Source organism: Patella vulgata, chromosome 6 (assembly GCF_932274485.2).
Source record: "Patella vulgata chromosome 6, xgPatVulg1.2, whole genome shotgun sequence".
Taxonomy (NCBI): domain Eukaryota; kingdom Metazoa; phylum Mollusca; class Gastropoda; family Patellidae; genus Patella; species Patella vulgata.
The window spans coordinates 18,501,502-18,645,680 of NC_065884.2; the positions used below are offsets into that span (position 1 = coordinate 18,501,502).

The window sequence follows — 144,179 nt, forward strand, 5'->3', positions numbered from 1 at the left end:
TCGGGAATTTCCGTAGTCCAAAATGGCCGCTTTATAAATGGGTATTTTGGTGGAATACTAACCCTAACCCTTTTAAGAGAGGTGACAGGTAAATTGGATCAAAGTTCAGTCTTCTAAAAAGGGTTAGGTTTAAGAGCAATGAGAATTTAACTTTTAAAAGCGAAACGAAATAGGATTTGTATGTTAATGATAAAGATGTTCAAACTATTTTTATTAAAGGGACAATAACACTCTTGCTGGCTTGAAAGCTCCAGAAAATAAATAATATCTCTATCTAAGTACTAGATGTTTAAGTGTCCTACCTGTTGTGTAAATTATCCATTACATCCTATTTTACATGTCCAGAGGGTTCGAAAATATTTTTAAATCTAAGTTTCATTTGAAAAGATATACGTTAGACGTTTCAAACGATTATGTTGAATTTTTCAAAATTTTTAAATTAGGTGTGTTAAGATGAAATTTGTTTCATCAATTAATTGAAATATTCTAAAATAGTACAATTTGTTGACCAGAATAAAGATTGGGACATATTATTCAGTTACAACAAGAGTAGTATTGAGCCTTTAAGTGAGTAAGTGGTGGGCTAAATAATGTGTCCCGTGATTAATTTTGGAAGCACCATAATAGTTTTTATTTTACATTAATCCATAGTGCTTAGTTGTATTATTACCTCTTAAAGCAGATTATAGAAATTCACGTACGATTGACAGTGACTAAAAAATCTCCAGTCAAGATTTCATATCTACTTATATATCTTTTCGCCCAAAAACAAAAACTGAATTCGATAGAATGGGAATAATATTGAAAATCACACGCAATATAAAATGTTGTTTTTAAAAGCTAGGGGCTTGGCAAACGCAACGAAATGCACAGATTGAGACCTGGGTCCGTACTGTAAGGAAATCTTACAAAGTTAGTGACTTAACTACTAGATTTCATTTAAATATACTTAACTTCCAGTAAGTTAAGGGCAAGTGGGCTTCAACGGCAATGTTATACATCAACTTTTCGATTAAAGTTAAGTTACTTTTAGTCTTTAGTTTTTAGTGGTATTCGATAGCTAGTCGAAGTGAGAAGAATCCACTTAACTTTCAATGACCTATGGGAGGAATATAATAAGATTGGTAGAATTTTTGCTCTTAACAGCATTATATTATATCTTTAACTAATTATTGGATTTCATTCTCTAGAGAAGTCATATCTCACGCACTTAAATTAAATAAGTGATGGGTTGACACATAAAAGAGAGAGAGAGAGAGAGAGAGAGAGAGAGAGAGAGAGAGAGAGAGAGAGATGGGGTTTAACGTCCACTCGATACAAATTAGGTCATTTCGGGACTAACATATGGTTCAATTTTATTTTAATAATTCGCGTGCGCGTTGGGGTCTTTAACAGTGGGGGGAAACAGGAGGGCGTGGAGAAAACCCACGAGGTTGGACAGGCAATCCTACCCCTACAACCTGGGGATTGAAACCACGCCAGTTCAATGACAGACCTTATGATACATAGCGCATGCGCTAACCATTCGGCCATCCAACCCCCACACATAAAAAGATTTATAGAACCAAAAAATAAAATGAAATGAAATGGGGTTTAACGTCCTACTGTTCTGTTAATGAAGACGGGCATACGCCATGCAGTGTGCTATGAGGAAAATTTAGCCCGGGCAGCGGCACTATGGCTACACTTATATCGAATTCCAACTGCCAATGGATCTTTGATGTGCATGCCAATGTTTACACGGGGCCTCGGTTTTTCGCCCCACCCGAAAGACTAGACATATATTTGCCTTAGCAAAGAATTGCAAGTGAGGTCTACCCGTGCTTGTTCAATTATTAAAGCCTGTGCTGTTTTGTGGAATTGTTTTTTTATCGGGTGGTAACACGGGGTAGGCTATAAATGGAGATAATGAACCAGGTGATGATATTTTTGATAATATATACCGCCATCCGCTGGACGAGAGGTAATTCCAAATGCAATTCACTATTGGCAGCGAAGAACTAAATCAACTAAGACATTTATGATTTTGTGTATATCATAACTGGACTTAATACATCAATATATTAAACTATAACGTTAATATACTCTAGTATATATAGTACATATGAACTAACTATTATCTGTTATGTGTCGATGGATCAATTCTCGTAAAGGAAAAATTCGGTCATAACGTTATTTTTTTTTTAATTCGTCAAAGCTACGTTTCTTTTTACATTTACTATTTTTCGATTGCGACGCGTCACTAGTAGTAGCAAATTTAGTACACGTTGATTTTCGATTGCGACACCTCTTCAACAACAACGTAGTAACAGTAGAAGTGGTAGTAGACCCTCTAGGATATACTTAGACAATGACTTCCAGTTTCTCAAACAGTACGATTGGATCAACTGCAAAAGAACACAGAACATTGAATTAATTATACATCATAGCTCTTGTAAATTCAAACTTCCAATAAACTGAACTTTTCATGATCTTCGATCATTTTCGTAAACAGTATTGTGGAGAAATTTTTGCCCGCAGTAATGTGCACAATAATAAATTATTTTACCATTTGGTGTAGGAGTTGAAAGTCTTTGCTTTCACAAACGTTCTACATCTACCTGGCTACCTGATGATAAAGAAATGAAACAAAATGAAACGGGGTTTAACGTCCTAATTTATAATAGGAACGCCTATTTTCTTCGCCAGTAGGATTGATTTTTGATTTCGGTCAGTTTAAACATGCATTATGCAAGAGATAAATCTGTCTATTGCAGGTCTTTCATTAGGCCTGAAATGTTATCTAAATTATTAATTATACATTAATTAACCTATCCAGACCATAATCAACTCTAGATGGCATCGCTAGCCTGCGATCTTAAGTGGATTGTGAGCCGATTTACTGCATAACTTTCCTTCTCCATTAAACGATTAACTGGATATTCGAGACTATGATGTTTATCGTACTGACTTTAGTAATGATGACCGAGGCTAGGCAGAAATTTGATTCGCTTAGTTCTCGGTTCATAGTGGATCAAATTGAATGAAATTTTCAGCAAATTGCCTTTACGTTATCTAGTTTTTAATTATTATAGCGAGAACTGCCAACTCGTTATCTAATCTCCCATAATGTATCTTTAAGTATGTAAATCGGAAAGATCGTTCATAAGAAAATATGCATAAGAATATTTCGCGAACACATAATACGGAAATGAGAATTTCACATATGACTTATTGTAATATGCACAAATTACACTGTTAAGTCGACTTTGCCGTGTTTTTTCCCCCGGAAAATCACTAGTCAAGGACACTAAAACTTCTTGTATATGTTCTGCAACCCAATTCCTTTTCAAAAATCGTGTATCCGTCCCTTTGTAAATACAGTGATATGGAGATTCTTGATTTACTTGAATTTAATGCCAATACAATTTCATCTGATTCATCATGTTCTTCGGGACAGATAACGGACGAATATTCGGAATGACCCTGTGTACAGAAGTTTCACCAATAACATAATCTACCCAATCTTTGTGAACTCTGCAGGTTTAGGCCCTCTCCCTGTTTTGTGCCATCTATGCTGCAATCATTTCTTCTTGGCTACAATATTATTTATTAAAAAAGAAAAAGACACGCAAAATAAAATTAAAATACTTAAAAGAACACAAACGTGCCCCAAGCGCTTCGAGGTTTATATTTTAAAAAAAAATGAAGGTCCATTTCCTTGAAAAAATAAATTGGAAAGTGACCATATTTGAACACCCATCTATTTGCGAAACCTCATATGCTATGGACTTTCAGAGACCGTCTTTTTATCCGGCTAAATAAAATTTTATGATTTTGCTCATAGAACTCAAATAGCCAACACACCTCAGAAGATGACCAATTTGGATTTCTGTTTTTCCATTTGTTTTACCGCTACTCATCATCGTAAATTGGTACAGTAATAGAATTCATTGTAATCCAATTGATAGGCCAAACGCATAAAGAATAAAAAGAGGAAGCAATTGGAGCAGACGATAGTCTGAAAATATCAGACGACATACCGCGAAGACTTGACAATTGCAGTTAAGTTTTAGACTCGGGAAAGCATACCTAAATTTCAGCCTTTTGCGTACATTAAGGGCTATGATGTAGCACCCACCTATTATGTTTCTAATGTTATTGTCCAGCCAATCAACAAAAGAGGTTCTAACAAGGATACCTGTGGTACACCATAAAATAATAACTAAATGGTGCCGACGATCTTTTACTGTATAAAATGTGTAATTTATTTTTAACAGTCTACTTCTTTTTTCCATTATATAAAATTCATTTCTTGATCAGGGAAATTGCTTTGGTGTCATTTTCTATCAAGTTAGTTGAACCAGTTATTTTTGGAGGTAATATCCTTAATATGTTTCTTTATATTACCTAATGTGATATTTCACCCATTCTAAAACTTTATCTTGTAAGTTTATGGTTTTCTTTAAATAGGAGTCTGCCATATCGACACTTGAGTAGGCACCAAAAATATTTCATTAGAAGCTTAAGAGACTTTTGTCGCTGTCTTTCAATGTATTTATTTTATTGATGGTTTGAAAGGAGTCGCGTTTCTCTCATATGATATATATTTATAATGCTATTTGAATAATACTGTAGTCTTTATAGACATGGGAGCCACGGTGGCTAGGTGGTTAAGACGCTGGCTCGCTAGCCTGGAGGTCGGGTGTTCGATCCCTGCATTGGCCGAGAAAGTTCATCTGGATTTTCCGACGTGGTTTCCCCTTGTCAGTGGTGCAGAACGGAGGGCCTGACAAGGACAGCTGTCTAGTCCTTCGGATGAGACGGAAAACCGAGGTCCCGTGTATACATTAGAATGCACGTAAAAGATCCCTTGGCAGTTGGAATTCGATATAAGAGTAGGCGATAGTGCCGCTGCCCGGGCAAAATTTCCCTCATAGCACACTGTATGGCGTATGCCCGTTTTCATTAGCCCAGTATAGGAGCAGAACAGTAGGACGTTAAACCCCATTTCATTTCATTTCATTTCTTTATAGACATTTCAATAAGTACACAATATATAATTCGATTTGTTAAGGAAAATATACTTACACTTATTTGATCAACCCTCGTATCGATGTCTGAAATATTATCGTACAATAACTGAAATAAAATAAGAGATCATGAGAAAAAGTTGGCCCTCAACCATTGCAAGGAAGACGCGTGATGTATGCTCTCGAAAATTATCATGCTGAAACATGTGCAGATCTTGCTGACGTTTAGACAGACGGGGTACCAACGTAAACCCAACGTAAAGTATAGTCAGTTACGAACGATGTCTTGAACGTATGAACCCCTCATAGTAACATCACTACAACATGATTGCAGTATGCGATCCTCACGATGTGTACATCTGCAGATAGATCTCCAGTAGATTGTTTGTCGGCCATTTTCAGATGGTAATACAACAACATATGACATACCAAATACATGTACTATGTTTTAGTTTTACTGCTGTACTAATAATCAGAAGTACACGACTTTGACAGGAAATTTTAAGTAAGCAATGCCCCCCCCCCCCCCCGCAAAAAAAGCCACAAAAAAAACGTGACCATCAGACGCCAAAAGCATCAAAAAGAAATTTTTTTCATCACTAAACTATTCGATTATTTTTTTCAATACTCAAAATTATGTTGAACTAGATTCAAACGGAACTTTTCGTGCCCACTTGGAAATGAAACGCGATAGAAAAACGAAGGCGAAAATAAAAGTTTGTTTCGCTTTCAGTTTCGTTTTCAATAATCGGATACGGGTTGATCTCGGTCACCCAGAACATCATAGCCTTCAACGTCGGTTTTCAACATTCGACGAAATGTACTGGATAATCAACCACATAAATAAAAAAAATAAAAAAAAATACCCCGGCTGCGCATGGGAAATGAAACCTTTCAGCTAAAGTCATGGTGACGACGAATTAGGATTAATAAAAGACACAGATGTGATCCTTGTTAAATTGTTGGAGATAGAATAGGTAATGCTAATAGATTTTTCTGCAATGGCAATTCTTAAATTAATTCAATGTGCGTCGACATCTTGTTTTAGGGCTAGTCGTCTTCCAATGACCTAGTTATTTATAAACCCATTCATACCAGATACCAATCAGCCTACCTAGAGTAATCGATAACTGTGTGCATGATCACTGGCGGGGTGGGGGGGGGGTGGATGGCCGAATGGTTAGCACGTGCGCGTTGTATCATAAGGCCTGTCATTGAGTCAACTGGCGTGGTTTCGAATCCCCCCCCCGGTTGTACGTGACAAGAAATAGGGTCGCCTGTCCAATTTTGTGGGTTTTCTCCGGGTCCTCCGGTTTTCTCCCACTGCTAAAGACCCCTACGCGCAAGCAAATTATTGAAATAAAATTAAAAAAACATATGTTAATCCCGAAATGACCTAGTTTGACCCCATTTCTCGCTCTCTCTCCCTCACACTCTCTCTCTCTCTCTCTCTCTATGATCACTGGCGACAGAGCGACACTGGCGGACTCACCATCATTGTAGCGTTCTAGGCCCGGATTACTCGCTGGGGCCAGATACCCCAATTTTTCAAACAAAAGTGGGCTGACAGAACCCGATTCTATTCCTACCCTCTCCACTAGTTACCCACATTCAAGAAAGTCACCGGTTTCTTCTACTATACTTTATTAATTTATACCCTCAATTTTTTTTATAATTACTCGGCATACCCTAGGGCCCTTCTGAGCTTCGGCCCCATGGACTTAGTGTCTCAGCTGCACCCCCCCCCCCCCCCGCATCACAGGCCCTGAGTGTTTTGTGATCACGAGCTACATTTACCATAATGGAGTACATTAAGATTCAGACAGGTTAAAGAAATGTAGAGTGTTTGGAGGCCATCATTGGATTATTTATGATTGTGTAATTATATAAGTTTACCATACGGAACGGAATGGGAATAAATCATGGTGTCCTGTTTGGTTTACATAGAACGAGTTATCAATCAAAGCTATCAGCAAATTGCTAAAATTGTCCAACATTAACACAAAATATGAAGTTTTAGAAAGAAAATAATAATTCCATCTTAGTTTTGTTTTAGTTTAGTTTATGTCGATTTATGAACACAAAATCAGTTATATCTTAAAATTTGTTTCGTCTACAGGCATAGTAATTTTTAATGAAAACAGATTTACCTCCCCCCCCCTCTCCCCAACCCAACCTCGTGGGTTTTCTCCGGTTTCCTCCCACTGCTAAAGACTCCTACGTGTAAGCAAACTATTACACTTAAACTGAACCAAATGTTAGTCCCAAATGACGTGCTTTGTGTCGAGTGGACGTTAACCCCCCTCCATCTCTAAATTGATTCTCAAACATCATGCAGACGGAAGGTTAGGCTATTTTTTTTACCTGATGTGGTTTATATACTCCACTGCTTTAGGGTCGACTGAAATAAATTAGATATCGGTGATCTATATGCCACAGCTTTACCTATAGGCTAATTCATTTGCATAGCCCGGTTAACATGTCGATTTATGTATTAGGATAGAGATGTAAGCTATATTGTTGTTCGATTATTGTACAGAGTGGCTTTGATACTATACCAAATAGGCACCAGGTAGATTATCCAAATTAAATGAAATGGGGGGGGGGGGGCTGAATGGCTAAATGGTTAGCACGTGCGCGCTGTATTATAAAGTCTGTCATTGAGTCAACTGGCGTGGTTTCGATTCCCCGGTTGTACGTGACAAGGAGTTGGGTCGCCTGTCCAACCTCGTGGGCTTTCTCCGGGTCCCTCGGTTTCCTCCCACTGCTAAAGACCCTACGCGCAAGCGAATTATGGAAATAAATTTGAACCATATGTTAGTCCCGAAATGACCTAGTTTGTGTCGAGTGGACGTTAAACCCCATTTCTCTCTCTCTCTCTCTCCAAATTAAATGAAATTGGGTTTAACGTTGTACTTTTCTGGACCAACTGGGCTAGTGTAGACGGCTTAAGCCATACAGTGTGCTATGGGGGATGAGGGATATTTTACCCGAACAGCTGTGCTTTGACCTACTCTTATTTCGAATTCAAAGTGTCAAGGATTATTTTACGCGCAAGCAAATGTGTACACACGACCTCGGTTTTTCGTAAAATCTGGAGTACTAGACACTGTACCTTGGCAGGCCCTCCGTATTTTTAGTATCAACCTAAGGGATTTTGCATCTTTAATCAAAAATATTGCTTTTTTTTTATCTTTTTCAGAAATTATGGAAATGGGCCACCCTGAAACCCAAGAATGAATGACTGAATATGAAATGAGGAAATGGGTCACCCTAAAACCCAATGAATAAATGAATGAAAAAGGGATTAAGGTCCTACTTTAACTTTATTCTGAAAAGGCGGGAATAGCCACTCATGATGATGCTGTTCAATTATTTAATTTCTTTAGGGTTTAGCCTATTACTGGTCTAACAAGTGCGCTGTAGATCACACGAACTGTTATCTATGAATTCGACCCAACGCATATATTTGACAATAGCCGCTTCTCTCCATCTAACGGGGTCCAACCTCGTGGGGTTTTCTCCGGGGCCTCCGGTTTCCTCCCACTGCTAAAGACCCTTACGCGCAAGCGAATTATGTAATTAAAATTAAACCATATGTTAATCCCAAAATGACCAGGTTTGTGTCGAGTGGACGTTAAACCCCATTTCTCTCTCTCTCTCTCCCATCAGTGAGTAAGACGTTGGCTCGCTAACCTGGAGGTCTGGTGTTCGATCCCTGCGTTAGCCGAGAAAGTTCATCGGGTTTTCCGACGTGGTTCCTCCTTGTCAGTGGTGCTACCATATGTCCGTCTTCATTAACCCAGTCAGGGCAGAACAGTAGGATGTTAAACCCCATTTTCTTTCATTTCTCCTCCGTCTAACAACGCGTTTTCTCATTTTCCTACATTTATTAAAATAAAAAATATACCACGCCAGCCTCGTCTTCATTAGCCCCGTTGGTGCAATAAAGTAAGACGTTTAAACCAGTTTCCCTCTGTTTCTTAGGTAACGACTGTTGTTCATATTCGGCCTTTTATACATACCCCTAATATATTCTCCTGAGTAATAAAATTTGTAGTCATAATGATTTAATCTCCCGGGGGATTAAAACAATAGATATAGGTCGACCTATGTAGTTTTATAGATAATAATAAACCACATGGGAGGCTTATAGTCTCAACTATTCCACTACCAACAACAATATTCTATTAGACAAGGGTTTTTGATCGAGTGAGATAACTATCGAATATAACAATCATCTAATTTGGTGTCTTTTCAGCATTCTAATAGAAACCAGCAGTCGGTTCTTTCAGCCTGTTATTTATCTTGAACATGACGTATATATTTGGGATAAACGAATAATAAACCCAGCTTTCGGTGCGGTAAAATCTAACAATACACAGTTCATGTTGAATTAAATTAAAGGGTGTATGACATTACAAAATGACACCCAAAACCATAGAATACACGACTCGTGTACTGATTATAAAATGTTAATTGTGTCTTAAATATTAGATATTAGGATCCTATATTTTCACGGACATCAAAACCAATATTGATTGAAATTGACCAATACTAAATTCTAATTTGTGTTTTTAATTTCGAATATTATGGAACATATTGAGTAAGAAATTTATCTCCTTGAACTGTCTTTCTTCTGTACTGACCATTAGTTAGGAGTGTAATGGAAAGGAACGAGGTCCAAGTTCTCGACAATTCATTTTTAGATTAAGATAAAGTCTGTTATATCTATGGGTCCCTGCATCATGCGGGAAGGGGGGGGGGGTCGGTGGGTCCGCCTGTTCTTTAAATTCTAACTGTCATGTTTTCTTTTACCTGGACGGCAATGTGTACTCGGATGGACCTCGTTTTTTCGATCCTTCCATACTTCCTTGTCAGTCCCGTAGGCTTCAAGAGGTCCAACGGTTCTGCTCAGCCCAGATCAGTAGTGAAACCCACAACAGTCTAGCCAGGGCCCCACCACAGGACCCCCGGGGCATTCTGGTCTAGAGGCCTGCAGGGCTCTACCACACGACCGTCGGGGCATCCTAGTCTAAAGGCCGGGGCCCTACCACACGACTCTTACCAAATCAAGTAATTCTACATATATTTAGTTATCAAAATGTGAAATTTAATGCCAGGTTAGTAGAAACGGTATAATCATGGAATCACGGTGTCGTCTGTATTTGCCATGAACCAAATTGATGGGCCTGTTTTAATCCGATTGAATCCAAGCCGAAGGATTATATCTTGCGTTGGTATTTTGATTTTGCGAGAAATATTCGATATTGGTACATATTAGCTGTTCGCTATGTAATAAGCCCGTCGCCATTTTGTTGTGGTGCGGAATGGACACAGATCACCAAATATTCCTACGCCGTCACCCACGAAACAAGGGCCAAAGCTATTTTTAGTCTTCCTCTCCCTTTTCCTTTTCCCCCTTTTGCATGGCGATTTTTGTTGACTTTTTGGTGTAGAATTGAGGAAAAGGGTTTGAAAATACATTTTCTGCCAGGTTTGGTGAATATTCATAATTTTGATGCGGAAGGATACAAGAGTTGAGAGGTTGGTTACGTTGAAATGTAGGGCCTGAAATTGCATGTTTACTTGTCTCTACTTCCAGCTTGTGTATCTCAAGTTTTTCATGAAGAACCTCATACGTGCTTTTGGGCAAGTGGTTGCCACATGTTGCTCCATCTGTGGTAGAAAGCGTTCTACCCAACGAAAATTTGGGAAAAAGTTAGAGCCGGTCTAAGATACGAGAATTAACATTGGAGTCAATGGGGAAATCTTTAGTGATCTGTGTCCGAATGTGTCTGTTTGGTTAGTATAATTTATGTGTAATACTTTATAAGTAAAACCATGGACCTTATACCTCAACCTTTGGGGGTAATGCGAATGATGATGTTTTTGTATTTCTAATACAAGAAGAAATACACGTCCATATTTCGAAGCTACGTCATCTAGGAGTGGTACGTTATATCACATGTTAAGCACGCACATAAATAAATGGACAGTTACAAGTACATGTATATCCGGTCAGACATAGGGATGCAATAGGATGGTTGAGAATAAGATCAATGCGTTGGAGGAGAAGGCTGGGTTTTAATTTCTGAAGAAGCCTAGCCGAAACGTCGTTCAGTAATAAGCAATAATTGTATTCCTTGCAATTGTATCCCCGGTATTTCCAGTTCAATTACTAAATGTCATGGAAGCAATTTATCGACAAATTCTGGTAATTTCCGCAGTTTTTGAATTCATACTCGAACATCATGCGGATAGAATGGTTATCCCAGGAAGTTGTTGAGGTTATTTCCCATTTAGATTTAAAACTGGATTATAAACGGAAAAATCACTAAATAATGGACGAGTGGAGGATTTTTGTTCGACTATACGTCGTTGATTGCCTTTTACTAAGTTTAGGCCATACCAATTTGAATTTCTGTTCTTCGGAAACACCTATTAAAAATGATGCCTTCAATTTCTTCAGGGATAAAACTTATTTAAAAACAAAAAGTACTTACTTGCTCTTCTCAGAAGCTTTTAGTTCCAAATAATATTTAAGTTTTGAAATTTTAACAAAACATCGCACACGTCGTAAGCAAGAATTGAGTTTGGTATTTATTGATCAAGACCCCGAAGAACTAAAAATTTAATTTACCCCCCACCCCACCCCCGCAGAAAACCAACACTACAACACCTTTAAAACATAATCTAATTTTAATTTATGTTCATTTTATTTCGTTTCAAATTCCGTAATCTCGTTTCATATTCCATATTTTCGATTTCAGGTGGAGTAATAAAGAAAACAAGAACCGGGCAAATAAAACGAAGTAAACAAATGAAATGGGGTTTAACGTTCTACTGTTCTGCTCTGACTGGGATAATGAAGACGTGATACGCCATTTTGCCCGGGCAGTGTCACTATGGCCTACTCTTATATATATTCCAACTTCCAAGGGATATTTTTTTACGAGCACGGAACCTCGGTTTTTGTACCACCCGAACGTCTAGATAGCTGTCCATGTCAGATCCTCTGGTCTGCACCACCGACAAGGGGAAACCACGTCGAAAAATAACGATGGACTTTCTCGGCCAATGTAGGGGTCGAACACGTGACATCCATCGTGACTCCAACGGTCGCATGCCAGTGTGCCCACTTTTCTAATAAAGTTTCACCCAGGCGAGGAACAATAGAGGGATTAACAAGCGTTAACGAGGGAACAGTAGAGAGATTAACAAGGGATTAATTAGTGTGGTCACTACTTAGCACTATACTGCAGTTGGGTGCCAACCGCAAATTACGGCCTAAGAGAAGGAAGTACCAGCAACTTGAAACCCGACTTCAAACTCTGAAACCTGATCTTCAGAACGGTATAAACACTTTATTCGAGTATGCCGATGGCGTAGCCTATTTAACTGCTTTGTAAATGACATGAATGATTATAGATTTGATTTTTTATTGTTTATGTTTTACTATTATGATATTTTTTTAATTTTAACCAATTCATTGTTTATCTTATTGTAACTATGTTTATCCCATTATTATTTGTATGTTATATTTTTATTGAATTGTAAAATGTGATGTATGATATATCAGAGAAAAATAAAAACAAAAATTTATACAGTAATATCTATATTTTTTTCCTTCCAAGTACCCACTATCAACTAATCCTAATCCGCTTAATACACTAATCTACTTAATTCTTAATTGGACTTAATCCCTAATTTTTCAAAAGTGGGCACACTGGGGGCACACCACTCCAACGAAGTAAAGATTTAATTACTACTTGATTCTATTATTTCCTGGATATTTTTGTTTAATTATTAAAGCATATTGTTCTGTTTAGTGACATATATGACTAGAAAATATCATAAAGATGATTAATATTGGTCAGATTTAATGGTATATGTCTACGATATATTCAATAACCAAGGATAATCGAATAATGTAGTTGATTATGGTCAATGAATTTTTGTTTAGGCATAAACGATCATTCAAAATTTTATCTGTGAATAAGCAAACAAACCGATGTGAATTATTTACCATTTTCGCGATATGTTGAGGGCTTTTTTAATGTTGCGGTCATCATTTGAATTACACTAATTGAGTTCCCATGTATTTCATTTTTTATTGTCTCTGTTTTTCATAGGAGAAAAAAAATGGGTTTTATTGAGAACATAAAACTAGTCTACTATGTTTAAAGTGGGAATTCAGCTTCACTGACCCAAGCAACGTCACACATATTTATGTCATAATGTATTGAGAGAAAACTTGTAATTATAGGTCACATCGAATGCTGAATTTACTATTCGAATATTAAGTCATTATTCAATTGCTATACGACTCAGGCTACACGATTTTTAGGCTGGTTTTGGAGCATTCTGAAATATATAGGGTTGAGGTTAGCCCCTAACGAATACATCACAAAAATAAATAATATACATGTACATATAGATGATTGATAACTTCTCGTTCTCGGCCCAGTGTTGTCTTCTTTTATTACTGTTGCCGCCATGATTTATGTATTTACTTATTTATGCATCTATACTCTTCAAAAAAGTAGGCGATATTGAAATGCAAATACCTATGCAGGTTGTCATATGATAAATAGTCATGGACACTTGACATGCTTTGAGAGTATGTTCACAGATGAAGAACTTATCGCCCCAACAGAACCACTGAGCGGCACATACGACACGCAATAGCGTCATACACGTGGGAGGGGTTCATTGTCAAATTTGACAACGAAGGGTTGATGAAAACTGCCGCGTGCTGGTTTATCTATCCATGTTTGCTTTCCTATCGGTTCTTGCATAAGATTTACTGTTTAGCGTATCTTTGCTTTAGTGTGTTACGTTTAATTTGATCGGAACACGTGTTCGTCGACCTCAACGTCAACCGACAACACTGCAAGAACTGGCCGTGGCACTGCATTAGGAGTGGACCAGATTGCCCCAAATCGTGATTGGACGGTTGATTAGGAGCATGCCACGACGAATAGCTGAATGTCTGAGGATTGGTGGAGCAATTACTTATTATTCAGACAGAATTCAAAAACGTCCATTTTCACTTTTGACGGTGTATCTCTTTGCGAGTGAAATGGGACCGTCAGATAAGCCGCCCATATGAACTGTTTATGTTCATGTGTAGGCAATTGGCCTGTTATAAACATACACTGGTTACCTCTAATAAAAACAGCAGTGCATTTCCGCAGTTTTGTATTGCGTCTGAATATCCGCTACTTTTTTGGAAGAGTATATTTTACAGGACATTTTTTGTAGAAATATAAAAAAGATTTACTCGTAAAATACCAGTGGATAAATACTAAAGAATAAATTAATCATGTTCCACACTGACTTTGATCATACCCTGTCTCGTGTACGACCCTCGGTAGAACCCAACAGCTATACTGGAAAGACAGCTTGTCTCGGCTTCCAGTCTACTCACATAACTGACTTGTATATTATTCCAATAAAAGAACAGATAGAAAAATAATGGAGCATTTTCATTCAGTCTTTTAATTTCGATTATCGATTACCAACGACAAAAAGGTCTGCTGTGAGCACATTCTTTGAATTTATTGTCTTTAATCCAATATAAAGTTGTGAAGACCGTCACTTACGTTTTATCTGAAAAACCCGATCTTTGTAAATCAATAAACGATGGTTCCGTAGATCTAATAGGCTAAATAGCACATCCATTATTTTCTTATTTCATCAATACAGCTTGATATTATCAAACTGAACAATGGTTGTTAAAAAGAATAAAACTATTGAAAGCCATTGATGTAATAATATAGAGAGCCCCGGGTGGTTCATAAAAGAGGCACAGAAATGATTTAATAAAGTTGATTAATGAGGAAAGAAATGATTTATAAAAAGAAGACTTATTTCAATCTTTTAGAGGAGGATTTTTAAAGTGAATGGTTTATATAATGGGATTATGCGAAAATTGTTCTACAAACGTGGGATACAAGATTTAGAAACGAAACGAAAAAATATCTGCACTTAAGTGATTATAGATTAAGGGAATCGGTAATTGATAACGTGTAGTGAAAACAAAAGAATAAATGGTTGAGATGTTTGGTTCCCTTACAGAGAAATAACTCTTATAACTTGATATCAATAATACATTCATATGCGATAAGCCATATTAATTCCCGTTTGAAGTGATTAAAGCCCCTTAATACCAAGCAATATCCCAAAAGGCACGCTATACTATCTTTTTTTATTCCCAAGATTGTAGTTTCTATACAATATTCTAATTACCATAATCTTGATATATCTATATCCATAAGGACATGATAACCGAAATAAAGCGCTGGACACACTAGGCGAACTCTCCGTCCGATTCACCAGTCGATTGCGTCACATTTCACGTCACATGACTAAACATGGCAGCGACACGTACGTAACTAACGTACGAAAATTAATTGGTGGCTAGCTTTTTTTTTCGCACGTATACAGTGAATGGCCATTTTGCTCAGTAATCCCAGCCAGAATTTGGCTATTTTCTAAATTTGCGTTAAAGTTTAAAATATTTGTTTTAGAACTGAAACACTTTAACTATTAGTCAATCCCAACGCTAAAAACATCAACAAAATTGATTGTGTATATCTGAAATAGACCCGACCGACGCACAAAATAGTGCAATATGGCGGCCTCTATGAACAACCCTCGCAGACGCTGTCATTGAAGACAACGTCAATTCTATGAGTTGTAGATGTTATTTTTGTGAAAAATCATTGGAAGAAGAGGAAACATGTTGGGACTGTACGAATTATATAGTCTTTATGGGTGCAACGGACACAATGCTGAAGATAAACCTAATGTTTACAATGTTGACCTCATGACCCATTGACGCCAATGCCATGACCTGTGATGTGTCGATCACGTGATATGGATATCATGGCTACTGACTGTGTCTGAGATACTTCTCCGCAGGTAGCGTGTCTCAGATGTTCAGAATGGGCAGCGACAGTGTCTTCAGACAATCATGTGACTTCTGAACATCAGTGATGATTGGCTAATAAATTCTAAAAATCGGGCGAATTCTTCGGTGAACTGGACATAATATAGGCGAATATTTAAAGCACTAAGCGAATTTCGGTGGCGATTGATTCGACCGAACGATTCTGCCTAATGATTCGGCTAGTGTGTCCACTACTGCGAATATATGCATATAACCTTCGTATTCTTTTAATGGAAATCAAATGCAATGAAATGTTGGTTTATGGCACTTCAGCTCCAACCGGGCCATATTGCGCCAAACATATGGTGAAATATGTGAGACAATCTATAAGATATCACAATACTATTTATATACTTAAAGGAGCTAAATCGCTAATATTTAGGACCTAGAAATTGACCTAAATGGGTCTCAACGCATATAATAATGTAATATGATTGTATAGAAACTGATTTACATTCAATTGTTTCCGTTTTGACTCTAATTTCAAATCAGTCATGTCCAGCGAAATACGGCATGAGTCTCAACCGAATGGCAATTTCTAGCGTCTGGTTATTGCGCATGCTATCCAGATAAGATAAGGCGTCACCGTTTGACAGGAGTTGTGGAATATATCTAGCCTCGTTCTTTCTGGTAACTTGTTACAAATGACGCTGAAACGCACTATGGTACACGATTCGATCAGTACCAATGGTAAAATGTTTATTTTGACTTAAATATTGGATATCAGAAGCCTACTTTTTCCCGGCAAGATAATAACATCAATGTTGATTTAAATTGACAAATAATTCGTGATTGCAACGTGTAAGCCTTTGGATGATATTGAGTTAGAGACTTAGCTACTTTAAATATAAAAAACAAATATCACAGTTCTTAAGTTTAAAAAAAAATATCATGAAGTGGGATTGGGTAGTCGAATGGTTTAACGCGCGCGCTTTGGCTCATAAGCTAGGTTTCGATTGTTATATATAACAAGGAGTTTTATTGAAAAAAAATCTAATCATGTTAGTCCCGAAATGACATAGTGTGTGTCGAATGGACGTTAAACCACATTTCGACCCCTCTTTCAATAATAGATGATCAGTATCTAATCGAACCTAAAGTAATACAGAAAATACTGGCTTTCTGGTTATATATTTAAATTGTATATGCCATAATACATTTCATATTTATTCATATTGGAAAACTCGACGCCTTGTTGGTGCAGTTCACAGAAAGTTAGTTAATTCCGCTGGGCATTGAATGTATAATGTTAGCCAACTTGACAAATGACAACATAACGCCAGAGAATGGTCATTTCCCTTGTATTCGTCACTTCTTCTTCTGTACACTTCGGAGGTCACTGGAATAAACCATGCCGGATATCAGTTCGCTGGCCAGAATTAGCCGTTCAGAACCACAACTTGACGAAGCTCGCTGACCAGAATCAGCAGTTCAGGGGCCGGTTGCTCAAAACTTTTAATGATCCGTTAAACTCTAACGGATTGTTATCTTGGTAACGTGTCGTTTGTTAACGGTCAGTTAAATTTCTGTTTCTGGAAAGTCACTTTATTATCCGTTAGCTTAACGTTAATCCTAGAGAAAACTGTTTCTTCATTGGCTGAATTTTAAATTTTGAAATTCAAGGTACATGTATATCAACTTCATAGAAGTCAGTATTAACAAGAAACTGAAGAAGTGGGACAACTGTGCAGTCTGTTCACAAAACTTGATTAAAGACAAAAAGATAACTGTAGAATTTAACACAGAAAACACTATAAAAAATCAATAGAATACTATAAATTTTTTTCCTATAGAAATTATAGAGTAAACCGGTAGGGACAATTATAGGATTTGCACTACAGAAATTGCAGAATATTTGGAGACGTTATTTCCTACAGGCCACAGAAATTCTGAAGACTACTATGGACTTTTATCCTATAGAAAATGTGATACCCCCCTCCCTCCAACTAGAAATCTAGACTGGTATCTATAGGAATTTTTGCTAAGGGTATACTTCAACTGACAGCCAACTAATGCCATCGTTAAGCAGATAACGTAACCCAACACTTCGTTAAATATAACAGCAAGTTAGCGACATGTTAAAGTTAACGGGGCTTCCATTAAAGATAGCGTTTCGTTAACTCCATGTTAACGAGTCGTTATAAGTTAACGGAGCTTTGAACAACCGGCCCCAGGGCCGCACCTAGACGAAGCTCGCTGGCCAGAATCAGCCGTTCATGGCCGCAACTTGACGAAGCTCACTGACCAGAATCAGCCGCTCAGGACCGCAACTTGACGACGCTCGCTGAAAACCACGGGTTTGTTCTTGAAGTTGGCGAACTTATTGAACCATATACTTGGTAATCTTGTTCTTGGATTGACGCACATAAAAAAGCCTCAGACTTCTCATGCGTCGGCCTTTTAACGTGAGTAAGGTCTATATTGCGCATCGATTGACGGACTTCGATATTATTATGAAATGCCGTCACCATTTCAAGAAAACTGCTATGACGTCAAGGTAGGTTTCCAGTTCATATAGTAGGCTTTAATGAGCTACTTTGCTTTTTAAATTCTTTTAAACAATGTTAAATGTCGTCTGTTAAATTTTCTCACATCTCCCATTGTATGTAATTAGTAACAGTTTGAAGGCGTATTGTTTAGTTTGGAACAATTTACAATATATCTTTTAGAAACTATTTCCCGTTAAAACCTTTGACCTTTCGGTATAGTTATAGCTTTTTGTCCAGGCCTACATAATATTAGTAAATAACCTTGGTGATGAACGATTCTTTGTTATGGCGATCGTACAATAGCGTGATAAGGTGAAGTGAGAAACTAACGAAAACCTACGAATAGGAAATGAAAACAGATCTATAATATTGTGGGGTTTCTGTCTGAGTAAGATAAGTCATAGAGAAGTACGGGATCAACTTATCACAACATTTCTTTACTAGAGCCAGTAAATCCCTAATCCTTATCCCATATCGGCAAATAGAGATCTGATAGAAAATAAATAAGGTTTAATCGGACATTTTCATCAAGCAGATTTTGACAAATCTATATTTGATGTATATAAATTGGTATTGTGAATTTGTGAAATGGAGGCAGTACGTCACAATGATAAATGGCCGACTAATAAGGCCCGGTCCCAGTGGCCGATGGACACAAAACGTATGCAAAAAGGACACAGCGGACGAGCAAACTTTCGGGGGGTGGCTACATCCGTTTTCATCCGCTCCAGAAATGGACAAAATTTACGAAAATTTGCGAAAATCTAACGGAAAAGAACGAACGTGGGAAGTATGTAGCGGGGATGTTAAATGGATGTTCATCGGAAGCCTATAGCGGATGGAAGTGGATGACAGCTCCGACATCCTTCAATATACCAGATACATCCCAGATACAAACGCTTTGTCCGTTTTGAAAACTTTATATATACGAGATGCATACGCTTACATCCTTTCTATTTCCGTGCTACTAACGATGTATAGACGTTCCATGTACCTTATCTTTCCTCCCTCTGTCCGTTTTCAGCTGGAGCGGATGTGAGTTGCGAGGATGCCCAGAGGATGCAGAGAGGATACAGTGGACGTTTAACGGATGATAACGGATATGGAACGTTTGGTTCTCGTAAATGTCGCGCATTTACATCGTACACGGCAGAAAGTTCATCCGTTATAAAAGTTTTGTGCAGCTCAAAACTTTTTGCGCGGATGAAAACAAAGTGAACGGATGCTCGATGGATAGAGCGTATGAAACACGTATGCAATGAGTACACAACGGTTGCATGGCGTTTTTACGTTTTTTTCCCGTTTTACATCCTCTTTGCATCCGTAAGTGCGGTGGGACCGGGCCTTTACTAATATGTAATGAGAATTTACTGCCGATTGTTTTGAGAAATGTATATTTACACATGCTTATCACGTTTCAATTAGAGTTTATATTAGTTGATTAATGAACTACCAACTTCTTTTTGACATCTTTACGGTATCTAATCCTAATATTTACAGCGGATAAGGACATCAATATCAATATTTGTTTTTAGTAATTTTTTCAGCCATACATTCTATCATCATTAATCACAATTTTAATTTTCATGTATTTTGACAGTTCTGACAGATAATATAATGGTGTAATCACAATCATTGTAAAATCAGAGATCCACGTCATAATTTACGTCTCTCCGCCTAACGATGTGATCATTTATTTCAAGGATGCCATTAATCCACGCTTGTTAGATTACTAAATTGCCAGCTTAAATGATACATTATGGGCGTTTAAGGTATTTTTTTAACATGCTTCCATTACGTGGGTGTGTTTGACATTTTATTATATCAATTCTACTTATTATGATATCAAATCAGGAGTTATGAAATGGCGAATGCCCACTAGTCCGCGGGTGCATTATATAGTCCACGGGTGTACAAGTCCACGGATTTACTAGTTCGCCGATATGAATTATTGTCATTTTTATGACCCGTAACGAAATCTGACAATAATACTAACGCACCGACGCTGACAATGAAATAACGAACCCACCCTGACCCTGACATAACGCACCCACCCTGACATAACGCACCACCCTGACAATGAAAGGTATCGACTCACCCACCTTGACATAACGTACCAACCCTGACAATAAAATGTAACGCAGCAACCCCGACCGACAATGAAATGTAATACACCCACCCTGACATGACGTTTCCAACCTAACAATGAAATGTAACGCGCCCACGCTGACAATGAAATGTAAAGCACCAACCCCGACGGACAATGGAATGCAATACACCAACTCTTACAGTTGTTACGATTAATCGATATCTTCTTGTATTCGAAATATCGTTCTAATGGTTTGTTATATTACAGTATCGTGGTGTTGTGCTCATACAGAATGTTCTGAAACCTTCAGGAGGTCATGGGGTCGTTGGTTCTTTTGATACCCATGTAACAATATTTTGACACTGGACTTCCTGGGGGGGGGGGGGCACTGTATCATAAGGTCTGTCATTGAGTTAACTGGCATTTCGATTCCCCGTCTGTACGTGACAAGAGGTAGGGTCGCCTGTCCAACCTCGTGGGTTTTCCCCGGGTCCTCCGGTTTCCTCCCACTGAAATAAAATTGAACCATGTTAGTCCCGAAAAGACATAGTTAATGTCGAGGGTACGTTAAACCCCAATTCTCTATCTCTGATTTTATAATATATATATTTTTGATTATCTGGGCTTATGGACATAAAATGCATCGGTTGTCTTCTTAAGTGGATAGAATAAGTTTTACATGTATTTCGTTCCAGTAAAATTCATAATCTGGATCAAAATTACGCCTTTTTGGCCAAATGAACCCGCCAACATGGCGTGTATAGCAACGCATTTTAAAAAAATGTTATTGATTATAGGTTGTTTAATTTGAAATAAAACTCCTGAATCTAAAAAACGAGAGTAAGATAATTTTTAATATAAATAAAGCTTTCAAACAATCTTTAATTTGCGTGTTTTCTCGGAAATGAAATGCGTCATATTTTTTTTTTCATATTTGTCAACCTTTTAACAACAAATCACGCCATATAAACTATAATAAGCTTCATTTATATAAGGCTATATAGTAAAGTTGTACAGTATGGCGAGTTGAAGAAATAAAGTCTGTGGACTGGCACAACTGCTTAAACATACATTATGCAAGAGCTAAATCTGTCTATTACAGGTCGTTCTTTAGGCCTGACAATTTATCTAAATTATTAATTAGACATTAATCAACCTATCCAGACCATAATCAACTCTAGATGGCATCGCTAGTCTGCGATCTTAAGTGGATTATGAGCCAATTTACTGCATAACTTTCCTTCAAGATTTAACGATTAAATGGATAATCGAGACTATGCTGTTTATCGTTCTGACTTTAGTAATGATGATCGAGGCTAGGCGGAAATTTCAATCGCTTTGTCTAGTTTTTAACTATTATAGTGAGAACTGCCAACTCATTATCGAATCTCCTATAATGTATCTTTAACGAAACTATCTTGAAATTATTCTCGTTATCTGTATATCGGGATATATCCAAGAACCACACTTCCCGTATTCGCATTGAAATTGAAATTTGAAGTCATCCTGAAGACCAATTGTAGAAAAAAAGAGACCTTATTATTGAGCCAACTTATATATAACTGTTGGTGAGTGAATTAAATGGATTTAAAACGCACCAAGACCACTTTTTAAAATACTTTAATGCAGTCGTTTAAAATAAATCCACGTTGTTATACTTAGAAGTCTTCCGAGTGGAATCGATACGTTGAAATATAATTGAAGGGTGCCTTAAAAACATTTCTTTACGTTTGGGTTATTCACGTTTAGAAGTTTCAATTTAACACAGTGCATGTCGCAATTGACATTTTGAAATTTCCACAGGCGTTTTTTAGTTGAATGACAACAGGAATTAGGAGTTTTAGAGGAAAATGCATCTGGTGAATGGCAGTCATGAATGGAAGTCAAAATAGTGCATGCCTCGTTGGTTCAATTTTTGTGTTGTTTATTGGCAATCCCGAAAGCAGTAATGACTATAGATTACAAAGTTATATCTGGATCACCTGGGGGTTTTCATCCAGTTATCCACAGCTTTAAATCCTCGTGGCTATTTCCGGATCTCTTCCGTCAATACATACATACTTTTCGGCAACAGCGTTTTCACCTTCTCGTCATCGAATTTCAACTACCATAGTCCGGTAGCTTAAGGTGGGGGGATCGCCACCCGAGCTGTGAATTTATGAGACCCAAGTTTTTCTAGACCAGTTTTTTTGCGTAGATTACGAATCTGGGTGGTGATCAGGCGTTTGAGGTGGCGTTTTCGAGATATAGGGGGTCCAATGTCTACAATTGGGTGAAAATGTGGTTATGTTGACATAAATGATGATCATGTTGACATAAATGATGATCATGTTATATAATTATTAATAAAACATAAATTTCCAGGACTGCCCATCTCTAAAGAAGTGTTTATGATGCCTCTGGACAATTGTTTTGATTTGTGGCGAGGTGGGGGGGGGGGGGTGGTTGCAGGTGTGCGTGTGTATGGGGGGGGGGGTCGGCGGGAAATGAGTTCACGTCGATTTAAATGATGATTTTCGTAGAGCTTGATGAAACATATCTAAATATGTTTATAATATTCACATTGTGTGGAGATGGACGCGGGGTGGGTGCCCGAGGGGGTGGGCGGGTTATGGTGGGGCGGGATGGGGGGGGGTAACATGTGTTTTTGTGGAGAGAAATCATTTGGTTCAAAATTGACCTTAAAAGTGGTTTCTCGTTAGCTTTTTCATTCATTACCTATTTCGTCATTCAATATATTAAATTATAATGGTACTTTTCAAGAGATCTGTAAATGTACATAAAAAACCACAGTAAATCAGAGACATGTTTAGATATTAGTTTATTTTTAGTCTTCATCAGAAGATTCAAAATATGAGCTGGATAAATATCTTCTTGGTTGCTGACCAACAGCTCGCATATATCCCTTGGATATAACAATTCACATTGCAAATCTTCATTCCAGCCATGCAGCAAAAGACCACTACGGCGAGGTGGTAATAAGAAAGGTCTGTTAGTTTTTCACCCAGAAAATCTTTCTTCTAACGTCATCTACTGATGTAAGTCGCCTTCTGCGATATTTTCTTCCTTTGCCCATCTCATAATCGATCAAAATGTGTATATTTGGATCATTGTGAGGAGAATGATTGGGATGGGATGTCTATTTCGCCCGAGCAATTTGTTTCAGCGCTTCCATTAATTTGCAATGCGGAGAAGAGTAGGTAAGCTATTTTGGTGTCCTCGTGGTTTGTTATCAGTTCTAGGATATTCTCGACACTTTCAATACTAATCTTGATATATTTTTTGATCCAATCAAGATTAGTATTGAAAGTGTCAAGAATATCTCGGCCTACATGCTTTCAGTGGCAATGACTATCTGTCTTTCTTTTTCCAACTTTCTAACAATTTTTAAAGAGCTGGGACAGACAAATGATGTTTCTGATGACGTAATTACTGGTTTAGAAAAAAAGTGTACCATGTACGTACGGTGAAACTGAAAGGCGACATACATCAGTAGATTACACTGGAAAAAAGATTTTCTGGGGGAATTTTAATTGTGATGAAAAAAACAAACATTTCTTTCTTTATTACCATCTTGCCTGAGTAGTAATTTGCTGCACATTAAACGCAACAATTATGTTAAAATAATATGGAGACGGGCTGCAAAACCAATGATCGAACAAGATGGCCCTGCGATACCAGACTGGAATGAAGATTTACAATGGAAATGGGTATCTGAAGCATATCCAAAGGATGCGAGCTGTTGATTAGCCATCAAGAAGATATCTATCCCTCTCATATTATGAGCTTTGATTTTTAATCTTCTGATGAAGACTAAGAATAAACTAATATCTAAACATGTCTCTAATTTACTGTGTAATTTATGTACATTTCCAGATCTCTTGAAAAGTACCATTATAATTTAATATTATTATTTGGAATGACGAAATTGGTACTGAATGAAAAAACAATCTGGTTAAAATACAGATGTATATTTCGTTTCGTGTTTTTATACTTTCGATGGCCTACAATACATGAAGATCTGACTAGTTGTACTGGGAGAAAACATCATGGGTTATACGAGCGGCTTTTAACCCTATGACGTCAGACATTGATTAATCAAATCAGCGTTGACGTTTCTAAGGGTTTACCCACTGTTCCGTGCAGAGCACGCCAAGAGCTCGCCGTAACAAACAGTTTCATTGGCTTATTCCACACATCAACTAGACCGCCTGTTATATAACAACTCTTGCAGATCCTAATGTTGTGAAGACAAGTAAAACGAAATTTTGAACTATAAAAAACGAGACGAAATAGCACCTGTGTGTTTTAATCAGATTGAACGAAAAAGCTAACGAGAAAACGCTAACCACGTCAATTTTGAACCGAATGGTTTCACCCCCCTTCCCCGCCCAATACAATGGGAATCTTACACACATATTTAGAGATGTGCAGCGGAATTAAAAAGTAGTGTTTTACCAAGCTCTAACATATAACATGATCATCATTTATATCATAATGACATTTCCCCCATAATTGTAGACATTGGACCCCCATATCTCGAAAACGCCACCTCAAACGCCTGATCACCACCCAGATTCAGAATCTATGCAAAAAACTGGTCTAGAAAAACTTGGTCTCATAAATTCACAGCTCGGGTTGCGATTCCCCCCCCCCCTTCAGCCACCGGACTACCTATGGTACTTTCAGTTTACGAGCCCGCAAGCGAATACACGTGTGAATCTCGGTTTCCGTACCACATGAACAACTAGACGCTGCTGTCACACCCTTTCTTTTTTTATCAGCCAAGACCATGATCAAACCCGTCGAAAGTATAAACCACAAAACGAAATATAGATCTGTATTTTAAAAAGATTGACAACTCTGACTCTCAATAGTTTACAAACATTTTCTTGGTAAACTTCTTCATTCGATGTCCATGTGAATAATTTAATATTTAATCACCTGATCCGATCAATGTTTATGATTGGCCAGATTTTGTTCCTTGTCGCCAACACTGTGTTAGCCGGCCAGTGTTTACAGACAAACTTGTCTCCAACAAGTTGGGCAGGAATGGAATGGGCGAGGGGATCCAGTAGGTTCTTTTCCCCCGAGTAAATGGTACATTCTAGAGTATATCCTTGTGTTTCTAGCTTACACGCAAACTTTGCATTTGGAAATTCTCCGAATTCATAAAAAAGGAATCCAATTCAAAACTGCAAAGGGCACCTAAAGAACATCAGTATTATATAGGGCGCCTACCATACCTACAAACTCCATCCCAGTCCACCTCTGATACTGAGAACAATAATGAATGAAAGAAATGGTATGAAATAGGGTTTACTGTTCTACCCCGACAGGGCTAATGAAAACGGGGATGCGCCATGCAGTGTGGTATGAGGGAAATTTTGCCCGGACAGTGGTGCTATGGCCTATCGAATTCCAACTTTCGAGGGTTATTTTCCGTGCAAGCCAATGTGTACATAGGACCTCGGGTTTTGATCCCATCCGAACGACTAGACAGCTGTCCTTGTCAGGCCCCCCGTTCTGCACCACTGACAAGGGGAAACCACTCTGGAAAATCCCGATGAACTTACAATAATGAAAGACACCAACACGATGTAACCAATGATGTTGTCTATATCATCCAGAAAATATTCTACGAATATTAGCCTGGATGCGTTGTCAACATTTGAGAATAATAAGAAATTGGCTAGATTATCCGGTCTTTTACATTATCATAAACAAAGTCTAGGGGAGGTAACTAGGCCTAAAACAAGATGTTCACGCCCATGAATTTAATTTAAGAATGCCATTTTAGAAAATCCATTTGATTGCATTGCCAGTTCAATATCCAACATTCTTATTTTTTTTATGGTAAACTTTCTCTCTTCATTGGCCATATCTATGTTGTTTTTTTTAAAAATTAATCCTAATTCGACGTCACGATTCATGTTTTTATTAATGCAAGAATTATGGGATTTATTTGGGGAAGGGGGCGCAACTCTTACTTGATTTTTCCAAAAATACTGGATAATCAACCACATACCCCCCCCCCCCTCTGGTTACGCATGGGCAATGAAACTTTTCGTCAAATATTGACAACGATCACAGACATTCGGCAAACCTCGACAGATTCTACGCATCTAATCTCGGCTGTATGACGAATTCCGCCATATTGGAACTATTTTAAAGGTCCCGGATGAAAAATGGCTGCGCCAATGGAGATTTCTGTAGAGAATGTATTATATCAACAAACGTCAAGTTTGGCATTGGGTTTGGGGAATTACCAGGGAATTATATCAAACCAGCAGCCTTGAGACAATATCTCTGCTCGTTTAGTTATATACACTCGACAAAAGACGCCATTTTGGGACTTTTTTGTAAAAGCGGCACGTTTTCCTGTTAAAGTAAACCGGTAGCCGCATTGCAAATGTATGGGCGTAGGTACATATCAATTACTATCATACAGCCGAGGTTAGATGTAGGGTACCGGAATCTGCCGAGATTTGCCGAGTGCGATCACAGACTCTCCGAACGTCGAAGACTAGGAGGTTCTGGGTGACCGAGACTACCAATGCAGGCACAAGTGCCGCAACAAATGTTGACCTACCTTTAGACAGGGTTTATAGTGAATGTAACATATACCGACAGTGAAGCAAGAAAAATAATAAAGAATATCTTTTATTTCAAAGTAAACATACTGTACACCGTAGGTAGCAATACATAGATCATGCATTTAATACTTACTATAATATATAGGCATATAAATATTAGTATCATAGTATAATATTATATAGGGTATCTAAATCTATAATCAATGTTACATTATAATATGGTTAATATATTAGTTGTTATATGGTTACTCACAGAAAGGCGATATATTGATGTACAGTAGTGTAATTTAATCTCAGAAAGGGAATTATAAACCCCTGCTATTCCCGAATACCGTTATATACGTACTCTGAAGGAGTAGACAACTCTTATGCACTGATTAGTCCAAATGGTCACAGATCACTAAATATTTCCCCATTGACTTTAATGTTAATTCTCGTATCTTAGATCAGCTCTAACTTTTCCCAAATTTTAGTTGGGTAGAACGCTTTCTGCCACAGATGGAGCAACATGTGGCAAACTCTTGCCAAAAAGCATGTATGAGGTTCACCATGAAAAACTTGAGATACACGAGCTGGGAGTAGAGACAAGTAAACATGCAATTTTCGGTCTTACATTTCAACCTAACCAACCTCTCAACTCTTGTATCCTTCTGCCTCAAAATCATGAATATTCACCAAAACCTGGCAGAAAATGTAGTTGCAAACCCTTTTCTTTGATTCTACACCAAAACGTCAACAAAAATCGCCATGCGAAAGGGGGAAAAGGGAAAGGGAGAGAAAGACTAAAAATAGCTTTCACCCTACATTCTACGGGTGACGGCGTAGATATATTTGGTGATCTGTGGCCAAATCACCTTTATCGAATCTAGCGTTAAACACGAATTAATACCAGTCATTTCTTAGGAATACATTGTCGTATTCCTCAATCTGCTTAAACTCGGATTATAATTTCGTTTCGTTTATTTTTGATTTTTCCACTGAATTGTAATATAACCTACATTTTATGTTTTTGCATTTATTTATATGAGCCAATATTTCTTGAACTCGAAACACATCGGAAAAACTGTCTTCAACGTTTAATTTTTGAAGGCCTTTAGGGCTAACTAACGCTGAAGACGACCTTACATCACAACTCAACTCCCACTACTCTAAGTCCCGGTTTACACGCTGTCACTTTTACTTTTATCAAACGGTACGTTAACGTACTGATTAGATCTGGATAAAAGTCGGTGAAGTATAATCTCTTTAAACATTTAAACTCTCATTTAGACTATCAGCTAAATGGGTAACTACAAAATCGCAACTTTTTACCGACTGACAAAGTTGACAGTGTAAACACGCGGGCTATTACAACGCTGAAATTAAAAAAAAAATTCAGTTCAACCAATTAGAAAAGCGAACATCTTTCTTTATGGAAGAAAGAGCATTGAGTGGAGTTTGCTGAGTTGTAATTAAGACTCCGAATTCCTTTATCAACGTGCGAGAATAGGTCCTTAGTAAATATACAATGTGGGTAAAAGAAAACTTTCGCCACAAATATCAGTGCTTGAACATTTAAAACATAATACATAAAACATGTACAATTCTTAATACAGTTAAACCTCGTTATGTCGAACTTCGGGTGATTATGCATTTATATTCGAGAAAAGCAAGGTGCGAGAAAACCAAGTACAGGTAAATTAATATAATAAAACACTATATACCAGACAAACGAGTATGTTTTAACTGTTTCACAGAACCAGAACATCAACAACTACACGTCCTTGTGTTGAATACAATAATTAAGCTTTTTATTAAACAAAAATTTATCAACCACATTCATGCATCCACCAGTAACTTTGTCCTCCTTGCGATCTTTATCTTTGAATTTCGACTAATCCCATGAGATAACATTTAAATTATCGGATCTCTAAATAAGGCATTGGCACTACTTTCTATGTTTTCGGGGCTAATATCCGCAAAGCACATAAAATATGGTTACATTTTGAAATACACAACGTAAACTTTATAAAATAATTAAATGAATTCTGCACTAGTTAAAATAAACTGCATTACTGTTAGTTTCAAACTTGATCCATATATTTACTTACACGCCACTTCAAGTGAAATGTTTGATGTAAAAATTGTATACTTTATGTGGACGGGACAATATCCGAAGGATTTGGAAAACTAAAACTAGACCATCTTAAGGGGTTCTCTTACTTAATGACCGAGAGTTATAATCTTAGCTGCAGAGATGAGATTTTAGTCAAAATATGGCATACATAAATATTTATAATTACTTTTTCGTGAATAAAGTAGGACCTTATTTGTTTTAAAGAAAGCGAACTCCCAATCTGTCCTCTACGAAACAATAAAAGGTCCAGGAAAGTGTGTTTAAATATCATCTCAATGTCCCAGTCATTATGGTTATGAAATATTACCATATTACACATGTCCTGAATAATAACTAGTTATTTTCTATCAATATAGTGAATCAAACACTGTAAATTAAATCTTCTTCTGCCAGACGGAAGGTCGACCATATGACAACTCCTCAAATTTCATCAGTAAGGTTATGATAACCGAATAACACCGCCTTTTCGTGATATGAATTTGCACAGTGTTCTAGTAATTAAAGGACAATAGTGGTGTCAGTCATTATTACATATATGATAGAACTGGTTAAATACATTCCAAATATAATTTTAACACAGAGATCATTGCTACGGGAGACTTGTAACAAGCACGTGAAGAAACGGGAAGTGACGCCAAACATGACAAACACGAATTTCATTTCACTGATAATTCCGTTGAAGTTTTTATATGGGACGGTGAGAGGGTATCTCACAATTCAAAAATAGAATTGGCTGTCACTAGATAAGGGACACGAGAAAAAGTAGAAAAATCCCGTGCATTTCCCCGTTTTTATTCATTCTGTTCTTAATAAAAATATGGTAATGCACGGACTTTTTCTAATTTGTTCGTTATCTTTTATCTAATGACAGCCAATTCTTTTTTTGAATTGTCAGATATCCTCTCATCGTCTCATATAACAACTTTTCATCTTCAACGGAATTATCAGTGAAATGAAATTCGATCGTTTGTCTGTTAGTGCTCGTCACTTCAGTCAGTTATATAGGACAACTTATGTTTGTCATGTTTGACGTCACTTCCCGTTTCTTCACGTGCTTGTTACACATCTCCCGTAGCAATGATCTCCGTGTTAAAATTATATTTGGAATGTATTTAACCAGTTCTATCATATATGTAATAATGACCGACACCACTATTGTGCTTTAATATAAAGTTTGTAGTATAAGGCATCGGGCTGCAATTGCTTTTATTCGAATTAAATGTGTAACTCATTTCATTTACACCATTCAAAGTTTGAGCATGATTGTTTTGGACTGGGTTAGCGTATTTTATAGCTAAAAAAACAAAACAGAATAAACATAGTGATGCCATTCCGAAATACACATTGAGCGCTAGAAACAAGAGACCGGAATATGTGTCAAATTTGGGCTGACAATAATAAATAATGAACTTGGAACCCTAAAATCCCCAATTCACGGAACAGCAATCGAATGACACGGTTCTGTCATAGTTCTGCCAGTCCCAAAAACAGACGTGTGTACAGAATCATGACGTTACCAAATTTTCAGCTGAAATTCTCTTGTTTACTCGTGTCAATTTATAAACTAGCCTACGTGTAACTATATTTATGCAATGGCCTACTTAGAGAAATGGATAATGCACCTACTTTATATGAATCAAGTTTGATATATTTCTATTTCAGTAAAGGATTATTGAATGTATACTATGTTTTTCCACAACCTAATTAAGAACAACGCCATCCTAACATTGTAGCGAAATCGAGCAATATTAAAATAAATATTTACTGATTGACGAAATAATGAAAAAAAATAAAAAAAAAATATTCGTCTGGTATAGATTTGTCAAATCTAAAGATGGGTTTAATAACCGTTTCATTTGAGCCACAATTCTATTTTGAGTCCAATTCTACTTTACTACCGCGAAGATTACAACCCCCCCCCCCTCAAAAAAAACCCATGAAACAATGATCGATTATTCAAGTAATCATTTGTTGTTCATCTCGTAGTCATTCTCTACACATATTATATAATCTAAGAAACTATCCGAAACAATCCCTTTCATTTCCCATAAATGCCAAATATTGCCTTAATGCGTCCACATGAAAGTTAATGATACATTTGTATGTTGACTAGCTGGAAAGCGACACAATTAAGATAAATATCTGGAGACTACCCAGACTTAAATGCCATGAAAATAGCGAATTTAGACATGATTTGCGTAAGATGAAATCATTTAAGGTTATCAGCCATTGTCACTGAAAATTTTATTATATTTATCACGAAACTTGTCTCTTTCAAACAATTAACTTAACAAACTGTTTAACATCCTTCTATTCCTTGTCATTGCATAAACTGAAGCAAAGCACTTAAAACGCTGGTGACGACGATAACATTTCGGGCGGAACACACACTGTCAGCACTGTTACATTTGTCACTATCGCAAAAACAGTACAAAGCCGTGAAGTTCGCTGCATAGTTGGTCCACAAATGACAGCCATTGGTTTCATTGATACCAGGAAGTGATCCCGGAGCGTAGCACGTCCTGATAACACCAACCCATCCAGCTAAAATTAAACAAAAGAAAAAAAATAATTAATCAAACCATTAGTTTAATACGATTTTTAAAATAAATACATGTATACAGGACTGGGATGATTAGTCATAGAGTTTATAATGCAATGGGTTTAACGTCCTACTTTTCTGTACCGGACGGGCTAATTCAGACGTGGATCCTGGGCTATCAAGAGTTCTTTTACGTGCACGCCAACGGGTACACAGCTGGATTCCGGTTTTGTCACATCGATGAAACACATCGATGCAAAGCCTTTCACCGAGCCCCACTGACAAGGGGCGAGACCAGGCCGGAAGATACCCAGGAACTTTTTCTGCCACGATCAGGATGAAACCTGCGAAGTCCTGGTCAGTGACCAAACGTTAGACCAGTTGATTCACCACCGTGGCTTCTCATGGGGCTTGGGCTGCGAAAACACCGGCCAGAGCTGGCCAGATAAACTACATGGCAGACTCAGCTAAATGACAATAGGATTTGGAAATATAGATTTAGACACGGATTTGAAACACCATTGCACCAGGGGACCCCACTTAGAGGTCCCGTGTTCGTTGGCTTAGAAAATTCATCGGGTTTTTCCGGCGTGGTTCACTCTTGTCAGCGGTTCGGGAAAGATGGTCTGGCAAGGGATAGCATATAGTCGTTCGATGGGACCACAAAAACCGAGATCCCTTGTACACATCGGCGTGCACGTAAGAGATCCCTTGGCAATTGCAATAGCAAACTATGGTGTATGTCCGTCTTCATTAGCCCAGTCGGAACAGAACAATATAGGACGTTAAACCCCATTTCATTTCATTTTAATTACACCAGTTTTGTGACAGGAGTCTCATTAAATCACAAATCTAAAAAAATAAATAATGAAATCAGAGGGTTTTTAGAAAATATCTGTGTGATGTAATTCGGATGGAAATTTTATGTAAAATATCTTATGGCGAAAAGGAATACCTCTATTAGCACGATAAAATAAAGTGTTTCTGAATAGCTTTTTTCCTACACTTGTGCTTTACAGGAAACTTGACGAACGACACTTGCGTCTTTCAATACTTATTATTAATTCATATGGTTGTAAAAAGTCGTGGTCGCATTGACCTAAGATGGATTGTCAGATAAAATAATCCTTCTATGAAAATTCTGATGTAGAATATTTAGTAAGGAATCAGACGACAACAGGAAATGACAATTCCGCCATCTCTAATAATGCGGATTGTTTGTGATCTGTCCTTGGATGACAATCTTTTAATTTGGAAGAAGCGCAATGAAGAATTCGAGTCCTGCTCCGTTAATGTCGAGTGATCTAAGGAGGTGCGCCGAAAACCTTCGATCCAGTGAACTAAAATGTTTAAGACCATGCACATAGAAAAGGCTGTATTAAATATAAAGAGTCTTGGTCCAAATATTATTCAAATCAACCAATTCGAAGCTATGGCCATTTAAAGTTAAAAATGAATGAAATGAAATGCAATTTAACATCCTACTGCTCTGCTTTTACTGGACTAAGGAAGACGGGCATACGGCGTACAGTGTGCTATAAGAGAAATTCGCCCGGGCAGCGGCGCTACGGCCTACTTTTATATCGAATTCCAACTGCCAAAGGATTTTAACGTGCAAGACAATGTGTACACGGGATCTCGTTTTTTTGTCCCATCCGAACGACTATACGTTGCCCCTTGTCAGGCACTCGGTTCTGCACCACTGACAAGGAGGAACCACGCAGAAAGTTCCCGATGAACGTTTCCGGCCAACGCAGGGATCTAAAGTTAAAAAGAATCTGCGATTAAGAAATATTAATGTTAGAACCCATGAGCCACACCCACCTCCAAATAGTATTTAATTTTGCCTATGACTTCTTTATTACTTTCAGGTTGGCAGTGACTACGCATTTTTACAAAACCATTAAAGCTTACAAACGCCTTTGAATCTTTCGTTTGGATTGCTGTATTTATTGCATTTGACCTTGTTAACATGTACTATTATAATTTTTAAATTGATATTCAGTATATGAATTAAACGTCATGTACAAGTTCCCTGTTGTGTGTGTGATACTATTGTACTTTGTTACAGGTCTATTTTTGTTTTCATTTCATAAATGCGAGCCATTCATCAAGGAATCATTATGTCGCTAGAAGCTAAACACGTCAGTTTTCATTGTTTCCTTCTTCTTCAAAGGACGACAAAAATGGGTCAATATTGCAATTATCGTATCAGGAGTCAATTGAATCAAAGAAATAAGAACGTCAATATTACGCAACTAATCACCGAGTTCGTGTGTGTTCATAATATGCAAGGTATTTACTTATAGACATAACGGTGACAGGATAAGCTTTGATACTACCGGCTATAATTCCTACATATTCTACATGGTCTTAGATGAAGAATTTTTATTTCAGTGGCGCCCAAAACAATACAGATAATGTGCAAAGAGCAAAGAACTCATATTGTAGATCCTGAAACAAGATTCTAATCTTATTTTATTTGTTCATTTTTAATCCCTAATCTCCTAGGACAATGATTTCCATTTCACACCATAGATTTCGAAATGTCAACATAATTTCACTGATACTACTTTATTTCTGTACCAACATAAGAAAAAAGTCTTATTATATTTTTTTTACACTAAAATCTATATGGAAATTCGAATATTACAAGCCAGTATAAGAGACAGTTGGTAAACGTGATCAATACTTAGGATGTGTAATGTTTATGCTTGCGCAAAATACCAAAATGCTGAAATGAAATGAAATGAAATGGGGTTTAACGTCCTAATGTTCTGCTCCTATACTGGGCTAATGAAGACGGGCATACGCCATACAGTGTGCTATCAGGGAAATTTTGCCCGGGCAGCGGCACTATCGCCTACTCTTATATCGAATTCCAACTGTCAGGGGATCTTTTACGTGCATTCCAATATATTCCCGGACCTCGGTTTTTCGTCTCATCCGAAGGACTACACAGCTGACCAAAATGCTAGGCAGCCTACTGCACCGTTAGTCCACTGCAGTATAAAGATCACAAGCAGAACTGGATTGCGATATGTAGCCCGATAATAAATTAAGACATTCTATACTTTAAAACAAATACTGATAAACGAATTATATCGATGTTTAATATGTCCACATTATAAAGTGGAAGTATATTGCCGTCGCTCCTGTCTGTGTGAATGTATGTGTGTGTCGCCTACAGACTGCAATACTTATTTCTTATACCCTAAGGATGATCCCTAGGGTTTTTGGTGCAGAGATACGCTCAATTTTTGTATTTATATTCTACAGGCTGCAATTCTGAATGGATCATCTTGGAACTTTGCATATTTTTATTCCTATTATAGTAAAGGCATCAAATATATATTTTAATGCATGCCCCGATCCCCTGGGGCGGTGTCACACCCACATTTTTGTTAATATTTAGTCTGTAAATTTGGCAAAACAAACCCAACGCTTAGCTTTCTTTGCCTCTTGTCATATTACAGTTAATGCATCCATTTCATATTTCATTATCTTCATTTTAAAAAGTACCATATCAATCAAAACTGAAATGTGGACGTATATTGCACCGTTAACGATGCCCTTGTTGGGTATGTATTGCCCTGATACGGGAACGCTCCAATGCTTTCTCACCCATTTTGTGAAGAGAGTGCCCTCCACTCCAAAGACAAGCATGAATATAGGTTTTGTTCGCTATACCTGGCAAGTATATTCTGGATCATGGTAGGACTCAAAAATAATACAGACATTATTGTTCACAAGATTCTACAAAGTGATCGATGGTAATAACTCTATTATCAGTAATTACCGGAAGTCAGATTCATCGTCTTACTCATGTAAACACGTACAAATTTGTAAAAGAAATAACATGATAAATGTTCGCGGATATGAGGACAATATAGAACAAAATACCTATATATCTTCTCAGTTCATACTTATAGAACATCAACTAAACGAGTTACCTAACTACAATTTATGATATTATATATAGTAGTTCCTGTGCACGCTTTGTATGTATATTATGTTTTATTTTGTACATGTAGAATGTAGATGTGTTTAGGTCGTATTCCGCAATTTTATATGTATTGTTTGTTGAATTATTCTATTTATATATGTAGACCTTATAATGTACTATATTAATATTAATGGTTATTCCAACGAAAGGAATATAACTTCGTATCTATTTTTTGAAATATTCTCATCAATTAATATTTTAATAAGAAGAAGACGTTTAGTCTCATCAATTAATATTTCATAAGAAGAAGACGTTTATAATTTGCTAGACCTTTTTTTCAATCCTTTTGTATTGTAAAAATAAGTTTAAACATAAAAATGACTTGCGGTGTAAAAGACTTCATCGGTTATTTGAAATTTTTTGCCACTGATTTATGGTCTTTATCTCATTAGATAAGTAAGAGAAGCGTTTCTTTGGTGCAATTAAATGTATTGCTAAAATTAATATGGTGTGTGAATTGTAAAATATAGGGCTGTGCTCAGACAAATAGTTTAACACAGTCGACTAACGCCGCTAACACATGGAAGTTAAATCGTAGTGAAAGCCACTGCCTGGTGATACGGATTCATAGGGTTTCTACAGGAAGCCAAATGAGAAATAATGGCTAATTAAAATGTTTACAACAAAAGAGGAATCATTTTTGCTACACTTTGATACAAGCAAGATGTGGAATATTATGATGCACAATATAACATTCAGATGCATCAATATAGGGATTTATTACCACCTAACTGATATACACTGTTTTCTTGATCACCCATTTAAATACGCTCATTGTTTTCTGATTTTGACTATGCCCAAATCGGAACACAAAGCATTCGCTAAAGAAACGACGAGTGTAGATTCTTCTAAAGATAGCCACCGAAAAGCGTGGAAAGAAATACGTTCAATACAACAGCTTTGTTTCACGGGCGCGAGCTTTTCGGAAAAGGGGCATTATGAAAACTGCTGGTCTCTGGCCTCGATCGCTCTAACTGGCAGTATGGACAGGGGTCTGCAAATTTGGGGCATAACTCTACAAATATTAATCCAATTTTGAAGAAAAGAAAGAAGGATCCGCGTCTTTTCATGCTACAAGTTTCAGAAAAAATCTGATAAATATTGCAGTTTCTTTTGCCCTGACAATAAGTGTTGACAGTTCGGCAAAAAAGGGACATAACTTCCAAAAATATTTATTCGATTTTACCGAAAAGGGATCATTGTCTTGTCATAATACCAGTTTCCTGAAAGTTTCAGAAAAATCGGTAGCTTCTATTGCACTGATAAGAAATGTCGACGGACCAACGGGCGGAAGGTTGATTATTATGATATACGTCCACATTTACAAACAGGGCTTTAAAATTCTACGTGTAAAACATTATAATGTAGAAAAGAAATTACAGAGAACTTTAGTGACTCGTTTCAAGAATTCAAATTCCGTTACGTTTCAATTTGGCTAGCAAACCGCACCAAGACTGGCTTGTCGAACAGACAACGATACATTTCAAGCTGGCTAAAAATTTATATACTTTGAGTATATTTTCAACATTTTATATTTTCAAACTTTTGAGTATAAGGTCATCCTGTAATTACTATTTACTATATCAAATACTAAACATACATTATGTAAGAGCTGAATCTGCCTATTGGAGGTCTTTCTTTAGGCCGGAAATGTTTTATAAACTATTAATTAGACATTTGTTAACATGACAAGACCTTAATCAACTCTCGTTGCCACCCTATGTGTTCGATTTTCACTGGTTTTGAATCCGATCTGCTGCTCAACGCTCATTGATGATTAATTTCAAAAATGGATAATCGAGACTGTGTTTTCTTTATCGTACCGACTTTAGTAATGATGACGGAGGCTAATCGCTAATATCTCGGTTCAGAGTGGAGCAATTTGACTGAATTTTTCAGCATATTTCCCTTACATTATCTAGTTTTTAACTATTATAGTTAGGGCTGCCAGCTCTTTATCTAATCTTCCATAATGCCCCTATACTAAATAAACCTACGATTGTCTGTATCCTCCCCCAATGGCATCTGTGTCTGCTTTCCGCATTTCGTATTTGGCGCAGGGCAGTCATAAGCGTCAAACTGGTAGGTTTTTAACTCGAGACCACAGGCCGGGTTGTTGCTATTGTTACATACATAACATCGTATACCATCCACTGAAAAATATAAGAATATACAATGTAACTAATAATGAGAAAGTGATATTCTCAGAATATCATTAAGTATCTACATAATAGATAGCACAAACTCTTATCGGTTGCACGGTGGCTCGGTGAGTAAGACGTTGGCTCGCTAACCTAGGGGTTCCGTGTTCGATCCCTGTGTTGGCCGAGAAAGTTCATCGGCTCCTCCATGTCAGAGGAATGGGACGAAAAACCCGAGGTTCGGTGTACACATTAAAGAGCCCTTGGCAGTTGGAATTCGATATAGAGTAGGCCGTAGCGCCGCTGTCCGTGCAACATTTCCCTCATAGCACACTGTAAGGCGTATGCCTGTCTTTATTACCCCAATCGGAACAGAACGGTAGGACTTTAAACGCCATTTCATTTTCAAATAATTTGCTTTTTACACATTTTACTCTAAACTAATTGTTTGTGTCTAGAGATGTAATTTATTTCACTTCCTTCTTCCTTGTCATCGGAAGTCGTATATCAAATGATGGCTTGTTTACCGTTAAAGATGTCTAAGCTAATCGGAGTAAATTCATTTAATATCTCTTTAAGTCCCAAGAGAGAAAATAATGGACATTAAAACACAGTGACTACTTTAAATAGGTGTGGAATAAAACCTATTATTTATAGTTTGTTTATTTTAATGTTCCTTCGTACATCTTAATGTCACATAGGGTAAAAATAATCAACTTCCATGAATACTCGCAAAAATAAATTGATGGCGTAAAATAATTAATGTCAAAACCTATCAAGAAAACTCTTATTTGAGCTGCTGGTAAACAATCGGATGTACAAGAGATTCTATTTTGCTGTCCCTGCAAACAAACCGTCCAATAACCGAGGTTAGATGTAGGGTACTAGAGTTTGCCGATGTGTGCCGAATGCTTTCAAGAAACGAAAGACAAAATGGAAACATTACTAAGTGAACTTCACAAATGGGAATGTATGAAAGCCCACATTAGTTAAGTAATACCAGGTATTCCAGAATGAGTACGCCGGTAAAAGAACGTTTAACCCCATTTTGTCCGTGAGATCAATGTCGTTCGAGTTATCTTATAACGTTGGGGGGTTGGATGGCTGAATGGTTAGCGTGCGCGCGCTGTATCATAAAGTCATTGAGTCGACTGGCGTGGTTTCGAATCCCCGGTTGTACGTGATAAGGAGTAGGGTCGCCTTTCCAACCTCGTGGGTTTTCTCCGGGTACTCCGGTTTCCTCCCACTGCTAAAGACCCCTATGCGCAAGCGAATTATTGAACAAAAATTAAACCATATGTTAGTCCCGAAATGACCTAGTTTGTGTCGAGTGGACGTTAAACTTAAACCGCATTTCTCTCTCTCTCTCTATCTTATAACGTTTATGTAACCAGTGCCAACCAGCAATAATCCGACCATAGCCATATTCATTATTATCGCTCATTTTGTGTTCTATAATAGACATTCATATTTGGTCAATTGTCCGAAATTGAGGAATCTGGTTATTCTAATCAGAATTGTTCATTTGACTTTTCATTAATTCCAATTTGCCTACCCGGCTTTATTAGTATTGGAGAGACAGAGAGAGAGAGAGAAATAGAGAGAGAAGAGAAGAGAGAGAGATAGAGAGAGAGAGAGAGATGGGGTTTAACGTCCACTCGACACAAACTAGGTCATTTCGGGACTAACATATGGTTTAATTTTATTTCAATAATTCGCTCTCGCGTAGGGGTCGTTAGCAGTGAGAGGAAACCGGAGGACCCGGAGAAAACCCAAGAGGTTGGACAGGCAACCATACTCCTTGTCACGTACAACCGGGGATTCGAAACCACGCCAGTTGACTCAATGACATGCTTTATGATACAGCGCGCACGTGCTAACCATTCGGCCATCCAACCCCCTTTATTATTATTGGTGACTTCAGAGCTGACAAGGGTTACGCGTCGCGATACCCATAACGATTTCAGCGATTAAAACTGTTTTGGCCCATGATTCAGGATTCGGCATCCTTTGTCCTTGTACCAGATTTATAATCATATTTTATTTCATCAAAAACATCTTGCACATGACCTTCTTTCTTTTTCACTACCATTGTACTGTCACTAATTCTAAATACCCTGAAAGCCGACAGCGTAATGGATAATGGAGATGAACTTTAGGCGGTTAGAAACCTTGTAAAGGCTAGAAGCCCCTTAACGTGGCCATTGGAATAGTAGTACATGTTAATGTTAATGATAAACGATTTTTATTTCGCATAGCCCGATATCAATAATACTACATAAAGTATCGAACATTAGAAAGAAAGTCATGTTCTGTGATTATTTGTAGAAACACAAAGGTGTCAATAGTTCACATCCAATAATACATGTGATGGACACGGGGAAGCCTTCCAAGGATAAAAACATAGGCATGAGCATATGGAAGTATTTGTCCCGATCCGACTATATACATGTATGTTAGAGAGATTCCATAGAAGCTCAAAAGACTGACAGACAAACATACGCAAAACTTGATGTTTGTTGAAAGGCCAAGATTTGTCCATAATTAAAATGGTTCGTATATATTCCGTAAAGAAAAATTCCGCGGTTCATGAAAATGTTTGGGTTAAAGCCCGTTGTACACGAGCAAATGTATTTGACAAATGGAGATTTGTCAAAGACATTTGCTCGTGTACGAGAGGAAATTTGCCACATTTTCATTTGCCATATGAGATTTGACAAAAGCTGGCATGCATAGCTTTTCGTCAAATAAATGTGTCAAAGATTTGGAACTTATGCTCGTGTACGATAGGACGTCAAATAAATTGCTGGCTTCGTACACGGTCAAATTTTCTTTGCTTGTGTACGACGGGCTTTAAAGTATGCGAGTACAGCTAATAAACCAAACAGAGTAATGTCTAGTACAGACGTGAAATAGGCACAATTAGTTCAAATCACTAATCATGTGCATTTAGTCTGCGAACGTCAAACAAATTGTAGGTTATGAAACACTGAGACTGGAAGGCATAGTTTTATCATTGGTGTTAGCAGTGCAATTTGATCTCCCTGACCATATTTTGATTTAACCTGGATAATTTGGCACAGAAACATAGTGAGAGATAGGGCATCGCGCGTGGGCATGCTTGCACGAAAAAGATAACACAACTATTATCACTATAAAATCAATATACATCATTGTAAAGTTAGAATGTACCAGTTCATAATCGCTGTTTTTTTTTAAGTCAGCATCTTGTTGTGTTCACACGTACTATAAGCCAAACCAGTTTAACTATTCTGACCTCTTCGGTCGGAGGTTACACTTAACTACGCATGGGTAGCTTCATATTCTTTATTCGGTTCTCGCACGATTTCGATAACAATTAACTTTGGCACTGTCTGACCCCGATATTTTCACAGGAATGTAACATACTGCGTACTGCGCATGCTCAAAGCAAGCTGGAGCCGGGTTTTAAGCCAACCCGTTCAGACGGCTAAGATGAACCAGTTTAAAATAAAAAAGCCTTCTCGAAGACAGGTCGCGAGCTGGGGTTTTTAAACTGGTTTATTTACCCCCACATTTGCGTTCAGACGCTTAAGTTAAACTGGTTTAACGATTCCCGGGGTTTTTAAACCAGTTCAACTTAAGCGTCTGAACGGGGTATGTTACCATTGCTCGAATCGTTGATTTTGGGACCAGTATATTATATCTTAATAAATGTATATTATATATCGTGCTTGGTATTAAACATGGTATTGGCGGGGCCTGAATTTACCGCATATAATCATGTTTGAGTACACTGGTAGCCGTCGAGATTCAGTGAGTAAGATGGTGGCTAGCTAACTAGGAGAGATCCGGGGTTCGTTACCAGTATTTTACCAAAAAAAGGCCCTATGTCCGGGCAAAATTTTCCCTCCTAGTACACTGTGTGGCGTATACGCGTCTTCGGTGCAGAAAAGTAGGACGTTAAGCCCCATTTCATTTCCTATCATTTTGAGTACACTGCCAACATAAATCGAGAATGGGAGAAAATATGTCATTCCGTGTCCTTGAAACTAAAGTTGATTAGAAACCTAATTACTACATTGTCTGGAATTGTCCTCCCACTGTTTGTTCGTCTTTTCCAACAACTTGTGAAACGATAAAAAATTACTACCGATTCACGTCAATTTGTAACACCATGTCCTCTTGGTCCTTTCCGGAATCCGGAAGAAGACTGGGGTTTCGTCCATTAAAATGTCTCAATGATGAAAAAGGAAAGTAGTTATTACATTGAAGTAGATGTATATGGGGGGAACAGCTTGTGTTATAACAAACGGAAAAACAGACATAATAAATATATCAACCGGTTGTTATCTACTATTTTCTCAGGTCAAAAGACGGCTATTTAATTGTACATCTATATATTTTTCTTAATAAATATAGGAAAATACTTTTAATGTTTTTTTGCCACGTTAGATTTTAAAATATAAATGGCAGATGTCACCTTTGTGGTTATTAAATGGTTTTTTAATAATAGGTCTTACGGTAGATATGTTTTTTTTTCTCTTCATTTAATATTTTTTTGGTTAGGAATTAAATACATCTGAAGTGCCAAAAACAGTAACACTCTCATCTACAGGTTGATTTTCATCTTTTTCATCCAATGTGGTGATATCTATTCCACTATACATATGCACTGTTTCCGCCCATTGTGAATTCACGTCTACTATCACAATATCCACCAATGAAATAGGGTTTAACGGCCTACTATTCTGCTCCGAACTGTGTTAATGAAGACGGGTATACGCCGTACAGTGTGCTATGAGGAAAATTTTGCCCGGACAGCAGCATTACGGACTACTCTTATATCAAATTCTAACTGTCAAGGGATCTTTTACGTGCACGCCATTGGGACCTCGATTTTTCGCCCCATCCGAACGACTAGAAACTGTCCTTGTCAGGCCCTCCGTCCTGCATCACTGACAACGAGCAACCACACCGGAAAATCTGGATGAACTTTCTCCGCCAATCGTCGATCATTGACTCAATGGCGCGTGCATTGTTTACATAAAACGTCGTTGCGTAAACTGGTCCGGCAGAATGGTGGCTTTACCATTTACACTTAACAGGAAATGATTTTTATCCAGATATAATACAAACACCTTTATCTAGTATTCTAATACTTCAAAAAAAAAAAAAAAAATGTTTTAGAATTTATTTTACAGAAGGGAAGAAGTTAATTTTGCGAGTTAATTAACTAGCACCGATGTAATCCATCTCAGTGATTGTAGCGGTCTAGCGAATATTCACTTCTGATCAGTGTGATGCCTGTGTAATGTAATAATGTCCTAATTTCACTTAAAAACTAAAAGGAATGAAATGAAATGGAGTTTAACGTCTCACCTTTCTGCACCGACTGGGTTAATGAAGACAGGTATACGCCACATAGTGTGCTATGGGTGATAGTTTGCCCGTACAAGAATTCCAACAGTCAAGAGTTCATTTACGTGCATGCCAATGTGTACACGAGATTTATGTTTTTTTGTCCAATCCGATCAACTAGACATTATCTTTGCCGGGCCCTCGGTGTTTCACCCACTGAAAAGGAGAAACCACGCTGGGAAATTCCGGACCTCCTGCCTAGAGAGTCAGCACCTTAATCACTGAGCAACCACTAACCACATGAACAAGATTACAAAGAAAGCATATAAAGGGGTTCGTTTATTTGGTCTTCTCTAAATTCAATGTGGTTCCCCTTGTCAGTGATGTAGGACGGAGGGCCTGACAAGGACAGCTGTCTAGTCGTTCGGATTGGACGAAAAACCGAGGTCTCGTGTATACATTGGCGTGCACGTAAAAGATCCCTTGACAGTTGGAATTCGATATAAGAGTACGCCATAGTGCCGCTGTCCAGGTAAAATTTCCCTCAAAGCACACTGTATGGCGTATGCCCCGTCTTCATTAGCCCAGTTCGGAGCAGAACAGCAGGACGTTAAACCCCATTTCATTTCATTTTTAAATTCAAGATTATGTACGGATATGCATATACGTCGTGTATCTGTCCATGTAAGTTGATATAAACATGTTCAGGAAGTAGACATTTAATGTTTGTCAAAACAAGATACATTGATTGATAAATAATAAATTGTTTACCCCCCGGTTTAATGCAAATTGTGTAATCTTTTCTCATATAAAACTAATTTATTAAAAATGACATTTAAAGGGAGCTTTGGTTGTATATTCGCTATAAATCGGTAAAATCACTCAATTTACGAGCGTAAAATTCCTCACGTATACGACGATATCATTAGAGACTTTTGGCAAGCGTAATTTCCTGGTCCGTATGGCGTATCCGTATGGATTTTGGGTGTGACGTCATCAATGTCTGTGTATTTCTCATACGTGATACGGCACACGGATACGGCAGCACGTATGGAACGGCTTTCATACGGAAATGGTCCGTATAACATTGTCGTCTTTTTACCGTGTTTTTGCTACTTTTATACGCTGAAATGTTGCATCATAGCGTTTTTATGAATCTATGTGTATCCTAGAACACGAAGGTGTATATTTGATGTGATTTTAACAGTGATAACGACTGGAATTTATCATTATTTTTGATGGGTTTTTCTCGGAATTTTCATGTTTTTCCCGCCTGTCTGCATACTGGTTGATCTACGGGCTAAACTTTCTGAAATGATACATTAGTGAAACCAAAAATTGCTAAAATCTGCCAAAACTCTAAAACTGCATTGACACAACGTATCACGCATACGATACGGATACGGGATACGGATGGGAAAAATCCGCTAGCCAAAAGTCTCTATTGTCTTTTTTTTATGTCGTACTGAAAGGTCTAACAACATCTTTAAGACATTTGTTTTCAATCGACCTTTTTTGACCACTCATTTAGCCAATCAACAGATTCTTTTCTTTCGAGATGTTGATAGAGAGAGGGGATGGGGTATAAAGTCCACTAGATAAGGTTTAATCCAATTTCCATAATTCGCTTGGGCGTAAGGATCTTTAAAAGTGGACGAAACCCGGAAGACCCGGAGAAAACCCACGAGGTTGGACAGTTGACCCTACTCTCCAAAAAGCACCGTTTTTACGCTTTTAAATAGGTAGTGAATGGCAATGATTCCGAATTTTAACCTAGAATAACTTAAAATTGTTCGTTCTCTGAAACTAAAATTTGCAAATAGACGATAATGACACTTGAGAGACTGAAAGTAGGAGATTGCCCATAAAGTTGATAGCAAATGAAAGGAAATGAAATGAAATGGGGTTTAACGTCCTACTGTTCTGCTCCGAACTGGGCTAACGAAGACGTTCATACGCCATACAGTGAGCTGTGAGGGAAATTTTGCCCGGACAGCGGCACTACGGTCTACTCTTATATCGAATTCCAACTGTCAAGGGATCTTTTACGTGCACGCCAATGTGTACACGGGGCCTCGGTTTTTCGTCCCATCCGAACGACTAGACAGCTGTTCTTGTCAGGCCCTCCGCCCTGCATCACTGACAAGGGGGATCCACGCAGGAAAATCTGGATGAACTTCCTCGGCCAATGCAGGGATCGAACACCCGACCTCCAGGCTAGCGTGCCAGTGTCAAAAGTAAAAAGGACATTGCCGTCTTATCCTTCCTATTTTTTCTCAAATGTGTAACTCTATCATCGCCTACAGTACAAAAATATCATCATACGTTCACACTAAATTAACAAAAGGCTTTGATGACATTTTGAAATGTGTATTATTGACTTAGCAATAGGGAATGCGTTCGCAATAGGGAATGTGTTTGCAATAGTAACTGCTATTAAAACAAAATTTATAACGTATGTAGGCACCACGAGGAGCCCCAGAGAAAACAGCTGTCAATCTCCAATGATAACACAGACAAAAAATCTATTAAAACCACTGATAACATGAATAATTTAAATATCTTGACAGTTGCTGACAACATCACTGTAATCAATGCTAGCTACGGCCACTATGACATATGTGGTTGTTTCTCGGCTACAGAGAGAGAGAGAGAGAGAGAGAGAGAGACGTTAACGTCCACTCGACAAAACCTAGGTCAGTTCGGGACTAACATATGTTTCAACAATTTCATTTCAATAGTTCGCTCGCACTTAGCAGTGGGAGGAAACTGACGGAGAAAACCCACGAGGTTCGACAAGGGACGCTACCCATATTCACGCACAGGCTGCGAATCGAAACCATACCTCTTGACTCAACGGCACGCGATAGGCCATTTGGCCATCCAACCGCCTCAGTTACACAGAGATCCGACAGAGAACATTTCGGGATTGTTTCTCGGACACAATGAGATGTAACAATGGTCAATATTCGAATCTAGATTCGTTTTGAAGCGAATTATATTTCTGGATAAATTTGAAATTCTCCACCACGCCCCCGTTCTTCACTACATTAAGGATATAACTTACACGGTTAAAAGTCCATGAGGAAAAGTGCAAGATTTCTAAAGTCATTAAATATTAAATGTAAATAACTTAAATCCCATATTGTGTCTGGCTTTCAATGATTGAAATGAATTCATATCACATTTAGGTTGCGTGAAAAATACAAAAGGTTATTAATGACCAAACTAGTCTTCGGCGATAGTTTCATATATTGTCTGTGGAAAGTAATGATGTGCTTGGATTTAAAGTAGCCAAGTCTTTAACTCAATATCATCCACAGTCTTCGTCATTACAAACACGACTTATTGGTCAGTTTAAATCAACATTGATGTTGTTGTCTTACCGTGAAAAGATGGGCTTCTGGTATCCAATATTTAAGACACAATACAAATTTTAAAGTAGCTAAGTCTCTAACTCAATATGATCCAAAATCTTCGACATTGAAAACACGAATTATTTGTCAATTTAAATCAACATTGATGTTGTGATCTTACGGAGAAAAGATGGGCTTCTGATATCCATTAATTAAGACAAAATAAACATTTTAGCGTTGGTACACGATTCATTTCAGCGCTATTTTTAACATGGGACTCTTAGAAAGAGGCTAGATATATTCCACAAGTCATGTCAAACGGTGACGCCATATTCTTATCTGGACAATATGCGCAATAAATACTATCGGTATAGAGTGGAATAACCAGACGCTAGAGATTGCCTTTCGATTGAGACTTCTGGCGTATTTCGCCGAACATAACTGATTAGATATTGCAGTAAAAACAGAAACGATTGAATGTAAATCAGTTTATATACATTCACATTACATTATTATATACGTTGCGACTCATTTGTGTCAATTTCTAGATCCAAAATATTAGCGATTTAGCTCCTTTAAACTTGGCACGCGAGGATGCAATTTGTAATGAGCGACTCGATGAACGAGGCTAAACATATCCTATAAGGGAAGACTACCTGGGTAGACTGGACTGACCAGACGCCAAAGACTACCATTCAATTGGCATTGTTCGGGTATATCGCCGAACATAACTGATTAGAAATTACATTAGAAACAGAAACGATTGAATGTAAATCAGTTTATATACATTCATATCACATTAGTATATGCGTTGCGACCCATTTGTGTCCATTCCTAGGTACCAAAGAATAGCTATTACGCTCCTTTAAATATTTGCTGTAGAAATGTGTACTCGTGTATTATGATCGTCATTATCTCCGCCCGACACTCTGGCTTTCTTTCTATTACCAATGTAACCCAATAACCTTTAATATATCTCATCTTCTGTCTTGATATCATTGACTTCATAAATCAGTCAAAATTGTTCATTACAACCCGCCATAATTCTAATAGACATTGATGCCAAGTAGCCCCAGTAACGCAGTGGATGTCGTCGTATACTGGTGATAGCACGAGTTTTATTGAGTACATTAACTGTCGTTGCTATTTGTTAATTTATTGAGTGTAAAAGAAATCTCTACTTAAGACAGAAAAACGATGGACTAGCGATTTCCAGGTCTTAGATGCTGGTATACACAAATAAAATTTCAAACAATTATATTGTATGAAATAAAATGGGATTTAATATCCCACTGTTCTGCATGGTGCTGAAGAAGATGGGTGTAAGCCATACAGTGTGCTCGGAGGGGAATTTTACGTGTACGGCTATGGACCTAACTCCAATGACCCATAGACATTATGTATTCATAATCATTAATCGTAAGGCAACAAAACAACCAAATGCAATCGACTAGCGATTCGTAGGTCTTAGTTACTGATGTACATGGTTTCGATTCCCCGGTTGTACGTGACAAGGAGTAGGGTCGCCTGTCCAACCTCGTGGGTTTTCTCCGGGTCCTCCGGTTTCCTCCCACTGCTAAAGACCCCTACGCGCAAGCGAATTATTGAAATAAAATTAAACCATATGTTAGTCCCGAAATGACCTAGTTTGTGTCGAGTGGACGTTAAACCCCATTTCTCTCTCTCTCTACTGATGTACATGAATAAAATGTCAAACAATTATTTTATAATCTCATACCAGTTATTCTTATTGGGAATTTATAGAAAAAAAAAATGATGTATTTTATCTCCAAATTAAAGTAATTACAGGCGACGTTATCAATGGCACCAAAATAAAAGTAATTAATTATACACAATATAATATTCTTTTACTATCTTTACTCACCAAAATCTAAGTCTTGACTTACTGAAAGTAATCATAAGGTATATAGAACAATAGAACATTAAACTGCTTGAAAACCATTGTAAATTGACAGTTGAAGCGTCTATATTTAAACGTTGCACTGTTAGATTGGTCTCAAAATTAACTTAAAATCTAATTTGAACACCCCGGTATAATCAAATCACGTCAAATGGAATTTTTCTTCAACAGGAAAGAATATATGAAGTCCTATCCCTAACCGTTAGTAAATAAAATCAACTAGATAGAAGAATCCCTAGCCCTAACCCGGTGATGTGGAACAAACACGATTTTTTTTTTAGAAAATCCAATCCGTAGTAAGAAACACACTAATGTGGCTCTCCCCCGAGAGCCTCAAATTTATTCTTTTTTCTTCAGAAATAAAAATACCAGAATACCAGAAGCACCATCCAAGGAAGACCATCAGCGCCATCAACACCAAAAAACAGTGGAATCGCCTTTGTATATAAATCTAATGTATTGTATGTATCTTTAAGAAAGCTAGGAAATATCACGAACTAATTTTTCATCATCCTAGGTCAGTGCTTATGTGGAGACTTAACCTCTCCCCCAAATTCTTAAACCTAACCTACAATCTCGCCAACAATCACGTGCCCTAACATTATTTACATCTCAGTGCCCTTGACGAAAATTCAGTTGGCCTTAACTAATAGATCTAACCTTCTTTAAACCGCAAATTAATTTCCTATTTCAATTTAAGAACCAATGGCATAAATAAGGCATAAATCCCCAAGACCTGTTGTGTTTTACCGAAATAAACCCGCCAAGAATTATTTTGTTAAAATGAAAAGCAAAGAAAAGGCTGTGTAAAAAAGAATAACAATGCCTGGAAATTAATTACAATTTTAAATTCCGGTAATTAAACGGTTGATAATCCGGTTAATTGCCAATTAATGGGTACTTTATACAGTTTTCTGGAGGAGACTACCTTGTCATGATTGATAACAAATCCTATTGTTTATAACAATTTGGTGCACAGGCCCTTCGGATTTGATAAAACTATTGCTATGAAAACAAATTGAACTGGATGAGAACACAATAATAATAATGCATATGATCACCCAGTACATACAATGAACAAATAATTTTGTTTAATATAAGGCATCAGTAATAACACAAATTTCTACTGGACAACCTACAAGCTGTGGATAATGGAGAAGGAACAAAATGAAATGAAATGGGGTTTAACGTCCTACTTTTCTGCACCGACTGGGGTAATACAAAGGGTTCATTCGCCATTCAGTGTGCTACTGAGAATATCTTTCCGGGACAGCGGCGCTACGATCTTTGTCTATGATATCACCTATGGTGAAAGTGGACGTAAAACTTTATGAACGAACGAACGCGCTACGATCTACTGTCAAGGGTTCCATTACGTGCACGTCAATTTGTACACGGGGTGTAATTCGAACCACTAGACACTGTCCTTGTCAGGCCCTCCGTCCTGCCCCACTAACGAGAGGAAACTGGTCCGGAAAAACCCGAAATATTTTCTCGGTCAACACCGGATGCCAACCCGAGACCTGGTTAGCCAGTCAGCGTCTTATTCATTGAGCCTCATCGGATTCCACAATTTTGTGGGGGAAACTGGCCATTTGATATGTTAACTAAACTAAAGTATATTGTGTAGCCAATATCTCTTTTGAAAAAAAAACCCTTGTGTGGGTGTAAAATTCAACACTATATATGCATTTAAGGCAGGGCAGAAATAGATAGTCTAGACAATTCGAAATTGAATCAAGTACAGACAGAGTTTTAGCGCCCGGAAAGCTGCCATAAGACACAATTAACTGATTGTATTCTGCCTCTCCTCATAACAAGTCTTTTGTCATGGACGAATTAGATGCCACGATTTTATATGTTTGTAGTTGTTAATTATTTTAGACACCACTTAGTTCCTTTCTAAATTATGTATAGAACACAAACACCAGAATCGACACGTCTGATTGCCCAACTGGTTTCAGACCACTAAGACTTTCCTTCAGCTTGTGATAGTCCACAATAAATCCCTCCGCCTTCCTTCTCTTGTATAACATAATCCCATTTATTAACTGTTTGGTCTAGACTTGATGAAACAGATTTAAACACCCCTTTTATTGAATGCTAATGATCTTAAGATGAAATGAATTGGGGACATATATGACCTGGGATAAATAACTTTATCCGCGGACTCACTAGTCCGCAGGTTAGACTTATTGTGGTTGTTCAGCCGCCTCTTGACCTTAAACAGTCACAACACCCCGCTGGTTCTTTTTACATATATACTCACCCCCTCACCTTTATAAGCACGCTATGAAATTAACACTGAACTCTATATTATTATTATTATTATTATTATTGTTCAATTTATATAGCGCTTCATTACACGTGAAGTGTTTCTAAGCGCATATCACAAACATATACTTCAAACACACAGAAACAATCAAAATCAGGAGAACATAATTAAACACAGCTGCCTGTTAGGCGCTATTATTCAAAGGTTTATATCCAACAAATCAACCGGCTAATCTCAATATTGAACTCAGTCGAGGTATTACCTGATGAACACCTACACCAAGTAGAGTTCAAAAATAAAAACGAAGTTTAAAAGAATCAACTTCATTGACAAAAATTAAACAATCAAAAACTAAACAGATAAATCAAATTCAAACGAAACAAATAAAACAAAGAAAATGAAAAGAGCAGTTCGTTACCATTCTACATTAACAAAATAAAGGAAATCAACTTGTGAAAATTTTTTCAAAAAATAAGAGCAAAGTAACACTAATGTTAATAATTATCAAAAGGAACCAAGATCTTAATGATAAAAACATATATTTAAAGTTTCATCCAAATTGGATAAAAACTGTGGTCTCTAGAGGGTCATGCGATAATAATGTGTCCGGTGTTGGCCGACAAAGTTCATCCGGATTTTCAGGCTTGGTACCATGCCAGTGGTGCAGTACAGAGGACCTGGCAACGAAAAACCGAGGACCCGTGTACAAATTTTGCCGTGTTCGTAAAAGAACCATTGACAGTTGTAATCCGAAAGAGTAGACCGTAATGCCGCTTTCCAGAAAAGCAGCGCGACACTTTGAGCGATGATGTAACTGGTCGAGACGTCTTGAAATGTTTCACGATGTATAATTTTAAAGTGAATTATGTTTTGTTGATGAGCTTGACACGTCGGTCTGATTTTGATACCTATTACAACTTTAATCACCAAGCACAATACAATATACTTATATGTGTCTGTGTGTCGATACCAGACACGTTTATGTATGTCATTTTAACCCCTTTTACAGACTCATCAAATATTATAGTAACGTATACTTATAACACCCCACCGTCACCACCATTACTTCAATACGAGGAATAAATTTATAAATGTTTTAATGATTTTGTCTTTATAAAGAATTTAATAAACGAAGGCATGTCATTTTAACCCCTTTTACAAACTCATCAAATATTATGGTAACGTATACTTATAACACCCCCACCATCACCACGATTACTTAAATACGAGGAATAAATTTATAAATGTTTTAATGATTTTGTCTTTATAAAAAATTTGATAAACGAAGGCATGGACTATTGTAAATTGAACGCATTGTTAATGACTCTGTTTTGAATAACTTTATCCGCGGACTCACTAGTCCGCAGGTTAGACTTATTGTGGTTGTTCAGCCGCCTCTTGACCTTAAACAGTCACAACACCCCGCTGGTTCTTTTTACATATATACTCACCCCCTCACCTTTATAAGCACGCTATGAAATTAACACTGAACTCTATATGCGATAATAATGTGTCCGGTGTTGGCCGACAAAGTTCATCCGGATTTTCAGGCTTGGTACCATGTCAGTGGTACAGTACAGAGGACCTGGCAACGAAAAACCGAGGACCCGTGTACAAATTTTGCCGTGTTCGTAAAAGAACCATTGACAGTTGTAATCCGAAAGAGTAGACCGTAATGCCGCTTTCCAGGCAAACTTTCCCTTATAACACACTGTATGGCGAATGTCCGTCTTCATCAACTAATAAAGTGGTCTTGCTCCGTGTGAAAAGCAGCGCGACACTTTGAGCGATGATGTAACTGGTCGAGACGTCTTGAAATGTTTCACGATGTATAATTTTAAAGTGAATTATGTTTTGTTGATGAGCTTGACACGTCGGTCTGATTTTGATACCTATTACAACTTTAATTACCAAGCACAATACAATATACTTATATGTGTCTGTGTGTCGATACCAGACACGTTTATGTATGTCATTTTAACCCCTTTTACAGACTCATCAAATATTATAGTAACGTATACTTATAACACCCCACCGTCACCACCATTACTTCAATACGAGGAATAAATTTATAAATGTTTTAATGATTTTGTCTTTATAAAGAATTTAATAAACGAAGGCATGTCATTTTAACCCCTTTTACAGACTCATCAAATATTATGGTAACGTATACTTATAACACCCCCACCATCACCACTATTACTTAAATACGAGGAATAAATTTATAAATGTTTTAATGATTTTGTCTTTATAAAAAATTTAATAATCGAAGGCATGGACTATTGTAAATTGAACGCATTGTTAATGACTCTGTTTTCTTGTTTCATACACCAAATTAAAGTCCTTCCTACTGCCCTGTCGACTATAGATTATTTCAAGAATTAAAAGGTTTTGAGCATGAGACCTTCTATTGATAAGTCGAAGTAATGATTTACGTCCACTATAAGCCGCGGCTAGTAGGGTCGAACACAGTATAATTGAAACAGGTCTTACCAAGATAAAAGGCTGTCTCTAAAAGACCTTTCTTTCATGATTAAACTACCAATAATAGCACACAGATTGGGGTTACCGATGATTAAAGACGGGTGACCAAAAGCCTTTAATAGTTTACAGATAATTAAAGGATTTACTGTGTCTACTACTACCCCCAAGCGAGTTGACAGATATGGGCGGTCTGAACTATACACAACAAGCAATTTGCAGGAACTACTAATAGAAAGTGCCACGTCTTTTCTTTGACCTTGAATGGTGACATCGTACATGTTCACCGCGGCGAGTAATCGTATGTGAAAGGACTGGCAATATTTGTTTTGGCATTCGGATTAAGTCTTTTAAAACCAGTTTGTTATAAAGTCTTTTTTGCCTTTAAGGGACCTGGCGCCAAAATATAATGTTGTTTGGACGTGAACGTCAAATCTGCTTATCCAGACACGTAACCCTTTTCAGATTTCGGACCAATTTTTTAGTTGGGTGACCTGAAAATCTATAGCCGTTCCTTTAGAGATCTGTACAGTGCATGACCCATGTGCTGTACTTGATAAAGAAGGGTTAAATTTCACTACACGTTATTTTTAAAAAATAAAAGTATGGTTTTATCCAGACACCGTATAATACAGCTCGGGACACGGGTTTTCATTTCCAGGTGGAGACTGAAGAGTATAGGTTGTTGAAAAACGTATCACGTATATTGAGTTAGTTGTTCGGCTCTAAGGTAGAGGAAGAAATTTTTTTTTGTAAACAATATTTTATTTCAAGTTTATGAAACGGGATCAGGGAACAGACATAGTCTATATTACCCCTCCCCTTATACAAAGAATATAAAACATATAATAAACAGGTCTGCTATGTACATATTATAAAATAATGGTGAAAATCATATAAATTCGAGGGATCACGATGGCTAAGTGGGTAAGACGCTAGCTCGCTAGCCTGGAGGTCAGGTGTTCGATCCCTGCATTGGCCGAGAAAGTTCATCCAGATTTCCGTCGTGGTTCCCCCTTGTCAGTGATGCAGGACGGAGGGCCTGAGAAAGATAGCTGTCTTGTCGTTCGGATGGGACGAACAACCAAGGTACCGTGTACACATTGGCGTGCACGTAAAAGATCCCTTGACAGTTGGAATTCGATATAAGAGTAGGCCGTAGTGCCGCTGTCCGGGCAAAATTTCCCTCATAGTACACTGTATGCCGTACGCCCGTCTTCATTAGCCCAGTTCGGAGCAGAACAGTAGGACGTTAAACTCCATTTAATTCATTCATTCATATAAATTAGATAAGTAATATACACACTATTTATAACAAATGAAAAAAGAGGAAGTGTTGTTTTATAACATGAATTTAAAATTGTTCTATGAGTAAATCAGATATTGAAGCGTATAATGGTGACATCGAAGTATTCATGAACTATTTTAAAGATGTTATTTGATGTAACCTGATTTTCTATGCCAAAAGGAAGTGGTTTAATTGTTTGCTGGTGTGATGGTAAAAGATTTATTGTGTTTTTTCGTGCATCTGAATACAGTGGGCACCAGCGGAGAAAATGTTCAGAATCTTCAAAGCGATGACCGCAGCTGCATGATGGATCCTGGGAGATATGACGTAAAAATTTATGCCCGTTTAGGTGGCTACGAGAAAGCCGCAATGTACTATGTATGATCTGGTTTCTTTTGTCCTCTAGAAATGAATTTGGAATAATAGGATCGTTTAGTTTTAGATTTTGTTTGAAAGTAATAAGGGTATTATAGCAGTATTATTTTCCAAATTATAATCGAGATTGGCCCTTTAAACGTCAAACTACGTTTTACCAGTCTTTTACACACTTTTAGGATTTAGTGGATTATTATTATCTTATAGCTATTTCTCTCGATTTCTCGTCCCATCCGCAGGACGATTCTGTCCGAAAGGGCATTCAAATCAGTCAAATCAAATACATACAAATAGAGACTGGACTCCAAGACAATCATGAAACCAGAGTGACTGTGACGCTCAATATATTATTATTATTGCGCATGTGCATATCTTACATCCGGCTGCCGGAAGGTAATGAAAAATGCACACGAAATGATGTCTAAGCTGGCTGTTTCAATCCAACCTGTTCAGGCGGTTATTTAAGCTGAAATGAAATGGGGCTTAACGTCCTCTTTTGTGTTCCACCCTGGCAAATAAACGCTATACAGTGTGCTATAATGATATTGTGATACATCGGGTGCAGGTGAATTAACCAATGCTGAGTACGGATAAAGCATTTAATACGAGCACACGTTGCAGAAAATAAAATATGCATCTAAAAATCCTTATTATGGATATTATATGTAGATGAAGACAAATCATTGAATTGATCTGATATTAGGACATTTAGCTTATTGTGACTCTCCATCTTACTGGCTGTTAAAATCTTGACAGTTTAACCCCTTATCATATCCAAATATCCATATTCTATTCATGAAAACCCTAAACTAATTCCATGCAGGAAATAAATTGTATAATATTTCTCAATTGCAACACTTAACTGAAGAAATATTTGAATGAAATATACATAAATAGGATTACATAAAATATACACGGAACCATTGATACACACAAATACCTAAAGTGACAATACGTCCAATATACAGCAGATTAAGACAAATTCTAAAACCCAATCAAGGTTTAAGCTTTATCAAAAATAACCACTCAAAACAGAGCTGTGGCGGCGAAAAAACTATAGCAGTCTAGATTATTTTTATTAGCATATCTCAGTATGTCTGTATTTCTATGGTGGTTTCCTTTGTAAAAGATTAATAGCCTTTGACATACCAGATAGAAAATCACTCACTGTTGATTTATAACACTTTGTAGAAATCTTCACGTGACAGAATACTCAATTTCACAAAAAAACCCCAACTTATAATGGATGACAACTTTATCAAGTGCTTGAAAAGAGAAAAATAATGTCACAATGGATGGTATAGATTAACAAATATTATAGTATAAAAAGGCAATAGGAATAAAATCATGGGTGGGTGATAATCTGTGCAAAGGCTTTTTATTTTCGAAACTAAGTTCGACTATGTCAAGAACAACCTCGTAGTTTCTAGCGAAGTTCACCAGTTGGCGCCACGAACGGCTACTTCCGGTGACAAACGAACTGTCCACAAGTAAATGAAATAAAATGAAATGGGGTTTAACGTCCTATTGTTTTGCTCCGATTGGACTAATGAAGGCGGGCATATGCCATACAGTGTGCTATGAGGGAACAGCGACATTACGGCCTATTCTTATATATAATTCCAACTTCCAGCCAAGGGTTCTTTTGCGTGCACGCCAATGTGTACACACACACCAATGTGTACACGGGTGGGGGGGGGGCGGAAGGCACGCCGGAAAACCCAGATGAACTTTCTCAGCCAATTGCAGGGATCGAACACGTGACCTCCAGGTTAGCGAGCCGTCTTACCCACTGAGCCACTGTGGCTCCCTGTCCACAAGAAGAGAAGGGAAGAGAAGAGATTAGACCCCCCCCCCCCCCCCCAGCGTAAAAATAGGATTTTCCACCTCTGAATTCGCATTACGGCCCCTTCAAGATTGATGAAATGTTTTGCGACGCTAAAGCACACACCACTGGACCAAACCTTTGAACCAGTTACTAAAATCTAGAAAGTTCACTCGAACATTTAACATACCATGTTTACCCTAATCTTAGATGCAAATTGATTCTAAAATTTTAAACAATCCAAGCTGGAGTTCTGTATGTCAAGTATAACACGGAAATATACAATATTTACTGTACTTATTAAACTGTTCTTAGTTAGAGAATTGTAAACATACATTCGATACTAATCATCTTCAGCTTTGTTTCTTTTTAAAGTTTATTGAAATCCTGTTTATGCCTTGAGTAACAAGAAACAGGACGTCTACTTATTTACACTAATCCTCAAACATTGAACAACCAGCGTATTGTGTTCATTTATGTTATTTTAATCCAACTCTTACAGCCATCTTGTTTAACATTGGTCTACGACTTTACTTTATTTACAAATCACAAAGTAAGGTGTCGAAGCCGTATTGTTCGTGTAGTTAGAGGCTATCGTTCCAGACAATAGTATTGGATAACTCAAAGACTGGTACCTATTAACGTCAACATACAAGCCATTTTAGATAAATGAAAATAACAGAATTAGGGAACAATTGAATTTATCAACAGGACGAAGGATAGACGTTGATATACTCTTGGGAGTCTTCTGGTCCAGTTAATAATGAATCAGTTGTTCAATTCTTAAACGAATTTTTAGATTTTCCGTGGTCTATTTTGTCTTCTGTTTAAAAGGGACGTCTTCTTCAGTTAACAATAACACTTCACTGTTATTCTTTACATTCTCAAGAAAGAACTGACAGTGGTAGACTGAAATACAATTATCAGACAGTTGTTCGTTTAGAGAATCAACGATGATTGTCTGTCTTGACATACATTTCAAGTGATCCGTCAACTGAATGAAATGACCAGTATCTAATTAAAGGAGCTTGTTGATCAAACTTGGGAAAATAACAATTATGTCTGCTTTAATACAGGAACCGAGCATCCAGTACATTTAAGGGACAGACAATTCAATTTTTCAGTCTCGACCCTCAAATAAAACGCACACAATCCCTTTAAATAAAATTAGAGTTGTAGCTTCGAGCTAGTTCTCCAATATTAATAGAAATTCTAGTAGAATATTGTCTAATCTGTCTGTACATCAAATGCCATTCAATTAGCAGAATGGCACAAAAATGCCTCAGCGTAGATGATAATGTCTTTAATCGCGAAGCTATCATAGGAGTTACCCAATGCGAACCTTTATTATATATGTTTTTTTCCATTGGTATGCGCATGGTTCTTCCCTCATCTATGATATGCCTTCCTGAAGGCCTATAAACACACCTATACTCATTACAAAAAAAACCAGTGCTCGTTAATAGTTGTCCAATATTTTATTAAAGTGTCTCGGAACTTAAATGTATTGAATTATCGTTTGACGGATTCTGTATTTTTTTTTAAATAACAAAAAGCCCTGAACATCGAAACTAAAAAAAAGAAAGTAGTTAACTGTCTGGTTATAGTTGAACCGGGACTCCCAAGACAGCCATTGGATCTAACCCTATTACGATCGGGATGAAAACCTATAGAAAAAGTGTTCAAAACATGATCTAGCACGTAAAAAACGACCGTTTCATTTGGTTGTAATTATAATAGACACGTTTTATGGCACTAAAGAATATCAAAGATAATATGAAGTGTTATTAAAATTGAAATATTACAGAACGTGATAGACAGTTGATCCTAGATAAAATTCGCTAAAAATAAGCTAAAAATAATTATTTTTAAATGAACTGTAATCAGCCGGTACACGTTATTTGTTTAGCGACCATGTCACATTTTAAAAGACAAACTGGGAAACAAGTTTAAATGAAATAAAGCAGTTTTCGATAAAACATCAACATAACAACACCGATTGGAACATGCCATATCTCTAAAACTGTTTAGTATAATCTTTTAGTTTGGTTACTGTTGGAGACTAATGCATTTTGTGTTGTTTTCCTCTTGTATGTTTTGATGATTTGATTAAAATAATAAAAAAAGATAAGCCATAACACATTTTTTAGATAAAGTAAACAGAGAGAGAGAGAAATGGGGTTTAACGTCGACTCGACACAAACTAGGTCATTTCGGGACTAACATATGGTTTAATTTTATTTCAATAATTCGCTTGCGCATAGGGGTCCATCTCTACACCAACTTTTCTCGGTGATAAATCTCTACACGAACTTTTCTCGGTGTTAAAATCGTCTACGCGAACGTTTCCCTTTATTCCCCGCAAGACTTTATCACAGTGTTAAAACATTACACGATCTTTTCCCACTGTTTAATCTATACACAAACCTTTCCCCTTAAATCTCTGCAAGATTTTATCTTGGTGTTAAAATATTACACATTTTTCTTCTAACTCGCCTCATGGCCTTTTATTTTTAGTGTCATATCCCTCTGTTAAGACTGCCAAACATGTATACTTGCTTCGATAATAAATCCCAGAAGCGCGTTGCTCTTGTAAAATCGTAAGTACTTTTCCATGTGTTAAGATCTCTACAACAACCCTTTTCAATATTACAGCCTATATTTTACCTTTGTACTTTTATTGTAGTGGTACATCTACACAGTGTTTATATATGACATGACCTCAATATAGTTTTCTTTGTATTGTGTTTAATTAATGAAGATATGATTCTATCAGTTGATTAGATCCCGTGAAATTAAATCAACCATGTTATGATAAAATAAATCTGACATTAAGAACAAGAGTACATACTAAATTTAACAGTAACAATACGAGTACATAAGGTCAAGAAAGCTATTCAAGAAAAAAACATAAAGTTGTTCTTTTTATACTTATGTATAACACCCGGTTGTTTAATAAAGCATATTTATTTAATTGTATTTTTTTATTGATACTTATTTTATGGTTATTTATTAGGGACATACTATCATTTTATAGCTGTGGCAACGAATGCTTATTAGTCCGCAAGTTAGGCATCGTCTAAAGAAGGCTTGATTTCGCGTTAACTCTGTATATCTTATCAGGAACATGCAAGTTGGGGTTAGGGTTTGTGTTATTGTGGTGGTACATCCGTCTCGTGACTCTGAGCTTGACAACATGTCTAAAACCTCCTTTTGATACCCATTTTATAGTATTGTATATAGTGATGAAAGAGTGAACCCCTGTCGCTGTAGCATGTCCCGTGCCCGAGACATATACTATGCTTACTCGTTTAAGGACACCTTGAATAATACCTGACTATTATGTTATATTATCGTTATAATTTTCCGTTTAGGAAGTTCGATTTTATACTTTATTAATGGAGTTTCTTTTTATAACGAACGGATTACTAACGACATTTGATGGAGTTACATTCCAAACTCTTACCCAGTGCAAAATGAAATGGGTCTAACGTCCTCCTTTTCTGCACCAGCCAGGCTATAGAAGACGGTGACCCACTACGAAGGATGTGTCTAAATCACATAGTTCAAGATGTTTCGAAACGTGTGTGGTTTTTTTAAAAAATTTTTTAAAGTTATAACTTTGTTAATTTCAGACTTTTTCAAATAGTCGTACTTGCACTAAGGGGGGTTGGATGGCTGAATGGTTAGCATGCGCGCGCTGAATCATAAAGTCTGTCATTGAGTCGACTGGCGTGGTTTCGAATCCTCGGTTGTACGTGACAAGGAGTAGGGTCGCCTGTCCAACCTCGTGGGTTTTCTCCGGATCCTCCGGTTTTCTCCCACTGCTAAAGACCCCTACGCGCAAGCGAATTATGGAAATAAAATTGAACCATATGTTAGTCACGAAATGACCTATTTTGTGTCGAGTGGACGTTAAGCCCCATCTCTCTCTCTCTCTCTCCCTCTCTGCACTAATAACGAGCATGTGATGTACAATGAGATCTTAAAATAGATCAGACAAGGATTACTTGGAAGCGTCACACGGAACTAATTTCTAAAGTGACGAAAACTACTGTTTTTCATTTTTTCTAATACCTGCGTATTTATTCAGTGGCTAATTATCACTCAACAATATATTTCAGACCAATAAAATGGACGAGTCGATGGCGTGAAGTGATGTAGGGCCTACTTATTTGAAATCCAATATCGCCATATTGCTCTCATGGCCTCGTATAGATACAGACCACCGTTAATTTCCTCAAATGGTATCCGAATTGAAAGTCCCCCCCCCTCTTTTTTTGGCTATTTGTATTGACGTTTTAGTCAAAATCGAAGACATTGGTTTAAATTTCAATGTTTTTGCCAGGTTTTATTGATTCATGATTTGGAGGCGGAAGGATAACAGGTATACGAGATTGATTAGGATGATGTGTACGGCGGATAGTTACGTGTTTACCACTACGTGTTCTAGTTTGTTTATCTCAAGATTTCAATGGCGAACCTCATACATGTTTTTTTTTAGCAAGACGTTGCCAGACGTTATTTCATCTTTGGTAGAAAGCACCTACCTTGAGGAAACATTGGCCAAACGTTAGAGCCGTAAGAAGACGAAGATTAAAGAAGCGTTATGTAAGATTTAAATAAAGAGCTGACCAGTATTGCCACAATAGTTCAAGAATCGTTAATGGGAAATGAATATATTGCAATTTTCAGTCAAATTACTTTATTTTGGGCAAAGTTATGAGTGTTTGAAGTTTTAACAACATAGTCGGAGAGCGAGGGAGGGGGGGGGGGTTCTAATCAGTCACCGATGGCTAGCGAGTTTATTGTGGGCGTGTCATGCGAATAAATGTCTAAATAATAATTTATATAATTTTTATATTTCAAGCTAAAAATAATACCTGCAGATTTAGCTCTTATAATACATCTTTAATACCAAAATGGAGAAATCTATGGTGATCTGTGGTCTGTACAGTTTTGTGTAGCATTTAAAAAGGCATAGACAAAGATGCCTATAATGATAAACAACTACGATTGCATCAGTCGTCTTGATCTAGATGCGGGTCACAGTTACCATAAATCATAAACTTACAAAGACTCATAATATACTATTCAAAAAAAGTAGGGGATATTTGATTTTTAAGTGTTATTAAAGTCACCTAATGAAACTGACGAAGAAACAAATGACAAAATGAAATGAAGTTCACATTCATCGATTTATTCCAAATGATCGTTAGACTAAGTAAGGCACAGACTGACCATTATAAGGGTAAAATGATACCCGGGGTCAAACAGCAAAGTTACCACAGCATCACAACCAAGTCAGTAACGGGTAAATCCTCCTCTGTTTGCCAAACAAGCATTGATCCGACGTGGCATACTCCTAATGAGACGTCTAAGGTCATTTTGGTCCAGATTGTCCCATTCCTGTTGCAACGCAGCAGCAAGTTCTTGGGCATTGGCAGGACGTTGTTGACGTTGACGTAACCTCTGTCCAAGCATGTCCCAGACATGCTCGATGGGGGAGAGGTCGGGACTCAGTGTTGGCCAAGGTAATGTGGTGATGTTCTGTTGTTGGAGGTAACCTGTAACGATCCTGGCCCTGTGACATCTTGCGTTGTCATCCTGGAAGATGAAACGGCGGCCATGACGTCGTGCGAACGGCACAACATGGACTGCCAAGAGGTTGTCCCGGTAGTACTGGCCTGTAACACGCCCTGCAACAACATGTAAAGCCGTTCTTCCAGCAACTGTGATGCCTCCCCACACCATAACAGAACCACCCCCAAATCGATCATGTCTGATGACGTTAACGTCTTGGAAGCGCTCGTTTCGACGACGCCACACCCTCCTACGTCTGTCCAAAAAATCAACAGTGAACCTTGACTCATCTGAAAACATCACATTGCTCCAGCGTCGATTATCCCAGTGTTGACGATCCCTACACCAACGACGTCTTGCCTGAATGTGATGATCTCTCAAACAAGGGATCACGCGAGGACGTCGGGCGCGAAGGTGACCCCTATGCAGTCGATTCCGAATCGTCTGGCCACTCACTCTCACACCAGTGTCTGTTTGAAGACGAGCGCTGATCTGATTTGCTGTGATGACACGATTTCTCAAGGCCAAGGTACGGATAAATCGATCCTGGGCTTGAGTTGTCGCCCTTGGTCGACCTGAGCGTGGTCTGTCCTATACAGATTGTGTATCACGGTATCTGGACCATAGCCTGCTTATGACAGACTGAGAAACATTCATCGTCCGCGCCACAACCGCCTGTGTTGTGCCGATCTGTAACATGCCAAGGGCACGTAACCTTTCATTTTGGGTAAGCCGACCACAATGACTGTAACATTCAAAGTCAGAGTCGTGCAAATCTTGGGTTGGACCCCCATGATGATCCCAAGCATCACCTGCATTCCATGCGGTAGCTATTGGTGCGTTTGGGCGTCACATGTAACTGGAAATGTTTCTTCTGTTAGGTTCTATAGTGACTTTTTTCGTAGTCATTTGCATATTTTAGTATTATGCCCCCAAAATCAAATATCCCCTACTTTTTTTAAATAGTAGATATATAATTCAAAAAAGGTAGGCGATATTGAAATGCAAATATATATGCAGGTTGTGATATGATAAATAGTCATGGGCACTTGACAAGCTTTTTTCACAGATGAAGAACTTATCGCCCCAACTGAACCACTGAGCTGCACATGCGACACGCAATAGCACCATACACGTGGGAAGGGTTCATTGTCAAATTTGACACTAAAAGGAAGGGTTGATGAAAACTTCCGCGTGCTGGTTTATCTATCCATGTTAGCATTCCCATCGGTTCTTGCATAAGATTTACTGTTTAGCATATCTCTGCTTTAGTGTGTTACGTTTAATTTGATCGGGAGACGTGTTCATCGACGTCAACGTCAATCGACAACACTGCAAGAGGAGTAGGTCAGATTGCCATAAATCGTGATTGGACGGTTGATTAGGGGCAGGCCACGACGAATTGCTGAATGTCTGAGGATTGGTGAAGCAATTACTCATTATTAAGACAAAATCAAAAACGTCCATTTTCACTTTTGACGGTGTATCTCTTTGCGAGTGAAATGGGGCCGGCAGATAAGTCGCCCATATGAACTGTTTATGTTCATGTGTAGGCAATTGGCCTGTTATTAACATACACTGGTTACAAAAACAACAGTGCATTTCCGCAGTTTTGTACTGTTTCTGAATATCCCCTAAGTTTTTTGCAGAGTATTTATATAAAGCGTTACGTTGAAAAGAGAAACAAATAATTATACTTTTGGCTAACGCTTTCCGTTCTCTTGAAATTCTTGAGGCCGTATCTATAAATACCATAAACGCTATTTGTGGGTGGTATTCTTCTATTATTTATATTATATTATAGATTAATGAAGATTAATAAAATATATACATATATATCACAAATTTGGTTGTGAAAACAAACATATTTTTGGCTAACGTGTTCAGTACTCTTGAAACTCTTCGTGTCAAATCAATATAATGTAAAACATGAACAGGAAATGATATAAAATAAAATGAAATTCCTGATTTAATACAATATAACATATTTCTCCAATTATTCGGCTTTCCGATTTAAAGTAGACTTATGTTTTGAAAAAAAATAATAAACAGCTAGCTATATTCTAATAAACAGCTATATAACATACTTCAACAATTATTCGGTTCGGATTTAAAGTGGTCTTGTGTTTTTTTTTTAAAAATATAAAACTCATTATTTTTACATTCCAATTAAGGACTGTTTTTAGTATTTCATTTTGTGAGGAGGAAAAACTTTGAAATCTCCTTGACTACATTCGTCACATTCGTGGGTATTGGCCTGATTCGTCATTCTTTTATATTATATTAGCTAAAAGTATATTGTTTCCTTTTTCAACGTAAGTTCTGATATAATATATCTCTTGTGGTAGCTTGAAAACACTATGTAAGAAATAGTAAAAGATATTTAAATCAGCACATTAAACAACGGGCTTAAATTCGAAGGAATTATAAGTGAGCAGAAATTCGGCCGTGTATCTGTTATCACTCGCCACATCAGTCAGTTATATAGAGTGATGACTCGTGTTTTCCTTTGGCGTTTGTCACTTCCGATTCAGGAAACCTGTATTACTCAGCTATCGTAGCAATGATCTCTGTGTTAAAATTATATTTGGAATGTGTTTAACCAGCTCTATCACATATGTGATAATGACTGGCACCAATATTGTCCTTTAAAGATAGTAACGCGTAATCTTTAATTGAACAGAAATTGTCAGACAACGAAACATACGCCCATAGGTCTTAAGGCGTCTTGTTAGTCCACAAGGAATACTATATATTATTATATTAACAGGCTTATTCTTCTTATGAACATAAACAATGTGTATACATTTCCAAGTCAATCGAATGACAACTTTAGTCTCTGGGGCGCCTACATGATAATTAAAAGTCCTCAAGGACCGTAACGCCGAAAGTAATTATCGGAAATCGTTGAAAATCTACTATTTAAATGTGGGCGTGTTAAACTGATCGCAGCTAAATCTGTAAATGATTCCCTAAAGTTGAAGAATTGGATTACGATTTATTTATCAAAATGAGCAAGCTTGTAATTATAAATGGGGAAACATTCAAGGGTGACTGAACTCACTCTTTACAAAAAGAAAAGAAATAAAATGGGGGCTTAATCTTCTGCCCCGACTGGACTAATGATGACAAAAAAAGAAAAGATTAACATCTCTAAATAAACGTAGAATATACTCTAGAAAATAAAAAAAACCCAACTCTATTGCCATCGGAACATCTTAAACATACATTATGCAAGAGCTAAATCTGCCTTTTGCAGGTCTTTCTTTAGGATTTCACCGATATTAAATAGATTAGAACAGTTCAGCCATATTTTGATTTAAGCTAAAAATGGAGGAGCGAGACTTAGCTTCGAACAACCAGGGCGGTAATTGAAATTATTGCACACGTCTTGTCAAACCTTCAAAGGCTAATATCTTCGTTCGCAATAGAGTAATTTGAATGAAATTTTCACATTATTCATGTTATATTATCTATTTTCGAACTATTACAGCAAGAATGGATAGCTCTTTATCTAAATCTTACATAATATATCTTTAATATACTATATGGTTATAATATCAATATTCAATGGCAAATAAAATGGAACAAATGTAATGAAATGGGGGGGGGGGGTTAAACCCTCTTCAAAACAATACTACGATCTATTAGAAAGATACATGTTAAATTTAATTTCTATGTCTAACGTCGATAGACTAGACATTGTTACATATAATTTATTTGGTATTTGGACAAAGTATATGAAGTTGTTGATGGAGCTATTGTCAGACATTGTTTATTGCGAATGGCGACACAATGGACTGTGAATACCACAGCCACAGTCAATCGAAACATAGCATTGCCAGGTTTCAATTTCTTATACCTGCCAATTGCCGTTCTCTTTTAGTATATGCGGATAGTTTACTCTCTAAATAAAGCCTCTATTGTTGAACCCATTGTGATAGAGCTAAGAAATATAGAACGACAACAAAAATGTAACATTTCAAGATTTCCCATACGAGCAATGGTTTTTGACTTCGGAGATGTGCGCAGATCCGTAGTACATAATTATCGATTTGAACAGTTTTAATAACCTCATTATAGATGACAAGGGGATTGCGCTTTGTGCGAAGTTTCATTGCGTGTACCTCGGCGAGATATAAACAAAAATGAAAGATGAATTGCGATTATATACGATTTTGATCAGATTGTATCCCCCCAGAAAATTTTTAAAATTTGACAACGGTAAACGCGTTTTGCAAGCACTTCTGGGAGAAATCTAGGTATCATATTTTCCAAATTTATGCTGCTATTTTGACTATAAGACATACTACTGTACTACACAAGACGCTCATGACAAGTCTGCTTAATATAATGCTAATACAATGTATTTCTATCCAAATAATAAATTGCATCTTATACATATCGAGGCATGAATACATGTATCAAAGACCATTTCACCTTAAGGTGACAGACATTTGCACGTCAGCATAATATATTTTATTAATCGTTGTGTATGTATGATTTTTCGCGTGCGCACTCTCAATTTTTTGAGGGGATTCCGCGTGAAAATTAGAGCTCTCAGGGGGGCCCGCTTATACGGGTGGACTTATTGTTTAAGGGGGGCCTGGGAGGACACCGTCCTCCTAAACACCCTGCCAGCACGCCCCTGGAATACCTGATGTAATATGGGCTCGATAATGGTAGAATATAAACTGTGGAATACTATGCGAAATATAACGAAGCGAAATTACTTATTATCTAATGTGGTATTGAGGGTTTTTTTTATGATTGTAATAATCTACAGATCTATAAAACAACAAAGGCCAACTGTCAGCGAGATTAGTGACGGAAGGAGTTCAGGAAGATATTCTAATTACAAAGCGCTCTGCCATACTTCTTCAGGAAAGACGATGACGGGCACCATTTCCTTCCAACATTTTAGCAGTAACACATTGCTTCCAATTACTAAACCACACTTTGATTATGGAAAAACATCGACGCCATTAATACAAAACAGCTAAATAAACCAGACCGTGTGACTGATAAGCTGTTCTACTAGTATGTAACATTTTAGTGTTTGAGGTTCGTTAAAGAAGGTTGTATTAATGGCCGCGATGGTCCCCCATACAGTCAGTAGATTGTTTTATATTAGTAACGCTTTATTTGATTGCCACCGTCAATAACACAGAGATGGATTGCTAACAAGTTACCATTGACGAATCGAACCCTAGATTAGTATATTAGATTTTATCTGTCAGGATTTTGTGGACTAACTTGTTGGAATTGATACAATTAAGATTAAATTGGGTGCTATCCGGCTCGGAAATGGCTGTAGGAATGTGGGTTAAAAGATTAGTAGTTGATAATGACTAGGTCAGTGGTAATAATGAAATAATTGATGAACGTTGGGAGGAAACCGGAATGCTCCTTGGGCACTAACTGTCAAATGAGTGGGATAAATTTATTTCACCAATTTCCCAGCTTTTGTAAATAAGTTGTTTTATTGCGAAGAAAATGAATATAAATTTATGACTTTAATAGAAGTTCTGTTACTAACCCACTTCTAGCCGAACCCATCGACCCGACAAATTCAATTCGAAGTATTTAGTGTGTTGCTACTTTTAAATAGATCTAATAATATATATATTTATATATGCTCCTTTGGCACTAACTGTCAAATGAGTGGGGTAAATTTATTTCATCAATTTCCCGGCTTTGTAAATAATTTGTTTTATTGCTAAGAAAATGAATATAAATTTATGACTTGAAGAGAAGTTCTGTTACTAACTCACTTTTAACCGAACCCATCGACCCGACAAAATCAATTCGAAGTATTTGGTGTCTTGCTACTTTTAAATAGATCTACTATATTATATATATATTTATATACACATCACACTGTTTCGAAGTGCTACATTATCCATGGAATTGAAATGGGGTTTAACGAAAACCGTATATTTACCTCTAAATAAACTATTTGTCATTTTAAACTATTAGTCACTTTAAACTAATTGTCGATTAACCTCTACTTAACTATATGTCTAGTTACATCCAATTTAATCGTTAGTCTAATAAAACTATTTGTCGATTAACCTTTGATTAAACTAATTGTTGATTAACCACTAATTAAAGTAGCTAAGTCTCTAACTCAATATCATCCAAAATCTTCAACATTGAAAACACGATTTATTTGTCAAATTAAATCAACATTCATGTTGTGATCTTACCGGAAAAAGATGGGCTTTTGATATCCAATATTTAGGACAAAATAAACATTTTACCATTGGTACACGAATCGTGTACCATAATGTGCTTCAGCCCCAGTTGTATCAAGAGACTCGAGGGACGAGGCTAGACACATTGCACCAAATCAAACGGCGTATGTAGACTGGAATAACCAGACACTAGAAATTTGCACTCGCTTGAGACTGCTGGCTTATTTCGCCGAACATAACTGATTTGAAATTGGAGTAAAAACGGAAACCATTGAATGTAAATCAGTTTATATACATTCATATTACAGTATTATATGCGTTGCGACCCACTTTTGTCAATTTCTACGTCCCAAATGTTAGCGATTTAGCTCCTTTAAACTAATTACCGATTAACGTCTAATTAATGTTACAGAAAAAGGGGTGCTCTATACGTCTTTTTATTCGAAGAATAGTTTGACATCAGAATCCAAGTTGTGTGTCTATTGAAAACAAAAGATAAAGAAAATGGACATTTTGACAAGTTTTAATCTCGATTAATGAGTCCAGAGTAGTGGCCTCCAGCTCATTGAAAACAATTTAACACTTAAACAGCCTGAACTAGCAGACCAGCGACCTAATCAATTGTATTAAAAGCCTTCTCCAATAGTCACAGATAAACACACTTCATTTCTAAATCACAACACACCACTAGATAAGAATACTAGTTGATGTTGCTCTTAATAGATTGCTATAATTTAATTTGGTCCAAGTTATTTCTTGATATAATTATTATGTTCAGCGGTGACTAAACAATGAGTTATGGTAATTGATACACAAGGTCAGGGTTATGTGATTAATAAACAACAAAGCGTGGTATAAAAATAACACGATTGAGGGTTATTTTTGGGTAGAATTAGCACTTTTACGGTTTTCATCATTTCTAGAGTCCGGCAAATAGGAAAATAACGTCAATATCCACCTTTTGACACTATAAAAGTAGGAATCATATTCTCTATATTAGATGTATATTCAACAGAAAGAAGGAGGAGGAGGGAAGGAAAAGAAATGATGTAATACTATGGACTTCTTTATTTGTTGTGTTTCCTTGTGATCGTAAATAATACTACAGCAATAATAGTTTCACAGCTTTATTGGTAAACTGGAATATTTTTGCAGGTTCCTCGTTCTCAAATATATAATGGCTTCTTGGAATAGTCTGGTGAGAGTCTAGTTAAAACTCACTTTAATCCTTCAATTTATACCTGTCTCATTTCGGCAGGTCCTTGGTACTTTCCCATTTAAAAAACGAAATAAACTTGTTTATTTCCCACGATTAACAGAGATAGATATTACCTTATTTGGTCTAACAACCATAGGTCAATAAACAGCCAGAATTTGATGGCTATTTTGACAATGATTATAATTTGACCAAAATATCACTGTTTTTTTATACCCACGTCTATTAAGTACGTGTGATTTGACTTTATAGACAAAATTGAAGAAACAATTTTATAAAGACCCCAAATTGTCTCAAGGGCCAAAGCGTTACCATTAGAGGAACACACACAAGTATTTCATATGGAGTTCTAATCGGGCTCTTTTCTTCTCTCTCTCATCTCGTGGGGTTAGTGCGTTTGTGACCCGAATGAATCATTCACGGTCGCAAAATGACCCGTTTATGATCAGAAGTTACTTGATTATGACACAAAACACTGGAACCATGTTTTGTTTTCGTTAAGTCATTTGCGCCGATCTACCCTAAGTTATAGCTTGTCTGATAAACTCGTCAATGAAAAAAAGTCAGAAACTGACATTATACACTTCTTGGTGAAATAAGGTCAGAAACTGCCATAATAAATTTCACAGTGAAATTAAGTCAGAAACCGACATAAAACTGACATAATACACTTCTCAGTGAAATAAGGCCAGAAACTGACATAATACTTTCTCGGTGAAATAAGGCCAGAAACTGACCTAGTACTCTTCTCAGTGAAATAAGGTCAGAAACTGACATACTGACATAATAAACTTCTCTGTGAGATAAAGTCGGAAAAATGATAAACTTCTCTTAGTGAAATAAAATCAGAAACTGACATAATCGTCTTCTCAGTGAAATAAAGTCAGGAACTGACACATGCAGGTGGTTATAATCTATTACCTAATAGTGATCCGTTACTGTGATCTATTATTTCAGTAAATAACACGTGCGTGATATAGAAAAAAACATAGTAGAGATATGCTGTATAATCACTACAGGCAAATAATATGATGATATGTCATACCAAACATCAATCTGGTAACCTGGATTAAAAAGGACATGATATGGATCCATGAGTCATCTCCATGGGTAGCGGATATTTTAATTAATGCCACCGGATAAAGATCTCTAATCCACGTGTTTGAATGTAATTAAAATGTGATATCATAAGACTCTTAGAATCATAAAGATTTTGTTTGCGATATCATCCTGGTTGAAGAGAACGTTAAGCCCTACAAGTATTGTATAACTGTCGTTAGTTTGTATTCTATGGTCCTGGTGATAAACTAGCTTGATCCGAAGTGTATTACGGTTTTTCTGTGGATAGAAGCTCCAGTTCCACTCCGATGCTAATAGTATGGTGGACCAACTATGTAATAAATCGATGAGAATATAATAAATTATAAACAATAGTTCCAAAAGCCGTTTTTATTTTTTTACAATTTACACTTGCACAGTCTTACGATGTAAAATCGACGAGACTCTCAAAAAGTTGACTTTAGTGAGGTCTTATATAGACCCCAGGAGTACAAGTTCTCGAATATTGTGATTTCTACTGAGATTTTAGGCTTGCCGATGTCACATAGGTTTAGTTAGAAAGCTATTTGTCTTGCCATACCTCTCATGTCCGACGCACAGGATCATTCAGTAAGGAGTTACAAATTGATGACAACTAGAAAATGTGACGTAACTAGGGTATCAAACTCAAAAGCCGCTTTCATACATTGACCCCCCCCCCCAAAAAAAACACAACAACAACACGGAAGTAGTATATGGATGTTTATGGAATGTTGGTCTGATTCGAAAGAAAATGCAAGTCCATCAGAACTGAAAAGATAGAGTCATTTAAATTAAACTTCTGTGGCGTCGATCGGCCTATAGCCCCAGAAGAAATTTTTACAGTTCTAAGAACCGTGACAAACGAGGTATATTATGAACCTAACTTATCTGTGGTAGTGAACAGGACAAATTGGAAAGAACAAAAGGTTTGGCTGAATTAAGAAAAAAAGCAGAGGACCGAGATTCTGAGGTATATTCTGGGCGATTATCCACTAGAACTTCTGATCTTTTACTCAACCCTAGATCCGGTACTCAACCCTAGATCCGGTTCTGCCCCCATCACCACTAATTCTTGTCATATTTTATCATAATACGCGTACACTCTTCTATCAGACATATAGACAACATTATATTAATACGCATCCACAAGTCTTTAACCATGTCATTGTTATTTTGCGAGTAATATCCAGTATCTTTATGGTCTGGGGGAAGTGTGGGAAATTGAAAATTTCCACCACCGTGAAATCATTAGAAACTCGAGGATTTTCATTATCTACATCTAATCTATTCAACAGGTTTACATGAAGACAATTCTTGTCACGATTTTCAAGAATTCTGCATTAGTTAGGTACTAGGATTAAGTTATTAACGTCATCGCGGTTTTAGCGGGGGATTGATTTGATTTGATTTGTGTTGACAATTATAAGCCGAAAAGTCATTTATATCATAAATTGGCGAAGTCATCCATGTTTTAACACTTCAAATTATTAGTATTCAAAGAAAAATTATTAGCTTTGGAAACACCACAGATATATTGAAAGATGTTTCAATGAAATGGCTCAACATGCCAGACCTGGTTACAGTAGTTTTCATGTAAGAAGACGAAACTACTTGATATAAGGTCAAAACTCTGACAGATGGTCCTCAGCCGATTAACCGGAACTACTTGATATAAGGTGAAAACTCGTATAGGTGGTTCTTAGCAGAGTAACCGGAACTACTTGATATAAGGTTAAAACTCGGACAGATGGTTCTCAGCAGAGTAACCGGAACTACATGATAGGTTGAAACTCGTACAGATGGTTCTCAGCAGAGTAACCGGAACTACTTGATATAAGGCATATACTCGGACAGATGGTCCCCCGCGGTTTTACCGGTACTATAAAGGTAACCGTAAAAGGTGCAGTAGAGCTTCTTTTGACGTGATTTGATTATCCAGTTAACTTGCACATTTTCAAATTACATTGTACGCAACATCTCAGGCAAATCTGTCAATATATCGCTGATAACGTTTTTGGTTTTAATTAGTGGGTCTTTCGTATATATTACTGATTTTCAAGAAGTTTAACGAAAGATAGTAAAATAAAACGTTACTCTATGTAGGTCAGTACTTGAATTAAATTCGAATCCCCAGTTGTACGTGACAAGGAGTAGGGTCGCCTGTCCAACCTCGTGGGTTTTCTCCGGGTCCTCCGGTTTCCTCCCACTGCTAAAGACCCCTGCGCGCAAGCGAATTATTGAAATAAAATTAAACCATATGTTAGTCCCGAAATGACTTAGTTTGTGTCAAGTGGACGTTAAACCCCATTTCTCTCTCTCTCTCTCACTTGAATTAAATGTATCTATTTCCTCGCTATGCAATATTGGGACTAATGTTTAACCGATTATAAAAAAAGAACGCTGAATTAGACTACTCAGATAAACCTGTGATGGTTAACAAGTCGATATCTAACGTATTTCAAGTAATTACAATCCTAGTAAGGATAATAAACGATATTTTATCGAGCTCTTTCACCCCTGTAGATTGCGGCTTAATGATTTGCCCGAATATTATCCAGTTCCAAATCTGATGGGAAATAACATCTCCTGCTTTATGGGTTACCCCGTCCGCCTGCACCATGTCTGAAAATAAATTCCAAACACGACGGAATTGAATAGTTGGAAGTACAATGGTACCTTGCAACGGTGCTTAAATATGGCGGGGATGTTGCATGTGTTGAGCTTATATGACAAACAGATTTTTCCGTGGTTCTTTTGTCAGTAATCTATTTTTGTTTATTAATTTAGCTTTGATTAACAACCAACACATGTAAAAATGCAAACCAATCCTTTCTATTCCCTGGCGAGTCAATAAAAACTATTTTCATTATAGTTCGGGGTTAATATTGGGAATAAAAACGTTTTTCGATTGCACTTTCGTCCCACTGTGCCAGCCATTACTGTATTTGAAGTTTGTTTGATCAGCTCGTTTATTAGAAGCAATTCACTTATGTTGACTACTGACAATGAGTTCTAAAATCACCAAAAAAACCCTAAAACTGGAACTCTTCATGTCGCATGAATCGCTATTTTACTATCAATCCCGGGCGTTAGTAATGAAAAACAAATGAATGAAATGGAGTATTATGGCACATCAGCTCTAACCGGGGTATATTGCGCCAATGGTGAAAATGAGACAGGCTAAGTTATACCACAATCAATAAATTTTTATGCATACACAAACAAATATCTCAGGGTTTTAAAATTAGAAATAAATAGAACTATGCATATAAATATTAAGAATAAAAACAAATAAATAAATGATAAAATTTTATAATAAAAGTCTTTTAAATAGTCCATAGACCTGCTTGAGCAAATAACTGGTGTCATGACTGGCAAAGCTAAAATGCGATCTAATATCTTCGAGATGCTTTCACTCAATCAGAATGATTAACTGTCAAAAGAATATGGTTAAGGCTAATGAATAACAGCAATTGGTTCTGAACGATACCATTGAATAATAACAGTCATTCCGATACGCAATCTGAAAAAACGTCTCAGTCATGTGACTTAGAGCTAAGAAGTGGTTTCCGGTATTAATAAACATAATCTGCCACCTACACGGCTGAAATGGAGCGCGAACTATTTTTTCTTTAAGTTATTAGTAACGCATGACAGTTATACATGTATGGTCTTTAAAAATCGCATCATAAAATTTTTACTACGGTAAAGTGGGGTTCACATTAACATAAATACCGAGTCATTCTTTAATTAGATCTTATCACTCTCATCAATAAATAAAATATAATTGAATTTCAAATCTTACGATATTATAAATAACCCTACACTCACCTTGTTATTAAAAACTCCAATGACAAAATGAAATGCAATAAAATCTGGTTTAACATACAGTGGGCTATGAGGGAAAATTTGCCCGGACAGTGGCGCTATGGCCTACTCTTATATCGAATTCCAACTGCCGAGGGTTATTTTATGTTCACGCCAATGGACCTAACTCCAATGACGGATAGACATTGTGTAATCATAATCAGTAATCGTAATCAGCTGTAAAAGATTACAGATGTAATCTGTAATCAGACCTGGAGCAAATTCACGGGGTTGGGCAGGAGATCCTACTCATTGGTACGTACAAGCCTGGCGTCGAAACCACGACACTTGACGCAGTGGCAGATCTTATGATTTGTACGGCTATATATCTTACTGGAGAATTGAAAGGTTTAACTCGGTGTTTGGGTAAAATCTAATTTGTACGTACCCGGTGGAAATTGGTCAAATTGTTTTTTTACCAATGCAGTCCCAGTCTCCAAAGCTCTAGTGACGCTTTTAGTCTAATTTCGTTCTCATTTCTGACATCCATTTGTCGCACATTACACAGCATTTGGTCATGCATCAAGAAAATATCGGTGTTCATACGTGATTCGATCCATGTCCATTAAATGCATATCTAGCCGTTTGTCTTTCATTCATTGAAAAGTCGATACGTAACATATTTGCAGTAAATATTAAAGTAGCATCGACGTAAATTGTTAAGTAAAGTTTCAGACAATAGGACTAATTATATCACGGTTAATCAGTAGTCTTAAATTCAAGGGGGGGGGGGGGCGAAAAAGCGCGTGTGCGCTGTACCATAAGGCCTGTCATTGAGTCAACTGGCGAGGTTTCGATTCCCCGGTTGTACGTGACATTAAGTATGGTCGCCTGTCCAGCCTCATGGATTTTCTCCGGGTCCTCATATTTCCTCGCACTGCTTAAGACCCCTACGCGCAAGCGGATTACTGAAATAAAATTGAACCATATGTAAGCCCGAAATTACCTTGTTTGTGTCGAGTGGACGTTAAACCCCATCTCTCTCTCTCTCTCTCTCTCTCTCTCTCTCAGCCGGAGAGAACTCTTCTACATTTAGAAATATATCGTAGAATGATAAATGTGGATTTCTTAACGTAGTAATCGGGGAATGCAATAAAGAAATAAATAATACCATTTTAAATGCCATATGCAGTGCCGGATTTACATGAAGAGAGACCCTGGAAGATGAAAGAATGTTTAAACACAAATGAGCAAAGTCCTGGAGGAGGTTTAATAAGACTACAGTGCGTGTAAGAAAGGCTTTGGACATTGCCATTAAACAACCTTGGTCTGGGACCCCCTAGATCTTGAGATCCTAGGTTTCAGTCTGTCAAACTGTTAGGTCAATTTGGCACTGGTGATGTGCTATTTATAATAGCGAGTAAGTGTGTCTTTAACTTGTTGGAGCTTGTAATACCTCATAAGGCCTCAGTTCACTTCATTTCCTCGTGTGATACATTTATTTCAACATCAATAATGTCCGCGACAATTTACTTTTTCCTACTTAACTGGAGATACGTCAAGGAAAATGGAATAATATTAGCATTCTATCACGCTTTCATGAGGTGTCATATAGACCAATACTTCTTTAATGTGGGTCTTTAAAAAAATGATCTAACCTTTCACTTAGAAATTAATAACATTGAGTTGAAGGGTTTAATTTTCAATAAGATTACCCCTGGGAAATATAACTTACTGAACCGGCGACAAGATATCCTATCATATAAGTGTTCGTATCAAACAGAATTAATGATATATCGAGATGAATTGACTAGTAAATCGCTTCTCGATATCGAGATCCTTTATTTAAGGCTCGTTCTCACGGTGCGACTTGTAGTAACTACTTGTAGTATCTACATGTAGATTACAAAATCGTATATAATTGAGTTGATACGACTTGGAATCTCGCGATAATCTCGTCTTGTCTTAGCATAATGGCGTCATCAAGCGACGAAGGGACGCTGGCTATTATTGCCGTACATTTGATAAATAAGAACAAAAAGAAAAAGAGAAAACCCAAATCCGCCTGGGTTAGACAGTGGATAATGCGTAGACCCACTGCCGGCGCCTACTTTTCCCTATTACGTGAACTTGCGCAGCTTTGCTGAGCGGCTCTTGATGGGTGCGCTTCGCGTCCATGTTTACCAACAACAAAGGGAGAGAACTCGTGTTTGTACTAATACTCGACGTCTCTGATTGGTCAATTTTATACGATCTGTTGACTGAAATAGGGAAGTTTCTATTTCGCTCAACTCGCTTTCAACTGGTTGGGAGCTTTAAAAGTTGGTACGACTAGGGTGTTCTCACGCTGCATCTCGGGTCGATACTACAAGTAGTTACTACAAGTCGCACCGTGAGAATGGGCCTTTACACGTCTTTTTAATAATTGATTAATATGAACGATGATGCGCGTATTCATAGAAAACAATAAAAAAAGCGGTATAGTTTTTTTTGCAAGGTGATGACGTCCTTATGAACTCCTGTGGTACGCTCAAGCGTAAAGCTTTATCTGTGTAGTGAACTGAACTGAACTTCCTGGGTGCTATGACATGTCACCTAATACAATTTCATCTTATTTCCTTAGAGACCAAACTAAATTAAAAACCCTGAACCTGATCGACTGACCGTGCATCATTATATGAATATGTTTCTGAGGGCAAAAACCCGAAAATCAATAGGATCAGTAACCTGTATGTTTAGAACAAAAATACGATTTTCTTATACAGTAGAATCTGCATTAAGCAGCAACCCAAGGGAATTTTTGCAACCGACCGCTTAACGGGAGTGGCCTCTTAATAAAATCTCGAGATGTCGCTGAATAGGAGTGGCTGCTCATACAGATTCTACTGTAGGTGCCACTGAGTGAAAAAGTTCAATAAAATCATCACTTTTCATATACTTGAACTACAAAGGTTGTTACCAATGTTAACTCTCGGGTCGTCTAGCCAAAGAAAGATTAAGAAAAGCGTATGTTTTGTACATATTTTGCCTATATTTTAAAAATATATTAGTTAAAAGAACCCATACACGCATTTGCGATATGGGTTCTCATTGATTATGTCCAGGCAGTGCAGAAAGGTTTTAAATGTGTAACGTGACTGTCTTGAGTATAAATATCTATTTGAAATTCTCAAATTACCAATTTACTGCAGCAGGTCCCGTCCGACCTGTCCAGTCGAGACAGGGGTTTAGTGGTACCACTTCACCATTTTTGTCGTCGCAGTTATATGTTTGTTTTAACATTCGACATATCCAGTACACAATCTTGGATCTGCTTTTTCAAGACACACTTCGAGGGTCGCGGTGGCTTAGTGAGTAAGACTCTACCTTGCGGTTTCTCCACTTGTCAGTGGTACAGGACGGAGGGCATGGTAAGGACAATGTCTAGTCGTTCGGATATCACCAAAAAACCCAGGTCCTGTGTAACATTGACGTACGTGTAACAGAGGACTTGGAGGTTGGAATTCGAAATAAAAGTTAAACGGAGCGTCACTGTCCGGACAAATGTTTCATCTAAACATCAATCCTTTGGGAAATTAACCCATACAAAAGTTTACATGGGTTAGGTGACTCTTTCAGAGTGCTCGGCTATAATTTGTCATTCTACGCGACAAATAGATACATATGATTGTACACGGATCACAATTCTATGGAATAAAATTACTGTTTATTAATGAGCGACGTTTCGACTAGGTTTCACTAATCTTTATAAATCAATCAAATACATTAAAGGATCTACCTCGTGCATTTTCGTGAATAAAATCTCATAAACGTTTAATCCAGCCCAGTGCAATTATCTGAAGCCATGTAGTAAATCTTCAAAGAAATACAAATGTTCAGTATCTATCTGTTCGTGACAAGTATCCGAACTGATAGCTGTTGTAGTGTATGGATAACCGTATCATATGGGGTATTCGCGTATATCAAGTCGCTGAATAAACCTGAAAAGTTCGAGGAAAATCTACAACATATATATATATATATTCAGATGAAACTTCCATTTAAAGTAGCCATTAGGTCATTTCCTTACATTTGATCTTCGTTTAAAAATAACCTGATAAATCTGTGATTGTTTCTTTAAAGCTGTTCGAGTTTGTGAAATTAGAAAAAATCTTCTTTTAACTTCATCCGTTTGGTCTCAAGTTTACATTACACGTTAAAATATATGACCTCATATTACCAGAACGTTCCGTGGATATAAAGGATGCCATTCTGATTGATTGCTTCAAGCTAGTACTATTATTAACGGAAAGTATCACCCAGAGGATTTCAAGTGACAAAAGAACATAACAAGTGATAATCTGTGTCATGGTAGATTTGCTCTACAAGGCAACGCACCAGGTACAATAATGCATCTCTGGGGGAACTTGGATACCACAAGAAAACAACTTGATTATTTTGGTAGTCTATTTCTATGTTTCAACGCTCGATTAACTGCACGCCATTAACTCTGGGTAGATGCTAAAAAGAAATAAACGCTTTAAGACTTGTCATTGCTTTCAATGGACGAGACAGAAAATTATATTGATCTATTATCGGACGTAGAGATATGGGAGGGGGGGGGGGGGGTAACTAGCTTTTTTTTAAAAAAAAAATCTATCTGATAAAGTGGTACCTGACAGTATTTTATGGTATCACAATTGATGGTTACCACGCTTTTCCATGACTGTACCACCTTCTTACGTCACTTGTGTAACCGGTTCGTAATGCCTAGGTCCCACTGGGCATTTTTTGCCTCGGTGATGTACTACCGATTGGAATTGATGAGCCTGTTTCCCGACAATGCAAGCTTTGAAATTTTTCGCAGTTCTCTGGAGGCCTGCCGATTGTTCCACGTGGCTCGCGATGCCACCGAAGTTTCCCCTTGGCGCCGTGGAACCTGTCCCGGCGCCTCCCGAGCCTCATAAATTTGCATAGGTTGTAGATCCCCCAGGCAAAAACTGCCCATAAGACCAAGGTATTAGGAAATGTCCAGATTTTGAGCTCACGGACCACTCACTACATTATGATTCTCTGGCACATCGTGGTCAAATTCTATTTATGTAGTGCCACATACAATTATCACAACTGACCTCCACAGCTTTCGAAGCTGTTGTGTTCAGGGACGAATCGGGAAAACGGGTTTACAGGCGATGCATTGAACGTTTGGTATTAAAATCAGTTCAGTGGGTTGTCGAATTAGGAGGTGGTGGTGTTATGGCGTACTGAGGGTGGGTGGGTGGGTGGGAAAGGGTAACTCTTATGCTCTCTCTAAGCAAGTCAACTATTCTGGTTACTGTTATAAACTCATTCGGTCACAAGCCATTCTATTCAAATGGCTGTGCCAACCCACGCACAGCTCGTATCAAAACAGATTACCTAACCAATAAAGCACGTATGTCAGATGAATTCAAGAGACGTTTATAACAACGTAACCCACAGAAAACTAGAGGACTAGTTTTGGTCTTGCAACATAATAGGTGGCGAGGTAGCTCGGACCGGGGAGTAACATACGCCTGGTGGCGATGGACTACCACTTCCGGTTTCAGACTTATACTACGTTCGGTTCCGGTCACAATTCGTGCAGCACCGGGTCATCCGCCTCCTTGGAATGTATCAATAAGAGTTGCAACTGGCTACAAATGTGAACGACTCGTAAATTTAAACTTATATCTGTATCAAAGCTATGGACAGATTTGTACCATTTTTTTTCAATTCGATTTAACTTTAAAGTCAAATAAAAACACAATTTTGTCTCCGATCAGCATTGTGCCTTGAATGCTGACGTCAGTGAAAGCCAGGGAGAGGTTGTGGCCTAAAACTCGCTTGTAATTCTCGAATGTCAAATTGATTCTCCAAGAAAAACAACCTTCTACCCCCAAGACGATTCTTTCATTAATAATTCACGATATTATACTGTGCAGTAGATTTCAGTCTGTTATTTTCTGCTAAATGGCACGTTTTTTGAAACCCGGAACATGCTCAATGACATATTTATGACTACAGAAGAAGGTTTGGGAGACATGAAGACGACGTGATTTATTAATTGGGTGTGTAAAGGATACGAATACGGAGTTCTCTACATATTTTGCTCTCAGCAATCAAAATCCACATATATCAGGAAAGAAACCACAACAAATAAGCATACAGAAATATGAAGATCTATCAAATGACGTGCTATCGATGAGATAAATCCACGTTCTCTTGCCACTTTCCTGGTTTAGTAATTTACTTTTCATTTTCTCTCATGTATTTTCGAGAAAAGTTTACATACCGTGTTCATTTATTTGGCCTGCTTCGAGTGTTGGAAGCAAGGTATCCAAACTCTTAGTAACGACAATAAATCAGAGAGACTTAGAAAGGGATTTCTGTGGGTTACAGTGCTAATCGGGTTAAATGAATTGATCACGGAACATGTATCAATCACCTAAATCCGCTCAAGTCACACCGAGTCGTCGATGCGATCTCTATAGCAGCTCTTGAAAATATATTTTAAACTAAATTAAAGTCAGATGGGAAAAGGGTCATTATCTGTTTTATCCTGTTGGTAAAAATGATATTTCAAAAATAATATAATAAAACCACTCAAAATAATTTTAATTCAGAAGATTATCTGAATGGGGACGTTTTCCGCGGGCTGAAGACAATTTCTTTTTTATTTGTAATTCGGTTAAACAAAATGAAAAAAATATGGAAATCGAATTAAACACAATAACCGTTATACAAGTCTGACGTATATTTGTTTCATATTATTATTTTTTTAAAATTAATATACCACACAGTAAATTATATTTTCAGACGTGATTGAAGTGGTTTATCTGGTTGACAGTTAGATTAACTTGGGAATTTCATGTAATGAGATTTTCATAATCTAGTTAGCGCCGCTTCTGGAACTTTGGATTAATCAAGAACAATTTACTTCAACAATGATAGATCGGTAGATTGGACTCTTCATAAGTTAGATTCTTAGGTATGAAAAAGTCGTGTTGAGATGAAGAAACACTGCAAGTACTAATTTGTGTTCGTGAGTATAGTCCTAATATAGACGCGTCCTATTATCTGAACTCTGAAAAACAGATTGCTGGTGTCTCTAGCGTCGAAACATGTTTTCCTTTCTACCTTTGAAATCCAACATTAAATCAATACTCGCTTCAAATGAAATATCCTGTTTAGGCAAAGGTCTATTCCATGAATTATTTCTAGAAAATGTTTAAAAATGAAATGGGCATACCTAATGAAGTGTGCTATGAGGGAAATTTTGCCTGGATAGATCCTTATAAATTTTACACAAAAAGACAATGCAAAGATAAGATCGGGAGAACAATAACCATGTCCACATTATATATCATTAGATCAATCTGATTAGAACATAGATCCTATCTCGTTTCGTTTTTATAGTTCAAAATTTAGTTTTACTCGTCTTTACTACACTAGGAGTTATCATTAACGTGTTCTGACTGGTGCGAGGTATTAGCCAATGAAACGGTCTGTTTCGGTGAGCTTTAGGCGTGTTTTGCACGGAACTGTGGGTAATCCACTTATAGTAACATCAAAGCTGATTGGTTAATCAAATGTCTGACGCCATAGGTCAAACGCCGCTCGTATGACCTCTGACGTGACCTATCGTAACAACCGGTCAGATCTTTATCGAAAGTATAAAAAACGAAACGAAATATAGATCTGTATTTTAATCAGATTGATCATCAGATTTATAAATTTTTAAAAACACAAAAGCGCTATCGTATTCCAACTGTCAAGGGTTCTCTTATGTGCACGCCAATGTGGGCACGGGACCGCGGTTTTTCATCTTTTTCGTCCTGCACAACAGATCCGCAGGGATTGAATCGGAATCCCCCAGATCAGCGATCCAGCGCCTTACTTACTGGGTCACTGCGGCTTCCAAAATGTTAAAAAGACTGTCAATTGCAATGCTTTTAATCGGATAAAACAAACATTTGTGATGTCATTCAGATTCGATAATCTCTGCAGTCTAATAACGTAAATAGAAATTATCGGTTTTTCCAGTCTTGTTTTGACACAAATTGTCGTATATAATTTGCCGCAATTACCACAGAATGAATAAACAGCAGTTATGTTCTGGAAATTGTCTTGAATTATAATACATGTACAAAGAATTAGAAACGCAATAGAACAGATTACGGAATAGAAATGTCAAACTATTAGTCATCGGACAACAAATCTTTAAAGGAAAAATAAATTAGAAGTTTTACATGAAGATGTTGAATATACATTGAGTTAGAATTGCCATCACAAGGTTAATAACATATCATTGTATCCCTTGTTTACCTTATTGATTGACGTCACAAAATGTTTATTTTATACACAAATGTAATGGGGTTTTTTATCTCTTAAAATCAACTATAAGAAAACAAATTGATTTCGTTTAGAGATTCTGTACTTTTAGTTTTCAGTCTTCAGAAATGCAATGGGGTTTAACGTCCAACTGTTCTGCTCCAACGGGGCTAATGAAGACAGGGTTTTGTAAGGGAAATGTTGTCAGGACAGCGGTGCTACGGCCTAGTTTAATATCGAATTCCACTGCCAATGTTTTTTGTACGTGCACGCCAATGTGTACACGTGACTTCGGCTTTTCGTCCCACCCGAACGTTGTACACCGGATCGAACACGGAACCGCCATGTTTACAGCGAGCCAACGTCTTACAGTCTTCACACATTTACACATAGTTCCGTGGCTATGATCGCATGTGGACAATTTGGAGACAAAACAGCCACAGCATTTAAACATCTGAGAAAATAGGCGACCAGCAATGGAGACTCAAATCTGACACCTTGACTGCGTGGGATGGGGTAAATTGGAAAGATTAGTGCTCTTCGCATGTCGTTAGCAGTCTGCATCCAGTGCCCTTATAGTATTTAATGATACCTTCCCGCGTACAAACTGTGTGATTTGATGATATATTATTTGGAGTAAAAACAAATTCAAATTTTTATCGGAAATAACCACTCGATAAATACTTTCATGAGAATGTATCTTTAAGACAAATTCTAGTCCAAACCTAAAAGAATACGTCATGACATGTAGATTATTCTCGGTTTCACTCGGTTTAGTTCCGATGTCAGCTTTTTTTACAAGTAAAAGTGTCTGGTCAATTCGTAGCACAAATCCTACACAAACACGACTTGTTCTGTAGGCCCAAAAACACTGATAACCCATAGGATAAAGGATCTGTCCTATAGATAACAACACTGAGATAAAATTACTAGCGTTACTCAGCGCCATCAATATACCAGTCTTAATGGGGGGTGGGGGGTCCAATGATCTAACGCATGTGCTTTAGATCGTAACAGTTTTAATGGAGGTGTATGTGTGTGTGTGTTAATGGGGGTGGGGGTGGGCGGGTAGTAGTCTACCGCGTGCCTTTCTTAATGGAGGTGTGTGTATGTGTGTGTGCGCGCGTTAGATCGTATCTGTCTCAATGGAGGTTGGGGAGGGGGAATCAATGGTCTAACGCATGCGCTTTAGATCGTACCAGTCTTAATGGAGGGAGAGGGGGGTCTAGTGGTGCGTTTTAGATCACAGGTTTTGTCATTGTTTAAAGTGATTGGTTTCCGTTTCCCCCCACTGCTAAAAAAAACCCAACGAATTATTGAAATACAATGAACCATATGTTAGTCCCGACATGACCTAGTTGTGTCACGAACGAACGAACGAACGAACGAAGAGATTTTCAACGGGTCCAGCTATGCGGTTTTTACCGCGAGAACTTTTACTTTTCCACATAAAGCAAGCGGATTATTTTCCCACGCGGGTTCTTTTCTATCCGCACCGATGAAACCAAACATCAATCAGCTGGACAGTTTTAGCTTGTTTTTATTTTGACAACGGAAGAAGATTACCCGCCCTCTCTTCTCACATGCGAACATTTAACGCCCTGTTTAAAGTGACATTTTTTATATACAAAAACTTCTTTTTATGTTTTTATATAATACCTTGATATGTAAATAACTGAATTAAATCAGCCTGAGGCCTGTTTCACGAAATTTTAACTAAGATAAAATCCAAATTTTAGTAATTTGATTGGATAAGATTAGATTGATTTTAGTGCTTACCCAATCAAAATTGAAGAATCTACTAAAATTTGGATTTTATCTGACTTAAGATTTCGAGAAACAGGGCCCTGTCCATAATATCATATCATAAATGTATTGGACGTTAAATTTGTAATAAACAACAACAACATTTTTGATTTTTCATTTTATTTATTTGTATTGATATATGCTTGATAACGAGATTTTGTTGAAATGTCGCAGTGAAATAAACCATAGTAATTGTTATCCATAAATAGTGTTTTATATGGTTATGTTCCAATTACTAAATGTCATTCTAAGAATATATATCATGTGCTAGATACGGAAATGTTGTGGGTGTTTTATAGTCCACAAAATAATATACCACCATTTTCCGTGCAAAATGTAATTTAACATAAAATTGTTCCGCGTTTACCATTATCCTTATACTACGGTGGCCTGTTGGTGCCATACGTTGATTTATACCCTTTTCTTGTAATTTAACTCATATGAGAAATCGCAATGAAAACTATGATAAATAAAAAAAAAACCTTTTCTCCGCGATGATAAATCACATGATGAGTTGCGGAGAAAAGTTTTCCAGCGCGTAGAAAAGGTTTCCACCGCGGAGGAAAGAGTTACACCGCGATGAAAAGTTTTACACTGCGGTGAAAAGGTTTACACCGCGGAGAAAACTTTCTACCGCAGAGAAAAGGTTTACACCGCGTAGAAAACTTTCTACCGCAGAGAAAAGGTTTACACCGCGGAGAAAAATTTCTACCGCAGAGAAAAGGTTTACACCGCGGTGAAAGGGTTTTTCATGGTTTTGTGATTTCTCATAGTTTTCATTGCGATTTCTCATATGAGGTAAATTACAAGAAAAGGGGTATAAATCAACGTATGACACTAAAAGGCGTAAAAACTAATATCAAATTGTTTCGTATTTACCATTTTCTTTACAAAATAAAATCTAACATATATTTGTTTCCTGTTTATCATTATCCTTTATCCTCATAAAGTGAAAACTAAGATCAAATTGGGGGGTGTTTTATCTGATGAAACGTCACCACTTAAATATATGTCACAGCATAAAAATTATTTTGTTCTTCTTTCTTTATGAAACTATACAATGTTAGCTATATTACTTCAATTATATGATTAATCACTGCAGGCTTTCACATTCCATACTTTATTAAATTTGTTCATGATATGCAATGTGATAACATGATTATACAGAGAAACCTTCAGGCCGAACGTCGGCTCACTCATTGCCAATATGTTCTCTCATAAATGAAATGAAAAGAAATGGGGATTAACGTCCAAAGATAAATACACTCATATGCGTTTTTTCACAATTATGCGAACTCCTTTTTTGCCCGTCATAAGCCTATTTCCCATTGAGCCCACTCATAGAATCGCTTAATGAGATGCTTTTGGAACAGGAAAAACAAACCATGATAACTTCATTATAGTATTTGAGGTGAAAAGAAGCATTTGTCCAGATTTGAGATTTATATATTATAAGAGTTTCACTTACAAAACAATCATGGCGTCAAAGACACTTCTGACAACCGAAACAGGAAAAATAAACCAAGATATCTTCATATTAGTATTTGAGGCGAATAGCAGCATTGGTCCAGATTTTAGATTTATTTTACAAGAATTTCACTTACAAACCAAACATGGCGTCACAGACAGTTCTGACAACCGAAACCATTCAACACCATCGTGATTGGCTTCGTTTTCGTTTAACCTGGATCTATTTTGGCATTATCTCTTTTGCATTTAGTCTCCGTTACCCCGACTAATGGATAACGGAAGGTCTCTATTTTGATATTCGAGTAGACAGCCAACGACTTCCGGGAGTCCAAATTGGATTCTCTACGACTTACTGTTTTTAGTTTTTTAGAAGTAATAGAGTTAAACTGATTGTATTAGGCCATAACGTCTGAACGGTTTCTAAATGTTATTATTTCGATGAGTAGACACGGTGGTATCAAGAGAGTTATTAGCATAGCTAAAAGTGGGGGGGGGGGCAATGTTTTAAGCTGTGCGTTTTAGATAATAAGCTGTGTCATTGAGTCAAGCGACGTGATTTCGATTCCCAACTTGCGTGAGAAGGAGTAGGGTCGCCTGTCCAATCCCGTAGGCTTTCCCCAAGTCCCGAGCTTTCCTCCAACTACTAAAAACCACTACGCGCAAGCAAATTATTGAAATTTAATTTAATCATATTATGTTGGTCACGAGATGACCTACACTGTGTCGAGTGGAGTTACCCCATTCCCCCCTCCCTCTCCCATGGCTATAACGGGCCGTGAAAACTGATTAATATGATCTAAGAACAGTTGAACCAATGCAGCACAAATGACATTAATCATATTTTAAAACATACCATACATTCAACATTTTGGTAAACATATCTTTTCCAACATTAATGTATATAAAATATATTTTATTTATCTAACTATTTCTCCTGTAAGATATTTGTTCGAATAAAGGACACCAAATACAGAGGAATGATATTCCCCTTATTAAGTCCCTCACATAACGTTCTTAGACTTTAAAGGCTCAATACCACTCTTGTTGTAACTGAATAATATGTCCCAATCTTTATTCTGGTTAACAAATTGTACTATTTTACAATATTCAAATTAATTGGTGATATAAATTTCATCTTAACACACCTAATTTCAAAAATTGGAAAAATTCATCTAAATGATTTGAAAAGCCTGACGTAAAGCTTTTCAAATGTGAAAAATATTTTTGAACCCTCTGGACAAGTAAAATAGGATTTAATGGATAATTTACACAACAGGTAAGACACTAGCACATCTAGTACTTAGAATAAGGCTATTTTTTATTTTCTGGAGCTGTCAAGCCAGCAAGAGTGTTATTGTCCCTTTAAGATGACAGACAACTACTTGATCACAAAATAAAATTCAATAGTTTATGGATGACGAAATTCTACTGATTTGAGACTGATTTTTCAAAGGGTTGAAACCTGCCTGGATTTTTGTGGCCATTGATGAGCATCTTGACTCCAATACCTCTGGGGATAATACATCATTTGAATGCAGACGGCTAGTGGCGTCCCAGATAAATTGATAGAATTCTATAATATATTTGTAATCATTTTAGATACACATTTTTACAGCCAGGGCCGCAGAAAGAATGTGTCAGAGCAAGACAAAATTTGCACACCCCTTCCCACACTTGTGCAATGACATCCAGACCATAAACTACACTGAAATACATTTATCTGCAACAGTTTTTATTTCTTAATAACCGAAATATGTTCACTGAACTATAATAAATCTCAATTGATCGTCTGCGGCACGAATAATGTCTTCTTGGGCCCCGGGGCTATGTACCGGATAGACACCCTCTCCTTGGGCCCGTTTACAGCGGAAACTACGTTAGTTTAGCGTTGGCTATAACTATATTTCGACTAACACGTTTTTACACTGTAAGCAGAAGTGCAGTTGTATAGTTGGTATAAGAATACTCCTTTGCGTGGCATTTACTAATTGAACAGTAACACACTAAGATAGGTTGCCGGGCAGCGACACATACGCCCACAGCAGCTAAATCGTCAGAGGGGTCCACAAGGATTGTCGCATATTTATTCTTTTGTAGGTAATTGGGGGCATTTACAAGACAATTTCATACAGATCAGATTATGATTTTCGTCATTTGAGGGTTCACAAGGGTCTACAAACTGAAGCAAGGGCCTTTACTCTGGAAGTAATTTACAGAAATTGTTGAAATTTGATAGGCTTTTTCGTTTTACTAATTTAAGTAATGCATATAAATTTCATATAGATCGGATGATAACTTTTGCCACTCGAACGTTCACAAGGTTCACAAAGTACAACAAGGGCCATTCGAACGTTCACAAGGTTCACAAAATAAAATAAGGGGCATAACTCTAGAAGTAATTGACCTCCATGTCACAAATTTAAATGATGCATATAAATTTCATACATATCGGATAACTTTCATCAATCGAACATTAACAAGGTTCAGCAAAGTGAAACAAGGACCATAACTCTAGCAGTAATTATTGTAAATTGCTGAAATTCAATAGGTTTCATCGTTTCACTAATTTAAATAATGCATATCCATTTCACAAATATCGGATGATAAATTTTGACGTTAAAGGGTTCGCAAGGTTCAACAAAGTGAAATAAGGGCCATAACTCTAGAAGTAATTAACGAAAATTGCTGAAATTCAACAGCCTTCTTCGTTTCATTAATTTAAATAATGCATATAAATTTCACAAAGATCAGATGACAACTTTTGACGCTAGAGCGTTCACATGGTTCAACAAAGTGAAACAAGGGCCATAACTCTAGACATAATAAACGGAAATTACTGAAATTCAATAGGATTCTTCTTTTTACTAATCTAAATGATGCATATAAATTACATACAGATCGGCAGATAACTTTTGGCGTTATAGCGTTCACAAGAAATTGTGGACGACGGACTGACGTCGACAATATAAGTCGATATTTACATATGGGCGTATAAAAAAAACTATTTATGGAATAACAATTACTTGTTTATTATCATGCAACGTTTCGACGATGATACTCTCGTCTTTATAATTTAAAAGGAACGTTTCGACGATGATACGCTTGTCTTTATCATTTAAAAGGAACGTTTCGACGATGATACTCTCGTCTTTATCATTTAAAAGGAACGTTTCGACGATGATACGCTTGTCTTTATCATTTAAAAGGAACGTTTCGACGATGATACGCTTGTCTTTATCATTTAAGACGTGGGTATCATCGTCGAAACGTTGCATGATAATAAACCAGTAATTGTTATTCCATAAATAGTTTTTCGTGTATAAGAATACTGCCGTCCAGCAGAGTTTCTTCTACCGCACTAATGTGACGTGAATTGTGACCTCGAGTTTTCGTCCAATTTAAAATTCTAAATACGCCTTTCTTCTTCCATCGCGCGATTTATACTCCCAATGACCACGGTTTCTTCCACTGCGACTCGATTGTGTCTGTTTCTCAACACAATGGAAGGATTATTAGATTCTTTCAATTTATTATTAAGTACGTTGGGTGACCTCAGTTGTATAATGTGCGCTGTAGACCATAAGGCCTGTTATCTAAACAACTCTAACCAGGAGTTCTCGGGTTCTATCCCGAGTTGACAGAGAACTTTTCTACGGATTAAAGATCCCCTGACTGTTGGAATAAAAAATAAGAATAGGCTGTAGCGCCCCTGTCGAGTAAAATGTGTGAGAGAGAGAGAAATGGGGTTTAACGTCCACTCGACACAAACTAGGTCATTTCGGGACTAACACATGGTTTAATTTTATTTCAATAATTCGCTTGCGCATAGGGGTCTTTAGCAGTGGGAGGAAACCGGAGGACCCGGAGAAAACCCACGAGGTTGGACAGGCGACCCTACTCCTTGTCACGCACAACCGGGGATTCGAAACCACGCCAGTCGACTCAATGACAGACTTTATGATACAGCGCGCGCACGCTAACCATTCAGCCATCCACCCCCCTCCCCCCGAGTAAAATGTGTCTTGGCGTATGCCCGTCTTTATTAGCCCGGTCGAACCCAATTTCATTCCCATCGGCTAGATCTTTTTGTTAAGGCCAACTCAATTTTCGTCAAGGTCACTGAGATGTAAATAGGGTTAGGACACGCGATTGTTGGCGAGATTGAGGTTAGGGTAAGCGTTAGGGCTGGGTCCAGGGTTAGGGTTCGTATTAGCGCTCGAAGTTGGCCTTATCAAATAGATCTAACCATTCCCATCCCATGTTTGCCGGGTCGGATATAACATGCCAGTCCCCAAATGTCCTGGTTAATATTGTGTGGGCGTGAAACTCCCCCCCCCCCCATCAATAAAGTATGAACTGAAAACTGCAGGATATATATGACAGTAATCAGTTGGCTGACGTTTTAAGAAAATTGGTAAGCTGAACTAATTTTGAAAACTGACTCACGCAGATAAGGATTTATTGATATGTCCATTGTTAACTGACTTAAAGGGGAAACATGCTACTAATGAATGAATAAATGGAGACAATATGTGGGCGAATACGAAACTATTGACTAATTTAATGGTATCCCAATATTATGATGGATTCAACTCACACTAAGAAGAAACAGGTGTGCATGGAATTACATTAATTTGCCCAGCAATTATTCTTAGTCTGTCTCTTTATCTCTATGTAACCCCGCAGTGTTCACAACTTCTTTCAACAAACTGGAACAGGAACCAATACTGTCTTGTTGAAAGCTTTCTTATTAACACTCAGTGAAAAAACTTGTAGACAAATCGGTGGTAAAGGCAATGAACGTAGACAATATAATTCCAGCCAGCAGGCAACGAGGTTGATAATGATGTTTTACTCATATTAGACTTCGTGTACAACCTGTGAAACACGTTTTAACAATTTCTTTTTATTTAGAGGAATACCTCAGGTGGCATTCTACGGCGATGTTTCATTTAGTTGGTTGAGTGCTAATCAACGTTCTGTAATATTATCACACGATTTCAACCAACCATGTTACTTTCCATTTCAGCAAGGTGCTCCCAAGGGGTAGTGAAATAACTTTTTAGCTGTCCGTGAAGCAAATAGATGTCATAAAACGTGTTTTCCAATTAAACCAAGATAAACTTTTACCCCATTAAAATTATGAACAAACGAAGTACCATAAGGGTATCATCTTTGACCAATGCTATCAAACAAGAACCCCGGTGTTTGGAAAACAAACATCCTATGAACTTAAGCGGATCGTCACACCGTCGGTATTTAAACGATTAACACAGTTTCCTTGTAAAGTGAGCCCGAATATTATCATTAATTAGTACCATGATATATTTACCGTGGTATATTGTTTCTATATGTAGTATATCACGGTCTGGAAAGATAGAAGGCATCACGTCAATAAATGGCGTTTATAATGATTGTTGGCTGATTACCGTTTTATTAAGCTGTAATGCCCACTAATGATTTGTCTTCGAGCCATTAAACAGTCTAATCCGTTGTTTCCAGCCGGTCTGCTACCATAACAATCATTGATTTGTCTCTCTTTTTTTTGTTAAAATATAATTGATACATTCTATAGTTGGGTGTGATTTTCGTAATAGTTATACAATATAGGCTATCGTCGTTACAGGTACTATATGATTCATCTTATATCCGGAGAAAGATAGAATACGAAACGAAACATACACTCACCAGTGGCTTAGTCTTCTTGGCCAGTTTCACAAAATATCACTATTTTAACAAACTGATTTCGGTTATCTTTATACTTTCGAATTTTGAACTATAAAAAACGAAAAGAAATAGAGTCTGTGCTTGTCTGTGATATCACCTCGGTGGAAGCGGACGTAAAATACAACTAACTCATACACAGAATCTGTTTAAATCAGATTACGATTTTGAATATTTGAATTATGTAATAGAAGCATTGTAAAGTGTTTATATAAAGTGTTAACAATTATCTAATAAAAGTATTGTTAACTGTTAACAGTTATCTAATAAAAGTATTGCAAGTGTTAACAATTATCTAATAAAAGTATTGTAAAGTGTTTATGTAAAGATGTTCACAATTTGTATTTAAAACAACAAGCAATATTAGAAACATGAGTATTTACAAAACTTTGGTTACAGGGTCAAACACAACTGACTATCCCACGAATTCACACACAATCTTGACGATATACAGCAATGTAAAATGATATGACAGAAGCAATAAATACGGGAAAAAATTAACGTCCGTCCCTGCATTTTGATAACCGTAATCAATAATAGTCGAATAATACCAGAAAGTTCAAATCTCAACAAATAAGAAAAATTGAATCATAACAAGACGATAAACAGACTGATTTAAGGGACCACCGGGTGAAGTGATGAAATTGTATATTGGCAGTGTGTGTGTGGGTGGGTGTGTGTGGAGGGGGGGGGGGGGGTCCCAACAGGGGAATCGAAACTTCGTCACTTGACTCAACGAGAAACCTTCACGCCTTAAACTATTCGGCTACCCAACCCCCCTTATTTCATATGGAAGACCAAATGGGACAATATACATGATTCTTGTTTCTACATTCCAGTTTGAACATTTTAGACACGAACGCAACATTCTAAACTAATGATTCTTGTTTCTACATTCTTATGTCAATATTTCATTCACAAAATCAACATTTTGAACAAAAAATTGACTTTATGTTTCATTTTCGGCGTTTTATCGGTAACTTTTATATTTCATTAAATATTAAAATTAAAAAATAATTTCTTAATTTTACACGACAAAGAAATCAATTCATTGGTTTCTGAAAGTATCTAAAAAAAAATCTGGAATTTGAACTCTTATGAAAATATTTTCTACGTTTCAAAATGTCTTGAAGTTAAAATCTTAAAATGAAAATGTCCAGAAAAATAAATGAATTATCAACATTATTACACCAGAGGGCGTTAGCGTATGTGTACAACTTTGATACAGACTATAGATTAGAAATCAAAAGTAGACTTTCCGACGAGTGGATGTGGGCCCCTGTTGTGTTTACAGTAATTAGTTGCATGAAACAGAAATTAAGCTCGAGATATAATAACAATACAAATAATTTCTATAATTTAAACAGCTAGAAAAATTAGGACAATGGCCTTTCTTACATATTCGCTGTTATTTGTTTACTTATTTTTCATATGTTCACAAATTAGACCTACACGTGTTCCGAATATGGCAAAAATGGATGATAATGCTGTGTTTTAAATGGAATCTATTCACTGTTATTTGTTTACTTTTTCATATTAACTATAACTATAGGATAGTGTTTGCAAATTAGATCTACGCGTGTTTCGAATGTGGCAAAAATGGATGATAATTCTATAGTTTGTATCAAAGTTGTACACATACGCTAACGCCCTCTGGTGTACATGTAATAATGTTGATAATAATGTAGAAAATATTTTCATAAGAGTTCAAATTCCAGATTTTTTTTTAGATACTTTCAGAAACCAATGAATTGATTTCTTTGTCGTGTAAAATTAAGAAATTATTTTTTAATTTTAATATTTAATGAAATATAAAAGTTACCGATAAAACGCCGAAAATGAAACATAAAGTCAATTTTTTGTTTAAAATGTTGATTTTGTGAATGAAATGTTGACATAAGAATGTAGAAACAAGAATCATTAGTTTAGAATGTTGCGTTCATGTCTAAAATGTTCAAACTGGAATGTAGAAACAAGAATCATGAATATTGTCCCATTTGGTCTTCCATAATTTCAAAGGTGCCAAATTGTATAAACTTTATGTTATCGAAAATAATAGAATCATTGGATGGCCAAGAATGGTATGTCACAAACATTATTCCTCATTAGACCATGGTATTGTAATAGATTTAGTTCCGAGTAAAATTAGTTTTATTTATGCGTGCATAGGAAGTGTTCCAAAACATTAATAATTCTTTCTTAGTAACGATCCGTTTCATATGTGAGATTTGAGACAACTGGTAACACAGTTAGACCTATGAAGATGTCGTAAAGAATATTGCCATTAAATGCAATTAGAACACAAAGAACCCATCTCTTTTCCACTTTTAAGACGTCTGACTGAAATTCGATCGCAGTTTTACGAATCATTTAAAAAAAATAGACCATATAAAATGTTTACCCTCTTCCTTCCATTAACGACATGGTCGACCCTGTATTGATCAAAAAGAACAAAATGGGTGTTGACCATGGAAACAAGCAGAATAGTAGGACGTTGAACCCCATTTCATTTCATTTCCATGGAAACAACAGGTGTCGCGGATTCAGGTAAACACGACAAATTGATATGACATAAAATGAATGAAATGGGATTTAACGTTCTACTGTTCTGCTCCTATGATGGGCTAATGAAGACGGGCATACGCCATACAGTGTGCTATGAGGGAAATTTTGCCCGGACAACGGCACTATCGCCTACTCTTATATCGAATTCCTGCCATGGGATCTTTTACGTGCATTCTAATGTATACACGGGACCTCGGTTTTTCGTCTCATCCGAAGGACTAGACAGCTGTCCTTGTCAGGCCCTCCGTCCTGCATCACTGACAAGGGGAAACCACGCCGGAGGTATGACATAAAAAGATTTGCACAGATTTAAAAGAAGGCTTTCGTATTACCTCTGTGAAAGAGAGAGAGAGAAATGGGGTTTAACGTCCACTCGACACAAACTAGGTCATTTCGGGACTAACATATGGTTTAATTTTAGTTACATAATTCGCTTGCGCGTAGGGGTCTTTAGCAGTGGGAGGAAACCGGAGGACCCGGAGAAAACCCACGAGGTTGGACAGGCGACCCTACTCCTTGCCACGTACAACCGGGGATTCGAAACCACGCCAGTCGACTCAATGACAGACTTTATGATACAGCGCGCGCACGCTAACCATTCAGCCATCCAACCCCCCACCTCTGTGAAACTCGATATGACATAAAAAGACTCAACCAGTTTCACAGAGGTAATACGAAAACCTTCTTTTAAATCTGTGCAAGGCGACCGACCTTTCTGATAAAAATATGGCAACTCTGGTATATATGGAAAGTAGAGACACCAAGTCTTCCTATACTGGATTTCCTGAAAACCATCCATGGGGAAAGCACTGAGCAAAAATGTCAGAGTATCATTAACTGTCAGCCTAACGGCACATTGTCTACCAGCCTGACTTAATAAGCGGATGCTTTTTCTTGATCGAATGCTCAAGCGGTTTTGGTAACATTGAGGGTTTAAACGTACAACAGACTCTGCAATTAAACGACGGAAAATAGTTGGCAGAAGATAAATGGACAGTAACTTTGCTTGACAAACCGCTTTGTACCGAGAAAGTTCCCCGGAATCTTCCAACGTGGTTTCTCCTTGGCAGTGGTGCAGGACGGAAGGAGTGAAAAGGACCCGTTGGTACGGGACAGAAAAACCCGAGATCATGTGCACACATTAGTTTGCACGTAATAGAACCCTTGAATTAGGAAAAAGAGTAGGTCGTAATGCTGCTGCCCGGGACAAATCTCTGTTAACAAACTGAATGCCGTATACCCTTCTTTATTAGCCCAGAAAAGTAAGACGTTTAACCCGATTTTATTTACCACTAGAATTGCAAGTAACCTGCTGAAATTCCCTCTGGGACGAAAGTGTATAATAAAGTCATAACTTGGCTTGACAAAACTGTTCTCCCTTTTATATATTGCTGTATAATGTATAATAAGATTGTTTGAGACTTTAAAATTGGCCACAATGAATCAGGACACGCTATGTATTTACCGTTCGATTTACTCGCCGTTTGAATTCACCAAACGGGCAATCATCTTGGTTGTTGTAAATTACTGTGAATTCCAATGGGAGTGAGCAAGGAAAAATTACCATGATAACACCTCTCTGTTATCTGTTTGAAAGTTATTGAATATAATTACTTGTCTCTACAATTTAGAACTTATTGCTGATACCTATATAAGTATTGATGGGATCGGTATAATTGAAACTAATTATAGAGGTAAGTGTAATCAAACCCCCACAAAACTACAAAGATAATTTAGATATTATGCTGGATAACATAGCTCTTGTAAATGGATATCACAATTACATCTCTTTCTTTATCAGTTCGTGGAATGAAATGAACTGAGGTTTATTAACGTCCTACTTTTCTACAACGATTGGGCTAATGAAAGCTGCGCTGCGACCTACTCTTATTTCGATTTTCAACGGTTCTTTTACGGGCACGTCAAAGTGTGCACGGGATCTCTTGGTTGCTTTGAACAATATATAAATTGATCTGAATCTATTCTCGTGTAATTCCAGTCGAACAACCCGTGTTGTACAGATCGGCTGATCATGTTTGTATTGACAGAACTTTGGAATATTGATGCCGCCGTTTACGACTAAGAAGTGCGAAAAGGAAAAAAATGTAGATTTGCATTTGGTAATCCGAGCTTTTCATTCTGGCAGCTTTTACAACATTCACGTCTGGGAAATACCGCAAAGAAATTTAGAAGAACATGCATTATTAATATAAGTTATTGCAAAATACCACTATCTGTGATTTATTTATCTAGATATTGGGGTTATTTAGATAGGAGTGTAAAGAGTTATTGGTCTCTCTGTCAAATTCGTATCGACTTTTTATGTGTATATGCGAATTCATTTATAAAAAAGGAGAGCCATTATAACTTCCATACAGGATAAGCGATATCAAATATGTTATATTTAAATCATCCTTGCAAAATATCATAAGTTTAGCTGTTTTATGACATTTCTATCATTATCCGTTTTATCTATTTCGAGTCCAGGAAATATGTAATGTACAATCATAATTATGCATATCTAAGTTGACTTATATTGCAAAATATCATACGTTTTAGCTGTTTTATGACATTTCTATCATTGTCTGTTTTTATCTATTTCGATTCCAGGAAATATGTAATGTACAATCATAATTATGCATATCTAAGTTGACTTATATTGCAAAACCCTTCAGAATTTTGGCACATAAACCAAAACAAACGGGGAATCCAAACCGCGCCATTTGAAAAATGAATACATTGAAAACTTCAGTCAAATTGCTTTATTCCGAGAGACGCTATAAATGTTTGAAGTTGTTGACAATAATAACGCTATCGGATTTGTCCTACGATAATAAATGTTAACCGATTAAATGGCGCATGTGTTCTAATCCAATTGAATCGCAGCCATCCGATGCGTCAGAAAACAAAACCCTGCAACAAGCAGATGTAGTTCTTACATAATGCATCTTTAAATTGAAATTATCTCTATTAAAGGTGCTTTATGGGAGATTAGATAAAGAGTTGACAGTTCTCGCTATAATAGTTAAAAGATAGATAACGTAAAAAGAATATGCTGAAAATTTCAGTCCGATTGCTCCACTCTGAGCCGAGATATTAGCTTTTAAATTTTAGGCTAGCCCTGATCATCATTACTTAAGTCGGTAGGATAAAAATATGAAAAACAAAGTCTCGATTATCCATTTTAACGTTTAATTTACGCTTCACAAAATGTTTTCCAATCCGCTAAATATCGCAGGCTAAGGATGACATCGAGAGTTGATTATGATCTGGATAAGTTAAATTATATCTAATTAATAATTTAGATAACATTTCATGGCTGAAGAAGGACCTGTATACTAGGCAAGTGTAGCTCTTGCATACTGTATTTTGACTTTGTTGTACAATATGCCCTATTTAAGTTAAATACACAGTGTATTTCATGTTTTCACTAGTCCCAATACTCGAATCTCTGTGGCATACAATCAAGGGTATGACCCAGGGCATCACCAAACCTCCACACGCCACTGCAGGTATACTTTAAACCAAGTGTTGACTACTAGTAGTATTTCTTTGTATATAGCTTACACGAAGATTTATCATAAATTTCTATGGATTTTTTTTTTATATATAATGATCAGTGTGAATGCTAACACATCGTTGCCAGAGAATGATAACACGTCGTCGTTAATTTGAAGGGGTGTTATTGTCCAATAAATGATGAATCGAGAACATTTTAGATTTATGTTACAGTAATATATCTTGTGGATCTTTGAGAAATTCATTTCTTAAAACTGTATCGTCCGCATATTAAATTACAAATTGCAATAACACAAAGGATATATCAACATAAACCCATGTTATTCAGATTATTTCCTTTTGTTCTGTAATCTATGACTTTACCTCACATACCCCCCAAAACCAATACATCTTGATTTTTAAAAACAGAGTGATTTACTACACATATTACTCATAAAAACAGGATGAAAGAATGATTCATAACCGTAATATGAATTATTTTTTTTTCACTAAAATACCAGGGGGGTTGGATGGCTCAATGGTTAGCACGCGCGCGCTGTATCATAAAGTCTTTCATTGAGACAACTGGAGTGGTTTCGAATCCCCGGTTGTACGTGACAAGGAGTAGGGTCGCCTGTCCAACCTCGTGGGTTTTCTCCGGGTCCTCCGGTTTCCTCCCATTGCTAAAGACCCCTAGCGAATTATTGAAATAAAATTAAACCATATTTTAGTCCCGAAATGACCTAGTTTGTGTCGAGTGGACGTTAAACCCCATTCCTCTCTCTCTCACTAAAATACCATTTAGTCAGCTGTTCTGATTATTACCCAGATCTCTATTATTATAATATCTTAGCTTTATCTGCAGTATATCATAAATCAATCAGTGCAGAGAGAGCGAATACATATCGGGGGAACAGAAATGGGTTATATGGGTGGCACATGGCCCCAGTGCCGGATTCAGGCTTGGCCGACTGGAGTCCAGTACCTCAAGATCTAGGGGCCTCCGACCAAAGTGTGTAATATTTTCTTACAAGCACTGTAGTCTTAAACACCATTCATCATACTCGGCTTTACTCAATTGTGTTTGGAACCAGTAGTGAGGGTGGGATATGGGGAGGGAGGGGCCTTATAAGTGGATTAACCTAGGATCCCTCTAAACTTCTAAATCCGATACTGCATAGCGTAAAAGAGAAAAAGTTACAACATTTGTCAAACATGGATAATACTTTTATTTGGAATATTTAAGTGAGAGAGTGAGGCAAGATATAAAACTGGGATCTTATGACTATGACGCATAAAACTGCTTACTTTCTTCACTCATGAGAGAAAAATGTATGGATTCTTATAAAGAGGGCTGTCATTTTAGCCTGATTTTTGCGGTTATGTTTTAATAAAGAAGTCTGTGTACCTGAAACATGAATCACTAAACTGGAGTATTAAAGGACAATATTGGTGCCAGTCATTATCACATATGTGATAGAGCTGGTTAAACACATTCCAAATATAATTTTAACACAGATATCATTGCTACGATAGCTGATTAATACAGGTTTTCTGAATCGGAAGTGACGAACGCCAAAGGAAAACACGAGTCATGCCTCTATATAACTGACTGATGTGACGAGTGATAACAGATATACGGCCGAATTTCTGCTCACTAATAATTCCTTCCAATTCCAAAAGTTGTTATATGGGACTGTAAGAGGATACCTGACAATTCAATAAAGTAATTGAATGTCATTAGATAAGAGAACACGAGAAAAATAGAAATAGTCCGTACATTCCCTTGTTTATATTCATTCTATACCTTATAAAAACATGGTAATGCACGGACTTTTTCTGTAGCAGTCAATTCTTTTTATGAATTGTCAGATATCCTTTCACAGTCTCACACAATTTCGCATTGGAATTTCGCATTTGGAATTTGGAATGAGCCTTCTGGGCTTTCGTAGGATAAAGCACGAGACTGAGGTTATGCGGGGAAAGAATGACTGAAGAAAATAACCCGAGAAAAAGAAAAACTAAAGAAAATAAACCGAAAAAAAAGAAAAACCGAGGCCGGCAAGCCGAGATTTTTCTGTCGAGGATTTTTATAACCGAAGTCGAGGACATTATCTTGCTTATAAACCGTCGATGTTTACATGTATGTGAAATGAGAATATCCTAGAATTCCAGTAAGGAAAACCTTACATCATGGAAGAATAACCCGTTACAGGTTTAAAGAAAAACTTTCAGAGGAATAACCCCAAATTCCCCCGTATATATCCAAAGCCGACCCTGACATTCAGACCGCATAGAATATACCCCAAAGATCAAAGAGATATACTGTTATAGGTTTATGATGTTGAATAATCACACCTTCAAGGGTCATTACGTTCATATTGTCTAAGGAATTAAGCGGGAAGATTAACAATAATCTCGCTCTGGTGTGCCTCCTACGCACGTAGAGGATGCCAGTCGGTGTGGTGCCTGGAAATCTCATCGATCTATGCTGCTCTCTATGTAATATGTCCGTCGCCATTTTGTTGTGGGCGAACAGAATCGATAGGCTTATTTTAAATCCGATTGAATCCAAACCGGGTGGGGTGGGGTGCTATCTAGTGTTGCTATTTTTTATTTTGTTTTCTTAATTAAGTGTTAAATAATATATTTTAACGAATCTTTACTTAAAGATCTTGACATATATTCTTGTGGACACTTTACTTTATACTACAAACTTACCCATTCGCATCAGAACAGATTTATAGTTTTAAAACATCCATTACTGTTCCTGTTTTAAGCCCTAGTAATAATGTAATCATATATTTAACATGTGAAACTAAGTCTTTCTACGACAGTAATGCTTATTATATAAACATTAATAAATCACGAAAGAAATTTGTTTTGATAAATTTAGTATTAAGACATCATGTTTTCTAGCAATGACGACATTTGCATAAAAACATTCCTCCCTCCTTCCATTTTACATCACGAAACCGTTGACATTTCGTAGAGATTTATAATCGGCATTAACAAATTAAAGGTCGTGTGCTCTTTTCTTATCTCAAACCCAGGACTGGTGCTACCATGAGGCGCAGTCTAGAAGACAACTGTATTTTGAAAATGGATGCCTTGTTAAGGGTGCAAAATTGTCTGGCACCGGCAAAAAGATAGTCACGCATGGAAATACTCCAACGCAGCAGCAATGTTTCGCCAGCGGCTTACCCGGAAGGAAAACAAGGATGTTGACCAAATTTAATAAAGATCCTCGATGCGTTCAAGAAATCTGATCTCCATTTTGTTCACAAGCTGAAAAAATACTTTTAAAAATGTAGCCTCTATCGCGTTATCAATGTTCTCGTATAAGGGGAGTAACTCCGGAAAGGAAAGTTTTATATCTTTGGCTCACTCTTTCAATTAAAGATACATTATGTAAGATTTAGATAAAGAGCTAGCGATTTTTGCTATAATAGATCGAAAATTAATAATTTGACAATTTCATTCAAATTACTCTATTGCGAGCGAAGATATTGGCCTTTGAAGGTTTGACAAGACGTGAGCAATAATTTCAACCATCGTACTGGTTGTTCGAAGCTAAGTCTCGCTCCTCCATTTTGAGCTTCAATCGAAATATGTCTGAACTATTCTATTTAATATCGGAGAAATCCGATGTCATCGAGGGTTGATTATGGCCTAAATAAGTTACTTATTGTCTAATTAATAATTTAGAAAACATTTCAGGCCTAAAGAAATACCTGCAATAGGCATATTTAGCTCTTGCCGTTTACTACATTATAGTCTAGATTATTTTGTCTTAAGCCTGTGTAATCATTAGACACGGGGGATGCTTGATTGAACGTTCACTCGATTGGAATTCCGTCAATTCCGGACGTTCTGGACTGACAATCGAGCACCCCCACGTTTTTCAGTATTTTGAGTTCGCGTCTCATACACCGGCTTAGTGAGGTCTTGTCTGAACTGTTTTTAATAGAATTAGAAATAATACAGTTTAGAAGTTTTAGTAATTTCATCTCGCTCATGTTTTAAATATCATAAATATGAGAGAGAGAGAGAGGGGGGGGGGGAGAAATGGGGTTTAACGTCTAGTACAGCGTAGACCAGGAACTGGGCATGGCGTCATCGCCGTTAACTTGGAATTGTGACGCAATTGTCCGAGGAACAAGCGTGCCGAGAGTCAAGTCGATCGCACTTGAAGAACAATAACACGAGTAGCGCTTCGGGCCCAGTTCCTAGTCCTAAAATCCAAAAACCCTGGTAAACAGAACCCGAACCAGCTTTTCAATTACCTGGAATTAATTGCTTCCAATTTGATTTAAACAAGATTTTGGTGACAGGAACAATAACTCCGAGTGAAACATTGAATTTCGATACGCGTAACAAATTTGGATATATTTTTTGTAACTATTATAGCGAGAAGTGTCAACTTTTTATCTAATCTTCCATACTGGCCATTTATTTGAAATGAAATAATCATTGAAATAATAATTATACGTTTGAATTTTGAAATACAGAACTATTTACAGAAGTTATCAAAAAGCTAGCAATTACAACCTGTAATGAAATACTGAATATAAAACATATACAGAATAATTCTGAATAATATACACCTTCCTAAAAGGCTAATGGTTATAATAAGTTTAAGCTTAGTAGACAATATTCCTTGATTTTTTATATCACCACGTTGTCAAGTTAAAACTAAACTTATTCAAAATGGAAAAGCCCCATTTAAAATGTAGCATATACATTCAAAATGGAAAAGCCTCATTTAAAATGTAGTACGCCTACCGAGTACGAAAACTTTTGTGGTTTCTGCCAGGGCTCACGCTATTCAGTCGCAATTTGCGATAAAGATATAAAAGTGGCGATTAAAATTTGATTTTGGCGATGGCGTTTTGAGATTCTGGCGATTCTTTTTGAGAACTGTCGGAAAAAAAATCTTAAAATTCTAATCGTATTTATCCCGGATTTACCATTACATTGAGTGTCAATCACGTGGCAGAATACTATAAATTAATCAACTGGCTGATAATCCGGATCGCGTCAACTAATCAGTTGCAACTTCCTGCGATAGTGTTTGGTTAGTAATTACCGATAGACAAAGCAAGAATATACCCCCGCATAATAAATATTCTATGTCAGTAGCCTGATTTCAATATATATAGCACGTGGAAGTCTTCCCGTATTGAAAATACATATCTGCCAAGGGCCATCAAAGTATACAATTTTAACACTATTGGGACTGCGCAAGCGTAAGTTTTCAATTACCCAATTTCACGCATGTCTCCTCTCTTAAATCGTAGTTGATGATGTTGATACAGTAGAAGTGGTGACATATTACACTCAACCTCGCAGGATTATCGCAAAATAATAACATAGTATTAATATGTTTACGACGTGATTTGTTAAGGTGAAATTTTTGAGTAAATTGTAGAAATCATTTCGCTTCATTTATTTCTTAAAATATAAATCTTCTGTAATCTTAATCAATTATCTCTTTCCAATTTTGTTGAGTATGGGTTACATGACGTTTCTCTTTATTTCATCTTTTCATCTCCAGCCCAAGATGTTGTTCAGCTTCTCCTAGTAAATTACGACGTGCCAATCAAAATATAACTACAAAGTAATCCCAATTCAATTTATTTTCCTTTAATTATTGTGTGGTTGGGACTTTTTGCAAGGGCGTGGATTTGTCATAACTTTGGGGGGGGGGGGGGGACGGACGTACCCTGGAACCTTTCATTACCAAACCAAAATAATAATTACGAACAGTTTACCAGTGTTATTTCGATGAAAGCTGTAACTAGGGGTAATATGATGACGATATGGTAAAATTGACTACCTACTATTAAGGAGGAAGATATCGTGAAGATGAATTACTGTGGCGAGACCCAAGGCAGTGGTTAGATAGCCTTCAGAACGGGACATTCATGTGGATATAAACATGAAAATCTGTCCTGGCGATCAAAATCATGCGGGGAGGGGGGGGGGGGAACAGATATGTGATTCTCCTGAAACGGCGTAGGGATAATACGACTGGATGCCCGGTATGTTTATTTCCCGTGTATTTTTTTTTATTCTGCTGTAAAAATTAGAACTACCTGAAAATTCACATCGAAACGACGAAATGCCATGTGCTGATAATACGAGAAGGCGTATATTTTAAATGCCATTTAAAGACAGGTTTTCTATTCACTTGATTCATTAAATATTGGCGTGGGTAAGACGCTGGCTCGCTAGCCTGGAGGTCGGGTGTTCGATCCCTGCATTGGCCGAGAAAGTTCATTCAGATTTTCCGGCGTGGTTTCCCCTTGTCAGTGATGCAGGACAAGGAACGAAAAACCGAGGTCCCGTGCACACATTGGCGTGCACGTAAAGGATCCCCTGGCAGTTGGAATTCGATATAAGAGTAGGCGATAGTGCCGCTGCCCGGGCAAAATTTCTCTCATAGCACACTGTATGGCGTATGCCCGTCTTCATTAGCCCAGGTTAGGAGCAGAACAGTAGGACGTTAAACCCCATTTCATTTCATTTCATTTATGTGTTAATAGTTCTACGCTGATCTAATAATTATTACAGTTTTTCGACCAAAATTAGACCTTGAGATAATTTAATCGCTGAGAACTCTCCTAACTTAAATATGAATGGGCAGATTCGTCCGAATCGTTGCATACTTTGTAATGTAAACATGTCCTATCAGTGGCGATAGGAAAAGTGTCTTTTAATAAATCTACGCTGATGAAATAAAAAATACTCTGGAAATAAAGGAATCCCGATCATTAAGTCGCATTATCCCTATTTTTTTGGCGTAGCTATTCGCCGTTTTAGGAGAATCACAGACACCGTAATAAATCCTTACTGAAAAACTCAGCGACGTGACCGTAAATACATGAACTTTCATTTTCAGAGACGTTTAAAGGCCATTTTAATTATCTATAGTCTAGTAAGGTTCCGTTTATTTGTATTATACGTTAATTGTTTTTAAATTGGGGCAGTCATTTCCGTGCCGAAGGATATACCTACCATTCATAAACCAGACTTTTTTTCTTTTTAGAAAATACACTTGCTATTGTTGTTCAATTTCTCCATAGAAATTGTTGCTTGACTATCGGTTAAGCCCATCGGCACTTTTCTTTTTTGTTTTATTACGGACAAGTGGCGGAGGTAAGAACCAAAAACAGAACACAGTTTTCTCTCTTGATGACCACGACCATTGGTGTTCAATCCCATTTCTTATCTATATTGCTATTAACCGTTTTGAACGAAACCCAACTCAATCTAATCAGACAAAAGACACAATAAATGATCTGATAATAGACTAACCCGGAGATAATTTATCATCGCCAGTAGGTTCAATTCTCATGATTTTGACGAGCCGAGGAAAAAATGCCTTGCTGATTAAAAACTCTGTAACCCAGTCGACTGATATGGATACCATAGAGACTGTAATATTGATATTTAAGAAAGAAAAACAATTCTTTCACTTTAGTCGTTGCCGTAATAGCTCTTAGTAACCTGGCTGTAATTTTAAAATCAATCAACTGTCAAGATCAAGTAGTACATTTTGATAACAAAGTTGATATATCGATCGATAGATAATATTTTTCTTTATTATTTGCATAATAATTGGATCTGATAAAGGAAATTAAATCTGTGTTTAATGAAATGCAATGTGATTTAACATCCTAGTTCGTAGCACCAACCAGGTTACTGAAGACAGGCTTACACCAGGCAGTGTGCTATGGGAAACATTTTCCCGGACAGTGGCACTAAACCCTACGCTTAAAGGCACTCGTCGTGCACTACTACTACTGACAAGCGGAAACCTGGTTAGTGACTAGTGAGCCAATATTTACTACTCACTGAACCGCCAAGGCTCTCGTATTTCATCAATTAAGTTATATTCAAATTTGTGAAAACAAGCCAACAATGAGGCCGATGTCCACCGCCGAAATCCCAAAATAAACATATTTATCTTTTTCAAAAGTATCGGGTAAATAAACTGATTAGCTATGCTTACTCTAAGCATAAAATGTTCACGATCAAACTCAATCAGGGTTTGACGTACCTGGTAATGAAGCTAAGCAGAAAATGCCCAGCATCGAGCTTAGTTAAGGTATTGATGTAATGAAACTATACACAAGTTTCACCACTATCACTTAATCAGTATCAAATTGGTCGAGCTCCAAAGTCTCGACCAATCAAATTGCTTATCGTTCTGCTTACCCCGAGCCGAAAATACCGATTGTCAAACTTGGTCAATGTATTGATGTGACAAAACTATAAACTAAGTTTCATCCCTCTCACTTAATTTGAACCAAAGGTATCGAGTCTCAAAGCATCAACCAATCAAATTGCTTATCTCTGCCAACCCTAAGCAGAAAATGCTCATCTTCGAACTCCATTAAGACATTCATCTTATAATCACCTAAACCATGTTTGAACATTTTAGCTCAATAAGAAGGAAAATTAATTTGTCCCAAAACGTGTTACGGACAGACAGACCAATTTTAATGGTCCCCTGCTTTCTTCGAAGGGCGGGGACAATATGTATCTGAAATGACATTGGCGCGTTCAACACCCCAAACGGAAGCGACGCATCAACAACACGTATATCAACTGGTAGCACTAATTTTGACACCTGTCTGCGATATCACCTCAGTGGAAGCGAACGTAAAAACGTAAAATACAACCAACTCACACATTTTGACACCATTTCACGAAAAGAACGTTTGTTAAAATATAAATATTAATTTAATAGTACATTTTACAATTGATTTGGATACAAAGTTGAATTTATCAGTAGACATAAAAACGTTATTACGTTGTCATAAATCATTGCTATTTCAAGTATTGAAAAACTAAATAAATCACAAACTTCTTGTGAAATTTCTAAGAGAAATTAACTGTTTGAAATGTAATTAAATAAAATAATATATGATGTTATTGCGTGTCGTATGTTATTACGATATGTAATATGTCTTGAAATGTCAATTCCTATGCATATAGCTAGGTATATACTCTTCACTTATGTTCAGGTTTGGCAAAATGAATCATCCGGCGAAATTCTTGAAAACAATTCAAAGACATTGCAGATACACTTGGAGAAATAACATAGACGTATACGACTCTTTCTGTTAATATTCTCCATGATACTGTGCCACTCATCTGCAAAACCTTTATCGCTGGGTCAGACTGGACAATGGTCCTCTCTTTTTGGCCACTAAAATACATTAGATATATTTAAGTTATGTGTATAGACGTTTCATAATTTTCTTTTATATATTATTGGTAGCCCCACAGAAAAATTAGTAGCAGTAATATACAAAAGGTGGGTTGGGGATTTGATTCTGTATTTTACTAACGATTTAAACACGGGGGTGTCTATTATTCCACTATGTGCACACTTTTACTCAATATACCCTTTGTTCTTCCTCATCTCACAACATAGTCAGATAATATGCTTCCTCACACCAAAGTAGAAAAATACCCTTCCTCATTCATAGATGAAATTTTATTATTTTTATAAAGTAATGACACTACACTCACCCCAAATCCAAGCGAGGAAAATAACACCTGTTGTCACAGTTCTCACTCTGTACCCTTTTTTAAATATTTATTGACGCAAATGGAATAGTATATATATGTATACCTCTGTTTAACCATATGGTATACCGAGATTTTTAAATTAAAATGGCTTTTTCTATTGGATTTTCGATAGCTGAGGTGTTTGCTTTTATATAAACGTAAACGCGTTATGTTCATTTCATTGAATTAAATTTTGAACAGAGACCCTTTTCCACATTGGTTAATATATGTCTGTGAGCAATATATAAAATGTGTAAAAATATATGAATTTCGCTAGCCGTTAATCAACAAAGTACCATGTTGTTGAATTCACAGAAAACCCAGACACCCTTTTACGATATCACGGGTCAAAATTATGACCACTGTCGAAACCCAGGAGGAAAACACGTGTTTGTCTGGACATTGTCAAGTGAAAAGTATGAGATGATTTATGCGATGATATATAAAAAAAAGGCTGGCCTCGAAAATCGCCAACGTTTTACATTCTGTCTCATTTGTGCCTATCCGTACAATTTACGTGGTTTCCCGAGTTATCTCCTCTTTTTTGGTATGTTTACCGTCAAACAAAATTGGCTATTTAAAAAAACGTAACCAACGCTTCAGAACATGGTTTAATTCATGGGCCGAAAACTTGAGAGCCGTCACTTTTTGCGTCAAATGGTCAATAGGTATTTGCTTTATTAACTTAGGTTAGGAGCAGAACAGTAGGACGTTAAACTCCATTTCATTTCATTTATTAACTTATTGCGTAGCTGGTGTTTACAGCTATATATTAATGCTGTGTTTTGAGTTCTGTCCTCAACAGTGTTATTTACTTTAGAACGTTGTTTTGGTAAATTGATTTCATCTATAATGTGTCAGAACTTTCAAAACTTTAAAGTCTATGCAAGCCAGACTAATATGTCATTATGAATCAACTTATAATCATGCTAATTGTTGAATATGCAAATTATTTTTGAAAATATAACAGTTTAACCTCTGGTACTTTCAATATTTGAATAATATCCATTGTTAATGTCTCTATAACGTCGCAAATTGTAATATTAAACGTTTTTTTTTTTGTTTTTTTTTCAAATGTGAAGGTGTGTATGAATCAAAAGGTTCGTATATAGATGACCATAATAAATAATGTAAAAAGACTGGACTTAGTTGGTTTTATAAATTAATAAAATTTCTACATTAAGACATCAAGGTATAATCGTATGACACAATGTAAGTTTGTGTGTGTGTGAGAGAGAGAGACACACACACAAGCCTTCAGTAGTTTTTATCACTCATTTTGGCGTCAACCCGCCGACAGTGGCGTGAAGTACGTTACACATTAATGTACGCCTCATGTACATGAAATAGGTATAACGCTCCCCGGGGCCGGAGTAGAAAATGCGGGTCCCAATTATGGAGGCCCGAAGTTACAGGATATGAAAGATAGCCACACCTAGCAGATTGCCTCGATCTTTTTAAGTTGGTAAGCTGCGATCCCAGCAGATCGTTTCAAGACGTTAACGCGTCTACTATATTGACGTTACAGTGATTAAAAACATGTTTGCTTTGATTTTCTCAGAGACATTTAAAAAAAACCCAAAAAACAACTGGTTCTAGTTTTTTTCAAATGCATACAATAAATGACCCGGTCGGTTTATACGCGTAATAGAATGCTTAGAGCAGTTTGTTTTTGATCAACCTAAGTAAAAACAAAAATAACAGTTAAATACGCGTTATTGCAAACATTATAAACACCCCCATCGTTGCTAAATGCTTTAGAGACAAGTAGTAAAATGCACGTCTTGTGCTTTAATGTGATAAGATGCACAATATATAAATATATAAGCTTACCTGTAGATATCACCAAGCAGTAAATAAATCCAAAAAGGAGTGAGATATCCATTGTCGGTCGTTAATGATCATCACCAAACAAACAGAGCCAACTGCCCTTGATAATTAGAGAACGGTAAAATCCCGCCGAGATTTAAATCTTTTTCCCTCTCTGCTTGCATCATAGACTAGTCCATTTGTATTAAAGGGGAAAGGGACACACGCACGTGAATACGGGTATACCCCCTACCTAGAATACAAGTTACTGACTATGACAAGCTTTGCCATTGGATAACTAAAATGGTATTAATAAATAACAAGTTTCTTCTCATCAAGCTTCTGAGCCAATCAATACCAAGGATAGAATCAAGCGATAAAGCACCATCACCAGAGAATGCGATATGTGTAATGGTGTCGATCAAAGAGTAACATACGTCTCTTTGTCATCTATTATTAATACTTTGAACTCCGATGTAACTTTTACATGAAATGAAATTAAAATACTGTAAAACAAGAAACCACTGCGTTAAATGCGCCCAATAGCAAGTGGCGTTAATTCCAGTCATATATCTGCTACGCAACGAAGCAAGTAAAGTATAGAGTGGTGCCGGAAATATCGTTATTGGAATCCTCAAACATGCCCCCTCCCAAAACGATTACTAGCCTTATAAATATTTGGTAAAATTACGGTGCCCTTGTGCTAAATTAAAGGTCGGGTACACAACAAAAAATAATTCTACTAAACAGGCATTGTGCAAGGGCTAAATCTGACTATTGCAGGTCTTTCTGTGGGCCGTAAATGTTATATAAACTATTAATTAGACATTTATTAACATGACAAGACCATAATCAACTTTCGCTGACATCTAATGGGTCCGATTTTCAACAGATTTGAATCCGATCTTCGGTTCAACGACGGTTGGTGATTAACCGTAAAATGGATAATCGAGACTTTCGTTATTATCGTAACGACGGTAACAATGGCAATCGGGGCTACAGTGTTATTGAAATGGTAATTTGACTGAAATTTTCAGCATATTCCCTTTATATTATCTATTTTTTTTAAATATTATAGCGAGCATTCTCAGCTCTTGATCTAATCTTCCATAATTCCGCTTTAATTCACAATCATTTGGGTCAACAAATTATTCAAATTCTAGGCATATAAAGGTCATGTTGATTTCTATTGATTTCACACGTCGATCTTTATCAAGTACTAATAATTCTTCAATCATTTTCCTACAAAATTGTCAGTTCTTCATCAAGTTTTTTTAATACTTGGATGTGTTCAGTTACACAATAACACCAGTCTTTACGTTAAAATAGTACATAGTTATGACAGTATCAGTCTAAGTGCGCGTTAACACCTGTCACCTGTATTTTATCATGATGAATTACTTTATTGCAATAGGGTTTGGAAAAGAGGCATATCATATACGAACCCAGCTCCAGAATCTGGAGTCTAGATGCAGTATATTCACACAAAAATAGCAAATTCATTATCTATACCAAACTGGAGAAATACGAATCATATTCGACTAGTTGCGTTCTGTAAAATCAACAAATAAATCATTAAAGTTCATTTATTATTTATATATGGAAAGCTTATTTAAACAAAATTAATAATTGTGCAAACATATTTTATCTTGGAAAAAAAAACAACCTTCATCGATTCAGAGAATAAACTAACGTTGTCTAAACAAATGAAGATCCAGATAGTCGTATGTAATAACGTCTGTCGTAAATGAGACAGGGTATGCTTAGGGTGTCGAAAAGCCAGTTCTTTTCATATTTAAAGAGCACATAAAATGGTCATATCAAAATCATTCCTCAGTATCCCCAGTGGTCTCATTCCATTATACCCTGGGTTTAACCATGGGGAATTCACGTATTCGAATTATCTGCCCTTGATCGTAGCTTGATTCTAAGACCCGGTCTTAGCTTCATTGTTTATGTTCACAACAATATGGCGGCTTGTTCGCTCGATTTTGAGAAAGTTTGATATAAATTTAATATAAAAGAAGTGACATGCACACAAAAATATGTCCTTAAACATATTTTGATGGGAAGATGTTTTTATGTTAGTCAAAACAGACAGTGGCAAGTCGTTATGTTATCATGCGTATTGGTCGATAAAAATAGCACAGGCATCAAGGGCAGATAATTCGAATAAGTTTCTCCCCATGGATGTACTTAAGGGTTAGTGGAGTGGAACAAAAGGAGACCACTGAGGATACCGGGGGTGCCAAAATAATCTATATACTAAGCAGCAAAAGAAACGTCAGGTTGGCATGTTACTCCGAATAGACGCATATTGCATAAAACTTGCCAAATGTTTTTATTGTATATTTGTGACCACATCTCCAACTTTAACTGGACATTAAGGCTCCTCCCCAAACACAGAATTGAACCCAGGAAATGTTCTCAAAAACCGCAACCTGACTTCTGAGATGGTAATGTGTTCTCCATGATTTTCATTTAACTCATTCTGCATGTACTGTTCACCGGGACCAGCCCTATAAAATGCACCCCCATACCTGGTTGAATCATTCACACTACAACGCCAGCAGCATGCCATGACAGCTCAGAGGAACCTGGCCCCAAGAATTTACTCAAAATTGTTCGCCTTATATTAACTAAAATACAACCCTTTATAAAACTTGTGTTGTTGTAATGTATCAAATACATTGTGATTCTGGATCAAAGAGATTTCTCACAAAATTCTGAGCATCCAGCTATATATATTCCGAAGGGTAACTTTAACTAATAAAATTGAGAAAGCTTATTCAATTACCTTTCAGAATATATATAGCTGGATGTTCAGAATTTTGTACGATGATTCGAATTTCGACTGCGAAAAAAATACCGGTCTATCTTTACATTTAGAATATTGAAAAATTGGCTATGTTCAGGTTGAGAGCGCACCCCTTTAATATGATTGTGCCAACTTTTACTAATAATATTTGGCAAGCCTATTTATCTACCTTTCGGAATATATTTATTTGGATGTCCAGAATTTTGTAAGATAATGCGAAATTACACCTCTATTCTGAGCTAATGGAATGGATAAAAAAAATATATATTCTACTTTCATCTGATAGACGTAACGTTGGATTTTATTGGTTGATAAAAATAGATGAGTTTGGCCGACTGTTGGCATAATTGTGAATAGGTTGCCAACGAACAGGTTGCCAGCTGGATCGGTCGAATAGGTGGCTAGCCGAATGGGTCGCCAATTTGTGTTCGGTTCACTTAAAGGTTAATGTGTTCGGGCCATCTACAGGCTTCAGCAACGCTTTCGGGCCACTAACATCACCGATGATCGCCTCCGAACTGGTAGGCCAAGGGTTACCACAAGGCGACAAGACTGCCATGTTGTGCGACAGCACGTGCAGAATCCCTTCACACAGGCATCTGAGACAGCACGTCAGACAGTGGGAACACACGGAAGACCCATCATTACCGATGCAGTGCGCCGACGTGCCACCAGAGAGAACATCCATTGCCGTAGACCAATGCTCACCCCTCGCCATCGACGTGAACGTCTACAGTTTGCCCAAAAACACCAGAACTGGCGACACAGACGTTTTTTCTCTTTTTTTTTTCTTTTTTTTTTGCTGCATACTTGAAGCCAGTATTTATTATAAACACTTAAGCCAACTGAACACCAATCTCATTCGATATATTAAAGTTGCAATTTCATATTTGTAAGTTATATTTTTAAAATTTATTAAAATAAAGCCTTAAAATAGATGGTATCTATAAACAGTCCTACCTTGTTAAAGAATAATCCTATTAATCCTATAATTCACTATTGCCATTTGAGAAATTGACAAAAACATCATTTTCAACTTCAAATTCAAACGTTTGAAGATAGCTATTCCATGGGGGGGGGGAATAGAAAAACAAGGGAGCTAATTGTGTTATTATTTCCGGGGTCAAAGGATTTTAAGTGGGAGAATAATACCTATGATCGTATAATAGTGAGTTGACAACCTATTGAGCAAAAGACATAGAAATAATTATGTTTTGACTTTCTTAGAAAATATGAAATTATAGATTTAACCGTTTATATGTCATACCCTCTAAAACACTCCTGAATGTTTCGATTACAGCCTTAATCCAGTTGATTGGTGCGTGACGTCACAGGGACTACACGTCTTATCACTGTATACACAAGCTGATGTGGATTAACATGCTGGCTGTACTAATCATTACCTAAGTTATCAACAAAAAAATCTAACAGCGGGCCTTTCGGGTCTAGTATTGTATCAGATTATAATTTGTAACTAGATTGTTTAGAGTAAATTTGCTAATTCCGCAGTATCTTTAATTGTGTGTGTGACTGAGAATTGCGTTATCCACTTAAGATCGCAGGCTAGCGATGCCATCTATAGTTGATTAGGGTCTGCATAAGTTAATTAATGTCTAATTAATAATTTAGATAACATTTCAGGCCTAAAGAAAGACCTGCAATAGACAGATTTATGCTCTTGCATAATGTATGTTTAAGTAGTGAGATTAGCAGAAGTTATTCTTATTAAAGTTATAATAAACAAAACATAGATTACTAACGTATGAAAGTTAATGGACTACATTCATTTTGATTTGTTGTAAATTATAACATTGCTAAAGGAAATGTTAATATGTCGCATGTGTTGTGGATGCTTCGTTACGAAAAGAGTGCATTGCGTGAGATAAATACGGATAAAACATATATGATGGGACTATATCAATCATTTATCTTGACAAATCCTGTCCGAATTGAAAAAACTACGATTACAGGATCAGTCTAAATATTTTCCTGCATTGTCTAAATGACCAATAACATAATACAAGTGTTGATGAACTAAATCTATATGATTATTACTTGAAACCCATTTGTTTCATAATAATTAATTATTTATATTGGCTTCATTACTGTGAATATTTAAGTTGCGTCGATAACAATTTTCACACACATCATGTTAAAATCGAAACCCTATTATTGTAGATATCTGATCACAATGATACGGGAATATGGTTACAGCGACTGTTATCGCATTTAAATCATTCTTTTAAAGATACATTATGGGAGATTCGCTAAAGAGCTGGCAGTTCTCACTATAATAGGTAAAAACTAGATAATGTAATGGGAATTTGCTGAAAATTTCAGTCAAATTGATCCACTCTGAACCAAGATTTTAGCGATTGAATTTTCGGCCTAGCCTCGATCATCATTACTAAAGTCGGTACGATAAAAAAAAATAACATAGTCTCGATTATCCATTTCGTGATTAAATCATGAATGGAAGTCGAGCAGCAAATCGGAACCTAATCCAATAAACATAGCAGGCTAGCAATGCCATCGGGAGTTGGTTATGGTCTGGATAAGTTAATTAATGTCTATTTAATGAAAGACCTGCAATAGGCAGATTTAGCTTTTGCATAATGTATGTTTAAGCTATGCTAATTTGTCTAATTTCATACATAAAAAAATATTCGGTAGTGAATTGTTTTATTTTTTTTTTAGCGGATTAAGAAATCAATCGAGCTTTAATGAGTTCACATCCCGAAAGTGTATAGGTAATTATGGAATAAACATTTCTAATATTAATATGCATGAGAGGGGATTAAGAGTGCTTTCGATAATTGGCAAAGTTGTGTGTATAGTAACCACTGGCTATAAGTAGAAACAATTTTGTTAGATCTTTTTATGTGCTCTTTAATATCTGTGCCATTTGGCATGTTAGATGGCTCTATAATTTAATCGCTGGTTTCCCTATTTCCGTTGAATTATTCTTCTGATGCGTGAGTGGAGGGGTTGAGTTGGAAGTAGACGTTCACCACAAACTAATATGGAGAATTGATGCAGAAATGGAGTTTAACGTCCTACTACTTTTCTGATCCGACTGGCCTAACGTAGACGGGAGAGATGATGCATAGACCATTGCTGGAACCCCAAGACCGATATATGCCAGCACAACAATCAATGCACACAAGAATCCTATTAAAGCCGTTAATATTGTTATTACAACACCTCACAGAATTACTGATCAAGACTCCTGTGCTCATTAAAGAAAGAAAATGTTTCATTGATCAAGATTCTAAGGTATTAGTGGCTTAATCAATCCTGTGATAAACACTAGCCCTGCCTTTGATCTTGTTTTAACCCCGCATGGTGTCTGATTTGTTGTTATTGCATGTCTATATGACAATGTGTATATTGTTGTTATTGCATGCCCAACAGGTTTATGAAGGTTATTTGAAAACGTTGAGAGAATATTCCTCGAAACGTCGTCAAAATAAACTAGTAATCGTTTTCCTATGAGTATGTGTTCTAATTTACGGTAATTCGATGGTCAGAAAAACGAAAAGGAGTTAAGTAATAAAAATCTAACCGAGTCTCAATACAACTTTTTATAAAGCTTTTTAGATATAAATATGTGTTACAATAATAATATAACATGTGTTCCATTTGGCTTGAGGAATCTCCCTTTTAGTAATGACTGATATTATTAATATATACGTAAACGCGCAACATGGCGAATCCCGGATTTGGCGAAGATGCAAGGGTTAAGTGAAGGGGCGCAATTGGGCGCTTTGGGTCACGGGTTGAGAGCTTATGCGCCCCCTCTCAAATGGAAAGAATGACGAGGGTTTCAATATGGTTTTCAAGTTTATTGACAGATTCGTATCTGTATTACTTGATAACCATATTGGTCAAAGATTATGTTCCACACGGCCCAACATTTCTCGAAGTACCCCCCCCCCCCCATACAATATAAATATTAAATGTTCACCTGAAGGGTGGTTGGCGACGACACTCAAAATACCTTTTACTGTGTGCATTAATCCACCTTGTTAATTATCGATTACTGTCAGCGTAGTAGAATATATACTCGTCAAAAAAAAGTAGGGGATATTCAGAAACAATACAAAACTGCGGAAATGCACTGCTGTTTTTCTTAGGGGTAACCAGTGTATGTTAATAACAGGCCAATTGCCTACACATGAACATAAACAGTTCATATGGGCGGCTTATCTGACGGCCCCATTTTACTCGCAAAGAGATACACTGTCAAAAGTGAAAATGGACGTTTTTGATTTTTGTCTTAATAATGGGTAATTGCTCCACCAATCCTCAGACATTCAGCAATTCGCCGTGGCATGCTCCTAATCAACCGTCCAATCACGGCCAATTCTTGCAGTGTTGTCGGTTGTCGTTGACGTCGATGAACAGGTCTCCCGATCAAATTAAACGTAATACACTAAAGCAAAGATACGCTAAACAGTAAATCTTATGCAAGAACCGATAGGAAAGCAACCATGGATAGGATAAACCAGCAAGCTGCAGTTTTTATCAACCCTTCCTTGAAGTGTCAAATTTGACAACGAACCCCTAATACGTGTATGGCGCTGTTGCGTGTCGCACATGCAGCTCAGTGGTTCTGTTGGTTCGATAAGTTCTTCATCTGTGAACATACTCTCAAAGCAGGTCAAGTGTCCATGACTATTTATCATATCACAACCTTCATAATATGTATTTGCATTTCAATATCCCCTACTGTTTTTGAAGAGTATATTACATATGAGAAAACATTTTCGGTTTTATCCATACATTTGGCGTTACTAATCGTTGATAATATATTGAAAAGTTTACATATAGAATTTAAATACGGTGATATACTATTCAAAAAAAGTAGGGGATATTTGATTTTTAAGTGTTATTAAAGTCACCTTATGAAACTGACGAAGAAACAAATGACAAAATGAAATGAAGTTCACATTCATCGATTTATTCCAAATGATCGCTAGACTAAGTAAGGCACAGACTGACCATTATAAGGGTAAAATGATACCCGGGATCAAACAGCAAAGTTACCACAGCATCACAACCAAGTCAGTAACGGGTAAATCCTCCTCTGCTTGCCAAACAAGCATTGATCCGACGTGGCATACTCCTAATGAGACGTCTAAGGTCATTTTGGTCCAGATTGTCCCATTCCTGTTGCAACGCAGCAGCAAGTTCTTGGACATTGGCAGGACGTTGTTGACGTTGACGTAACCTCTGTCCAAGCATGTCCCAGACATGCTCGATGGGGGAGAGGTCGGGACTCAGTGCTGGCCAAGGTAATGTGGTGATGTTCTGTTGTTGGAGGTAACCTGTAACGATCCTGGCCCTGTGACATCTTGCGTTGTCATCCTGGAAGATGAAACGGCGGCCATGACGTCGTGCGAACGGCACAACATGGACTGCCAAGATGTTGTCTCGGTAGTACTGGTCTGTAACACGCCCTGCAACAACATGTAAAGCCGTTCTTCCAGCAACAGTGATGCCTCCCCACACCATAACAGAACCACCCCCAAATCGATCATGTCTGATGACGTTAACGTCTTGGAAGCGCTCGTTCCGACGACGCCACACCCTCCTACGTCTGTCCAAAAAATCAACAGTGAACCTTGACTCATCTGAAAACATCACATTGCTCCAGCGTCGATTATCCCAGTGTTGACGATCCCTACACCAACGACGTCTTGCCTGAATGTGATGATCTCTCAAACAAGGGATCACGCGAGGACGTCGGGCGCGAAGGTGACCCCTATGCAGTCGATTCCGAATCGTCTGGCCACTCACTCTCACACCAGTGTCTGTTTGAAGACGAGCGCTGATCTGATCTGCTGTGATGTCCGATTTCTCAAGGCCAAGGTACGGATAAATCGATCCTGGGCTTGAGTTGTCGCCCTGAGCGTGGTCTGTCCTGTACAGATTGTGTATCACGGTATCTGGACCATAGCCTGCTTATGACAGACTGAGAAACATTCATCGTCCGCGCCACAACCGCCCGTGTTGTGCCGATCTGTAGCATGCCAAGGGCACGTAACCTTTCATTTTGGGTAAGCCGACGCATATCAAAATTTGTTTTCTGGTCACTAAAACAATTAAACTGATGTTTCCACCCTGGAATTCAATGCCACAATGACTGTAACATTCAAAGTCAGAGTCGTGCAAATCTTGGGTTGGACCCCCATGATGATCCCAAGCATCACATGCATTCCATGCGGTAGCTATTGGTGCGTTTGGGCGTCACATGTAACTGGAAATGTTTCTTCTGTTAGGTTCTATAGTGACTTTTTTCGTAGTCATTTGCATATTTTAGTATTATGCCCCCAAAATCAAATATCCCCTACTTTTTTTGAATAGTATATTATTGACGATTGCGTTGATAGAAATCTTTCTCTCCTGAATTGCTATAAAAAAAAGATAGAAAGGCCTTGAAAACGTATCTTTCAGAATATGTTTCAGGATATGTTTTATTCTCTTCGGGCAAAATGTCATCTTTCTGGTTGTCAACAGTATTGTATGTTCAGTGTAACGATATCTCAAGCTTATAAGTTGAATTGAAAACCAAGAAGCCGTGCTTTGGCTATAGAGCACGATGAGGACCTTTTGTTATACCATACAAATGTGTTAAAAAATACACATTCCTATTGAAACCTTAAAACATGGTCCATGATGATAATTTAGCGGTTGAACAAAAAAGGGTTTAAATTTCTTTCAATCAGTTATACATGATGACGTGTGCAAATGAAACAAAAACATTCATAATTTAATGTATAAATTACCAGCTGAGGTCGATAAGGTTTCGTCTTATTCATTTTGTTGTTTCTATTCACGGCTATTTTCACAGCGACAAATTTACGTAAGCATACTCTCAGTAAAGTGATTTAATATCGGCCGTATTTGTGAGTTATTATAGTTTCTACAACTCGGATTTGGCTCCTAGTGATGTGTATCATTGTATATATGACCTTTCTGCTAAAATTGGAGGCAGTTTTTTTTTTAACTTAATCTAAATCCAAACTCGGGGATCCATGGCATCATTGTTAATGACAACGCAACATCTGAGACATGGATATTGCTGTCAAGTACGCCCGTCAGTCCGTCATCAATTCTTATGGATTGCATGCTAGGGTTCCGGATAGATTTACAATAAGAAATTGTGGAATTTACGTTCCGACATATTTACTCTTAAAGAAGGTTACCCAGATCTTGTACTCATTTTGGGAAACTGGTCGGACTCTATATTGAGACATTTTGTCTATTGAATCTTGATATTAAAATTACACAACCGTTTTGATTCGGATTTTTTTTTCTCTTAAAAAAAAAGTCGATTATATACGTACATTGGTTTTTATGTGTTGATTTGCTTATGCCAACTTTGTTGAAAATTTGACTACTATAGATAAAACCAGTTTTGTGTTCCATTGTCGACACAGTAAACCAATGTTTAACCTAAAATTAATAAATAAAAGCCATCACTATTCAAATAAAAACAAACCCCAACATTTCTCTACTTTATTCAGGCCCGTAACTAGAGGGTGCGGGGGGGGGGGGACTTTTTGCAGCCCGTTAAAAAATTGTCGACCATAAAAAACTAGATAGACATTGTCCGTCAATTTTAAAGCACCCCTGAGACCCCCCCCCCCCCCCCTCGATGCTCTGAGCTAGTTACAGCCCTGACTTTATTTTCACTTTTAAAAAGAGGGTTATCAGCTTTAGATTTCTACACGTGATACTTTACTTAGTATTAGATTGAACATAGAGTGTAAAGAAGAATTCCACTGAGATTGTAAACGCAATACCACACATAATATTTGCCTGGATTTGTTTTTTATATTGGGTGAGATTGTTTAAAACTAAAAAGGAACAGAATCCGTGCCGATAATATGGAATGCTGGCGATTTTCTCCTGGTGGACTAGCCCCCGCATTTAGTTATTCATTATTATTATTATGAGGTGACATTTGCATCGGCAATACATCAAAAACAAGTCTTCAAACGAACAACCGTTACAATTTTTATTGGTGCAATAATTCATCTTCTCATATCATTTGAGTAATATTACTTAACGGATTAGATTTCTGATTAAGTTGAGATATATAGTCCAGATCAACTTGTTGAAGCGTGAACAACTAATATTGTCATAGATAAATCGTCAAGTACTGTTATGAATAGGTGTCCAACGGCAAATCAAACAGCTTACAAATTATTTATAGACAAATTAATTTGCACAAGTTAAGAGTCCCCTAGGGTTAAAACATGGATTTATAATCTGTCAATACACGCGAGCTAAAACATGACACCTAAATCTCACGAATGATCTTACATTTTTAAAACGACAACTACTCTATAAGACGCGTGGAGACAATCGTATCTTTAACTTCGCTCGCCTAAAGTAATGATTCCAAAGTTGTCTGTCAACTACTTCCGTGTATAAAATAGTGTTATGGCAAAAGTATCCAATTATATAATCTCTACACCTACACGCATTGACAGAAAGTTTCATGGGATAAATGGAATGAATGGGGTTAACTTGTTACATTTCTGCACCAAACGGGCTAATGAAGACGTGTTGTCAATGGTATACACGGAACCTTGTTTTTGCGCACCACCCGAGGGAAATGAAATGAAATGGGGTTTAACGTCCTACTGTTCTGCTCCTAAACTGGGCTAATGAAGACGAGCATACGCCATACAGTGTGCTATGAGTAGACCGCATTCCAGGGGCACAAATTGTCGTTGCAAAAATATTTTCGTTCCTACAAATCCGGTCTAGAAGAAATTTTGTCAGTGTATAGTTCATATAGAGATATTCTTGTGTTGTAATGTTCTCCCAAAAATTTCATAGTTCTTCGGTGGTATTCTTCTTTGAAATCCGGACTATTTATTGATAATAAAATTCATAGTGCGCGAGGTCACTGGACAGAATTCAGCGTTGTTCGCCGCGTCACGTGACCGTATTTTCCACAATCGACCAATCACGTTATTGTCTACACGAAATGGCGACAAAGGCTCAATTAACTTGTATTGTTCACTTAGACAGTGTTAATAAGGGAGGTTTCAGAACCCTTTACAAACCCAAGGTGAGACAAATGTCGTGAGGTAGCTATAGACTGGTTTCAATTGGATGGATTTGTCGATACAAATGGATTTATTATGAAGGATATTAATATTATATTGAAGATACAGTCAGCAGTGGTTTTGGATTTCACCCAACGTTTTATAGATGTTTTAAGAACAAAACAGTTAAAAGATGCGAGAAAGAAAGAGAGTGAGAAGGCAGCGTCTACGTTTAGTCCAACCGACTAAAACTGTCACAACATACAGAATTTTACCAAACATTATTTAACCACTGACTATTACTATTAGTATATTAATCATTCGACAAAAATAACAATTCACTCATAACATAATATTTTTAAAAACGGTTTCACCAAACCTTCAACAAGATATGACCACTTCTATTCCAACTAGTAGAAGTAATAAATAAATGAAATAAAGGTGCATTTTATAGGCTACAGACCATAAGTCCAGAAAAATTTGTGAATGAAAGAATTTTGAATATAACCATCCAAGTCAACCCAGAACATTGCATGCTGTGATTCAAAGGAAAGAGGGGAATACCAATTAATCAAAGTTTTTGATAATCCCCACACTGATAAAGTAACATGAGCTGAACATTAATGTCCAGTCGACACAAAGTAGGTCATTTTGGGGTCCAACATATGGTTCCTTTTTATTTAAATAATTCGCTTGCGTGTAAGGGTCTGTAGCGGAGGGAGGAAACTGGGGGACTCGGAGAACAAATGACCCTAGTCCTTGTCACGTACAAGCAGAGAATTGAAACTACGTCACTTGACGCAATGACAGACCTTATGATTTCATGTGTACATGTTAAACCATTTGCCACCCACCCTCCATATTAAATAGATGTCTTTGTAAATTATGTATGTTATAGTTATACAGTGTATTAAGTATAAATGTCTACAGTGAATTTAAATTTATGTATTAAATAAATGTATATGAAAATATTATCTATTAAGAAATATTGTTATTTATATTATGCAATATTTATATTAATAAATATCATTTGATACATAATATATCAAAATTCAAATGTTCTTTTTGGCCATTATGACCTAATGTTTTGGCCGTTATGTAGTTATGACCAAAATGTTTAACCGTTATGACCAAATACTTGAGCCATTTTGGTTTAGGGCCTTTATGTCCATAACCCCTACTACTAGGCCTAGTACTTCAACTACTTTAAAAATTAAAAGTGTGTCTCATTCACCCCCACTCCTTCATTAATCTCACCAAAGGAATCACATCATGGTGCAGTACTTGTTACTACTTCATCAGAGTTAAAGAAGTCAGTTTTATCAGAGATCTGTATAATTTGCAAGAAAAAATCCAAGTATGATCGAGCGGGGGCCACACAAAAGAGGGACAATTTAGTCCCATGCGAAATAAAAATAGCATTTTTATTATTTTATTTAAAGCCCCAATAACACTTTTGCTGTTTTGATAAGTCCAGTGAAACAACTACCGGTAGCCTTATTCTAACTACTAAATGAGTTAGTGTCTTAGTCTTAGTGTAAATCCTCCATTAAATTGTATTTTATTTATCTTAGGTGATCAAGAAATGAAATGGGGTTTGACGTCCTACTGTTCTGCTCCTAAACTGGGCTAATGAAGACGGGTAAATCAAATGTAATTAGTATTGATTTGATCTACTACATGTACAGTATCTGTTATAATTGTTTAAAGAAATCAGAATATTTATTAATCAGAAGCAAGATTGAAAGTGTGTGTGGCACTTTTATCGATGATTACATGTACACTGTCGTAGGTGAGCCCCATATTGATGGGGGGGGGGGGGAGGGGTGCCATCTGGTTCATTGGCAGTTGCAGACAAAACCCATTTTTCTATATGAGAATGAAATTTGACAGCTTTTAATTACAGTCAAGTGTTATTTGAATTCATATATCTATTGTAAGCTTATACATTGTAGATGCAAAATTTTATTTCGTCCATATGGGCTTTTCCCTGACAATTCTGAGCTAGTTCAAATTATTTAAGCATTATTCTTAATATTTCTGCAACTTTTTAAGTTCTCAACCTTTATTTCAAAATATGTTTTTTTCATTCTTAATCTTAGCTATACACTATCCTATCCATGATCGTTATTAAGACAGCAGGCTAGACAGGTTTTAAGTATGTTGTTATGTAAAATGAATGATTTCATTAAAATTACACTTATAGAAGCAGTGACCTTGTAATCTCCCTTGATATTAAGGCATTTTTCTAGTGAAATCGACGGTCCAATATCCTTAATCAGTGTCGAAAAAACCTGACTGACTGCCACATTTTATGTCAGTGTGATCAAAATACCTTTTGTGGCTCTCATACACCAATTCTCTACACGGGTGGGACGTTTTTTGTGTTCATTTGATCTCTGTTCGTCCCGACCGCGACCAATTTGCAAGGTAAATCATGCACATGGCTTTGTTTACAAATGCTATGACCTGGCACTTGACCCCATAATTTTTGACCGCAACCCCGCAAGCATCCCAAACTTAGGCTGCCTATCTACAGCTAGCTCCGGCTGAGAATAGGCCCTAAGCTAATTAACCGACATTTAAATTCCTACATCGACGATTTTAGTCGAAAACACTGAGTATGCTTTTAGAAATTTTTAAAAGTATTTATTTCTCTTCTATTGTCATATTGAATAAAATTAAATATGTTTATTTAGCCGCTGTGTGTATGAAAGATGTCAAACTAATCAAAGCCGAATCACAAAATAGTCCTCTAATTATTCAATATGGCGGCGCCCATGAAACATAATTTCACAGAGGCGGTTTTGTTTGCGAAAACAAATTTAGGAGTATCTAACCTTGTTTTGAAAGATAAACAGATTGAAACTCTAAAGACAGTTTACAATGGTAAAGAATTTATTGCAATATTACCCATAGCACATATTATATATCGCTTTTACGCGAGTGTCAGCGACATGCCGTGTTTACTCTGTTGTCTAAACAAAGAGGTATCGAGTCGATAAGTCCCACCCCAAAATGATCACATGAGCGTTATAATGGCGGATAACCAGTGCAGTGTCACATTCTGGGAAGTATGACGTAGATGGGTCGCTGCGTGCAGTATGACCCGCAAGCGCTGATTGGCCAAATTTTAAATAGCTGCGCAGGATCCAACTCACATCTACGCAAATATGGCTCCGCACTATAAAGAAATAAGTCATCGATTTCTAGCCTATTTCTAGCTTGAACTATTAAATTGGCAAATTTTATTGGAGAACTTTGTTGACATATTGATTGCACGATTATTGATAGTCCGATTTGTAGACCGGTTTAGCGGGAGCAAAGGTGACAAGATTTTCACCCCGAGAATGCGGCCTAGAGGGAAGTTTTGCCCGAGCAGAGGCGCTACGGCCTACTCTTATATCGAATTTCAACTGCGAAGGGATCTTTTACGTGCACGCCAATATGTACACGGGACCTCGGTTTTTCGTCCCATCCGAACGACTAGACAGCTGTCCTTGTCAGGCCCTCCGTCCTGCATTACTGACAAGGGGAAACCACGCCGGAAAACCACCCGAGGGACCAGAAGCCTTCCCCTGCTATGTTCTCCACCATGCACCAATGACATGGGGAAAACGAGATTGGAAAATCTTTATAAATGTTCTCAGCGAATAGAAATCACTGACTCTGTCTACTATCTTATCTGGCAAATCGGATGAGCTCCAGAAACAAATTATTCAACATAATGTTTACAAGACATTCAATTTGCATCAAACGATATAAACAAATGTATGCTTTAAAATAACTGAACACAATAAACTACATTAAAGTCAGTGATTTACAGCTAAAAATATGGAAGATGACCTATATCTGTAAATAAAATATATTGACAATCCCTTATAACACTATAAAAAAAAGATAGACAATAGTGTAATAAATGTTTTAGAAGATCGTTATCACTAGAGATTCAAACAATAAGACCAAGAGTAAATTGATTGGGAAAAAAGAAAAGAAAAAATAAATCGTGTGAATAAAACCTTAACAAAATTGATAAATGATACCGAAAATAAGAGATAACCTTTATAAAAAAGCAAAGATGGTATATTAGAAGATGTTAACCTTTATAAAGAAGTAAAGATAATATATTAAAGATGTTAATCTTAAACATTTTCAGATTCTGAGTCTAGTATTGATGGAACTATCTAACAAAATCAGACACATTAAGAGCGTGTCCGCGAGAAAACCATGCAGAAGGTGCTAAGGCTTCAAACACAGATTTTGACCAAATTTGGTTTATAAGTTGGGATAGTCCCAAAACACATAAATGTGCAATATTAGATAAATCTTCCAATTCCTGTATGAGAAAATTGAAAAAACATTTTTCATATGGTGAAATTGCCAAAATCTGTCTTTTCTCAAATACCAACTTTGGCAAGTCCTTACACCTTTACTATACGTAGCATAAAGACCAAACTCACACAGTTTATCGATGACTCAGTGCTGTTACCACAATATTAACTTCAGACGATTCTGGCGAACGAGATCTGTATACGGACTGGATATCAACGCCTGTCTAAATTCCCCATTTTTCGTCACCCAAAGTTTGACGCCCTATAGCTACTTCTTTCATGGGGTGGGTTTAAAAAATTTATGCTCACGTGAACAAGCAACCTCCCAACATTTGATACAAAAAATAAAAATGACCGGAATCGACTTGACAAAAACTAGGTAAAGGAAACAATAACCCATGAAATTAACCTGTAATTTCCCTATTTTGGAGATAATTAACCGTAGTAGATAAAAAAAACCTAACAATTTATTTTCCTTTTCATTCATATGGTGTTAACTACCAGCCCTAAAATACATTAGTATCTGTTTTATAAAAATATCTTTAAAAAAAATACTTTCAAAGGCCTGTAATCTTTCATGGCTCATCTGGCGTCAACGGGAATTGACTTCTGCAGTTGTCCACGACCTTACATTGGAGTTTCGACGTGCTCAATCTTAACAAACATATCCATTACTCTCAAATAGACATTATTTTAAATAAAATAATCCAACGAAAATGAAAAATTCACCTAATAGTGAGATTCGAACCACCAACCGCATGACTTCCCCCGACCCACCCTCTCACCGAGTTGCTTGTCCCAGGGCCCCAAGGTCCATGTCGTGGGCCCTGTTCAGGGGGTTTGCCTAGGGCCTCTCTCATCTAAATCCGGCCCTGAAGGTGCAGCTGACGGTGCCCGAGAGCTGTAGCTACCATACTACACTGTTCAGTGTCACCCACTTCGACGCAATTAGGCTTCGTTGCCATTAATATTTAAGCTTCCACATTTCTGTATTGTAGAAATCAGTGGATGTGTCCCATAATGAATAGTGGAAACATGCTCTGAAATTAAACATTTTGTAGCCATTTTCGGTAAATTGTTTGAAAATGAAATCTTAAAGAGACAATACAACAAATATGTTAAAGGGACAATACGACAATACCAAATATACAATAAATACAAATACACACTTATATAGAGTACAAAATAGTACAAATAATGGCTATGGATATGATGAAAACGTATAAAAGTCAAAAATTTTATTTCTCTAATTAAATTTGCAAAAAAATGTATCACAAAAGCTTATTTTTAGCACTTTTCAATAAGCTGTATATTTTAAGTATGTTGCATTCCGGTCATTTTTTTTTATACCTATGGATACTATGTGCTTAGCACTTCAAAACCATCCAAAGAAATTCTACTTGCGACCATGAAAGAAAAAGTTACAGTGTATCTTTTTCTGCACTATAAGGACAATGTGAATATGGTACCCTAAAACAAGTCCACACAAAATTAGTATGTACTGATTTTTTTTTTTCAAATTAGTGCTGGGGTAGAAGTTGACCACCCTCTTTATCAGACAGGGTCAAAATTAGAAGGTTTCTATTCCACCATAGAATGCAGTCTGTGCTTAAAAAAGGTGATAAATACACATGTGAAAACCGCAAGTTTACCCATAAAATGAATAATTCCTGTACAGTCCTTTAGAGCGACATCAGACTGTAACCACTTCAGCATGTTACCTCTTGCCCCTAGGGGGTGTCATACCATAAGTTTGATCAAAAACTTCCGACCCCCCATCTTAGCACTTTTTGCATGGTCTTCTCGCGGATACACTCTTAACTGCTTTGAAACCACAACTGTTATAAACAGAATTGTTTTGAAAAATTGCGCCCAATTTAACTTTTAAATATTGTAATATGTAAGCTACAAATTCTTAGCCAGCAAATTGTTTTTAAACCAAAAATGGTTTTATTGCAATGCGATACATTGGAGAAAGAACCGATTTGACGACCGTTAATCCGTATTGTTGAGGAACATTTTCCTGCTTAGACTAGAGAATACTTTATGCATCTAAAATGGAGAGCTCGCGAAAAATAGTTTAATTTTTTTTTGAAATAGAACTAAAAATTGTGTTCCTGCTCTGGGAATAACCATTTATAGAAATCTCATTGATATAAATACATAGCATACATATTTGAAATGAGTTTAACGAGATTCCTAATAAGAGCTCTTACGCGTGACGTACTTCCGTGTCTATTTTTAGCCTGGCCCTTTTCTTGCCATACCTTAACTTGGTAAATATGGAAGTCCAAACACCTCTTTATTCAGTGATCTTAATTCTTAGTTCTTAAATTATAGTCCTGAATTCTTATTTATTCATATGTTGTATTTGTTTTACAAATCGGACATTTGTCATATCATATTTGTAAAATGTATTTTTGTTTAATTTAATTGTATTTTAATATAAAGATAAAATATTGATTTTAAGACACAAATGTTAATTTTAGCGTACACATATCGAAATACAACAAATGAAGAAATAAGAGCTAAGAACACTGAATAAAGAGCCGTTTGGTCTTACATAGGTAAATGCTAGGGAAAACGGGGGTTTTCTCTTTGTAGAAAACATATTCTTGAATGCCACTCTTGTTGTAAGGTGCGTGTAGCATTCGTAATAAATTAATGGTTTCAAATCATGTCAAAGTTATTTTTTTGTTTTAATGATGATATACTGGGTTGAAGCAGACGAAATTTGTCAAGCTCGCACACGGTCCAGTCGACCGTTAATTTTACTGCAAACAATTAATAGATAACATCTGTTTGGTTGTAAAATGCCAGGAAATAGAGCATTAGAGTAAATAAATGAGTGGATTATAGGTGACCTGTGGTTCCACAAATGAATTCAAGACGATATGAAAGACATTTTAACACTGCATATAGTACGTCTTAAAAAAAAAAGAAGAAAAAAATAATCCCGTTGTAAATAAAAGATAAATTGTATAAAATGCATCGCGTTCAGATCTATATTTTCATTCAACACTTGTTCTTTTATACACCTCTAAGTCTGTACCAAATACTGAATTTTTCTAAAAATTGGAAAATGTGAGTTGTTTTCGGTTGTAACAATAATGATGGCGATAAACCGGCTGGATTAAAATTTCACAGAGTGCCAAAAGCTGAGCGAAGACAATCTATGTGGTTAAAAGCAATTAACAGAAAAGATCCAAAAACTGATCCTGATTGGGTACCAAAAGACAGCAGTGCTCGTGTTTGCAGCATCCATTTCATACAAGGCAAGCAACTATACAAATTGGAGCCCCCCAATGTGTTTTTAAAAACCTCCTTTTAAGGATATGTTAAATTTAAATTATTTATTTCAAGATAATTATGTGTGTGTTAGGTTGGGTATTCGACAATAATTTTAAGCTATTTATTATATTTAAATATATGTTTTTTTTCAGGTAAAAGTGATGATAAGGATAATCCTGACAATATTCCTACTTTGAACCTAGGTTATCAAACTCCAATAGCCAAGGTACCTGCAAATGCCCGTATGGGCAGATACGATAGAACAGTTCGAAGAAATAGTGAAAAGTATGGAAGTTTCTAGAATAGATGCTGTACAGACACTGGTGGATATTTCAAATTGTGAAAATTTCTACTTCAAGCAAAACAAAAACAAGACTGGTAAGCTTATAATAAGTTATATTTTATTTTCATGTCATAATATGTAATATTCTGTCCAGCCCTTACTGTGAAAAAAATTAAAATAAAATTATAAGGATTTTTTAAAACCAGCTTGACTGCCAGTGTCACATGAATGTTTACTAATTTGTATCTTTAGCTTGGAATTTGACCTTTATCAATTCTCTGGCTTTTCTATTAAAGGTAGTACTGTCGATTATAGTCAGCACAACACCTGCATTAAACTGTTTTTCTTGTTCTAAAACATATTTTATTGCAAGAAAATATTCTTTACAAAGGGATTAGAACAATTTATAACAAATTATGTATCTTCTCCCAAGTAAACTGTTAGCGGATGCCAATGATGAAAACAGCCTGCTTAAACAAGAAATCGAACAAATTAAATCTCAGAAGCTACTGTAACTATGAGGGCTGATTATTTATCAACTTCTAAATCAGATGACAAAGTACAGTTCTATACAGGATTGCCATCACATACATGCTTTTGTGGCTAGTGAGTTACCCCTCAATCATGATGCCAGCATCCGATATTTTGAAGAATTCAGATATTATGCTCTTGGTAATGATGAAGATTCGATTAAACCCGATATTCCGAATCCAGTAAATATCGCAGGCTAGCGATGCCATCTAGAGTTGATTATGGTCTGGATAAGTTAATTAATGTCTAATTAATAATTTAGATAATATTTCAGGCCTAAAGAAAGACCTGCAATTGGCAGATTTAGCTCTTGCATAATGTATGTTGAAATTTCTGGTAAGCTTCACACCCTGTGGCAGTATTTCTTTTATATCTCGTGCTTTTGGAGGGAGAACATCAGATAAGGTAACAACATTTCGTTCTGAATACTTAGATGATATCCGACATGGAAATGTTGTTCTTGCTGATCATGGATTTTTGATAAAGGATAAAATAGCCTCAAGAGGTGGGCAACTTGTCATTCCATCATTTACTAAAGGGAAACACGAGGTTGAAACCAGTAGAAAAATAAGCCGCATCCGAATACATGTGGAGCGAATGATGCTATTGTCAACATGCATCCTAATTTAGTACAGGATTAGGAGATAAAAAAGAAAACTGGAGATGTATAGCCCCCCCCCCCAAAAAAAAAAAAAAAAAAATTAAAAAAATTGCCAAATATATACTATGCAGCAAAAGAAACGGCAGGTTGGTATGTTACTCTGAAAAGACGCATTGCATAAATCTTGCCAAATGTTTTTTTATTGTATATTTTTGACCACATCTCCAACTTTACCTGCATGAGCAATAAGGCTCCTTAATTCCCAAACATAGAATTGAACCCAGGAAATGTTCTCAAAAACGCAACCTGACTTGTGGGATGGTAATATGTTCTCCTTGTTTTTCATGTAACTCATGCTGCACGTGCTGTTCACCAGGACCAGCCCTATAAAATGCACCCCCCATACCTGGTTGAATCATTCACACTACAACGTCAGCAGCATGCCACGACTCACGACAGCTCAGAGGAACCAGGCGCTTGGAAGACCCGGCGCTGGCCACACTGCCCAAGAGGTTGCCAATCACTTCCAGGTCAATGTTCGAACCATCTACAGGCTCCAGCAACGCTTTCGGGCCACCAACACCACGGATGATCGCCCCCGAACTGGTAGACCAAGGGTTACCACTCCATGTACAGACACTGCGCTGCTGTTATTGACACTCGTGGTGGACACACCACAGACTCTTAACCTTCTCGTAATGTTTTGGAATTGTGATGAATTAATCACTAATGTGTCAACATACTGTTCACAAAATATTGCTTTGATCCATTTAGTAGGTCGTTTTCTAGAAAGATTTGATTAAAGTGCCTCTCTGATTTTGAAATCGTACTGACGGTTTTTTTTGCTGTTTAGTATACAAAAGTAATACAGAATATGGTTTTCAGTTTATTTCTTGCAAGGAATGCAAAGCCATTTTATATGCGGTTTTCATTTTATATTTACACATGGATAATGAAACCGGTCAATCATGCAATTGTCATTAACACGGCGAATCATTTTCCCGTCATCATTTTCGTGGCACAAGCACCACAACACATCTCTATCTGTACCAATTACTGGGTCTAATTATTATATATATGTAGCTGGCACAGACTTGTCCATTATGAACCGTGTCAAAATTTCTGGAATAACATATTTTGTATGTAATTCTGAACAGTTTGAAACAAGATTAGAACAAAATCTATCATTTCTTGGGATACGAATTGTCACTAATGCGGTTCTGGCAAAAGTTTTGTCATGGCAACAAAATCGCAATAGGTGTAATCAAACACAATCATTTCAAATTGTACCTGGGTATAGTACTTATGGTGAATTTTTAAATTCATGTTGCTGTTAAGAGAAAGGTCCCTATCAACCTTTACAGCTTCCTGCACTGTGATATCTTTATACTTACATGGAAACTTAATCAGGATATTACCCCATCAGTGCTGCAACCCATGAAAAAATTACTGGATGATATTTTAAATCCAGATTCCTGGCATTTAAATTCAGAATGGGTTTTCTCCTTTATTACCCGGTAAATTTTACGAGTTTCAGCCTCATTGGCCAATCCCCATTTAATGGCACATTTCTCTGATAAGTTGTAGGATTTGTAGTCCATTGTTCGACAGATTAGTTTTTTTACTGGGTCTTCTTACTAAAATATCACGCGCCTTTGTCCCAGTTATTCGACCTTTCCGATGTTCATACCATAATGAACTGACACTCTGTTTGACCGTTGTATCGAACAGGTTTTCCATTTGATGTTTCGAACAATGATATGAAGTAAGAAGTTCTTCACATTTTTTCTGAAGAGTGTCACTGGACATCGTTCTATAAACTTCATAGCTTGTAAGGGTACGTGGATACTCGTCACCATGTACTTTACTTTTTGTAACTATATTGTCACAGTTATACAGGTAAAAGGGAGAAAATCGCAGCATTGGGACAAATATCTTTAAAAGCCGTGATAGTATCTTCTGCGGGTCACAACATGTTGGATATATGCAGTCCATTTTTTCTTTACGGTTACTGTTGCATCTGTCTTGCAGATCTTGTATGGTAATCGATTCCAACTACAAATTTTTTTATAAAACATTGATTCATAGGTACACATACATATATCTAACTGAAATGAAATGGGGGTTTATTAACCTCCTACTTTTCTGCACTAACCAGGGCTAATGAAGTAGACAAGCAGCCGACATGCAGCGTCCTATGATTGAAATTTTACTCGGGACAGCTGCGTTATGGCATAGCCGCGCTCTGATTCAGTGGTTCTTTTGCGTGCACGCAAACATGGGCATGGGATATAAGTCTTTCGTATCCTCCATATACGATGAGACAACATACCTTTTTGTAAAGTAGACCTAATGCATACCTCTGCGAGCGTGCTTCTTTTGTGTTAGCTTGACGTATTTTAAGATTTCTTATGTTGGGGGGTGCGTAGCTCTAATACGTCGAAGCACACAGCGCTCTCACAATAATTGTTATTCAAGAAGCTTTAATCTATAAGAAACATAAGTACTAATTATTTGACGTCGATCTGGGTTTATTAACGAATGAACATAATTTCGTCTCTTATATTTATACCCAGTCGCTATCGCCAACTTAATATCTTAATAATAATTACACTAGAATTATTTGAACATATACATGATAAGGGTTAACCATATAATACATTACTGAGACGTAACTCAAATATAGGTACATACTAAATCAATGACTAGGATGCATGTTAAGTAATATTAAATTATTTTAAGATTGTTGTGTAGAAAAGGTAAATAGATAAGACAGTGCGTCCAGATTAGAACGATCAGGGTTCGGAGTAAAGATTAACTTATCCACTTTAAAGCAATTAATCAATTAAGATAAGTAAATACATGAATATCAAAATATGTACTATAACACCTCTTATCGAAAAACTTCCATTTACAACCTTCACTTGTCACAGATTTTTTGGTTAGACCATATCTAACACCGAGTTCAACTTAAAAATAGTGCAGCTGCAATATGGCTATACATCTCTCCTAAACTGAAAAAAAAAAGAATTCAAATAATTTTCAAATTTTACTTTCATTTATTAAATCTATTGAGAAAAAAGGGAAACTTGTTCCATGTGACTTACATTAGTTACGGTACATACATGTCTATGTAGGCTACTTACCCAGCTAAACAGTTACAGTGTGCACAATAAACATCCGAAGTCTCTTTGTTTAAACAAATCCATACTTAGTGTGGTCGATCCCTAGTTCTCATTAGCTTTCAGAAAACATTAGGGTGCATCTTTTACATCACAGTATTTAACTTCTTGGACATGGCCGCTTTCAACATATCTTATAAAAATAAAATAAACATTTCAAGAATTTGCATTGTTTTTTTATAATTCTAAAATTACTTTTTTTTTATTACTTTGCAGACTCAAATCAAAAAAGTATTAAAGCGACTGAGACTGACAAAATTTCTGGAAAACGAACATTACAGGTGCAATACCAAATTTGAACTATTGCATAAAACCCATTAAAATGTCACTAATTATAACTGATAAAAGATAACATGCCAACCAATTTAAAAAACTAATAAATCAATTTTCGAAAGATGTCTTAAAAACTTTTCATGACTAGTCAGAAGGCACCACATTGTACAGAAATAATAAATGGACTGTGTGATAACAAAACCACATTTTCCAAGAAACCAATCTGCAGACTATCAAATAGAAACCAACAGTCATATGCATGTATTTTTCGGCGTGGGGGGTGGATGGCCGATTCCCCGGTTGTACGTGGCAAGGAGTAGGATCGCCTGTCCAACCTCGTGGGTTTTCTCCGGGTCCTCCGGTTTCCTCCCACTGCTAAAGACCCCTACGCGCAAGCGAATTATTGAAATAAAATTAAACCATGTGTTAGTCCCGAAATGACCTAGTTTGTGTCGAGTGGACGTTAAACCCTCTCTCTCTCTCTTTCGGTGTGGAATGAAAATGGTGGCAAAAATAGTTGTCAATTTATGGAAAAATTTATCTGCGATATCACCCTCGCTGGAAAGTGGCTTTAACCCTATCCAACTAAAGAGTGAAACGCGATATATGAAGCTATACTATATATGTTAGTTTGACAACGGCTACAGTTTTTATTTATAAATTTTGATTTGAAGCATTGGGTTCATGAGATGATTAATGATATTATTACAGCGTTATGCAATCTTCCATTCCGGAGTCAACCCCCTTTGCCGAACGCGATAGAAGTTACAGTTTTTAACGGTTTTTTTCTCAAATTCGATATAAAGCACTGGGACAAGAAGAGGATGAGCCCTGTCGATTCTCCCAATTCGCCATCCATCTCTTGCAATCTTCCGTTCCGGAGTTAATCCCCTTTGCCGAACGCGATAGAAGTTACAGTTTTTAACGATTTTTTTTAAATTCGATATAAAGCACTGGGACAAGAAGAGGATGAGCCCTGCCGATTCTCCCAATTCGCCATCCATCTCTTGCAAAATGTGGCCAAATCTTGCATGGAAAGCACTCGTCTGTTTGTTTTACGCTAGAATAGCATGTTGAATGCAGTATGACCCTATTTGTTTTTGTGAATTCAAACTGTGCTATACTAGTTCAATTTAGATCAAACGACCAATACATCGATTTAACGTGCACTTGCGTCTAGTTTGTATGTGGTTTTATTTCGTTAAATTCTCGTTTTTGCAGTTCAAAAGACGGAAGGGGGATTTTGCATTGATATGGTTAGACATTATCAAAAATAAGTTAAAAATAGAAATTGAAATTTTAATAGACGCTGCGCATAGAGTAGGAAGATTGCACAGTGGCAGATCATCAAAGGATGTAGATCAGTCAATTTATGAAAAAAGGGGGGTCAAGCCCTAAAATATTGCAAGACGAGGGGTTTTTTTTGGTTTCTGGTAAAGTTGGCTGTACTGAATAACATCTTAAAAGTTTTTCTAAAATGGGAGAACCGGAATGTCCCAAATTTGACAAGCTTAAAGTTGTGAATTTTTAAGCGAAACAAATGAAACTGGGAATTTTGTCCTTAGGTTGTCAGGGTCAATCTTTCATATGAAATGGTTTTTATATATGTCCGGTTTTCCTTGTGCCAATTTTGGCAGTACCTCTACCCTAAATGACCGTGAACGCACATATCCAATTAGCATTGGGCATAACTCGGCACTGTTTCGTCATAAAATAGGAAATCTGGTCTTTTTTCATTTGTAGATATACCCAGTGATGTTAACTGGTCCTTTACACCATTTTCAGGTGTATCAGTACCCAACAGCCTGCGGCCGAAAACCCAAGAAATGAAATGGAGTTTAACGCCATACTGTTCTGCTCCTAAACTGGGCTAATGAAGACTGGCCGAAAACCTAAATTTCCGCATAACTCTACACTGCTTCGTCATAATATAGTAAATTTATGCCTGGACTAATGTTTTGGGGGTTAATATTTTCTTTAAAGAAATGGTGTTAAATGGTGTCATAGCTGCATCATAAGGTCTGCCATTTAGTCAACTGCTGTGGTTTCAATTCCCCGGTTGTACGTGACAAGGAGTATGGTCGCCTGTCCTCCTGTTTCCCCCTACTGCTAAAGATCCCTAAGCACTAGCGAATTATTGAAATAAAATTGAACCATATGTTAGTCCCGAAATGAACTAGTTTGTGTCGAGTGGGCGTTAACGCCCCCCCCTCTCTTTTTCTGTAAGGAATCATTTACCAATTTGCTATACACAGAGTGAAGAGTGCTGTCATCTGAATGATGTGGTTTAAAAAGTATTTATTTCGAGAATATTATACAATATAAAAGCATGAAGAATAGGATACAAAAACAAGCCAAGTAGACTTATAATAATTGGTTTGGATATATGATACAGAAAATAACTAATTACATTATTTTACTTATAAGTGGAAGTAATTTTGTATGTTTAATATATTTGTAAACAGTTTTAAAAATATCGGTGTTGACGTCTGGAGATAGTTCGGCATTACCGTAGAGTAGGCAAGTAATATTTCTAAAATCCATTGGTAATAAATTAATATTATTACGCTTGATTGTGTAGCTTGGACAGTAGAGTAAAAAGTGTTCAGTGGTTTCACGGTCGAGATCTGAATGATTTCTAAGACACACGAGGGTAGTTTTCTATTAAATGAGTTTTAAAAATATCGGTGTTGACGTCTGGAGATAGTTCGGCATTACCGTAGAGTAGACAAGTAATATTTCTAAAATCCATTGGTAATAAATGAATGATATTATTACGCTTGATTGTGTAGCTTGGACAGTAGAGTAAAAAGTGTTCAGTGGTTTCACGGTCGAGATCTGAATGATTTCTAAGACACACGAGGGTAGTTTTTTTTATTAAATGAGCAACTCTTGATAAAATACGTGTCAATATCCGTTTTCTAGGCTATACAATGTTATAGTTTATATCAGATGTACTGTTATGATATAGTTTGTCTCAAGAAACTTCTGGTATCTAGAGCATGTTTCCAAGTCTTTCTTCCTCAGGCCTTCCGTGGTTGCGATAGCACATCCGGGATCCATGACTTTGGCCAAAAAATTGTTCTGAAAGCTTATTAAAGGAGGTCCTGTAATAATAACTATGTACAATGTGGACAGTGTATGGCGTACTATTACGCCATGTCTTTCTGTGGTAATCTTCGTTTAGTTGCGAATGATTATGTTGCGCTAAAAGTATCTTCCTCTCGTTCCAAAGGAACTTTGTTCATGAACTATAATAATAATAATATTTCAGAGGCAGTTTACAATAGCTATAGCATGACAACCACAGACAAACATAGCATAAACGGTTCATATTGCTTCATTATGTTAGATGTATCTTTATGTTCTAAAAGACACTTCAGTGTCATGTTCCGATACTGGATTTTCAGTATTATGTACAAGGAAAGGTCATCTACAAGTTGGTACCAATAAACCTTCTAAAGCAATTGTTGGTGGGTCTTTCAGTATTTTGATTAAACTAGTATGGTCTTATGCTTCGGTGGTATGATATTAGACTATCTATTTCGCAATCCAAAACCGAAAGGACATTTACACACGACTAAAAATGCATATGAGTAAATGTTGTGCATCTGAGCAGGGCTTAAGTGATTTATATGGTTCGGTGTTATCCTGTTACGCCATTATAAAGGGAATATATTATCTTTTTCAAAAAACTGAGGCAGCATGCTTGACGTAATTTAATAGAAATAAAAATATAACAATGTTGATATATAGTTTCATCACTTTTTGAAATGTTCACACACGCCTGGTTTGTATTAATATGTCATATGATACGAATGTTTTAGGATAATAATACATAGCAACAATATAAATAAATTCAAGTCATATAATATTCATAGCAGCGTGTTTTGTATTGTATGCCATATGAAATCAGCATCATCTTGCATTTAAAAAACGAATAGAATTTCTTTTGTAGATGTAAAAATACCTTTCTTGCATACAAAATTGTGCGATGGACCGTTTGATCATGACATAGAATGAAATTATTAAGTTACAATCAAATGGCTACCAAAGTATCGCTTATCGCTGAAATTAAATCATGCCGAAGGTAAATGAATATAAAGGATGTTATGCTGGTTAAAGATGCATTATTTAAGAGCTAAATTGGCCTCCTGCAAATCTTTCATTTGTCCTCAAATGTTATATAAAAATATTTATGCGACATTTATTTACATACCAAGCCCATAATCAACTCTCTAGAACTTCGGACGGTTTTGATTTTCAACAGATTTGTGATTTAATTTAAAAATGACAATCGAGACTACACTGTTTTATAAACGACGATAACACCTCTCAAAATGAAGTAATTTGACTGAAATTTTCAATATATTCCCTTTTCATTATCTATTTTTAAAAGAAAAAAAACCCTTCTGTTTGAATTGTCAGCCCTTTTTCTAATTCTTACGTAATGCATCTTTAACTTTCCCTGATTGATCACCATGCTATGTTAATAATACAAGATACTTTTACACTATCATTTGTTATGCATCAATAGATATATTATTATTTGAATTTTAATAATTCAGAGACGACAAAGCGAAAGCGAATGTAATTGATACTCAATTTAATCAAGTATATATAATATAGATTAAAATTAAAAAAATAATAATTCGATACATCCGTCCTCTTCCTTTCAATAATTTTTTTTTATTAAAATAAATAAAATAGAAATGCATAGCGTTCGGTCACGGCAAATGCCCCAGTAGTCAGCTAATGTCCTCGGTTTATGTGATTTACCATGTAACAAATACTTGTATTTATTTAATTTTATTGTACTTTGGGTAAGAGGGGTGTTGGGTGGCCGATTGTTTGACGCATGTGTTACAATAGGGGTTAATTGAAATTTTATTACAATTATTACATTTATTACAATAGGGGTTGTTATTACAATAGGGGTTGTAACACGCGTGCACTGTAGATCATAAGTTCTGTCATTGAGTCAAGTGGCGTGGTTTCGATTCCCAGGTTGTACTTGACAAGGAATAGGGTCGCCGTCTAACCTCGTAGCTTTTCCTGGTCCATTGGATTCCTTTCAAAGCTAAAGACATTATGTGCAAGCGAATTATAGTTTGTGTCGGCTTGGCGTAAAAATACGTTTTCCAAGTTGTAAGTTAAACATACATTATGCAAGAGCTAACGCTACCTATTGCGGGTCTTTCTTTAGGTCTTAAATTCTATTAATTAGACAGTTATTAACATGGCAAGACCATAATAAACTCTCGATGCCATCTCATGGGTACGATTTTAGATAATGTCCCTTTAGAAGAGGTTTTTGTTTGAGAAAGGAGATTTCTACTGGTAGTGCAGGTGTCTACAATATTTATATTATATATATATACGATGGGGATTAACTATGTTCATTTATTTATTATTTTCTTTTGTAGGTATGGTGGCGGCCATGGTGTCGGTTGCGCTGGTGGTAGTGGTTGTAGTGCTAGAGCGGATGGGGTGTCAATGTTACATAAATTAAATTCGTTGAGTTTTGTTGTGGTGGTGGGCAATATTTTTCATTTATTTTGTTAGTTACATTAAAACATTATATTACTATGAGTTAGAGGTAAATGAAATGGGGTTTAACGTTCGACTGGACTATTGAAGACGGGCATACGCCATATTGTGTCCTATGAGGGAAATTGTGCCCGGGCAGCTGCGCTACGGCCTACTCTTATATCGAATTCCAACTGCCAAGGATTCTTATACGTTGTCCAAGGCTCTATGTCCAGTACCATTGACAAAGGGGGGGGGGGGGTACATATAGGATCTTAGTACCAACCATTTAGGATCTTCTTGAATACTGTTTGGGCAAATGTCGGCCATCTGTGATTTTACCATTTTTTCCGGTGCGAAAATTTGGTAAACTTTTGGGATGTTATAAAGTAGATCCAAATAAACGCAAAAATGCATAAAAACCTTTCCTTGCAATTGTTTAGTGGTAAAATCATAAATTGACAGGTCTAATGAGAAAATACGGCCAAAGGGCATTTTTGCTCATGGGACGTTAAACCCTATTTCATTTCATTTCGTTTTCTAAAACGAGGAAGGTCTTGAAGGGGTCGGGGACAGTTCCTTTAATGCGACTAAATGCATCATCTGATAAAAGGCGTTGGGAATCAAGCTCGCAAAGCGACTTAAGCCAAGAACCTTCGCAGGCCCTTCACAGTTCTGTCCCAAAACATGGCCCGATTTTCCGTCGTTGCTACAACCACAAAATGACATACTGAAAATGATAAGTCACAGTGACTGATATATTTATCCTATCAAGCAATTGTCAACATACTATACATCGAAAATAGCCGAAATTTAGTTCGCCAATTCAAAAACAGAGGGCACCACTTGCAAGTCATAGGTCTTGCTTTTAAGGGCGTGTATCAAACTATGTGTTAAACAATTCTGTTAGATGCTAGAAGATGACAAATAACTATGACGGAGATGTTATAGATACATTAATCTGGTATATACAGAGTATCTATCAACAAAAAGGATCATGAAACAAACTATCATGGTATGAACATTGCCACGGTGGCTTAGTGAATAAGACGTTGGTGCGCTAACCTGAAAGACCCCTGTCTTGACCGAGAAAGTTCATCAGGATTTCCAGCCTGGTTCCTCCTTGTCAAGGGACAACGTATAGTATTTCGAAGAGGACAAAATAAAAAACGAGGTACCGTGTGTATACATTGGCGTGCACGTAGAATAACCCTCGGCAGTTGAAATTCGATAAAAGAATAAGCCGCAGCGCCGCTGTCCAGACAAAATTTCCCCAATAGCACATTGTATGGTGTATGCCCGTCTTCATTAGCCAAGTCAGCTAAGACAAGTAGGATGTTAAACCCCATTTCATCTCATTTCCATTTTTTTTTAAAGTTAGACCAATTTAACCAAATTTGGTTAATGCCGCTTTTTGGGACGTTGGTGTAATTTATTTTTGACAGTGTACCCCACTCTAACTATACAACACCCTGAATCATAAATATTGTGCATGTAGTTAACAAAATACCTTATAATTAAACTTCGAAAATTGAGTGTATGAAGGGTGGTTGAAATTTGGACAACTTTGGAAAAAGAAAACAATTTGGAGTCAAACTGTGGCTAAATACTGCATATTCTGGATGAAAAATGGGGGTTATGGTATTGAACCACGCGAAAAATATGTTAGTTATATCTAAACATGATAAATAAATGTTACATTTAAATCTAATTCTGTGTACAATTGTGTTATTGTGTGAACACTCAATTTTAGCATTTTGTCCAATTGGCGCCATGTTATAATCATGTATTGGCCTGTACAGAAATATGAGAGTGCTATCCAAACTTCTTCTCAGGGTCTCAATATTTAGAACCGGAAAATACCAGGTTTTGCTGTAAAAGAAACATGTACACAGACCCCCGACCGGAGCCAGGACTTCTAAAAATGTTAATTACAAATGATATACAAACTGATGACCTTTAGAAGTTATATTTTTTTTAATCTTATAAACAGATAATCTATATTAACGAGACACCCAGCTGGGTGGTATATCGGAATTTTACTTATCAGATAATATACTTGTAAAATATGCCTGTCGTATCACAATTAAAATAATATCAACTACATTGACATTAATTTTCTAAATAGGAAAATAGATTATATAATTATTGTATAATATTCAACAATTATTTAATGGTTATGCCATTTTGTAATGTCAGTGATAACCTTTACCAATGCATTCAACAATAAATATCGCGTGAACCTGATATATTATAATTTAAATATTAATTTAGAACGATACTCTTTCGAAAAAATCAATTTCTAGGGTATACCGTGCAGCAATTATTTTGTATTTAAATCTCAGAAATTTCATTTAAAACAAATGAAATGAAATGGGGTTTAACTTCCTACTGTTCTGCTCCGAACCGGCCTAATGAAGACGGGCATACACCATACAGTGTGCTATGAGGGAAATTTTGCCCGGACAGCGGCACTACGGCCTACGCGATATCGAATTCCAACTGTCAAGAGATCTTTTACGCGCACGCCAATGTGTGCTCGGGACCTCGGGTTTTCGTCCTATCCGTTTATTAGACAGCTGTCCTTGTCAGGCCATCCATCATGCATAACTGACAAGGGGTGAACCACGCCGGAAAATCTTAATGAACTTTCTCGGCCAATTTGATAAAGATCCTTTCAGAGAAAGTGGATTGGAGAAAAGTCAGAAGCCTATAGCCCCCCCCCCCCCCAACACACACACACTGTAAAAAAGGAGGGGTAACTCCGAAACAGAAGGTCGTGAGATAATGAATGTCGATCGAGTTATCTTTCGGGTACGGTCTAAGGCTACTCATTGGTTCTTCAGGTCGTCAGGTCCCATGCCTTTATTTTTAGCAATGCCCCCCACCCCAGCCGGGTATAGCAAAAAATTGAGATGGCTAACACCTTTCCGAATCCTTATGATTATTTCTTTTGGTGACCAAGATCTCACTTGTTTGTGGTGTAAGAAGGATGCTCAGTGTCGGAATATCGCTTATAATCTATTTTGTATCCCCCAAATATGGGCAGGAATCTGTTATGTAACAAACAAGTTCGTATGTTTCTTGGCCTATGTATGTGCTCAATAAAGTCAGTAGGGTCTCTAGACCGGGTAATAAATCCGTAGAGTCAATCTGCTGTTGGTACTCATTTCTAATAAAAACATCTTACGAACGATCCGTGTTAACCATGATACATTTATCATCATATTATATACCCCAATAAAACGTGATTAGCACGTGTAAATATATACTTACCAAAACAATCGACAATAAATTCACTTTAAATGTTAGTAATTGTCGTCTGCTTGCCTTATAAATCGGCCATTTATCTCTGAATAGTGTGACGTATTGCCGCCATTTCTCAGATTTACAACACCAATCTATACACATAGGGTAGATTTCTCTAAATCCGCTTGATTAAAATGTTCGATTAAACCTTATTTATTTTCTATCGGACATCCTCTTTCATAACCAGGATAAGAATTGTGGATTTATTTGGTCTTAGGAAAGAAAATGCTATTATGAGTTAATCCCGTATCTCACTGTGGCTTATCTAACGCAAGATAGAAACCTTACAATATCTTACTTCTACTTTCATTTCCGTTTGATATTTGCTTCAGTTTTTACTTCATCTTATCACGCTAATGTACAACATCCATTATTAAAGATTAATAAAAGGGTATTTTAAACAACCACGTTTTCAATAACGATTTAAATACAGTGAAGGATGTGCAACTTCTTATCTCATAAGAGGTTTTTAAAAGGACAATATTGGTGTCAGTCATTATCACATATGTGATAGAACTGGTTAAACACATTCAAAATATAACTTTAACACAGAGAGCATTGCTACGATAGATGCGTTATGAAGCTTTCAAGAAGTTCTATCACATATGTGATAATGACTGACACCAATATTGTCCTTCAAGGCTTTAACGAATAGCCCCTTTCACCAAGTGTTGAGTTGAGTAAACAAGATCATAATGTCTGTCATAAATCCAGCCATTCGGAGTCACTGGAGGAGGAGGGGGAGCTTATAGGGACCGAATTCAGACTGATTGATGGCCGGTGAGATTCCCCAGAGAGAGAAACGAACGGTAAACATCTCTCTGGGAGCCGAGATTGAACTAGTTTAAAGATCAAACTTTATTCAGTAAGTACTAGTATACCAGTTTAAAATCAATAGTAATAGATTAATCTGTATTCGGTGAGTACTAGTATATTAGTATAATCGACGTATTTCTAAAAAATATCAAATTTTCAAAAGATAAGAAATACAATTTGTTCTAATTTGTTCTATTCCAATAAGTGTCAGCATACTTGACACATATAAAGATAAAAAAATATAACTTGTCCTAACTTTAATATGGACAACATCGATCAATAGTAAGTGGACTTTCCAAAATGGGGGGAACAAATCACTTGAAAAGTATTACCGGGGGTTACAATAAGTGTTAGCATACCTCAATCTGAACGACAGACTCACCCTACCTGCAGAGAAGTGACTCTGACACAGTGAATAGCCATGATAACCATATGACGTTATCTAAACGTCACAGGTCATGAGGTCACATCAACAAACAAATGTAAACACCATCATTATGATCATTATCAACATTACAAGACACAATGTTACATTGTAAACAATAGCCTTCTTGCAGCCTTTAGGACTGTATAATCCGTACAGAACGTCTTATCGCTTCTTCCAATGGTTTTTCACAAAAATAACATGATCTACAACTCTAGATTTGACGTGGGCATATTGGCACTA

General features: G+C 36.9%; 1 long non-coding RNA gene across 1 annotated transcript; it reads right to left on the minus strand.

Moving 5' to 3' along the window:
- Positions 1 to 31,662: 31,662 nt before the first annotated feature.
- Positions 31,663 to 109,715, minus strand: LOC126823819 (uncharacterized). The gene is made up of 3 exons (XR_007681328.2): positions 109,505 to 109,715; positions 37,805 to 37,960; positions 31,663 to 31,803 (listed from the first exon to the last, which is right to left on the minus strand). It is a non-coding gene; the product is annotated as an uncharacterized LOC126823819 (long non-coding RNA).
- Between the last annotated feature and the right edge of the window lie 34,464 nt (positions 109,716 to 144,179).